The following is a 144179-nucleotide window of genomic DNA, read 5'->3' as shown; positions in this document are numbered from 1 at the left end:
CAGGTGAGAGAGGGGCAGGATCCATCTGTGTGGAAAGGGGAGTAATCTGTGCATTGATGTGCTGGTTCAGGAGACTTTCCAGCAATCCCCACTTTCAGCCTCACCCTCTCCTCTGCTTATGTCGGTGCCTCCTGCCACCAATTCCTGATCCCTTGGGTGTTTGAGGTGCTCCGTAGTGTATGGTCAATGTACCTTTCTCTTTTCCCACTGCCAGCTTAGGGCTCACCCTTCTTAGGTCTGAAGATGGTTACCATCAACCTGTTTGCTTCCAGCTTCCAAAAAACATTTGTGTTGACTTCTCTCTTGTTCTCACTGTATTTGTGGTTACTCTCATTCTAGAGGGAATTTTGTTCAATATGCCATTTTAATTCAGAAATGGAGTTCTTTATATATCGATATTCTTGGGACCCTGGGTACTGAGGATGATATCAGGCTACTTAGGAAATGTAGGGCTATTCTCAATACAAATTATTTCTTCTCTTCCTGTCACACTGACAGAATTGTTCCCACAATTATGTCTAATATGTTTGAATCATTGTTCAATTCCATCTCCTCTGCTCCTTGGAATAAAACTGGGTCCAAAGATGCTCCTTGGACCAGTCTGCTCACTTCCTCCCTCTGGTGAAACCAGGAATTTTGGTGTTTCCCCTCAGATTTGCCCCTTTCTTTGGAGGTAATACTTTTGTGGTCTGTGGTTATTGGTGTCTTTTTTCTACTCTCTCCCTCACCCTTGCTCAATCTCTACTACCGTTGGTGTTCCTTACAGATATTTTGTGACTTCACCTATCCCAATTTTGTAAAACATGAACTTCATGGTTCTGCTCTTGATCCATTACTGCTTTAGTGTGGTTTCCAAGGGAATCTAACACTACTTCCATTTTCAAACTGCAAGTTCCCTATTGGGATTTTAATTGGGATAATGTGGGATTTATAGGTTAACATTGAAGCAAACTGACAACTAACAATATTGAGTGTATCTATCCAAGGAATGCATGTCTTTCAGTAATGTTGTATAAATTTAGCATTAGAGCTCTTTCCTAGGTTCTTCGCATTTTTGGAGCAATTGTAAATAAGATATTTTTTCTACTACTTTTATTAATTGTATGAGGAAGCTGCTGATTTTTGCATGTTGATCCTATATGTAGTGTAAACTTGCTATTAATTAATTCTGTTTTCATGTTTCTTGTAGAAAATTTATGAACTACTAAGAAATTGGGGGGTTGGTGGGGAATAACCCTTACTCCCACTACCCAGAAGGAACCACACTGCTAACATCTTGGCATATTTCTTTCCAGTCTTTAGAAATACTCAAGAACATTCATTAGATTTTGACATTTAATCTATTAAAATGGCATGAATAGCCTGTTGACTACGTATTCTTTTATCATGTGGTTGGGCTTTTGGGTTTCTCCAATTTCTTATTTGTTAATCTTCTTAAGAAATATTTTGAGCTTATAAACCTGAAAAAAAAATAAACCTCCATCTTTCTCAGTTTATTCATCTGTGAAATGGGGATAATGATCATACTTATTTTTCAGCGTAGTTAGGATTAAATGCAAGGATGCAGGCAGCTCCCCGAGGAGAGGACATGATCTCCAGCAAGGTGGCTTGCTTTAGCCATGAGCACCTCCTGGAGAGGGACTCAGCTGAGAGCTGTCACCTGCCACTATGGTCAGAGAATGACTTTTATATTCAGCAGAGGATATTGTTATCCTGGCTAATCCAAACTCCCAAGCCAAGGAACCCATAGTTGCAGGGGCTAAGCCAACTTAGCCCTGCCCTCTGCCACAGGGACACCTTCCCAGGAGCTTCTGCATGGGAAATACTCAAGTAATGTCAGTTGCCATCATTGCTAAACTGTTAGACATTGCTTACAGTCTTAGATTTCCAGGGCTGCTATAACAGATGCCACAACTGGTTGGCTAAAGCAAAAGGAATTTGCTGTCTCACAGTTTTGGAGGCTAAAAGTCCAAAGTCAAGGTCTTGACTGGCCATGCCTCCTCTAAAATCTGTAGCATTCTGGTGGTGGCTTGCCAGCAATCTCTGCCTCCATCACGTGGTGATCTATCACCCCTGTTTCTTCCTGTGGCTTCTAGTTCCATGTCCAAAGTTCCTTTGCTTACAAGAACTCCACTCATACAGGATTAAGACCCAAAGTAACTCAATTTGGCCTCATCTTAATAGGGTCTTTGAAGATCCTATTTACAACTGAGTTCACACACATAGGACCAGGGATTAGGAGGCTTGAACATGTCTTGTGGAGAACATGATTCAATCCCCCAAATTTATGTTATCCCATTCAATCTTTACTATCACCTTATAAGATAGTATTGTTATGCCAATGTAATATAAGCAAAATGCCCAGAGAGGGTAAGTAGCATGCCCAGTTCACACAGCTGATAAAGATCATTGATGATAAATGTGTTGGCTGCTTTAGTCCTTCTTCCTGAAGAAGCAGATACTTGGGTGAGGCTGGCCAGAGCTCTCCAGAAGAAGCAACCCTGGGGGCTGGAGAACAGACCCATTCCTAGCAGAAGCAGAATCATCTGCCCACTTTAGCAATATATAGCTTAAAATTCCCTTCTCAATTATGTCCAGAAAGTCTGGGAAGTTTAAAACAAAACAAAACAAAACCACTCCTTCATTTTTGTTGGAGTTTTTTCTTTGAAGATGCCATGCCTTGTATTCTAAACCAAGTAACTGTAGGGCAAAAGTAATTTCCTCAATATAATAACTCCAGCTTTAAACCTCCTGCTTTCAGACACCAACTCTCCCTCCAGGAGAAAGAATGGATGGGGCGGGAAACCAGACTCTCATCTCCCACTTCGTTCTCCTGGGACTCTTCACCCGCTCGCCGCTGCACCTGCTCCTCTTCTCCCTCATCATGGCCATGTTCCTGGTGGCCCTGTCTGGGAACGGGCTCATGGTCCTCCTCATCCACATGGACTCCCGCCTCCACAGCCCCATGTACTTCTTCCTCCGCTGGCTGTCGCTCATGGACCTCATGCTCGTCTCCACCATCATGCCACGCATGGCGGTGGACTTCCTCCTGGGCGGCAGCTCCATCTCCTTCACAGGCTGTGGGCTGCAGATCCTCTTCTTCCTCACGCTCCTGGGCGACGAGTGCTTCCTGCTGGCCTTCATGGCCTATGACCGCTACGTGGCCATCAGCAAGCCCCTGAGGTACTCGGCGGTCATGAGCCGTTGGGTCTGCTGGCTCATGGTGGCAGGGTCCTGGCTGTTCGGCCTGGTGGACGGGCTCATCCAGGCCGTCTTCACCCTAACCTTCCCCTTCTGCAGCTCCCGGGAGATTGACCACTTCTTCTGCGAGGTCCCTGCTGTTCTAAAGCTGGCCTGTGCTGACACCTCCCTCTATGAGTCCATGATCTACGTCTGCTGTGTCATGATGCTGCTCCTGCCCTTCTCCGTCATCTCCGCCTCCTACCTGCGCATCCTGGTGGCAGTGCTCCACATGCACTCCGTGGAGGGCAGGAAGAAGGCCTTCGCCACCTGCTCCTCCCACATGGTCGTGGTCTCCCTCTTCTACGGGGCCGCCATGATCACCTACATACGGCCCCAGGCCTACCACTCCTCCAAGCAGGACAAGGTGGTCTCTGCCTTCTACACCATGGTCACCCCCATGCTCAACCCTCTCATCTACAGTCTGAGGAACAAGGAAGTGACGGGAGCCCTGAAGAAGCTCCTGGGAAGGTGTCCCTGTGGCAGGGAGCAGGGCTAAGTTGGCTCTAGCCCCTGCGACTATGGGTTCCTTGGCTTGGGAGTTTGGATTAGCCAGGAAACCAATATCCTCTGCTGAATATAGAAGTCATTCTCTGACCACAGTTATTAGTTGAAAACATTGATTCAATCAATCAGATCCATGTTGATTGTGGGTGGTATGTAAGGAAGGCTTGCCTATGGGATTACAAGGAGGAGAGGACAAATTGAAGCCCAAAGCTGGATAGTGGCTGGTGACAGCTCTCAGATGAGTCCCTCTCCAGGAAGTGCTCATGGCTGAACCAAGACACATTGCCCGAGATCTTGTCCTCTCCTCGGGGAGCTGCCAGCATCTCTTGGCTGATCAATGGGGGGCTTGAAGGGCCTGGCTTTGGGATCACTGTGAAGGGCCATCCCAGTAATGTTCTTAGGCTGCTTTTCCCTGTGTCTAAGTTTGCCCCCTTAACTCCCTTCCCCCATCATTGGTTTTTATCCCAAGTGCACTCTCCAGTAGAACTGCTGCAGGCAAATCCCATCTCAATCTACTTCAGGAAAACACAAACTGTGATGCACAGAGACTCAGAAATGATGGTACTTTAGAGTTTGCACACATATGGTCATAGACACACATTCACTGTACAATGGAGGCCCAAAGAAGGGCCCTGTAACATTGTCAGTGGTAGAAAGAAATCAGATATGGCTTCATGGAAACATCTAAGAATGGTTTAATGTGGAGATTGGAAACTCAAATGCCCATGGATCCATATGGGAAATGTCAGTGAGGAAGCCATCTGATGGGGATTGGGCAAATGGGTCACTCACTCTCCAATAAAAGCCACGTAGATGCACTGTGCCACATAGGATTGGTGAGCTCTGATGTTGGGAAGGAGATGGGTGGGCCTCACATGGATGAGCCTCACATTTGGGCTCTGCAAACCCAGAGGGAAGCATTGAGCACAGGCCAGGGAAAAGGAGAGGAGGAGGAGGGTGCACAACAGGATGTTACACAGCAGAAGAAGGGCTGTCTCCATGTGCCCCACCCTCCCTGTGATGTTCGCTAAGATGAACATCATACCTCTGATCTCCACCTCCATCCTGAGCCCAGGAAACAGCATTGGGAAAACCACTTCTTAGAGTTCCATGCCCTTAAAGCTTCACATTCCAAGAATTTTCTGTTCCCTTGGGTTTTATCCTGCCCCACAACTCAATCCTGACCAGAGTGGGAAGTGCTGAGAATTGAAGAAAGCTGAGCTAAAGGGAGTCCTACAGTTGGTTGATGGAGTGTTGTTCTTGAGGCCTCATGCAACCCTACAGTTCTGTTGCTTTGCTGGGGTGCAGCCAATGGATGGGCTCTTTAATGGAGGAAGAAGCTTAAGAGAAGAGTTAAGTGAGCTCTGATAAAAGAAAAACTTTTCATGCAATTTGGGATCTCACAGCTTTATTGAGTGATTCATGAATTGGGCACCATGCCATTCATAAAGTGGAAGGGAGCACTGTTGAGGGAGTGGAAAGGGGAAACTCATATAGGGTGAACGTAGAAGAAAGAGAAAATATTCTGGATTGGCTGGCATTACATTTCCATTTTATATGGAGAGGTGGCTTACAAAGTAGGAGCTGATAAACATTGATTAGTGTGGTATACTTATCCATTCGGATAAGCTGTCTCTAGTGGACTGGAACTAGTTTTATCACCAGGTGTTGATTATCAGCAACTCTGTAGGGTGTGTTTCATTTTCTCAGAAAACCCTCAAGTATTAACTGTTTTCATCTTCCAGAAAAGCCCTTCTTGGAAAGGGGTCTTTTCAAGCAATGCCCGATGCAGGAAGCCATTTTATTTTATTTGATAGATCTATCAAAAAACTTTCCCCTGCTCCTGCCTTCCCTGTATTTCTACAGAAGGAAGCAAATAAACAAGATAACAAGAGAAAACTTTGATTGAATCATTCATTGTTAGGACTTATTTAATAATCCAAAGACCTGAAATGTGATGATAATCCGAATGGCCTGCATTTGACAGAAGCAAATGTTACAGAGGTCGATTTCACATCAAACTTATAGACAATACTTACATCTTCCTTTCGCTCTTTTTGAATGCTTCATGGTGCTTCTGAGAGCCCAGGGCTATGAGATACAGGAAAGTGTAATGTGGAGGTGGGCATGCACCACAGGATTCCTAATTGTGCCTGGGGTTGATTTCTGGGGCCTTGGAGAGGGCAGTGACAGGCTGGCTGAGTCTACACGGAGCACAGTTCCAGGTTACCCTGCACTCTCTACTGCTGCTATCCAAGACCCATGCTCTTCCTTCATGACCCAATCCCATGAACATCTATGAGATTTTTGTTTGAGCAATTGTCCAAATGGGATTGCCTGTGCTTTTATATCCCTCCCTTCCCTTTCCTCACCCAATGTCACGTTTGGGATGAAAACCTCCCAATTAATCAGAAAGTTGTACACCATTTAAGCACATCACCAATGTGGTCACACCCCACACAGAAGAGCAATGAGGCACAAATGCAAACATGAATGGCCCTTTTGCAAGACTGTGACAGTAAAATGTTCATGTTTTTCATGGAAAACCATATTAAATTGTGAATTTGTTTAAGTATTTGTCTTGGCTTCCTAGGGCTGCTCTAAAATAGTACCACAAACTGGATGGCTTAAAACCACAGAAATTTATTGTCTCACAGTTCTGGAGGCTAGAAGTCTGAAGCCTGTAGAGGAGACTCCTTCCTTGGCTCTTCCTACCTTCTGATTGTTTGCCAACACTCCTTGGACTTCAGTCTCTGCCTCTGTTGTCACATGGCATTCTCCCCACTGTGTTTCTGTCTGTTTCCTTTCCTCTTCTTATAAGGACACCAGTCATACTGAATTAGAGCCCAGAATACCCAAGTTTGGCTTCATCTTAACTAATTGCATCTTTGGAGATCCTATTTCCAAATAAGGTTACATTTACAGGACCAGGGGTTAGGATTTGAAAACATTACTTTTGGGGAGACTCAATTCAACCTACAACAGTAGACATCAGCCTTTACACTAAATTTGTTGTCTTATGTGACATGGAATGAGAGGTAGGCAAAGCCAAGTCTTCACTTCTGCCTCTCTCACTGTCTTCCATCTCTCCAGACCACAACCTGCCTTTGTCAGCGACTGAGGGTTAGCAGGATGGCCCTGGAAGACAGAGAATCAATGAGGCTATCCAGAGAGTAGAGGCATCTTGTCTCAATGTTTGACTCTGGGGGAAATGGAAGAGTAGGGGAACCTGGGGTGAGAAGTGGGTGTGGAGTTGAGAGAGGATTTTTTTAAAAGATGAGGACATCTTTGTTGCTCAGATGTGGCCCTCTCTCTCTCTAACTAAGCCACCTTGGAAGGTGATCTCACTGCCCTTCCCCCTACATAGGACCTGACTCCCAGGGATTTAAATCTCCTGGAAACACAGGATGTGACTCCCAGGGATGAATCTGGACCCGGCATTGTGAGATTGAGAACATCTTGACCAAAAGGGGGATGCAAAATGAAATGAAATAAAGCTGAAATAAAGCTTCAGTGGCTGAGAGATTTCAAATGGAGTCAGGAGGTCACTCTGGTGGGCATTCTTATGTACTATATAGATAACACTTTTTAGGTTTTAATGTATTGGAATAGCTAGAAGTAAATATCTGAAACTACCAAACTTGACTCTTGAAGACGACTGTATAACAATGTAGCTTACAAGGGTGACAGTGTGATTGTGAAAACCTTGTGGATTGCACTCCCTTTATCCAGTGTATGGATGGATGACAAGAAAAATGGGGACAAAATCTAAATGAAAAATAGGGTGGGAGGGGGGGTGAATTGGGTGTTTTATTTTTATTTTTATTTTTTATTCTGATTCTGATTCTTTCTAGTGTAAGGAAAATGTTCAAAAATAGATTGGGGTGATGAATGCACAACTATATGATGGTACTGGGAACAGCTGATTGTACACCATGGATAATTGTATGTTATGTGAATATCTCTCAATAAAACTGAAAAAAAAAAAAGAAAAAAAATGAGGACTTCTGATTTTTGAATCAAGATGGTATAGTGTAATCACACATCATAAACCTCTCTCCGTAAAACATATAGTGATAATGGATACCATATAAAAAGAGGAAACCAAGAAGACACCACTGGGTTCAAATACAAGATAAGAAAATTTGTGGGATAAAGACAAAAGAGAAATGTCAAATAGTAAACAGGGCCAAAACCATGGACTTGCCGACGTCTGGAGCTGGGAAAGCCCAGGTTAGAGAAAGGTCCAGATCCTGCAAAGTTAAGGTGACTACAAGATTCCGTGCTAGACAAAGAACAGGAACAAAGCATATGAGCTGAAGCCATGGGATGAAGTGGAGCTCAGCACTCTACTGCCCACCCCACCCCCCCAAAAAAGACCTGAAAAATATGCTGCCAAATGCTGCATGGTGAGCTGCAATCCTGGGAGCACAGATAGAGCCTGGAGACCATCAACTTAGCTCTGATACAGAGCAAGCATCATGTGGCCAGCAACCCCAAATTCTCACTTTAAGACTTGCATCAGGATTTGGTGCCTATAGGCTTTCCTAAGGAGCCACAAAACACTGAGCAGTGTTGGGGGGGGGCACCCCTTTTTGCAAGGGGACATGTAGGGAAGAGAAAAAAATAAATAATAAAAATAATTTAAAATTTAAATTTCCCCTTCAAAAGGATCCTGAAAATAAACAAACAAAAATATATCTAAAATGTAAGTCAAAATTTGATACTCAGAAAGATAGTCAACAAAATGAACATGCAAAACTGTAATTCAATCAACGTAAAATTCATTTTTTAAAGGAGTTGACAAAGAATTTAAAATAGTATCCTTAAACTAAAAGCAGTTCTTCCATCAAAATAGAATATAAAACAGTAAAACAAAAATAGTCAGAAGTGTACTATTAATGGTGGCAGTGAAAAAGAATCAATTAAAAATATTTGAGATAAAAATATTGCATTAAAATTTGAAAGATTCAATAGATGGATAAACTCTAGATTGCACCAGTTGAGGGGAAATTTGTTTGATCAAAAGCTGGTACTGTCTGGGACGATAACAAATAGGGAGGGAGCTGCAGAGCTCACTTCTCTCCCAAAAGCAAGTGGACAAGCAGGAACTTTCAATCAACTGATCTGGAGCTCTGGAGACTAGGAGAACACTGAGCTGTTCCATAAGATGTACAGAACTTTTAACTAGGTTGAATTTAAATGTGTGAAAATGGATAGAGGTGATAGTAGCACATTATTGTAAGTATAATTAACAGTGCTGAATTGTGTGCAAATATGGTTGATAGGGGAAGTTTAGAGTCATGTATGCCACCAGAAGGAAAGCCAGAGGTTAAAACATGGGATTGTATAACTCTTGTGGTGCATGATGACTGTGATTAACAGCACAAATATAAAAAATTTCTTCATGGACTAGAACAAACATATGAAACTATTACAAGGAGTTAATAATAGAGTGGTATATAGGAAAATGCACCTTTTGCAAATAATGGAGTATAGTTAACAGTAATATCTTAATACTCTTTCCTCAACAGTAACAAATATACCACACCATTGCTATGGATCAATGGTACGGGGGAATAAGGGCTATGGGCTTTCTATTATTTTTGAAAAATGAAAATTTTCTAAAATTGATTGTGGTGATGAATACAGAACTATGTGATGATACTGTGAGCCATTGATTGTATACACTGGTGTACGTTGGATGGGATTGTATGGTGTGTGAATATATCTCACTAAAATTGCATTTTTAAAAAATGGATCAGAAACCTAAATATAAGAGCCAGGACCATAAAACTCCTAGAAGAAGACATAGACAAGCATCTTCAAGATATTGTGGTAGGCAGTGGTTTTTTAGACCTTTACCCAAAGCACAAGCAATGAAACAACAGATAGATAAATGGGGCCTTCTCAAAACCAAATACTCTTATGCTTCAAATTACTTCGTCAGGAAGGTGAAAAGCAGCCTGCTCAAAAGGAGAATATATTTGGAAACCACCTATCTGATAAAGTTTTAATATCCAGAATATATAAAGAAGTCCTACAACTCTACAATAAAAAGACAAGCAACCCAATTTAAAAATGGGCAAAAGACTTGAATAGACATTTTTCCAAAGAGGGAATACAAATGGCTAAAATCACATGAAAAGATGCTCAATTTCACTAGCTACTAGGAATTTTTGCATCTATATTCGTGAGGTATATTGGTCTGTTGGTTTTCTTTTTTGTTCTGTTGTTGCCTGTCATCATTTAATCAAGATATTGAACATATCTATCACCACCACTCCCAAAGTTTCCTCATCCCTTTTGTCTCTCATTGTTTGGTATCAGCTTAATAATGCTATAAACACTGTAAATCTTTAATAAGTTCCAGCTACAAATAGGGGTTTCAATCACCAACTAAAATTCAATTCAATTTCCTTCAATTCTGACTCAAACTACCCAGATTTGGGCCAGACTCCACAAGTTAAGAGGAATCCTCTACAAGATCACCCTTCAGGTACAGGTTACAAGTTTGGGGTTCCTAAACCACCCACACTTTTGGCCAACTGGCTACAGATTAGCGTGTTCTTGCCATCCCCTCAATTTTGATTATTCACTAGAATAACTTACACTACTCAATGAAAGTACTCTACTTATGACAATAGCTTTATTATAGTAAAATGATATGATTCAGAATTCAAAAGAAGAGACACACCAGGTGAGGTCTGAAAGAGTCTCAATGCAAACTTCAGCATCCTCTCCATGTGGAGTCAGAATGCATCACCCTCCTGGCTCAGCAACTTATTTAATCGGTAGGGGAAGCTCACCCAAACTTTGAATGTCCTGAGTTTATATGGGGTTTCACTACATAGGCATGACTGGTGAAATCAGTGCCCGCATGATTGCACTTAGTCTGCATCCCTCTCACTTACCAGAAATTGAGGAGTTCTGGCTGACAAGATGTGGCTCAAACACCAACCCTCTAATCACAAGGTTAGTTTTTCTTGTGTGGCCAGTCCCCCACCCTAAATCTACAGGTGTGGCAGGCCCCACCCTGTCATCAAGATAATACCAAGATGTAGAATTTCCTATCATGGGAAATTCCAAAGATTAAGAGGTTGCCTCCCAGGAGCTGGGACAAACACCAGACCTCTTTTTGGAGGCTAAATTCACTACTGTATCAATAGCTTTATAGAAAGAATTAGAACACATTCTACCCTCTTCTGTTTTCTGGAAGAGGTTGTGTAGAACTGGTGTTATTTTTCTGTAACTTTAATGGATTTCTCCTGTGAAACAGCCTGGGCCCAAAATTTCTTCTTTGGGAGGTTTTCAATGACAAATTTATCATTTATTTTATTTCGGGTGAATTATGGTAGCTTATACTTTCAAAAAATTTGTCCATTTCATCTGTGTTGCTAAATTTGTGTGTGGAATTGTTTATAGTACTCCCCTATTATCATTTTGATGTCTGTAGTAGTAAGCCCTGTGTCACTGCTCACATTAGTAATTTTTGTCTTCTCTCTTTTTTCCTTGTCTGCCTTCCTAGAGGTTTGTTAATTTTATCCATTAAGTTTTTCATTGATTTTTCTCTGTTGTTTTCTGTTTTCAATTTCAATGATTTCTGCTCTTTATTATTCATTCTTTCCTCTTGCTTTGAGTTTATTTTTCTCTGCCTCTAGAGATGCCTCTGAGATGGGGGCTTAGATTATTGATAAGATACTTTTACTCTTTTTAATGGAAGCATCTAGTGACCTAAATTTCCCTCTCAGCATTGCTTTAGGCATGACACACACAATTTGTTTTGTTGTATTTTCATTTACATTCATCTGAGTATATGTTTTTAATATCCTTGAGACTTCCCCTTTGACTCATGAATTATTTAGAAGTCTGCTGTTTAGTTTCCAAGTGTTTGGAGATATTCATCTTGCCATTTTTACAACTGATTTCTAGTTTAATTCCACTGTGGTCAGAGAACATACTCTGTGATTTCAATTCTTTTAAACTAGTTGAGGTTTGTTTTATGGCCCAGGATGTGGTCTATCTTGGTATATGTTCCATAGTTACTTGAAAAGAATGTGGAATGCTCTTGTTAGTGGTTAAGGGTCATTAGAGTCTGTTTATTGATGTGCTGTTTAAATTTTTTATATCCTTATTTTTCTATCAATTGTTGAGAATTTGTAGTATCCTACCATAGCTGTGAATCTTCTATTTGTCTTTCTGCTTTTAGTTCTATCAGTTTTTGCTTTGCATATTTTGTTTCTCTCTTGTTTGCTGCATACACATGTAGGATGGCCATGTCTTTTTAGTGGACTGACTGTTTTATTATTATGCAATGTTTCTCCCTCTCCTTGGTATATGTCTTTGCTCTGAAGTTTACTTTATCTGATACTAGTATAGCCACACCTGCTTTATTTTGATTCATGTTTGCATGCTATGTTTTTTCCATCTGTGCCATAAAGGATTGTACAACGAGGGATTTAGCCTTTGCCCTTGGCTCCTAGGAGGTAAAATCTCTAAACTCCTGGAATGTCCTGCCTGACAAGAGTTTCTTTGTTTGTGTGGGGGCCTTGGGCCATACCAGATAGTCTATGATAGCAATGTGCCTTTTGGTGGGGGCTTTGGGCCATACAGTATCAGTTCTACATTTGGATGGGCTGGAGGCTAGGGTCAGCCAAGTGGCTGGTCAACTTTATCTATGTGACTGAGCCCCAGTAAAAACTCTGGAAACCAAAAGTAAGGTGAACTTCCCTGATTGGCAATATTCTGTGTGTACTGTCATATATCATTGCTGAGAGAAAGAAGTACTGTCTACACAACTGTCTACAGTGACACAGGACAAATATGCTTGTAATTCTCCTGGGCCCTGCCTTATGCAACTCTTCTCTCTGCTGATCTTACTCTGTATCCTATCACTGTGGTAAACTGTTACCATTAGCAAAACGGCTCCCTGAGTTCTGTGAGTCCTAGAAAATTACTGAACCTGAGGGTGGTCCTAGGGTCCTCTGTATTTGCACTTGGTGTGAAAGTGAGTACGGTCTTAGAGACTCCCCAACTCTGTACCATCCTTTTACTTCCAACCTACCTATATATTTATATTGGAACTGAGTTTCTTGTAGGCACCATATAATCAGGCCATGTTTCTAATCAACTATGCCAATCTATGTGTTTTAATTGATGCATTTAGACCATTTTTAATTAATGTAATTATTGGTATTTTAGGCTTAAGTTTGACATTTTATATTTTGTTTCCTCTTTGTTCCCTCAGTTTCTCATTTCTGTTTTATTTTTCATGCCTTCCTGTGAGTGACTTGAACATTTTTTTAGAGTTTCATTTTGATTTATCTGGTGTTTTTGAGTTTATCTTTTTTGATTGCTTTCTTAGTGGTTCCTTCTGGTATTACCCTACATATACATTACTTATGAAATTCTACTGGTATTGACAGTTCAAGAAAGTAGAGAAAGTTTAACACCATTTATGTCCCTTTATCCACCTCATTTATAATATAATTGTCTAAACTATTTCCTCTAAATACATTGAAAACCACATTAGACAATGTAATAATTTTTGCTTTACCTGTCAAACAAAACTCAGAAAACTCAAGAGGATAAAAATAAATTCTGATGTGTTTACCTTAAGTTTTATTCTTCCTGTATTTTTTCTCTCCATGATTTCTTTTTTCATAATTTCCTTTCTGTTTAGGAAACCTCATTTAGCCATTCTTTTAGGGCAGGTTTTCTGGGAAAGATTCCCTTAATTTCATTTTATCTAGGAATGTGTTTTTACCTTCCTTACTAAAGGATATTTTCACTGGTTATCTAATTCTGGGTTGACAGTTGTTTTCTTTCAGCACTTGAATGTTCTGTCTTCTGGTCTCTATGGTTTTTTTTATGAGAAATCTGTTGTCATTTGAATTGTTTTTCCCCTTTAAGTAATGTGTATTTTCTCACTTGCTACTTTCAGCAGTTTTTCTTTGTAGTTTTCAGAAGTTTGGATATGATGTCTTAATATGCATTTATTTGGCTTTATCCTGTTTGGGCTCATTCAGCTTCTTGAAGCTCTAGGGAGTCACACTAACATTTGTTATTTTATGTTTGTTTGTTTGTTTTAATAATAGCCACCCTAGTGGGTGTGCAATGGCGTGTCATTGTGGTTTCAATTCACATTTCCTTAATCACTGACTTGCAGTTCCCTAATCGCTAATGATATTGAGCATCTTTTGATATACTTATTGGCCATTTGTATACCTTCTTTGAAGAAATGTCTAGGCAAATCCTTTCCTCATTTTTAAATTGGGTTATTTTTGTTTTTGTTGTTGGGTTGTAGCAGTTTATTATATCTTCTCGATATTAAACCCTAATCAGATACAAGTCTTCCAAATATTTTCTCCTATTCTGTAGGTTGTCTTTCACTTTCTTGATAATATCCTTTGATGCACAAAAGTTTTTTTAATTTCGATGAAGTCAAATTTATCTATTTTTTCATCATTGTACATTCTTTTGATGTCATATCTAAGAATTCATTGCCTAATACAAGGTCCAGAAGATGTTCCCCTCTGTTTTAACAATTTTATGGTTTAGCTCTTATATTAATTTATTGTTCCATTTTGAGTTAAGTTTTGTATACAATGTTAAGTTGAGGTTAAATTTCATTCCTTTGAATATGGGTATCCAGTTTTCCCAGCATCATTTGTTGACAAAACTATTCTTTCCCAATTGAGTGGTGTTCCAGTTTGCTAAAGCTCCACTGAGGAATGGCCAAACACATCTGAACACCGTTATCATCTGGGCAGACACGTGACTGGTATTGCTGGATCTTTGCTCCTGGGTTGTGTTTCAAAACAACTTTCTCCAAAACAACGCTGGGCTTCTGTCCTCACTCCTCTCTCTCAGCTCCTGTGTGTCCTTGCTTCATTCTCCCAGGGCATTTCTCTCTAAGCATCTGGGTGTCCTCTCTTAGCTTCTCTGGGCTTCATCACTTAGCTTAGCACCTCCAAACATCCTTCTGTTTGCATCTCCAAGCAGCTCCAAGTGTCAGCATCTGTGTCAGCTCTTGAGCTCTCTTAAGTACGTCAATGAACTAATCAAGACCCACCCTAAATGGGCAGGGTCCACACCTCCATGGAAATAATTTAATCAAAGGTCTCACCCACATTTGAGTAAGTCACATCTCCATGGAAACATTCAATCAAAAGGTTCTACCCAAAAAGATTGGGTTAAAAGATCATGGCTCTTCTGGGGTCCATAACAGTTCCAAACTGGCACAAGTGGACTTGGCAACCTTGTCAAAAGTAAATTGGTCATAGATGAGTAGATTTACTCCTGGACTCTTAATTCTATTCCATTGGTCTATATGTTTGTACACATGCCAGTACCATACAGTTTTGATTAACTGTAGCTGTGCAGTAAGTTTTGAAATTGGGACATATGAGTCCTCCAACTTCATTCTTCTTTTTAAGATTGTTTTGTCTCTTTGGGGCCCCTTGCCATTCCATATGAATGTGATGACTGGCTTTTTCATCTCTGCAAAAAAAACAAAAAAAAAGCCTGCTGGAAATTTGATTGAGAGTGCATTGAATCTATAAATCATTTTGGTAGAATTGACATCTTAATATTAAGTCTTGCAATCCATGTACATGGGATGTCTTGCTATTTATTTAGGTCTTCTTTAGTTTCTTTCATCAATGTTTTGCTGTTTTCAGTGTACAACTTTTTCACATCCTTGGTTTCTTATTCTTTTACATGACATTGTAAGTGGAATTGTTTTCTTGATTTCCTTTCCAGATTGTTCATTGCTGGTATATCAAAACCAGTACAGTTTTTGTGTATTGATCTTGTACCACACAACTTTGCTGATTCATTCATTAACTCTAGTAGATTTCTTGTGGATTGTTTGAAATATTGAATATATTGAATAATTTAATCTGCAAATAGAGAAAGTTTTACTTTTTACTTTTCAATTTGGGTGCCTTATATTTCTTTTTTTACCTAATTGCTCTGGCTAGAAGTTTCAGTACAACATTAAATAGTAGTGGTGAAAGAAGCATCCTTGCCTTGTTCCTGATCTTAGGATGTGGGGTTCAGTCTTTCACCATTGATTATGATGTTAACTTTGGGTTTTTCATATACGTAAATAAAGTTTTATTGAAACAAAACCACACTCATTCATTTACATATCATCTAAGGCTTCTTTTGTGATAAAATAGAAGAGTTTATTAGTTGAGACACAGATCACTTGCCCACAAAGCCTTGCTGATAGCTTAATTTTGGACTTCTGCTTATCTCAAAACTGTGAGCCAATACAATTCTATTGTTAAGCCAACCCATTGTGGAGCATTTGTCATAGAAGACTGACAAACAAAGAAGTGAAACTTATTTTTTAAAACCTGTAAAACAATATAAAGAATTCAATCTCCTGAAACGTCTCTCCCCACACACAACATACACACACACACAGAGAATGATATAGAGAGACAGGCACTTGTTGTGCTGATAGACCAGTCCACAGTCAGAGTCTGGGGAAGGTAAGGACAATCTGCTGTCCTGAATGTCCCAAGACAACAGCACATCCTCTCTGGGTCTTTCTGATGCTGATATCTGTAGAAAACCCCCATTACTATCACTCTTGCCATCTGATCATCAGTTCTCTTCTATCAAGTCAGTGGTGACATCTCCTATAAATAAGCAAACTTACCATCCTCTGGGACCACCAACCACCCTTTGGCAAAGCTGCAGCCTCAGTTCTTGCCAAGGGCAGCAGAGCTCAAAGCTCCAGCCCATAGGCAGCTGGGGGAGCTCTGTGCCATGTGGAGGAGAGACTCATAGCAGCCCTGTGTGTCTACCCCATTGGTGGTGGGCGGGGTGGGGGGATGAGGGTCCAGCTCTAGGAGAACTGCCTGCCCTGTGTCTGGCTGTTTCTGGAGATGCATTTCAATTGGATCTGCAGGTCTCTGTTCATGCATTCTTCAAATATGTGGCATACACAGAGTAAATAGCTAAGCATGAAACTGTGAACAAGTCAGACTCAGTGTCTGCCTCATTGTTCCTACAGAAAAGAAAGAAATAAACAAACAATTGCAACATTAATTATCTAATCACAATTATGTCATCTACAGTGAAATTGCATACTGCTGGTCTACTCTTTTAACTCTCTCATATAGGAGCACTAGAATGGGAGCTTTCTTTTGATGAAGTAATTTATAGAGACACCTGATAGATGCTTAGGAGGTGGAAGGAGGTATGTGCGATGGGTTCCAAAGGGCTGGAACTGCAGGTTAAAGGCACAGAGCTCACAAGAAGCTTAGCCCATTTGGGGGAATTGAAAGAAAGCTAGTGCGGCTTTTGCTCATTTTGTCTCAAGTTTGTTCCCCTTGAATGACATTGGAGGAGCCTGGAGAGTGTGACAGAAGCCAGATGAAGCCAGGATAAGCCAGGGACTAAGAGTTTCTACTAAGGATAATTACCTACTTGCGGTAGCTTGAATGATGGCTCATAGAGATGTCACATCCTGATCCCCAGAACCTGTGAGCATTAAGTAATATGGCAAAACAGACTTTGCAAATGTGATTAAGTTAAGAATCTAGAGATGAGGAAGTCATCCTGGAGTATCTGGGCAGGCCCAGTGCAGGCAGGGGGAGATTAGATGACAAAGAGCAGAAGGTGATGTGACCAAGGAGCAGGGAGAGAGCTGAAGATGCCACACGGCTGCTGTCTTTGCAGACTAAGGATGGAGCCACAAGCTAAGGAATCCAGGTGGTCACCAGAAGCTGAAAAAAAGCATGAAATGCACTCTCCCTTCCAGGATCTCCAGCCCTTTCAAACTTTCATTTTAGCCCAGTGAAACTGATTTTGGACTTCTGGCCTTTAGAACCCTAAGATAATAAATTTGTGTTGTTTTAAGCCACCACATTTGTGCTAATCTGTTACAGTAGCCACGGGAAACTAAACACCACTGAAGGCAATATGGGACCTGGTCTTCATTTTAAAATTTTTATCAAAAAATATATACAAATAATAGAGGGGAATAAGGAGTATGGGATGTTTGGGGTGTTCTTTCTTATTTTTATTTTTTTATTTTTATTATTTTTGGGGGGAGTAGTGAAAATGTTCTAAAATTGATTGTGGTGATGAATACACAACTATGTGATGACACTATGAGCCACTGATTATATGATTCGGATGAATTATATGCTGTGTGACTATATCTCAATAAAATTACATTAGAAAAAAAATATTATCAAGGCTGCAGCATAACAACATGAATATGAAAAAAGGCAAAAATAGAGGAGGAGAGGAGCCTGGGTGGAAAGCTATTGAAATAGTACAGGTAAAAGAAAACAGTGGCTCAGCTGAGCTGGTGGCAGTGAGGAAGACCTGGGTGGACCTGACAGGCAATAAACAGATTTTGTGGCTGAACAAAGTCTACCCTTCTGTGGAATCATTGGTGGCATTAATCACCCTGGTGACAGCAGAGCTCAGGGTTTTCATCAGCCTGGAGAAGCAAGCTAATGCCTGAGCAGAAGCCCTTCTCAAAAGGAGCTCATATTAAGCCTAAGAAAAATTGACTGGACTGGATTTAATGCATTGTAGCTAGGGTAAGAAACCTCGTGCCTGGCTCTTTCTGGCATGTCTTTTGCATGCTCCGCCTCTAAAATATCTGCCCCTGCCCCATAAGCCACTACGTGGCTGCTTTGTTCACCCAAGCCAACCTTCAAATGGAGGAACTTGTCTGATTTGGGGCCGTCATCTATAACAGTGAACCAACTAGAAAATATCCAGATAGCTCAATTTGAAATTAATAAATACAGTTTTAAATAACTCATGGTCAAAGAAAAAGTCAGAATGGAAATGACAACATATGTTGAACTGAAAGAAAAAAAAATAGCATATTTATATTGATAAGAGGCATTTAGTGGCTGTGGTTTGGATATATGCACCCAGAGAAACACGTTCCTAGGGATGGTCCATTCCTGTGGGTGTTAGCTCTTGAACTCTTGATGAGTTACTTTGGTTAAAGTGTGCACCTGAGTTGGGTGGGTCTAATCATTAGTGAAGGTCTTACAGGGAAGGTCACAGAGTGAGAGAAGACCAGAGGGAAAGACAGAAGCTGAAAGCCAACAGAACCCAGAGGAGAACGGCAGGGCCAGGGGAGGCCGCCATGTGCATTGCAACGTGATAGAAAAGCCAAGGACTGAGGATCACTGGCAGCCACAGCCCCAGAACACCACAGCCTTCCAGGGAAAGCATGGCCTTGATGATGCCTTGAGGTTGAATTTCTAGTCTGAAAACCATGAGCCAATAAATTCCCATTGTTTAAGCCAACCCATTGCATGGTTATTTGCTTTAGCAGTGAGGAAACTAAAACAGTAGTTCTTAGAAGAAACTCCATATGAATTAAAAGGATGTATTTGAAAAGCACAGAAAGCTTCAAGGGTGACTCCTCCAAACACTTATAACACCAATCTTATAAACTTCTAGATAATAGAAAGAGAAAAAATCACTTCCCAACTTATTTTATTAGGCTAGCTTCACCTTGATATAACCTGGCAAGGATATTACAAGAAGGGAAAATTACCAGCAATCTCCCACATGAATAGAAACAAAAATCCTAAACAAAATATTAGCAAACTGAATCCAGTAATACAGAAGAAGGATCACTAACAGTGGAGTTTATTCCAGAAATGTATGATTGTTTTACCATTCAAATGTCAGTGATATATATTCACATTTATAGGCGCTCAATAATTTGTTGAATGAACAATGAACAACCAATGAGCACAAGAGATCGACTGAGTACAATGGTCACAGAATAACTGACCAAACTCCATGTCCTCTCATTCATAGCAAAACTCCCAGGTTGTGGGTAGATATTCACTCTGACACTCAGTGGTGATCCTGTTCTCTCCCAGCCTGTGACGGGCAAGGTGAGGGTGGAGATTCACACTAGGAAGGTGTAAGTGGGGATGTCAGGGGATGTCCCACAGGTTCCTCCTTCTTTCTTTTAGGTGGTGTCTGGGGTATTTTTCAGAGCCAGACCTAAGGGGAATGAAGTTTGTCCTGAAGCCAATTAATTAATTTTGGCTTCATCCTTGGGGTGGAGTTTCTGTTTGTTTCCCAGGCTCATTATGAGCTGGGTTGGGTGCCCTGAGACATCCACTCTGTAACTAGAGGTGTAAACTTGGGACATGATTCATCCTCAGTTTTTTAAGAAACAGGAGAAGGTTTTGGATAGTTCTCTAAATTTTTATTTGGAACCATGGAGTTGTGGGGAGCATATGTGTAAGGAGCCTTCCCTGGCTCACCACTTGCTCAAGGATTGACCTGAGGACTGGATCTTTGCATACTTCTTGGCTCCGACCTGTCCTGGGTGGAGTGGTAGGTGAACCGTGGGGAGCCTTTTGATGGTGGTAGGTGCTGAAGGAGGTGAGGGAGGACCTGATGGATGAGGGATCAAAGGGGGTGGGAAACTGAGAGAAGGGGGTCTGCATTCAGGCTTCAGCCTGGAAAGAGTCAGGCTGGATATACAGAAAGTTCCTTGCTGCCAGCTGACAACGGTTGACAACATGAGGAACCAGGAAGACGGTAATCCTAGTTTTCTAGGGCAAAATTTCTATCATTGTTCTTCTATTCTTCAGTCTCTGGAATGAGTTCCCAAGTTGTTTGGCAGAACTTTTGATCCCTTGCCACACATGTGCCCATCTTGCTTTAGGATCCACGGTTATGCTCTATGCTTTGGGCTGTGCTGACCTCAGAATGCACCTTCTTGTGGTGGCTACATCTCCTGTAACTGCATGTCTTCAGCTCTCTAGCTCCTAAGCTTTCCCATCTGCTTCCATGATCGTCTGACTGCACAAGGCTTCTCACTGTTGCCAAGAAAAGAGCAGACATATACACACAGGTTGCATGTGAAGCCATTTCCCTATCAGAAAAACACACACACACACACACACACACATATGATGGGGCCCCATCTCAGACTCAGTGAAGCAGAAACTCAGGGGTTGGGACCAAGGCATATGAATCTCTAACATCATCCCAGATATCCCAGAGACATAACCATGACAGAATCATGAAAATAGGACCCTAGGCTGCCTCTGTGTGTCTTAGTCTTGCTTTTCCTTTTCTGTTCATCAACATCATCCTCCTGTCACTGTTTTAATATTCTTTGTCTCTCTTTGACAGCCTTTCCAATTTCCATTAGGGGACATTCTTGGATTCTGAGTGTGACATCAAGTTACCAGAAGCCACACTCTCCAACAAAGCACCCCCAGAAGCCCACCATGTGTGCAGTGAGCACTGCCCCGTTCCCTCCTTTGTAAATCGGTGAATGTGCCTTGGATGTGTGCTCTAGGATTGGCCCTGTGCCATTTGGTTAATCTGTGATTGTGGCACAGGCAAGCCTCCCACCCCTTCCTTCACATACCCCACAGCCCACCTAACAAAGTGGGATGGACAGTTGGGACAGGTGCAGAAAGGCATTTCTGAAGTTGCACACAAACGGTATTTTACATCAACGTTTAGCTCTGCCGCAGAGCAGGTATTTTATATCAATGTTTAGCTCTTTCTCCTTCTCTCACTCCTGTCCCTCTAATAGTTCGCATCATTTCTGGGTGTCAAAGAATTTAAGTTTGCCCCAAAAGAGATCTGGCCCTTGCCCTTGGCTTCTGGAAGGTAATCTCGAAACCCTTGGAATGTCAGGACTGATAGGAGTGTCTTTGCCTGGGGGCTTTGGGTTACACTGGACGGTGTTACAATGTGATTAAGGTAGGGGCTGGCACACCAGTAGTCTTAGGGTGGGTGTGGCCACGCTGGTAGTAACAGTGTAATTTAGGGTTGGGCTCTGAGTCACGTGACATCAGCTTGCCTGGAAGGGCTGGAGACTGACCTCAGCCATATGGGCTGTCAACCACTGAGCCTCAGTAAAGACTCTGGACACCGGGACTCAGATTAGCACCTCTGGTTGGCAATATTGAGCTCCATGTGTGTCCTGTCACACACAGATGCTTAGAAAGTTACACTGTCCTGACTCCATGGTGAGAGGACAACTGGAAGCTCCACATTTGACACTTTCTTTGACTCTGCCCTGTATGTTTCTTCCCTTGACTAATTTAAATCTGTACCGTTTAGCTGAAATAAACTGTAACATGAGGATAACAGCTTTCAGTGAGTTCTGTTAGTCCTTCTAGAAAAGTATCAAACTGTGGGTGGTTTGGAGAACCCTCCAAACTTGCAGTTGATGTCAGAAGTGAAGGTGTCTTGTGTTTACTGTTATCTCTAACTTCTCACTTGGCTAAACTTTCACACCCTCCCTCTTAAATCTATGCCCACCCCCTTTCCGAAATCTAGTTATTCACCTGCCACTTAAAACCCGTTCTCTTATCCTTGCATTTTTTGGTCTCCCGGCCTTTGTGAAAATGCTCCCTCCAGTCTTTCAATAGACATAATGATCAAATTTTGCTTGGTAACCACTGAGGGCAACTGAGAGAAAATGGATTTTCACTGCAGGAGGAGAGGGTGGGGCCCTGATCAGAAGGTTAGGCTCAGCCTTTTAGAAGAAATGGAAGACAATTATTTTCCTTGTATGATAGATAACCCAGGGTTGGGGACCTGGATCTCATTGTATACTCAACCTTTCCACAACAGCCCAGGATGACAAGCTGTTTTGTTTGTTGGTTGGTTGCTTTGTTTCTCAGGGTCATCACCATGGAACTCTGGAATCACACCTCTGTAACGGACCTCATCCTTTCAGGCCTGTTCAGCCACTCATCATATGGCTTCTTCCTCTTTTCTCTTGTCCTTCTGGCCTCTGCTGCTGCCCTTGCTGGCAATGTCCTCTTCCTTCTCCTCATCCAGGCCAATGCTCACCTGCACACCCCTATGTACTTTTTCCTCAGTCAACTCTCCATCATGGATTTGACCATGATGTGCACTGTGGTGCCCAAGATGGCAGCCAACTTTCTCTCGGGCCATAAGACCGTCTCTTGGGGAGGCTGTGGAGCTCAAATCTTCCTGGTGGTCATGGTAGGAGGAGCCGAGTGCTTCCTCTTAGCGGTCATGGCCTACGACAGGTATGTGGCAATTTGCCACCCCCTGCGGTACCCAGTGCTCATGAACTGGAAGGTCTGCTGTCTCATGTCCTTAGCGTGCTGGATGGGTGGGGCGGCAGACAGCGTGATCGACGTGGCTGTGGTCTTCAGCTTCTCCTACTGCGGCCCTCGGGTGGTGGACCACTTCTTCTGTGAGTTCCCTGCACTGCTGCGTCTTTCTTGTGCTGACACCTCCCTCTTTGAAGACCTGGTCTACGCTTGCTGTGTGGTCATGCTGCTAATGCCTCTTGGAGTCATCGTGGCTTCCTATGCCCGAGTCCTCATGGCTGTCATTAGGATGCCCTCCACCGAGGGGAAAAAGAAGGCCATGGCCACTTGCTCCTCCCATTTGACTGTGGTGTGCCTCTACTACGGGGGAGCCATTTTTAGCTACATGCAGCCATTCTGGTCTAGGACACCAGCTGGAGACCGGACCACCTCCATCTTCTACACCATCCTCACGCCAATACTCAACCCACTCGTTTACAGTCTGAGGAACAGAGAGGTAACAAGGGCACTGAGGAAAATGCTGGGGAGAAGGGGAGTGTAGGCAGGACGGTCCTCTTGGGGTTTCCTCTGCCTTCCCTTGGTCTGCCCGTTCCTCTGCAATCTCTGAGAATTGTATTCTTCATATCTTATCACTGGGTCTCTCTGGCTGGTTGGGGCAAGGCAGAGCAATCTGAAAACTTTTAGGATGCTGGTAAGGAAGATGCCAGGGTAACAGATGGTACCTGATCAGCTTCAAAGTCAATTCTCTCTCCAATGAGCACTGCTATTTCCATGAAATCAAAACCCCAGTGTAAATGTTTTAAAACTAGTAGATACGTTATTTACAATCTCCCTAGGGTTGGCAGGGATGGCCCTTCTGACTTGTATGTTAAAAGTGCATGAGGAGGAGTAACTGATTCAGAACTCAGATTAGCTCATTTGGGCACTGAAATGTGGGGTAGTGCTTTGATCAGAGTCTGAAGTAAGAGCTGTGAGACCTTCGGCAGGGTTACTTCTGTCTCTGGACTTCACTTTATTCATCTGTATGATAATAGCCACTGGCAAAGTAAATCTAACATTTTATTGCACTTGTAAGCACTCATCAATTATTTTTGAGCCTTGTTACTATCTGTAACACAAATTTCATTCTTATGTATCTTACATGTTTTGTAATTTAAGGAGCTTTGTACCTTCTCCTGTATTTTAAATGCAAGTATCAATGTATAAAATCTCAAAGAAAAAGAACCAGAAAGTTGTTATAGTCTTCCTATCAGCATAAGACCAGTGTGTCACTCCAGGTGATCAAGGAGATTTAGGAGGGCAGACTGAGTGTTCATCATTGAGACCAAAGATGGAACAGTAGGAAGGGGCAAGAGCCCACTGCAGCAACTGGTGGAGGTTTCAATCACAGAAACTCAGGCGGGTTTGGGAAAAATAATCTCTTTTTTTCTCTCTCTTTTTATACTTTGTATTGTAGTAACTTATATACAACTCAACATTTCCCATTTTAACACCTTTCAGGTGTACAAGTAAGTAGTATTGATTACATTCAGAGAGTGTGCTACCATCGCCAACATCCATTACCTTAAGTATTTCATTACCTCAAACAGAAACTCTGCACCCATTTAAGCAATAACGCCTCCTTCCCCTCCCCAACTTGTAATCTACTATTTGTCTCTATGAAATTTGCTTTTTCTAGGTATGAGACATAATCTCTTGATCCATGTCTCTTAGAAAGATTCCCTTGAACATACTGGACTAAAAATCTCTGATAGATCACTCAGTCGCACTGCTCCCAAGGCTCGCATTCATTTCCTGAGAGCCTGGGGTGGGGGGTAGACAGCTCCCTGGGGTGGGGATGGGGTAGGGCACCCAAAACTGAAGGAGACAGAGCACGCTCCAGCCCTCAGAGTTTAGAACCTGGTTCTAAGAGCATTTGGAGTCTGGATACAAAGGAGTGTCCAAGCAGAGGGCACAGCTGAGCTCAGGCAGGGCACAGTGTTCCAGAACACAGAGCCAGGGAGAGAGTAAAGCAGCACTGGCCAGCCAGGTAACAGGGGACCTGCTCTAAGTTGTAATAGCTTCATCCTGGCTGCTACATGAAACTCCTCTGTAAGACTCCACACAGAGGCTCTTGTAGCAACTGAGATGAAACGATGGCACTTGAACCAGAGTGGATATAATGGAGGTAGCATGAAGTGCTCTGGCTCCGGATACATTTTGAAGGTCAAGCCAACACGATTGTTCACCTTAAAAATGGGCTCATCGGTGAGTCAAGGATGGGTGCTTCCTCAAGGAAGCCAGTGGGCAATACCTGGACATGCAAGATGGCGGGCATTCCAAGCAGAGCAAGCCTAGAGGCCGCCGACAGCACGCCCCTTCCCGTCCTGTGCAGTGGGTGAGGGGGAGACTGAGTAGCAAGTACCAGCACCCACCCTAGAGTCGGCCGGAGCAGCTCTGCTGTGGCCTGCTCCACAAGTTGGAGGTTTGGCAAACTCTTTAGTTAGAAGAAAGAGTCCTGCTGCTGGGGAATTAAGAGGTTAGACATCTGGAAACAGATAGAGGTGACGGCAGCATGTTACTGTGAGTAAATCAGTAGTGTTGAATTGTGAGTGAATGTGGTTGAAAGGGGAAGTTTAGAGTCCTGTATGTCACCAGAAGGAAAGCTAGAGGTGAAAACATGGAACTTGACAACACAGTGAATCTTGTGGTTGACGATGACTGTGATTTATAGTACAAATATAAGTAAGTTCTTTCATGAACTAGAACAAATGTACAACACTATTACAAGGAGTTAATAGTAAAGTGGTATATGGGAGAAAATGTAACTATTGCAAAGTAGGGACTATAATTAACAGTAATATCTTAATATTCTTTCATCAACAGTAACAAATGTACTACACCAATACTAGGGGTCAACAATGGGGGACGGGAATAAGAAGTATGCAATGTTTTGGGTTTTCTTTTATATTTTTGACTTTTTTGGGGGTGTGATGAAATGTTCTAAAATTGAATGTGGTGATTACACAACTATGTGATGATACTGAGAGCCACTGATTGTATATTTTGGATGGATTGTATGGTGTGTGAATATATCTCAATAAGATTGCATTTAAAAAAAAGTGAAAAAAAAGAAAGAAAATGGGTTAATAATAGTCGTAGTGATAGTAATCAAGGCTTCACAAGGTTTTAGGAGGGCTGACAAGAGAAACTGCATTTAATCGCTTGCACTGTGCCTGAGCTCTTTGATGACTCTTTCCATCAGAGGTACATATGCTTCAGTAACCAATGCATTTCTTTAAAAAATTATACCATATGCTTCTAGTAGGCCATTTAGGGAAGTGAAATTTCAAATCATTCTCTGTAACGTCTATGCATTTTTGAGCTGACGCATTACAGGCCAACACGCGTGCTGCCCAACATTCATTCCGGAACCTTTCTGGATCTTGTCCCGGCAAGTGCGGCACGGCCCCTGCTCCAGGTCCAACGAGACCACCGAGACCACCGTGCCCTCTCCCAGGCCGCGCAGCCCCCTCCCCGCTGCCGGCGGCGCGCGACCTTCTTCCCGCTCTTTCTCCTGACGGTTCCCGGGTTCGCAGCCGCACGTCTCCGCAGGGGCACCCGCCCGCGCCCTCGCGGGTTCCAGGGGAGACGGCGCGCGCCTCGGGGCTCCGGCCGGGACCAGAGCTCCGGGGGCGCGCGGGGCGGGCGGGCAGGACAGTGGGACGGGCTCGCTGGGAGCGCAGCTGCAGCCTCCAGGAGGCGCGCGGAACGGGTGTCCCGGCCCGGGCGGGACGCGCAGCAGCCGGTCTCCAACCCGCCGCGCCCTGCGAGAGCTTGGGGCGCCCCCCGGGGGCCGGGACCCAGGCGGCCTCCTCCCCTCCTCCCCTCCACCCGAGCATCTCCAGCTGCCGGGGGCGCTAGGGGCTGCGACCTTGATCGCCCTTGGGGGGAACCGAGGCTGCCGCGTCGCCGGGGGCGGTGCTCCCACAGCCCGGCCGCACCCTCTCCAGGCCCCGCCAGGCGTCAGCGCGGAGGCGTGAATTTCAGGAGGGCTCCGGGGTGGCGCAAACGGAGCGCTGGGAGAATTAGGGCATCGCGGGACCTTGCCTTCCCCCAGGTGGTGGATAAAAGATGGTTCTTTATATATATATATGTATGTATATATTTGGCAAGTTTTAATAAGGAGGACTCATGCATCCTTAACGCTCCTCTTTTTATACTTCAAGATCTTGAAGGAGTTTGTTGGCAAAAAGGGAGGGTTCTTGTCATCCCTTGTTGGAGGTTATGGGATTCAGGTCTTAACCCCCGTCCTGTGAAAATGAACTCATTTGTAGTGAATAGGATCTTTGAAGATGTTATTAAAGGTGAGGCCACGCTTCGTTAGGGTGGGCTGTAGTCCAATATGACTGGTGTGAGGACCCAGGGCCCGGGCTCCCCCTCCCTGCTGGGGAAGGAGGCCCCACAGCACGTAGCAGCCTGTGTGCCCGCGACAGACGGTGAAGGCCGTCAGACCTCCTCAGGGAAGAAAGTGTGCACAGGTGGGATCGTGAGCCGGGCATTGAAACCCCCTCCCCGATCACTGTTGACGACAAACCTCCAGACCCCTGTCAAGGGACCCTGCGGAAACCCTGGTCTCATACACTGTGGAATGTCTTTGTCCTAAACCTTTATAAGCTGTCCCTTGCAGAGCACTGACTTTCATCTTCCGGCCGGCCACCACTGGGAAGAACCATCTCCTGTTCGTAAGTCCTAATAAACCCATGTCTCACTCTGTGACTGACGTGTTCTTTAGGCTTGGGGCTGGGCCAACCAAGTCCTCCAAGAGCTGGGTTGGAACTACTGGTGTCCTTGTAAGGGACAGACAGACAACTGATGTCAAAACAGAGACAGAAACAGCCAGGTGGCCTACCTCAGAAATGGCATAACTCAGAGATTGACTTATGCCGTGACTTGCCGGCAAGCCACCACCAGAGCCCTAGAGACTTCAGAGGAAGTCTGCAGACAACCTTAGTTTGGACATCCAGCTTCCAGAACTGTGACACCATAAATGCTTGTTGTTTCAGCCAACTAATCCGTCAGCAGCCCTGACAGACTAAGGCACCCCTTTACCATTATCTCCCAAGCACCCAGTCCGGGGTCTGACTAGAGAAGGGAATCTGATTCTTTGTTGAATAAAGTATGCAGCCAGTATTAAAATAGTTTGTAACTAGAACATATTTCAAAACCTAGAATGGTACTTTGGGGACCCAGGGCCCGGGCCCCTCCCCTCCAGAGTGAAAGTGAGTTATTTCACGTAGTCGCCCACTTGACCGGGACACACATTAAAGGTCATCAGGGCCTCCCTACAGAGGGGAAAGGATGTGCAAGTGGTACCCTAAACAAAGCACTAAAACTCCCCTCCCTGATCACTGTTGATAACGAATCTCCACACCCGTGTCACAAGGCCCTGTGGAAACTCTGTTCTCACACCCTATGGAATGTCTGTGTCCTTATAAACCCTCATAAACCATCCCCTGGTGCGCGCGCGCGCGCGCACACACACACACACACACACACACCCCTGCTCTTTGCAGAGCACTAACTTCCATCGTTCCCAGCCAGCCACCACCATGGAACTCTCTCCTGTCTGTAAATTCCATTAAACTCATGTCTAACTCCGTGCCTGGCATGTTCTTTGGTCTTGGGGCAGAGCTGTGTTGGAACAGGTACCAAGAATATACAAGATATTGGTACATGCTAAGAAAGCATTGTCAAAATCCTCCTGCCAATGAGGAACAAGTTGGGTTTATTCCTGCTTTTAAGAAAGAAGAACGTGTGCCATGAGGAACCATGGGGCATCTCAGTAAGAGATGAGCTAGATGGGACTTACTGTGGGATTGGACTCTTGTTAATGAGTTTGGAGGAATTTAAGGAAGCAGGATTTTGCTCAGGATTGCCTGCTGTTGGGAAACGGGACTACTTCTATGGTTGGGTATCATAATAACTCTTATCCAGAAGGAGGGCAGACTAGAGCAAGTGGTAACTCATAAAGAAACAGCAGTTTTTCACATTTGCCAGGAGACAGGGATGTTTGTCCTTTGCACAGTGACCTTGTTTTTGTCTGTGCTCAAACAAGATTGCAGAGTAGTCTCATTTCTTCTCCATTTGTTTACAGAGTGGCCTTGATTGTGTTCTGTGAAATTGTTTATGTCTAATAAGAGAACACTAAGGCCTCATTGTGAGCTGGCTGACAGCCAGCAGTTAGCAACGCCAAGGTCTAGCTGATAGTTTCGGATGAGTTTCAAGTTGTCAGGATTGCTTTTCTCTTTCTTAGTATTTTTCAGCATAATTAATGTTAAAATAATTTGTTTACTATTTAGAAATACACAAACCTCCCTATTCATCATACTCCAATAAAGAATGAGGAGTTAAAAGTAAGCAAGTAAAATGACGGTCTAGAAAGTATGTGTTCACTGTCAAGTGGTTGTGGAAAAGATATTCCTAAATTAAAGAAAAAATCACAAAGATTGATAGTTGAATATAATGTCTGTTTATCAAGATATCAACGTATCAACTATTGGCCAAAAGAGAGATTGATTAACATCCCCAATATATAAAGAGGTCTACCAAATAAAGACATACACTTTCACAGAAACATGGACAAAATCCCTGAACTGGTGATTCAGGAAAGCAATAGAAATGGCCCATAAAGATGAGAATGTGAGTATGTTCATTGATTATTTTTTAATGGGATATACCTTTTCATTTATTACATTCTTTCAGACTGAAAAACTAATTCTGCCTGGAGATGGAGAGGGGATGGGAGCTATCTGCTGTTCTGAAGGGATGACAAAGGAGCACAGCCCATTGGGGTGGGGGCCGAGAGTTTGCATTCATAACCAGCTTCCAGCAGATGCTGCTGTGCTCTGGAAATTAGGGGTAGAAGCAGCAGACAAGGGTGGTAGCAGCAGTGCCCGTCACCAACAGAAATCGCAGCTCTTTCCATAGGAAATGGTGGTGGTTGCACACACCTTGAAATATTTCCTTTGTAATACTATGCATTTTTTTTTTTGTATCTTTACTACAAAAATTCCTAAAAGAGGTCCATTGGCTCCAGGCTGCCAAACAAGCCCATGACACAAAAAGGGTTAAAAGGCCTTGCTTTGGTGGGGTGGCCTGCCTCCCTGGCTGCATAGTAAAGTCACCTTCAAACCTTAAGTGCTTTTATCTCCCTTCCAACTTAAGGCTTGCAATTTAATTGGTCTGAGGTAGGGCCAAGGTGACTGTGAAAAGCTACCTATGTGATTCTGATATGCAGTCAAAGTCTGGGACCGTTGCTCACAATTACTTCTTCCTACCACCCCACTTCCCCTTTAAATCCTGGGACAGAGAAAATAGATTGAGATTACCCACTAATTTAACTGGGAAAGCAACAGGTGCTGTAGAGCCCTCTTTCCCCAGCACACTATCAACAAATTCTAGAACGGCTCAGACAGACAATCTGCACTTTGTTCAGTGGATCTCTTCAGCTTGACAGTGCTTAAAAGCCAACAGTGTAGACTTCCTCAAGCATCCCCAGGCCATCGTATCGATGACCTTGGTTGTTCTTATCTCACCTTCAACTCCCTGACTACAGAGACTTTTTGCCCCGGCTGACTATCAGGAACAGTGGGCATCTTCTCTGACTCTTTTTTGTCTTGGGGAAGAAAAGTCATCAGTAGAAGGGGATTAGGGTCCCTTATAGTTTATCAAAAACTATCAGCTTCAAACTCATGGAGTCAGAATCCAGAATACAGGTTACCAGGGGCTGGGTTGGGGAGTTAATGCTTAAATTGTACAGAATTTCTCTTGGGATTGGTTGCAAAGTTTTGGTAATGGATGGTAGCACAGTATTGCGAATATAATTAACAGCCCTGAATTATATATTTGAATGTGATTAAAAGGGGAAATTTTAGGTTGTATATATGTAACTAGAATAAAAATTAAAAGAAAAAATACAGGACTGTACAACACAGTGAACCCTATTGTAAACAAAGGACTATAGTTAATAGTGGAATTATAAAAATGTTCTTTAATGAATTATAACAAATATACCACACTAATACAAGGTGTTAATAATAGGGTGGCATATGGGAACTCTGTATTTTATATAATTTATACATAATATTTCTATAAACCTACAACTTATCTTACCCAAAAAAATTAATAAAAAAAGGAAAAAAATTATCAGCTCCCACAATAGCTTCTGACACCCTACAAAGACTGCAGTAACTCAATTTAATCCTGACTCTACCCAGAGTTAGACAGACCCCAGAGATTAAGGAGAGTCCTCTACAAGATTGTCCTTAAGGTGCCAGGTTCATGTTTGGGGACCCAGGCCACCCACACTTCTGACCAACTGACTACAAATTTAGGAGTTCCCAGCACCCTTTGCCTGTTTGATAATTCACCAGAACAATTCACAGAACTCACTGAAAGCATCATACTTATGATTATAGTTTTATTATAGTAAAAAGATGCAAATAGGGAGAAGCCAAACAAAGAGACACATAGGGTGAGGTCTGGGAGGGTCTCAAATGCCTCCGTGTCCTCCCCTGGTGGAGTCAGAACACACCACGCTCCTGGCACAGCAGCCGTGTATTTTCTCAATCACAGAAGCTCAGCAGGGCTTTGAATACCCCGAGTTTATATGGGTCTCATTACACAGGCACAATCGACAGACTCAACGACCACCTGGCTGAGCTCAATCTGCAGCCGCCCCCTCCCCTCCCTTAAGGTGGGTCCCAGATGTGGCCCAAAGCCCAGCCGAGAGATCACATGGTTGGTCTTTCTGGCACAGTCAGTCCTGGCCCTAAAACTGCAGGTGTGGCTGGCCCCACCCTGTACCTACCAGGTGTGGTCCTAGACCCACCAGGTAGAACAAAAGACTCTTCTGTCCCAGGAAATCCCAAAGATTCAGAGGTTGCTTCCCCAGGAACTGGGGACAAAGGACAGTCAGGTTTTTCATTATACTACAGGTCCCATCCCTCCATGGATTTGATACCCAGCCATTCTGTGACCACTTGCCCATTGTGTAGCCCTGGGGGCTCCTCTGGGATTTTTTGTGATCTTTGTTCTGAAACTCTCCATGCAGGTAAAAATAAATAAATAAATAAATAAAAAGCCCTCCACTCTAATTCCCACAGGGCCTTCACCTGCATATCTCCTTCTCCTAGCTCAAGGAGTAGCAGCTGGCCCGGCCTCCCCAAAAGCGGCAGGTCTAAGAGGTGAGGCTGCCTTAGACATGCAGCACTGATTCAGAATTAAGTGAACCTCATATTTGTGTTGCAGCCGGGAAATGGATCCAAATGGAGAGCTGGCACCCAGACTGTCAGGTCCCAAGATAGGGGATGTGAAGGAGGCATTCATCTGTTCCAAAGGATCAGATCAGGAAATCAGGTGTCGTTCACTGAGTGGACCGTTTCTCTTTTTACATCTCAGGGCATCTGTCAAGCACGTCTGTCAAGCCCTTTGCTCACTTTTCTTCCCCATCAATACTTCTCACACACCTTGTCTCCAGCCCTCCAGAGCTGTTTGGGAATATTCTGGGGCTCCAAACCTTCCCAGGCAACAGCAACGATCCGTCAGTCCATCACTCCCCAACCTGCAGCAGTCTGATCCTCCAGGCTTCCAAAATAGGTCAAACCGAGTTGCAATCACTCAGTCCTTTCTAGTCCCTACTATCACCTGAATCAGAGGTCTGGGGTGGGGGGGGGGGGTGTAGATCTGCATTTATAGCCAGCCCCTGGGAGATTGTGATGCACCTGCCCTAAAGTGTGAGGACTCAGTTTGAAAACCAGGCTCAAGAACTGCCTGCTGAGCTGGCTTCCCCAACCCTGTCCTGCCCTCTGGTCAGTCCCCTGGTTCCCCGGACTCCCTGAGAGCAGCATTCCACTTTGCTCCCCAGTGCCTGGCATTTAGGGATCAGTGCTTCTCCTTGTTATTCACACTGAAAGCAAAACGCCTGATAAAGTCTGTCATGGAAGCTTGTGTAGACAGTGCAGGAAAGCCGGCTGGAACACAGTGGAACACAGGCAGCTGTATTAACTGGTTGATTCAGACAGCAGCACAGGGTCACACTGCAGGGGGGTCTCCAGTGACCCTGCCCCACGCCCCATCCAGTTCTACAATCTGGAGGAGATGCTGAGCCTGCAAATAAAACATGTGAGTGACCACTGCTGGGATGGGGAGGGGTCCCTTTCAGGAACAGAAATAGAATTCCTGTGAGAGTGATAGTTCAAATCAGGGGTGAAGGTAATAGGATTCAGTCCAAGTTTCTGCCTGGCTATAAAACCACCTGACCATCTCCAGGGTGCTGGGCTGTTCCCCAAATAAAGTGCCCAAGCCCCAGTGTAAATCTGGGCTTTGTTCACCAGAGTGCATTCCGAATGGTTTCAGAAGCTTCTTTATTCTACAGAGGCTGAACGGGCAGGGGTGGGCAGCAAGTTTAAACTGCCCTAAGGGACAACTTGCTAAATGGATTTGGCTTAGGGTCGGCTGGGAGGCCAGGTGGAAGCTAGTGCTGCAATTCAGGTGTGAACCACGGTATCTCAGATCAGGTGATGAGAAGTGGTCCAATTATGGATTTATCTGGAAGGTAAAGCTGAAGGGATTTGCTGACAGTCTAGATTGGGATGTGACAAAAAGGAGTGAAGGGTGACACCAAGACTTTTTCTTGAGCTTTGGGAAGAATGAAGTGAGTTGCTATTGCCTACATTTGGTGGGGGGAGGACGGGGAGGTTGACCGGGGAGTGGTGGGGGTGGGGGGACATCAGGCGCTCACTTGGGTTCAGGTTCTGTATGCAGTGCCTCTCAGACATCCAAGTCACTATCGCCCTCCTCTCTAAGCCACCATCCCCTCTGGCCTCGATGTGAGCCAGGACTCCCTCGTCTCTCTCCCTACATATTTTTACATCCAGCCAATTCATTTTCTAACTTCTGCAGCCTGAAAGCATACTTAGAAGTAGAAATTCGATCTGAATTGTGGACATGACCAGTCTTCCAGGGCTCAGTCTGGCCATCCCAAATCGCCTTTCCATTGCTCATTTTACCCAGCCTTGCTGTCATTTCCAGTTTCTCATTCACTTTCTTGCCTCCCTGTCTTTCCTCTCCCAGGTGCTTTCAACTACAAGGCAGCTGGTACCATTGAGCTAACTTCTTCTCATCTTTCAGGCCTCGGTTCCTCCTAGAGACCCTCTTTGTCCCCATCCCATTCCCTGCTCTGGTAGGGGTACCGCTGCACACACCTCACTCCCCAGCCTCCCAGTTCCCAGCCCTCGAGCTCCTGGTGTGTGTGATCGTTTTATGCCTTCATTCCCACTAGACACTCATGCTGGGTCCTCTGCAGCCAGCACTGGGCCCGACACCTTCTAGGCTTTGAAAACATTTGAACAATCCAGTCCACACTTCGGGTACTCGGTCCTACAGCGAATGAAGTTGTGAGCTCCCAGGTAGGTAAAAGCTGGATGACCCCTGGGCCGCAGCTTGTGCAGAGTTCACCCTTTTCAATCCAGCCTCACATGCACCCGAGGCTCCAGCCTGTGCTCCTGCACTGCCCAGCTCACCTGCTGCTTCTCTTTCCTCATCCTAGGTCCCTCTGAATGAGTCTCCCCCGAGGTCACCTTCCAGGCGAGGGCTGGGGAATGCCCCAGGAAGCCAGCAGCATGGCAGATGCAACAAGCCCAAGAATGACACGGTTTGGGGCCTTTGTCTACAAAATCTCCGGATTACTGCTGGGAGAGAGGAAGGAGGTCAGAGTTTCTCGGCCTGATACCCACTGTGGCAGCCAGTACACAGGCGTCCGCTGGCTGGAGGAGGAGCCCCCCAAATCTCATCAGTGTGGGGGGCCCCCTGAGCCCTGGCCCTTGTGGACTGAGTTCTGGGCCGTGGCTTTGGAAGCAGGCATCGTCACCAGACACACCTCCACCTGGAGCCAGGGTGGAGCTGCCCAAGAGAGAGGCAGGAAGCAGAGTCATCGAAGTGATGGCAAAGGCCTGGCCCAGGGCTGCCAGTTCTGAAGCAGAGACCCTCACCCTGGACGCAGAGGTTGGAGGCCAAGGCCCAGGTGGCAAGATCCTGGTGAACATCTCTGTGAGTGGGACTGGGGGAGGTTTCCTGAACTTGAAAGTGATGGAGGAGACCATTGATGGGAAGATGTGGTCCGTTTAAAAAATCTAATTTCTGGGCTAAGGAGAAATTGCAAACTGAATTAATAAGAAAGTGACAAAATGGGGGAAATGTTTGCAATGTGTAGAACTGTAGGGCATAACAGAATGTTGAGTGGAACTCTCCAGTTGTCCCAAAATTGGTGACAAGGGCCCAAAGAGGCCCAGAATGCCCTGAACTGCCATCAGCGGTGGTTAGAGAGCTTCCTCAGGGTTTGCAAAGAGTCACCCAGTTGTCTTTGCTACCTCAACCACACCCCGGTGCTTCAAGGCTTGAAAGAAGTGCAGACTGCACAGGGCAGTGGTGGCCAGGCTGGGGCAGGGCGAGTGCAGCTTGCTCTTCATTCTCAGGCAGGCAAGCTGCTGACACCCAGAAATTCTTTCAGGAGGAACACTGCTCACCCAGTAACCTAAATCCACTCACTGATCGCCACCACGCGGGAGTGGAGGTGCCCGGGTCTCGTGGCCATCTCACTCGCCCTTCCACACGCCTGGGTTAAGAGAGGCAGCCCTGACCTCCATCCTGGCAGATTCTAGCCCAACTTTTTTATTGTTAGTCTCTCGCCGTGTTTTGGGAACAGGGCTCTTTCCTCTGGAAAATCCTTTGGATTTGGTGTTGTACTTACTGCCAGGTAGTCAATGACATGCTCAAGAGCCCAAGTGAATGCAGTCGTCCCCAGTCCATCCTACAGGATGAAGAGGTTGCAGGGTCTCACACAGACATTCCCATCCAACAAGAAGGCACCAAATCCACCGAAAGACCCGAGTCCAGAGTCGGTGTAAAGACAACCTCACAGTACCCCAGCGCTGCTGTCCACTTCTGCTTATGCTAAATGACGTTTTTAAAATATAAAGGTGATCTGCTGGGGAGGTATATTTCAAAATCTTGAAACTAAGAGGTGCAAACAAATAATGAACCCCAAGATGGAAGATCACCTATTTGAAATGTTAAAACTGAAAGCACACCAACATTATTGTTTGCAATAATCCTTTTAAACTGTTTTTGAAAATACTTTTTTTTTTTAACCTTTAAGAATCAGAACAGCTACATTTGGATCACTTTCTGTATCGTCAGTTTTTAGGTGGTTAGAAATGGGCACTAAGCCTAAAAGCAGACTTAATTCTGGAAAGTGTAAATTTTAAAACTGTTTCAACATGAAAAAGTACTTTGGGGAACAAATTTTGGTTCACATGAACACACAGTAGTGTTGGGTGTGGCCACAGCCTTCAAGAAAAGCAGTATGTATTTGCCATCCTTTGAAACAAGATCCATTCCATCTCCCGCTACTGTGTGTGTGTGTGAACGAACCCACTTTTATGCTTGCATTTTTTCGTGTTGCATATCTATTTTGAATTTACATGGTTATGCTTTGATTCCTCATAGCTTCTCATTTTATGGAATTGATTTGCATTGACCATAAACTGTAAATAAAACAAACTTGTGTGAAATAAATAAATGTGTGAAATAAAGCAGTGGCTCAAATAAAATAAACTTGTGTGAAATAAAGCAGTGGCTCAAATAAACTTGTGTGAAATAAATAAACATGTGAAATAAATCAGTGGCTAAAGGCGCTCATTTCCTTTGTGGAGAAGGATGGGAAGGAGACTGGAGAGGAGACTCATGACATGACATAACTTGGGAGTGGAGACCCCATCGTGACAGGCGATCCCCTACGGAGAGAGGAGGGTGGGGGCACTTGCTTCTCCCCCAAGCTGCCCCTAAAAGAATTACATGTAACTTTTAAGGGTACCTGCAAGCCTGCTTGGCATCTTGTTTGATAGCCTCATTGACCAGCCCAGAGGAAAACGGACCCAGGAGGTGTGGTCCTTGGAGAGAGAAGTAGCTGTAGGCAGCCCCCCAATCCCCACTTGCTGTGTCACACATGTGAATTTCCCAGGGGTCAAAAGAATATTGGGAGCTGCTTATTTGTACTTGTTCTGCCCATTTATGTTGTAGAAAATTAAATTCTAGCAACATGCTTCAATTCTGTTGTCTTTTTGATACTTATAAAAACATATTAGTTTTTGCTATATTGTGCTTTTCAAAGCTGTAACTCAACTCTGTTTTTGCATATTGCTTGCTAATACTTTATTTTAATAAACCTTGAAATCTTAAAAAAAAAAAAAGTATTAGGGAAGCTACCCATGTGAGGCTGCTTTGCTGCTTCCTTCCCAAACATGCTGTCTGCCAGGTGGGGGGAACCAGCAGCAAGCGTAGGGGTGTCCCGGCACTAACAGGAGGGAATAACTAAGGTTATGTTCGGCCAAGGTTGGGGGAACCGAGGGATGGAGGGGATCCAGGTGTGCGAGCAGTCTTTCCCTCATCTCTTCTACTTGCCCTGGCACTGAAAGAGCTGTAAAAGCTTGTCCCAGAGAAGAAGAGAAGATATCCCAGAGGCAGACACCCCCTTCCCCCCCACAGGCCCCCAGCCTGCTCTGGGGGTAGAATTGCATTTGAGATCATAATCTGGAATCTGAAGTGTCCAGAATATTATGGAGTCTTCCCAAGGTGTTATTCAGGGACAAGAAAAAGGGATTCTACAGAGGCAATCAAAGGCAATGATTTGAAAATGATAAAAGACATGAAAACATTTCATTTTACTACCCCATAGCATTAAGACTGCTCAATCAAATGGTTTCAACTGGACATTTTAGAAAGATTGTCTTGCTATCATTTCCCCTTGACATGAGGTGGAAAGAAAGGAAGCATCAGTTGTTTTTTTTTTTTAATTTCAAAAGCAATACATGCTTCCCATAAAAATGTATGTGCACCATAAAAATATATGGATGCATAGTACCCCATAGTATGAATAAACTATATTTTATTTATAGTTCACCTAGTAATATCCAAGTAGGTAGTTTCCAAAAGCCTCTGCTTTCATACTGCTACATGAATATCTTAATATCTTTAGATATTTGTGTGAATATTTCTGTGAACAGATTCTTGGAAGTAGAATAGTTGGATCAAAGGATGTTCATATTTAGAACCTGTTAGTACTAAAATTGTCCTCAAAATGGCTGTACCAATTTATAAGCCCAACAAAAATGTGTGGGAGTAACCAATCCATGGGGAATCTTTGCCTGCGGAGCTAATGATCATTTGACACCGACTTTGTTTTAGAGGAAAATGAGAGAAAATCTCTCTAAGGAGAGACTGGTGAGGGATAGGCAAGCTTCTGATGGCCAGAAGAAAAGTGGCCGCCCTAGGAGGACGTAAATTTTATAGACCAACGAGAAGACTTGTGAGCATGGAACCCCATGAACTCGAGCTGGAGTCCGAAGTACACGGGGCAGGCAGGAAGAGAAGATCGTGAACTAGAACAGAACCCCCTAGAATGGACAGAAACCTGTGTCTATTTTTGTTGCCTCTGACCTTGGGGATGAGGGGATCCTGCAGAAGTCAGGATCTTTCCTCATAGACCTGAACACACGCACTCCTGGCTCAAGAGTCAGCGAAACTGAAAAAAGATCCAGGGGACGGGAAAGCAATTGCAGGCCTAGCTACTGCTGCGTGGCAGGGAGGTGAGTCAGCAGATCAGGAGCGATGAGGATGAGACAAAACAGCTGCTGCCTCCAGTAAGCCCTACGACTCTTGCGGAGTAACCCACCCTAACAGAAAACATGCAAGACAAGGGAATTGTAGAAAATGTAGTTCATGCTAGCCAGGCTGGCACATTATAAAGCCGTGTGCACTGGGTTGTATATATTATGTCCCCCAGAAAAAGCCATGTTCTCTGATGCAATCTTGTAGGGGCAGACATATTATTGTTGACTAAGTTGGAACCTTTGGATTAGGTTGTTTCCGTGGAGATGTGACCCACCCAACTGTAGGTGATGACTCTGATTGGATAATTTCCAAGGAGGTGTGGCCCCGCCCATTCAGCGTGGGTCTTAATTAGTTTACTAGAGCACTATATAAGCTCAGACAGAAGGAGCTCAGAGCTTCAGCAAAGAGAGAGCAACTGACGGTGCCATATTGGAAGAGCTGCAGCTGAGAGACACATTTGAAGATGGCCGTTGAAAGCTGACATTTTGGAGGACGCCATTTTGAAATGCAACCTGAGAGCAAGCAGACGCCAGCCACGTGCCTTCTGAGCTTACAGGTTTTCTGGATGCCACTGGCCATCCTCCAACAGAGGTGCCCTATTGTCGATACCTTACCTTGGACTCTTTATGGCTTTAGGACTGTAACTTTGTAACCAAATAAACCCCCTTTATAAATGCCAGTCCATTTCTGGTATTTTGCATAATGGGCAGCATTAGCAAACCGAACAGCCGTGGCACCCAGATAATTCTAAATATTGCTTGCTCGTCCACCTTCTGGTGTTTGCGCAAATGTCCCCTTTTGTGTTTAGGACTGAACCCACCTTCCCATTCTCTATTTCCCTCCTCTGCTTTATGTTGTTCCGTAAAACTCATTCTCCTCTGTCATATTGTACAATTTACTCATCTTATCTGTTGTCTGACTTCCCTGCTAGAATGTCTGTTTTTGTCTGATTTAATCACTGATGTATCACCAGAACCTAGAAGAATACTACTTGGCAAAGTAGAAGCTTGTAAATTGTTTGTTGAATGAATGACTGACCAGAAGCACTTGGCATCTGGTGAGTATCTACGCCAACTCGCAGTTTCCTGCTAACCTGCTATGTTGATCACATTGGGGCAGGGGGAAAGGGTGTTGCTCTGTCGTGGGGTGAGGATCTTTGTGTTCATCAGAGAACATTTGCTGAGCACCTTCGTGTGTGCTGTCCCCAGGAAAGCTCCCCGTAGGACTAAAGAATCAAAGGGTACAGCCCCTGCGCCCAGCCTCACAGATCCTCAGCTAGTGGTGAGAATGGCACTGAAAATCAGCTACGTTGCTCACCAATGTGAGGGATGGAAAACCAAGGTTAAGCAGGTTTAAAGGATGGGAGGTTCTGCTGTTCCAGGCGATGGAAAAGTCCTGTGATAGGATCTGCTCCAGACGTGGAACCATCAGGACCCTGGTTCTCTGTGGTTTCTCAGCTCGGCTGGTCTTTGTGAGTTAACTGACCCGTGGAGACTTCACAACCAGACTCTCCATGTGGCCTGAGGAGGCAGCTGACGTGCACCTGGGGAAAGGAAGAAGAAACCTAACAGGGCAGGGATGTGGAGAAAGAGAAGGGGGTTGGTGTCAAGAAGGCGTGAGTCGGGGGGAGCGCAAGACACGAGCAGCAGAGTTTGTGGCCCTGCTTCCACCACCTCACTCCCATCGTCATTCTTCCTCTCCATTTTGGTTACTGAGCAGGGTCATAGTCTAGCAGATATTTGGGTAGCACCAAATCAAGTGCTTTTAAAGAGCTGGGAATAAAGGTAAGAGGATACAAATCAGATGTGTTTTGTATACTGGATTGAAATCCACACATAAATGTTGTGTTCACCCTTTCCCAGTTTTAAGGGATAGCTGCATGGGAAACACGAACATTGGGGAAAACTAACTATACCATCTCGTATGTTTAGAAACTTGCCAGAGGGTCATGGGGGTATGTACTGGTTTGAATCTGTTACGTACCCCATAAAAGACTATGTTCTTTTAATCTACTCTTGTAGGACCTTTTGTGGGTGGGATCTTTTAATTAGATTTTTCCATGGAGATGTGACCCCTCCCATTCAAGGTGGGTCTTAATCCTTTACTGGAGTCCTTTAAGAGATCCCATGGAGAGAGACATTTTAGAGAGGAGCTAAGGTATCTAATCCAGAGTTTGCCCCTGGGAGAAGCTAAGAGAAAAGCTAAGCAGAAGCCCAGAGACATTTTAGAGAAAGCCATGGAAATCAGAGGCTAAACCTCGGTGAGGACAAGCAGACTCTGGCCGTGTACCTTCCCATGTGACAGAGGAGCCCCGGATGCCATCAGAACTTCTTCAGAGAAGGTAGTGTCCTGTTGATGCCTTAATTGGGACGTTTTCATGGCCTTAGAACTGTAAATTTGTGAACTAATAACTCCCTATTGTAAAAGCCAAACCATTTCTGTAATATTGCATTTTGGCAGCTTTAGCAAACGGAAACAGGGTGCTTGCATGAACGAGAGTTGGGGTTTCCCTTCTGACTGCTCCAGTCTCCTGGGTGACCTCCAGCATGGCCTTTACAGCCCACAAAATGTACAGGTGAATTCTTAAGGTCTCTTCCAGCTTTAAGGCTGGGTTTCCCCATTATTTAAAATGAGCTGTTGGAGTCAAAGGATTTTTTTTTAATTTCTCTTTTATATCATCTATATGTTGGGCTTTTCTTATATAAGTTTAATCTATGTAAATGATCCTAAAGGAATCAATAATGGCTGTTTAAGGTCAGGGAACATATTTTTAATATTATTGCAAAAACATTTGTGAGAAGGACCCTTTCAAGAAAATAAAACTTCCTTCTTCTGAATAGCATAAATAGCTTGTTTATAAGGGTATAACTTTATGCTAATAGGCAGCCAAGCTTACTTCATAAGTCAGAAATGCCCTTATTTAATTTGTTGGAGAAACAGATTTCAGCAGATGGCCAAATACCCTGTGGGGGACTGCTGGAGTTGGTGTCTCGTGAGAGCTGATTGTGCGAATCTCTTCCCAACTTTGCATTCAGTGATATGACACTGGCAGCTTGGAATCGGCCAAAATAGGAATATTTATACTGCAGCAATCAGCAAATTCTACAGATTTTTTTTCCAGATATCCAGTTATTAAACATTTACCAGACATCACTGCATTCACTTTGTCATTCTTTGTATTTCTAAGGTGCAAGCATCATTTCTTGTCACCCCTTACTTGCGTGCATATTTTTTTAAAACAAGGACATTCTCCTACATCAAAATCAGGAAATTAACATTTGTCCAATATTACCATCTAATTTACAGATCTGTTTCAAATGTCTCTTTTTCTCCCAATAATGTATTTTAGAGGATCAGGACCCTATCCAGGGTCACCCTTTGTGTATAGTTTTCCTGTCACTCTAGTCTCCTTCCATCTGAGACAGTGCTTTATTCTTGTCTTTCATGACCTTGACATTTTTAAGAATACTAGCCAATTTTTCTGATGTTTCCTCAAGATTTACACATCATTTGGCAGAATTCTCAAAAGCAATTCTGTTTCGTTCTTTTCAGTGCATCATGGTTAGAGCACATGATGTAAAGTTATTTCTATCAGGTGATATTAACTTCTGTCACTTGGTTGAGATTGTATCTGCCAAGCTCCTCCACTATAAAGTTAATTGGTAAGTACAATTGATAAGTACAAACTTATCAATTAATACGTAACAGCTATTTTATGGGAGATACTTTGAGACTTCTGTGGTAGGGTAGAGATTTCTCTTCTCCCCATTTATATATTTCTTCATTTATGTATGTATGTCACCATGGATATACACACTCATGGACTCCTATTTTCCTCAAAGGGTTGTAATCTATGACTATCATTAATTTGCATTGTTCAAATTGTCCCACATCTGGCCAACGGCAGTCCCTTTACAAGCTGGCTTTTTTGGCCATTTAACATCTCCTCGTTCTTCTTTGAGCACTTTCTTATTTCTAGTCCAAGATATTTCAGACTTCTCTTGTATGTTCCCTGACCCAGCTCTGGAGTCAACCATTTCTCCAAGGAACCTTGGTTCCTTTTAGTGGAAAACAATATTAAAAACCAAGTTTGGGGTGCTTGCTGTGCTCATTGGTATTGGGGTGTTATTGCTTTGAGGTCCTCAAAGAAGATAGAACTAGGAACTATATGTTTGCAAACACACACACCTATTGATTTTCTTTGTATCTATCTATCACCATCTATTATATATGTGTATGCACATATATCTCATTTCTCTATCTATAAACAGTAAAAATCGTAAGTTCACACTGATATCTCTAATTCCAGTCTAACACAGGGCTATTCTATCATTCTCTCCTTTTTCTTTTCCTATTTTCTGTATTTCCCTTCTCCGGCAAATCTAATTCTGCTTAATGAATTTTCTGATTTGCTCAATCCTTCCTGTGTATAACCAAGCTCCTGGGACCATGGGTTAAAAGCTCAGCCCCTATCTTACCAGTCCATCCCCCATACTACTCCCTCCTCATGTGGGACCACTGATGGAAATCTCTGTCCTGGTGGAGGGGAAAGAAAAGGAGAGAGGAAAGAGAGACGAAAGAGAAAGACCATTTAGGACACCCAGCCCCAGACTAGCCTCCCTCCCTGCTGTCCCTCAAGGACAGCTGGGCAAGGAATTCTCAGCCTGGATTCTGGGGAAGAGGAAGCAAAAAAAATTCCTTTTGTTCTAAAACAATATCACAGAAGATTGTACAAGTGATTTCATTGTTGCTCCTTTTAAATGAGCTATTTGGAAGGCAGCAACTTTAAAAATAAAAGCAGTCTTTTTTCTTTATTAGAGATCTGATACATTGCACATTATTGAACATTTCTCAAACACAGAGAAGTTTTTTTTTTTTTTTCATTTTTATTGAGATTGTTCAGATACCATACAATTATCCAAAGATCCAAAGTGTACAATCACTTGCCCCTGGGTGCCCTCATACAGCAAACACAGAGAAGTTTAAAGATAACAATCACCAATCATTTTCCCATCTGTAGTCAGTTAACTTTTTAGCATGTCCTTCTTTTCTTTTTGTTTTTCCCCCCAACTCTTTAATTTGAAAAATTTCAAACCCATGGAAAAGTTGGGTGAATACTAAAATGAACATCATAGACTACCTAGATTTACCAAGTGTTAACATTTAGCCACATTCGCTTTATCTCTTGTTTCTATATATATGTATATGCATATATTTTTTTCCACTTAATCATTTGCGAGCTAGTGGCAGATATTGTGGTACTTTCACTCTAAAAACTTCAGCATGTGTTTCCTTAGAATAAGAACATCCTCCCACATAACCACAGTACAAATGTCACACACAGAAAATTTAACATGGACACTATACTTTTTTTCTAAATACAGTCCGTATTTCATTTTGTCCAACTGTCCTCTGTCTCATTGGTGATGTTAAATTTAATCACTTGGTTAATTTGGCAGATTTCTCAATTGTAAAGGTAACCTTTCCTTTTCAAATTTATAAGTAGGGTGTGATGTTATCACTTTGAGACTGAAAAACAACCTGTTCTCTCACAGGCTTTCACCCAACGGTTTTAGCATCCACTGATGATTCTTGCCTGTACCAATTGTTGCCATGAAGTCATAAAATGGTAATTTTTCTATTTCTATCCTTCCTTTTACAGTTACTAATTAAACTTAATCTCTAAAGAAAAACTTCCTGTTTCTCCTTTTAAAAGAAATTTAAGTATCAGTGTGGACTCATGGGTTTTGATTTTATCCAATGTGCTATAATCCATTCTTGTCATTATTCATTTTAATGTTCAAACTGCCCCATAATTGGTCAGTGAAGCCCCTTCAGCCTGGCTCCTATGCCTATATCCCCATCAATTTTAAAAAAATTCTTATTTTACTAATGTACAAACAACCTGAAAGTTCCCCCTTTAGCCACATTCAGATTACATAAGCCAGTGGCGTTAATTACATTCACAGTGCTGTGCTACATCAGTTTTTGGGCACAATTTTACTTTATGGCATAAGACTTCCAGGCTTACCTTGCACTTTCCTTCCAGCCCTGGAATCAACCATTCCTCCAAGTTCACTTCAGTGAGGGGTGGTATCTGAAACTATGATCTGAGCCCCTATATGAACTCATTGCTTGTGAGATGTCATTGCTTTCTAGATCTTTTCAGAGTTAGGAAAAATAAACTTTTCCTATAAAAATATAAATATATACTGATACCTCTAATTCCAGTCCAACAAAGTTTCTCCCCTCCTTCTCCCATTCCATGTTTCTTTCCTGTCTCTGTAGTAAGCACCCTGGCTCTGGGCAAAGTTAATATACTTACTCAATTGCTCAAACCTATAATATGCACAAACTAGCTTTGGAATTGTCTATCTCTTTTCCTTAAAGAAAAGCATACACATATATATATGCAACATACATTGTCCCCCGTCTGCTGTGCTGAGGCTTTAGCCACTGCTCACATTTTAGTGAGGAAGCTCCCATGTGTGTAAGTGGTCACTCCAAGGGAAGTGGGAGAGCAAACAGTGCCCGGGTGTTCCCATTTGCCAAAGCTGCCTTTTCATAAAACACCAGAAATGGATCGGCTTTTATAAACGGGCTTTATCTGGTTACACAGTTATAGTCTTAAGGCCATAAAGCATCCAAGATAAGGCATCAACAATCGGGTACCTTCACTGGATGATGGCCAATGGCATCCGGAAAACCTGTTAGCTGGGAAGGCACGTGGTCAGTGTCTGCTCTGGAGTTCCGATTTCAAAATGGCCTTCTCCCAGGACATTCCTCCCTAGGCTTCAGCTCCTCAAAAATGTCACTCTTAGCTGCTCTTGGAGCGTTTGTCTTCTCTTAGCTGCACTTGAGAAAAAATCTGCTTTCAAAGGCTGTCTCCAAAATGTCTCTGTAAACTGCAGCTCCTCTCTCAGCTCCTGTGTATTCTTCAAAGTGTCCCTCTTGGCTGTAGCAAGCTCACTCCTTCTGTCTGAGCTTATATAGGGCTCCAGTAAACTAATCAAGGCCCACAATGAATGGATGGGGCCACAACTCCATGAAAATTATCCAGAGTTATCACCCACAGTTGGGTAGGGCCCATCTCCATGGAAACACTCAAAGAATTCCAATCTAATCAACACTAATACTTCAGCCTACACAAGACTGCATCAAAGATAATGGGGTTGGGGAGGACACAATATATGCAAACTGGCACACCAGGGTATTGGAAAGCTGCAAAGACCCAGTCCTGCCTCCGCAAAAGCGCCTCACCACAGACCCAGCGCAGGGTCTGAGAGCTCATAGGGCTGCAGCCAGGCGTCTCTGTCGTCCTCTTCGGGGACCCACGTCCCCCTAACGGGCAGCGGGCAGATGGTGAGGGGCTCCCGGTGCTCGCCGCCGTCGTGCGCCCTGGGCCTGAAATACGCACAGAGCGCCCCCGAGAAGGTGTCGGCGAAGGTGAAGATGTGCGAGCCGTCGGACACGTTGAAGAACGACAGCCTCCCGGCCTCGTGGTCCAGGAAGACGCCCACGCGCCGCGGCGGCACGCGCAGTGAGAGCGCCACGCGGTGCGCGTCCAGCGCGAAGTACTCGCAGCCGTTCCACAGCCCCAGCAGCCAGTAGCCGCCCGCCGGGCTCAGGCGCGCCCGCCCCGCGCGCGGCACCGCGGCCAGGCACGCGCCCAGGAACCAGCGGCTGCGGCGGCCCACGTGCACCTCCCAGTAGTGGCGGCCGGCGGAGAAGCGCTCGCGGCCCAGCGCGCACGTCTGCTCGGCGAACCGCGGCGGGGCGCCCGCGGCCGCGCCCTGCGCCCCCTCGCCGGCCCACACGCTCTTGCCGTCCTCGGAGATCTCCAGGCTGGGGTGCGCCGAGGCCGGGTCCAGGGTCACGTCCACTGCGCAGAGGCACGGGGTTAGCGCCCGCCCCATGAGGACTGTACCGACCCCTGCCTGCCTCCTGCCCCTGGGGCGGACAAACCTCCAATTTCTCCTGGTGCAGCCATTGGTGGAATTCATCCTTTCCCGTCACCCCCACCCCTGGACAGAGTACGGTAGTGGGAAGGTTACTCCTGAGCTCTTGAAAGTGATAAGGGGAAACCTATTTCTTTCCTGGGCTGGAAGGTTGCTGAATTCCAACCTGGGTGCCATGGAGAGAACAGTTACCAAAGGAGGTGGTTTTGATCTGCTTCCCCCAGGAGCCAACTCATGGTCAAGGGGGCCAGTTAGGCTCCATCACCCTTTGTGAGCTTGAAATCATCACCTGAACTCTGGGCCTTGCTTTTATAGCAATCTTAAGATTTAAAAACTCAAAGGGATCTCTGAGATCATCTAGTCCAGTTCCCTGCACTCCAATATTCTCCCCAACCCCCATCCCCAAAACATCCCCATTTGAGGGTTGGGGGACCTGAGGATCCCTTTGTCACATGAAGAGATTGGACCTGATGATCTGCGAGGTCAAACAGGCTCAAGCAGCAGCCTCCTGCCAGATGGAAACAAATCTAGTAAAATCCAGAAAGCTGTGGGGGGCAAGGGAGGGAACGTGTGTGTGCAAGCATGTGTGTAGGTGAGCATGTGTGCACACACAGGCAAGTATCGTGTTGCACGTGTGTGTGCATACATGCTAGTGTGTGTGTCTGGGATGTGGGACCACATGCTCGGCTCCGGGACAGATTCTTCCTCTAATCGCACATCCTTCTTTTCCACGTCTCTTCTCTTTAAGTTACAGCCAACCCGAGTCAACAAGTACTTCGATCACAGTTTCTCTGCTCAGTTACCTGCATATTGTCGGGCTTCTCTCCACTCTGAAACCAGAGAGGGAAAAGAGGCTCAGAGATCTTAGTCATTAACTCTGGAACCAGAGGGAGGGGAGACTCAAGACGCATGAGGGCCCCCTACAAGTGGAATAGCCCCATTCCTGCAGACAACTGGCTGGGATCCAGACTAATCATGTCATTTTCCTGGGAATTTGGGATTGGGTAAGGGGCTGGCATCAGCAACGGATTGTGCCAAAGCTGCATGCAGGCTGAAATTGTGCCGGGAAAAGCAGGGGAACAGAGCTTGTGGGAAGCCTGGGTGCCCTGAGGGGTGGAAATAAAGCTTCACTCTTTGACCAGCCAGGCTGGTACTCAGGAGGCTCAGCTGACCCTGGCACCGTCTAAGATGTTGTCTACACACCCTGTCTTCCCTCAACCTGCCTTCCCTTTAAAGTAAGCCCTTCTGAGTGGATTTCTGTTTTGTTTCACCTTGTTTTGTTTTGCAACTGAGAGATCACTGCATCCCAAAATAGCAAAAGCAATAGAAGACATTTTTAGAGCTTCACAAATAAATTTAGACTAGGGTTTTCAACCCTAGTTTTCCATCTGAATAACCAGTACATCTTTAAAATCCATATAAGTCTTGCATAGAATGACTCAATTCTATAAAACTGTTGATTCTCCCCAAATTTATCTATATATTTAAAACAAACTCATGCAAAACTTCTTTTGGGTTTTTTGTTTTGTTTTGTTTTGAACATCATAAATTTATCCTAAAACCTATATGAAACATAAAGATCCAATAACTTTAGAAAGAAAGAAGAAATGGGGAAGGAGAACTTGCATTTCCACTATAAAAACTTGCACTATAAAAGCCATAACAGTAAAAACAATGAGGACAATGGACAGACCCATCCAAACATGGGAACTGATGCATCAAACTCGATAACCCATATCGAGGCAGAAATCGTGGGTGGTGTAGTAGATGACTTTGGGAAACTGACTCTCTTTATGGAGAAAGATACTTGGATTTCCACCTAAAACCACATAAAATTGTGAATTCTGAATGGATTAAAGACCTACACATAACACATATAAAGTTAATACAAGAAAATGTAGGAAAATATCCTTGGGACTTAAGTGTGAAAAAGGTCTCCTTAAACTCTCCAAAAACACAAGCCATAATGTAAATTTTAGATAGATTTGGTTTTATAAAAATTAATTATCTGTTTTCAATAAAGAGCATTATGGACAAAGCTAATAGGCAGATGTTGGAATAGAAAAAAGGAATTCACAATTTTTAATACCATTATATGTATATATACATATATGGAACTCCTGTGAATCTATAAGAAAGGGACAGCAACTCAAATAGGAAAATGGGCAAAGGATATGAACTGGCAGTTTCCGGAAGAGAAAGCCCCCAAATTCAAGGAGCATATAAATAGATGTTCAAACTTCTTCGTGACCTTAAACAGCGATGAGCAATCACTTATCCCCATGGAACTGGCAAACGTAAAAGGCTGGTTCTTAGGGGATATGGGCACTGCTGGAGGGTGGATGGGCGGCCCTGCCTTTTGGGGAGTCTTCATCCCATTTTCTGGACATATCCCCCAAGAGCCTTAATTCCCCTCCTGGGTATGAAGCCCAGAAAAATCTACACAGGGCAATAAGGCAATGTGTCCAAGGTTATTCATTCAGGGTTGTTTGTGCTGGTGTGGAGACAGAGGCAGCCTGGGTGTCTACTCCAGGGGGATGGCTGGCTAAGATGGGGCACCCTGCAGCAAGAATAAGAAACACACCAAATGCACACATGGCAGCCAGGATGGATGTTAAATACATGGTGAGGAGTGAAAAAAGTAGTGAAACAGCACAAGATTGTAAATGTCAACATAAACTAAAATGTAGGTGCACAAAACAGAAATCCACATTTTGCAAGAATATGTACAAAATAAAGATGCACATTAGGTTGTTTGCTTATGGGAGAGAGGGATTGGAAGGAGGTATGGGGAGAAATATTTACAAATATGGTAACGTGTCCACCCTAGACCCATGGAGTCAGTGTCTCTGAGGATGGATAATTCTCATGTACAACTAGGATTGAAAATGGTTTACAGTTTGCTTAGGCCTCAGAGCAATATAAGAGTAAACCTTTACCAAGTGACATCAGTTAGTTAATACATGCAGTGTGGAAGGAAATCAGAATAAAGTGTGGTTAATCAGAGCAAGTATGACTGGGTTTTAAAAGGAAGGGCCGCTGAGATGTAAACATGCAACAGTTGGAGGGAAAACATGTTCTACTCACCAGCCTGGCCTTCAGCCCTTCTCCAGTCTGAAGCAGCCAAGGAAAAACATGGAGTTAGAAGATCAGGAACCCCCCACCGGCTACCCTGCTCACACATCTCATTTTTCACCCACTCCTCTGCCCCTTTCCCCTTCCCCTTCTGCCGCCCATACAGCCATCAGGGTTCTAGCCTGTGCATCATACCTGGTTGGGAGATGAGAAGATAGTTGGATAATCAGATGCAAAAAAAAGTGGGGGTGGGGAAGCGGGGGACAAGGAAAGAAAGTGCAAAGAGGGGTCAATTACTGTGCTGGTTTGAATCTGTTATGTACCCCATAAAAAGTCGTGTTCTTTTAATCCAATCTTGTGACCTATTGTTGGGTGGGGCATTTTGAATAGATTATTTCCATGGAGATGTGACCCTGCCCATTCAAGGTGGGTCTTGATTGGTTTACTGGAGTCCTTAAGAGACAATTAGAAAACGCCCAGAGACTTTTTGGAGACAGCTATTGAAACCACAGCTGACACAGACCCAGACGCTTGGAGAAGCTGAGAGAGAGAGTTTGGAGAGAAGCTAAGATATGTAATCCAGTGTTTACCTGGGAAAAGCTGAGAGAGAAGATAAACAAGATGCTTAGAAACAAGCAAGGATGCACAGGAGTTGAGAGAGAGGAGCTAAGACAGAAGCCCAGTGACATTTTGGAGAAAGCAACAGTAACGAGAAGCTAAACCCAGAAGATGCTCAGCAGACTCCAGTCACGTGCCTTCCCAAGTGACAGAGGAACCCCAGATGCCATCGGCCTTTCCTCAGTGAAGGTGTCCTCTTGTTGATGCCTTAGTTTGGACACTTTTATGGCCTTAGAACTGTAAATTTGTGAACTAATAAATCCCCTTTATAAAAGCCAATCCATTTCTGATATTTTGCATTTCAGCAACATAGCAAGCCAGAATACTTACCAAGCTCTGTCTGAAGCTTCTCTGTAAGCAGAACACATAAAAACATCAACCTTTGGGACAAGTGGGACACTTTCCCAAGACAGGCCACAGGAAAGAAGTTCCTTAGTCTTAAACTACCACTAACCCCAGCCCCATCCTCGCCTCTGTATTGCCCTGAGAAAAGGCCCATCTGCAGGATTCTGATGTTGTGTCCTATTTTTTGCTCAAAGGCAGAAATCTGCACAGGGCCAGGAAGGGAAAACAGATCTGTGTACTGAGGGGCCTCTGCCAGGCTCAGGGCTGGTTTGAAGCACTGGAGCCGTGAGGTTTTCCTGGGGAGGAGGGCCCGGGTAAGGACAAAGTCACTGAGCACAGCCTAAGGGAGTCTCAGGTTCACATATGGGGACATTATTTAAAGGACTGGAAGGACAGCACACTCAATTATTTCCACTGCTCAGAGGCCAAGAACTGTAAATTCTTGGTCAAGAACTGAAATTCTTGGCCAAGAACTGTAAATTCTTGGCCAAGAACTGATATTTTCCCACTAAGCCATTCATGCCTTTGATCTCTCCACCTTAAGCCCTCTTTTAAAAGTAAATTCTTCTGGGAACGGTAACACCCTACACTGATTCAGACTATATTGTTAGTGGTTTATTGAGGGATTTCCCCACCCCGGCAGGTCTAGGTGGGCTGCGAGACAGGCTCTCCCAACCTGTTTTGTCAGGAGTTTTGCTGGGGCAGGGGAGATGGTTCCCCAGTTCTTTCCTCCACCCAACCTGGCCGTCTGCCCCCTTCTTCCTTCCCTTGGGTTCACTCAGGCCTTCTGGTTGGTGCACTCCACCCTGCCCTCCCCCATTGTTTCAAGTTGCTGAGAGCCCCTGGGGGGAAAAGTGGAAAATTAAGTACTCGCACTTTGATGCAAATTCAACCTGCCACCTTCCCAGTGGCATTTATGTTAAATAGACGCCATCCCTACGAGTAAATGCTTAATAGCGGATTTTTAACCTAATCATATAATTTGGTGGGAAGGGGCTTGCAGGGTCTGTGTGGACAGTCTCAGCGGCTGCGTGTGGGTAGCAGCTGGTCCTTCACTGGGTCAGGAGTGGAAAGGTGGGTTTAGAATTAGATCTTTGCCAAGCATCCCGCCCTCTGCAAGGCAGCCTAAAACCACTAACCCACCACCTGTGTGCGCACACGCTGACCACCGGCCCCGCAGCCAGCACTGTGGTGTGGCCTCCAGAACTTACCTAGCTCTGAGGTGAGTTTCCCTGGAAGAGAAACGAAGAAAAGGGGGAAATCTCTCAGGTGGGGGAAGGAATAACAGATGAAACAGAGAGACACTGAGGCGTCATTTTCCCAAGTGCACAGCCTCCAAGGCCCGGCTCCGGCGCCTTCTGGGCTGCACACGCGGGAGGAGAGGGTCCCGCGGCAGAGGAAGGGGAGCAAACCTTCTCTGTCCCATCCCTCTCTGCCCTGCTCCCAGGCCTCCCTGGTCTGAGACACTCGCCTTGACCACCCAGCACCTCCCTCCGACAGTCAGCAACGTGGGCCAAAAGCGTGCCTCCTCCGCGCTTACCTTTCTCCTCCTCTGCCTGCTTCTTTAGCTTTTCTGAAAGGAAGAAAGAAGAGGGGAGACATGAGGACGCGTCCTTCCTGGCCGGGTTCCATGTCCCATTTCAGCCGCATCTCCCGGCGGGTGGCACCTCCAGGAACCCCAACCCGGTGCCAAGAGGGGGGACCCCAAACACCAGTGTCTCCTCCATACCTTGGTGTCTCCGTTGCTTCCGAAAGCAGGACAAGGCCAGTGTGGTGAGGAGAGCCAGGAGGAGCGCCAGTCCCGCCAGAGTCCCGAGGAAAGCACCCTTCCAGGGAGAATTTCCAGGTAAAAACACATCTGGAAAACACCCCACAGGGAGTGGTCTCCATTCAGGAGCCACTTACACTCTAATGTGGCGAGACTACCCTGGCCCCCGGGTGTTGGAAAACGTTCCCACGTTCCCCGTGGCCTTCTATTGGCCCCTAAACCTTCTGGGTCCCCACCATACCCATCTGTAAAATGGGCGTGAGAGCAGCTGCGTGGGCCAGGTGGAATGGCGGGAATGAAACTTGTTTCAGGAAAGGAGAAAGTGGTGCAACCTGCAGACTGCGAAAGGAGAGCAGCTGGGGGGCTCCTGCCACTGTCCCCACTTGAGAACTTCTGTGATCACGGCCCCTGACCCATTTCTTCCCATTCTTGCCCTAAACATGAAGGACGTGAAAATCTAAGGTAGGTTTTTTGTTTGTTTGTTTTCACAACTGAATCCCAAAGAATTATTGCTCTCTGCTCGCACTGTGGAATTCGTAAGTCATTTTGTTTTGTTGCCAGCGCTTGGCTTCTACCTCTGTTCTTGCCACGCCTTTGGAAAAACTGATAATTCATGTGAGGAAAGTGACATCATCCACATGGCCACTGAAGACCTCCCCTGAAATAACTTCCCCGAGATTCAGTGAATGTAAGGACAAATTTCACTCGCTTAGAACTCTGGAGGATGGTAGAGACTGGAGAAGGACTCCACAAACCATGAATTGAAGAAAGAGAAAAAGGTCAGGTGGGAAACCCATCCTGGACCAGTCACCCCTCCTCTCCTTCCTCCCCATCACTTGGTCCTGTGCAAATCTAGGGAGCTCTCCAGAGGCCGCGGCCAGGGTCTTTCCCACAGGGGACGCGGACTGCAGAGGAACTCACAGCGGTGTCCACACACAGGGACGCAAGTCTGCAGAGACCGAGGGCAGGACGCACGTTGCTGAGGGGTGCTGCATACAAAAGGGCATCACGTGAGGGGGTGGGGGAGAAAAACCTGGACAGGACAGCAGTGGCCAAGGGCACTCACTCACTCACTCCCGTTACTGTTGGCGGGATTCCCTAAATGCAACGCGGACTTCTCCAGAGTGACCCACCGTTCTGGCTCCCTGGCGTGAGATAACCTAATTGAGCAGAAACTAGAGGCAGAAAAGCGGCACAGAGAAAAACAAAGTGGGGGGAAGGGGGCATGTTAAACTGAACTGCTGCAAGACTGGAGGGCACCAGAACTGTATGTAAGGAAAATGGGGCTCCGAGTGAGGGAGAGAATTTAAACAAATCATAGGAGCTGGGGAGAAAATTCTACACAAAAACAAAACAGATCAAGATTCCCAGAGAAGGAACAGGGGAAAGGAAGCTTTCTCCTGTAAGTGAAACAATCACAGAAAAAAAGTGCAACATTAAAAATTATACCACATATCCAGAGCAAGAATTAGATAAAGAAGAGATGAGAAAATCTGATGAGTTAAACTGAGGCTATTCTACAGGTCCAGAATAAGTTGGACCAAATGTCAAAAAACAGCTTTAACACAAAGACAATCAACAATAAAACTGTACAAAAGAGGAAGAAACTGACCTTCAGAGTTAACTCATCAAGATAATCAAATGCCTAGAATCAGCAAAAAAAATTACAAGCCATACTAAAAAAACAGGAAGACATGGCTCAGAGCAAATTCAACCTTCAGAGGAAACACAGAATTTGGAACGACTAAGCAAAGAAGTGAAAGCAAATCTAAATCAATTCAAGGAGATTGTGCTGGTTTGACTGTATTATGTCCCCCAGAAAAAGCCATAATCTTTGATGCAATGTTGTGGGGCAGACATAATGGTGGGGATTAAGTTGGAATGTTTGGATTAGGTTGTTTGCATGGCGATGTGCCCCACCCAACTGTAGATGATAACTGATGGGATATTTCCATGGAGGCGTGGCCCCACCCATTCAGGGTGGGCCTTGATCAGTGGAGCCATATAAACATGCTGACTCAGGGAGATGGAACTGAGTGCAGCTGTGAGTGCCGTTTTGAAGAGGAGCAAGCTTGCTAGAGAGGAACGTCCTGGGAGAAAGCCATTCTGAAACCAGAACTTTGGAGCAGACGCCAGCCACGTGCCTTCCCAGCTAACAGAGGTTTTCTGGACACCATTGGCCATCCTCCAGTGAAGGTACCCGATTGCTGATGTGTTACCTTGGACACTTTATGGCCTTAAGACTGTAACTGTGTAACTAAATATACCCCCTTTTATAAAAGCCAATCCATCTCTGGTGTTTTGCATTCTGCAGCATTAGCAAACTAGGACAGAGATGAAGGAAAATATGCATAAAGAGATAAAGGATATTAAGAAGACAATGTTTGAGCATAAAGAAGAATCTGGAAGTATAAAAAGAAACATAACAGAAATTAAGCAGATAAAAGTCCCTCCCTGCAGATATCCATGGGACTCATTTGTATTTATGGATAAATACAAATCTAAAAAGGAAAAGTTGAAATTTTCCTGGTGCAAAAAGGGACAGAGACACCCTTCCCCCCACCTTTTCTTAGAGCATTTCTTTTGGAAAACTTGTCTTTGTAAATTCTTTCTCCATCCCTTTTGAACTTAAAATAATTAGAACCACATATATTAAACCCTTCAATAGATATCTCCTAATAAGACTTTGATACTAGATAATGACTTCACCTTCAACCCATTGCCGAAACATCTTCCCTGACCCATGTTTTTTAAATCCGTATACACATCCTGCCACTCCCTAGCACCCTTCCCTGCTCCATTTTTCTCCACAGCAGCTAACAGTTTGAAAAGTTCTATGTAATTTACTGATTTTGTCTATTTCCCTCACTGGAATGTGAAACTGAGGGCAGGAGCACATTGTGGGTGCTCAACAAATATTGTTTGAGGCATGAGATGAGGAACAAGTGGGCTTTTGCGCCGACTTCTAATGAGCAGAGTTTATGAGCTGTTGTGCATGGCCTTTGTTTCATAAATTTTGGCTTTCTGGGGCATCCCCTACTTAACTGTTCACATCATCACCAGGTTCCCAATAGCCAAGCTGCTGACTCTTTCAGGTGTCAAGCCCAGCCCACCCCACGGACATTGCCATTGTGTCCTTATAGGCAGGCTTTGGGACACATCCACTGACCTGCTATCTGGACCACAAACTCTTTCTTCTGGGCCAGGAGGGGGTTCTGGATGGAGCAGGACACGTTGCTGTGAGCCCCGCCTTGGACAACCACAGATGTTTCCAGACTGAACAGGCCCTGGGTGTCCTGGATGATGGCTTCAAATTCGGGAGGCAGGCACCGTCCCTGATGGTCTCTCCACTGAGCCTTGGGCTCCGGGTACCAACCTCCTGAGCTGCACCGCAGCTGAATGCCCCCCTCCTTGAAGCCTTCAAGGGAGATGCGGGGATCTGAGCCCAGCCCTGGGGGCAGCAGGAGAAGTGGGAAATGTCAGGCTCCTTCCCAGAAGCTGTGCGTGAAGTTCACGCCACCATCCATTATTTGCAGCCCCTGGTGTCACGAACTGTGATTGCTTTTATCATGTGTGTGGGCTCGAAGCCCCTTCCTCCCCTCAGCTGTAAATGACAGTTCAGATCAGCGGTGGCATAAGGGAGATACTACCCCTGCAGGACCGTTAAAAATATGGGGGAGCTAGTAGCAGGAAGAGCCACTAGCATTTTATCCTGCTGTGCAAGAGACAGACCCCCCTAGAATGAAGAGTTTTCCCACCCTGAATTCTAATAGATTAACTTCTCTCTTGAATCCCAACAGAGCTCAGTGCCTTTGCTTTATGTATCATTTCATCTCCCCACTCATTTGGAGCTAGCTTTCTATTTTGAATATGTAAAACATTAATATGATTCAAATGTCAATAAGGCATAAAATGTATGCTCAGGAAAGTCCTACACTCTTCCCCATCCTTTACATCCCATTATACCCCCATTAATAACCAACTTCATTAGTTTCTAGTTTATCTTTCCTGTGTTTCTTTTTGCAGTGTTTCTCCTTTCTTACACAAAAGTTTACATACTATAGAACCTCTTTTACATCTTGCTTTTCCTCTTACTATATCCTAAAAGTTACTCTGCATCCATCCAGGAAGCTCTTCATGTTTTTGACCTGGATAGTACTCCATACTTGGCTCCTGAGCTTGGGCATTTAGGCTGTTTCCAATATTTTGCAATTACAAATAAGGATGCAAAGATTAAACTTATGCATAACGCTTTTTCCATTTTACTGGAGGTATATCTTGTACCTTCAGAGTAAGTTCCCAGAGGTGGGATTGATGTGCCAAAAGGTAGAGGCATAGGCTAGTCCTGTTCCTGTTACCAAATTGCACTCCACTGCAGCTTCACAATTTTGAACTCCACCAACAATGTATGATAGATCTGCTTCCCTCTAGCTCCAATACAGTGTGTGGTTGAAACAGTTGAGATTTTGCCAATCTGGTAGATAAAATATTGTAACTCAGTGTAGCTTTAATCTGCCTTTCTCTCTTGACGAGTGAGAGCAATCACCTTTTCATAAGTTTAAGAGTCATTATTTATTTTTTTGTGAACTGTTCATTTGTCCATTTTCTAATGGACCTTTACCTCAGTTTTTAAGTTTTTTTCTTTTTTAATTAAGGATATTCTCCTTTCCTCTGTGATTCTCTGTGATTCTATGCTACCCTTGAGCAATGCAGCTCTATCTAAATGAGCCTTCTCTCCCTTTCCTCTGCCGGAGCTTGGCCTACTAACCCCACCTGCTACCTCCAGTTGCCAGACAGCGTCGCCAGAGAAGTCGCTGGAGAGGAAGCGGCACCCATACACGCCCTCGTCGGAGGGGACGACACTATGGAGCTGCAGGATCACGCTGCCGTCTGCAATCTCGTCCTTGATGAGTGTGGTCCTGTTCTGGAACTCGGCCATCTGCAAGCCGAACAGCTCCTGCCGTTCCTGGTACAGGTGGACCACGTTGGAGGCCTGGCTCCGGAACCAGCGGATCTCCATGTGCTCGGCGTCCACATAGGGCGACAGGTGGCACGGGAACTCCACCTCTTCCCCCACGAGGGCCAGGATGGGCTCCCCGGGGCCCACCACCTGGACCTCCTCTAGGGCAGAGAAGCCAGAAACACTGCTGAAATCAGCCCTCATCAAATACAGCGTTTTATCACACTCCTTTGCAGGTCAGGAATCTACAATAAACCAGTCCAGTGGGGAAAGTGAGTCATTCTACTGGACAACTGGCCTGTTTTCTTGAACGAGGATTTGTCATGAAAAAATGTGAGTTTGCTAGATCAAAAAACACATGTGACACATTATAGTCAGTTACAGTGTGTGGTCCTTGACTGCTTATTGGTTTGAACCAACCAGCTGCAAATGTTATTCTGGGGCCAATTATGCAAATTTGTATCTGTTCAGGGTATTAAATGAAATGAAATGTTACTGCAATGAATCTTTGACCAAAAACAGCAAATTGCAAAACAGTTTGTACACTGTGATCTAGTTTAATAAAAAATCACACATTTGCCTAAATTGCAGAGATCTGAAAGGAGATACATGAAATTGTTGATGGTGGTAATTCTTGTATGATGGGAATAGATGATTTCTTATTTTTGCTTGTTTGATTTCCTAATTTTTAATAATGCATTTGTACAGCCTCTGTGATAACAAAGGATATTTTAAAAATAATCTGTGGGTGCTCACTGCTTCATGAATTTTCCTTCCTAAAGACCAGAATCTGCCTTTGAAACTTATTTATCGTGATAAATTTGATTTTGTTTCATTTGATTGTCCTCCTCTTCAGTGGCGCCTCCGTTTGGCCTGTCTTCCCCAAGCTGATGTGTTTTCTGCAGACTTCCATGAGCATTGCTGGTTCCTGCTGCTGATTGCACCAGCTTTTCCCTGCCCTTCAGCATGCCTCTGCTTTCCTCTTTCTGGACCTTTGTGTACCTCCTTTCCTCCCTTCAAAGTTCAGATAAAATCCCATCCACATACCTGAAACTATCAAACTACAACCCAGGACCCATGAATCTCGAAGACAATTGTATAAAAATGTAGCTTATGAGGGGTGACAATGGGATTGGGAAAGCCATGTGGACCACACTCCCCTTTGTCTAGTTTATGGATGGATGAGTAGAAAAATAGGGGAAGGAAACAAACAAACAAACAGACAAAGGTACCCAGTGTTCTTTTTTACTTCAATTGCTCTTTTTCACTTTAATTATTATTCTTGTTATTTTTGTGTGTGTGCTAATGAAGGTGGCAGGGATTGATTTAGGGGATGAATGTACAACTATTTAATGGTACTGTGAACAATTGAATGTACGATTTGTTTTGTATGACTGCGTGGTATGTGAATATATCTCAATAAAATGAAGATTAAAAAAAAAACAGTAAAAAAAAAAAATCCCATCCACAAAGTTCTCCTTTCCTGAGCTCTCACCCCATCCTTCTTTGCCCATCGAACATGGAGGTGGCCTTCTTTGTTCTCGCCTTTGAAGCCTACTGGGTGAAGAGCCTGAGAGCTTTCTTCTGCACGTTCTTTCCCCATGCACCTGATGCCTGGGCCTATTCCTGGCACACCCTGCATCGGTTTACCTTCCTCTGTAATCTTCCTGCAGAATCTGCATCCTATAGGCTCAACTCAAATAGCACCTCCTCCCTGTGGCTCTTCATAGCTTTCCAGGAAAGAACAAATTGCTCTCTTAGTTGTACTCCCAAAGTCTTTGGACATGGTTCTCTTGCAGCCCTGGTCACGCAGCTGGATAACTGTTTACGTCACGTTCATTGCCTCTCTTGACCATGAGCTGTTTGAGGACCTGACTATGTCTCAGGTACTTTGTACTCCCAGGTCCCGGCCAGGAGTCAGATTTGCATAATTGCTTCTTTCATGAGAGATGGTGGGAGCTAAAGTCCTTCCTGCCCTTCAAAAGCTATGGCTTATATGCAGTGGTGAAGTTAAAAATATTTTCCAACTGGCTTAGTAGGGGCACAGACCAGTAAGTTTCCCTGTGCCCTCCTGTTATGTTTCCTGCTGTGCCTGTTAACTGTGGGGTCATGGGGAAGCAGTGGGCACTGCAGAGCTACATGCTGCACAGGGGCAATGTCTATTTAACAACCAGGATGGAAATCTCTGTGCATTTTAGCAACTGGCATGGCCTGGTACTAGGTTCTAAGATCTCCACCCTGGAGAACATCCAGCAGGATGGGCAGAAGCTGAGATGCTCATATCCTGGCTGGATGGTGGATGGGTGCAGACAAGATACACTACCTGAGTTCAGCATCCCAGGCTGGAGGAGGAAGAGGTGGGTGAGGAAGAAGAGACTGCAGGGCAGAGATGCTCCCTGCAAGGGGTCCAGGGAGACTGGAACATCCATCATCTCCGGATAGCAGCAGTGGCCACCTGCAGAGGAACAAAGGGATGCTGAAGTGGTCCCGGAGGAGCTGGACTGTGGCCCATAGGCCTGAGGCCTGTTGTGGCCCCATTGACTTCTTGCCTAGTTCTCGAGTTCCTCACCAACCCTCTAGTCTGGCTTCTTTTAAGTTGTGGCAGGATGTGAGGGCTGCTTCTAATTTTACTCCTAATAGCTTTGCTGGCCTCGCTTGGACTCCCGGAGCTGTGAGGGGACAGGGCTGTGGGGTCCCAGAGGAGGAAGCTTCTGAGCTACCTATTGTTTGGAGCCAGGAATAGATGCTCGGTGTTATCACGGGGGCTGCAGCCGCCCTCCTCGAGGTTTAGCGACTCTCCCCAAACAAAGGGAGATCTCTGGGGAATCTTATGCATTTTCCTTCTCCCTTCCCCACCACCACCGACCTGGCCTTGCTCCTACTTCCCTTTGGCCTGGAACATTGGGTCCACAAAAAACCAGGAACAAACAGAGAGCTCCGATTTTTCACAAGTGGGGTGTGTGCCTGGTGGCTGCATTCTAGAACAACTTCCTCCAGTCCTGAGACCTCGGTGGTGCCTCAACTGGATCAGCTGGTGACCGTCCAGGTGTCCACAGCATCGTCCACAGAGTCATCCTATCTAGTCACCCTCCATCAGCAGTTCAGGGACCCACACCCTCGCCTTCTTACCAAGCCCCTCGGACCACTGCAGTAACGACTCACGGTCCGGCAGCAGTGGGTGCAGTGCAGCTGGATGTGGGTTTGGAGACACACACAGCTCTCCACGTTTCTCCTCTATTGCATGATTTCAGGCAGATGTTGTAACTGGGTTGGGTGCTTTTAAAATAAATGTCAGCATCTCCCCCCTCTCCCTTCCACCTTCCCAAGTCCAGTCTTCTTCCCTGAGGCAGTATCACCCTCCTGTCACTCTATCGCAGCGTCCCCGGGGGCGGTCATGGGTCCACAGGGAGTTTTTATTCTCAGTCCCTGCTCGGTCTCCCCATCTCCCCCCTTCTGCTGTGGGACTCAGGCCCGTGACGGGGCACACGTTCCTCGTGTCCTGTGGCTGCAGAGCTGGGGCCGCACCGTCAACAGTACTGTGCAGGGACTTTAATGGCTTCTGGAAATAAGTGATCTGGGACTGAAATTTACAATGGAGGAGAACGTGCCAAAAGGGAATATTGGAACAACTGAAAAAATCGGAATATGGACTGCATGCTTTATATCACATATATAGGTACATTGTTATTATATGCACATATATGCCTATATTATGTATATGTACATGTATACATGAGTATATAATAAATCTATACATATTTATTATATACATATATGTATAGATATAGAATATGTATATGTATAATTACATATGAATATAACATAATAAACACATGCATATTATATACATATATACATATAGTGTATGTATTTGTATAATTATATATCATATATGAAAATGCTAAATTTCTTAAACCACTTCAGATGGTTATATAAGTGAGTGTCCTTGTTCTTAGGAAAGTATACACAAGTGTTATGCAAACTACTCCCAAATGTTTAAAAAAGATACATATAAATATAGGTAGATTAGCAAGATAGATAGAAAAATGATAGATAGATAGATATGATACAACAAATGTGGCCAAACACTGAAAGTCAGTAAATCTGGATATCTGGGTTTGGGATATGTTGGGATTATATGCATTGTCTTTGTATTATTTTTGCAACTTTCTCGTAAGTTTGAAGTTAGTTCAGAATAAAAAGTTGATTAAAAAAAGGACACCCCTCCACCACCAATCTCCCCCCCCCAAAAAAAAAAAAAACGAAAGCTGCTGGATCACGCAGCAGAAGAAGGGTGAGAGTGGATGTAGGATGGGTTAATCTTGGGGCGCTTCTGTGAGTGACTGTGAGCTGGGGGGGACACGGTCCAAAGGGAACAAGATGGGGGGAAGGGGCAGTGCCTGGGCGGCGAGCGGGGCACGTACTGCAGGCCCCTGCCCTCCCGGAGCTCAAACGCAGGTGGGCGGCAGAGCAGCATGTGGGAGCAGCTGCAAGGGGACCTTCCGCGGGGGTGAGGCCAGCAGTCCCCTCCGGGGGGAGCCAGCAGTGTGCGGCCGCTGTCGTTAGCACAATAACCAGCGTGAGCAGGGAGGCCCGGGCGGGTGGAGGGTAGGAACACATCTGCGACTGTACCCAGTGAATTCCAGTAGGGACTTTGTGTTTTCTCACCCTCATCCTTATTCCCTTCTCTTTTCTTCTGTGCCTTCAGGACTCTAGACATAGATTCAAGTCCCACGACGGCAGAGCCACCAAAGATGCAATTAGCGATATACTTTCATAGCTAGTATTTGAATCTAAACAATAGCTACAGACCAGTTAATGCCTTTCAAAATAAGAGGGCTTGGAGTGTGTTTGTGGATCCCTATGGATTGGCCGGATTACGAAGAACTGTTAGTCAAGTCTTCTGCTGGTGGGGACACGGGTTGTCTCACAAGGTGGCAATGGAGCATTAGACAGAACCCCTAGCTGGGGGAGAGGGTCGCCTCACGGAAGGAGATGTGCTCCCATTTCCCCGGGAAGCAGGAGGCCGCCACTCCCGGGGGAGCAGGGGATTGGGAGCAGGGGATATGTCCAAGTGAGGCTGCAGGGGAAGGAGGTTGTAAACACACTCACACACATGTGCACACATGGTCTTAAAACTAACATGAATTGAACGCTTACTATCTACCGAGCACGTCTCTATGTGTGGTGACGATGATGATGTTCAAATCACAGATAAGGAGACTGAGGTGCACTCAGGTTACGTGACTTGCCTGAGACACGGTTACTAAGTGGTGGGGTCGGGATTCCAGCCCAGGCTATCTGGTTGCAGAGCTTGAGCTCCACTGCTTTTGTGGACACAGATTTCTCACTGCCTGTTTTGTGTTTCACATCTACGTAGACCCTTCAATTCCTTCAGTTCCCCAAAACCACGGCCGTTTTTGCAGAACCCTGTGAGCTTCTCTGGCTGCACACCACAGCTCCCAGCACCACAATGTAAATGGCTTTCTGATTCTGTTCCCGGTGAAGAGGTTTTGCAGGAAAGGGTGAGAGACTGGATGCATTGGATGTTTGAGGAAGATGGAGAGCCCAATGAAAGAGGAAGGACAGAGAGAAAATGAGGCTTGGGCTAGAGATACGTTTTGTTAGTGGGCTACATTTCCCTTGTCTCCTGGGAGCCTCTGGAATGTTCTTTCCTGAAAACACAAGGAGGAATAAGGGATTGTGCACACGGATGCAGACCTTCCAGCCAGGGGAAGCCCATTGCCCTCTCTCCTCTTTCGTCTCTTCCTTCTTGTCTTCTCCTTGTCCCTAACCCAGCCTCATTCCAATTCTCTCCTCCCCAATCTCCTTCTCCAGTACTTCAGCTCTTAAGTCTCTCTTTAAAGATTATTATTTTTTTTTCGCTTTTGCTACTTTTGTAAGTGCAAGCTCTGTACTGATGATGAGTTTTGCCCTCATCCCAGTCCCCCTGTCCTAAGCTGTAAGCCCCAAGGGGTAGGACTGAGCACGCTTCCACCTTCTTTCACCCTTCTAGCACCCACTGCAATGCTTTACTCTCCACAAGCTGCCAGTTAGTTTGATTCCAACAGAACCACAAGAGGATTTCCAACCCTAGTCTCTAAGGGAGAGGAGCCGTCCCTAGAGAGGAGCCTGCTCAGGTCACGGAGCCCTTCCCTTTGAGGGGGGAATGGGATGTGTTAGAATTCAGCCTCCTCAGGCAGGACCCCTCTTCAAGGACACTTTGCCTTGGCCTCACTCAAAGCTCCCCATCCTGCAGCGAGGTTCAGCTCATGAATGGCTCCAACTCATCTTATGCTCTCCCCACAGCCTCCCACCACCATTTGCTTCTTTTCATCACTGAAAGGTGGAGGTTTAGAAGTGAGAAGTTGAGGCATTGAGAAATGAGCTACTTACCTAGTAGGGGGCAGTGACATCCGAAATGGCAGGTGAGTCCTAGTCACCTCAGCTCCCCTGCAAAGGGAGACGATTGTTGTGAAGTGTCTTGATTCCTCTATGACAGAATTACTCACCCACCTTCCACCTGAAGATACATACTGTTTTCTCTGTCCCTTGCTACAGAAGCCAAGATGGATAGAACAAAACAAGGAAGTCTCCTCGTCATATCCTGTCCCTGTGAGGAAAATAATGAATTGAATTTCCATGTAAAATTTCCCTCCCAGGGTCGTAGAAACAGGGGAAAGGTCTTTGGCAGCTTTGCAGAGACTGCAAGCTGCAGATGCTAAGAGCAGGGAGAAGATTCTCCAGCGGGCTGCCCGGATCCCGGGAGAGCTGGGACCCCAGGGAGGCAGCAGGAAGACTGTCCCTGGTTAGCCCTCTCTCTCCTCACTGTCGCAGCAAAAGACGCAGACGGTGGACTGGAATCTCCACGAATGAAGGGTTAGGGAGAGCCTGGTGCCCAGTTTCTAATCTGTCAGGTCCTTTTCTGCAGAGCAACGTCAGTAAGGAAGGCAGCCTGAGAGCATTGCTGTAAGTGAAAATTGCAAGAGCTATTTCATACACAGCATTACTTCTTTGGTATTTCTCTAGTGCAGGGAAAATTAAAAAAAGAAAAAGTGGCAGCCAGCACTACCTCGCTCCCACCCATTTTGCCACAGGCCACAGCAACTTTGGAATCAGTGGGAGAGAAGCGAGAAGTGCCGGACCAAGCCCAGTGCAGTGCCCTGGCTGCACCCACTCTGACATTGTCCTAGGGGACATGTCACAGCCGTGGCACACAGTAACTCAAGCACATGCAGGACAACCCCAGGGGCTCCCAGAAACGCCCGGTGAAATACCTGTACAGGTGCTAAGTTCATGCATGAATAGGTGGAGGCAAAAACCAGTGAGATACAGGTTGCCAACTTTATGGTGACTCTCCTGTTCAGACAGGCTGGTGAGGCTGGGGACCCTCATAGGCGTTAAGATGTCGGCAGGCCTCCCCCTACATGGGACCCGACTCCCAGGGTGTAAATCTCCCTGGCAATGCAGGATGTGACTCCCGGGGATGAATCTGGACCCAGAATCATGGGATTGAGAATATCTTCTTGACCAAAAGGGGGGTGTGAAATGAAATGAATAAAGCTTCAGTGGCTGAGAGATTTCAAATAGAGTCCAGAGGTCATTCTGAAGGTTATTCTTATGTATTATATAGCTATCCCTTTTTGTAGTTTTTGGTGTATTAGAATAGCTAGAAGAAAAGACATGAAACCGTTGAACTGCAACCCAGTAGCCTTGATTTTTGAAGATGAGTGTATAACTGCATAGCTTATACGGTGTGACCATGTGATTGTGAAAACCCTGTGGCTCACACTCCCTTTATCCAGTGTAGGGCCAGATGAGTAGAAAATGGGGACAAAAAGTAAATGAATAATGGGGGTGGGGGGGGGATGGAATGTTTTAGGTGTTTTTTTTTTACTTTTACTTTTATGTTGATGTCTATATTTGGAGTAATGAAAATGTTCAAAAATTGATTGTGCTGATGAAGCACAACTATACAATGGTACTGTGAACCACTGATTATACACTGTGGATGTTTGTATGATAAGTGAATATATTGCAATAAAACTGAATGTATAGAATGACTATGGAGAAAATAAAGACAATACAAAACACTGGGGAAAAAAAGATGTCGGCAGGGCAGCAAAAGTGGCTGAATGGTAAGTGCAAAAGGTGAGTGCAGTTGCCCGGGGCTGGGGGTACAGGGGAGGACCCACCAACGGAGTAAACTGAAAATAGACACTGAAGGACCAGCAGGATCAAGGAAGTAAAAGAACCAGGTGGGGCAGACATTCTGAGTGGAGGGCGATGACGAGCATGTGTGGGGACAGGTAAAGGGTGTGGGCCTGCAGGGAGAGTTTGGGATTTTCACCAGTGGAAGGAAAAGCCACGAAAAAAATAGAGGAGAACAAAATGCAGAGGCCCTTGAACACCACAGAGGGAGATGCTATTCTATGGGCAACCAAGAGCGATTTGGAAGTTTCGAGTCCTGGCTCTGCCTGCCCAGAGGTCCTGAGCTGCTCGCTGAAGCACTTTCTCTCTCCTCTGAGCCTTCGCAGCTTGCAGTCCATGCAAAGCTTCCAGATACCTTCCCCCTCTTTCTAAGACCTCTGGAGGGAAATTGTACTTGGAAATCCAATTCATGTAAATTGAAAAAAAATGTGCGGATGTAGGGAAAGTCTGCTTTGAAGCATTAATCCTGAGTTTTTCTCACTGCATTTCCTCTGGGTGATCCATTAGAGGTTTCTGTGCTGCCTTGCGAGAGGAGAGGTTGTCTCAGCAGAAATGCAAAGATAGAGAAACAGGCGGGGTCCAGTTCTACGACTCTAAGAGCTAGCCCTGGTGGGCCACTGCCTGCACATGAGGGTGAATTTTCCATGAGGAACCTGGCCCCCTGAGCCCCATCCACCAGCTATAAATGGGCACCTCCCTTCCCAAGACCCGAATCCAAAAGACAGGGTGAGCCCAGAGTCCTGGTGGGCTGTGGGTGACAGGGAAGGGAAGGATTCCCACCCACCCTTGGAGAACTCGCTTCCTTACACAGTCTCCGCAGCAAATCGTTTAGTCTAGTTCTCCTCGGTGGACAGCGGCCCTCTCCACGAGGCCCTCTGAGGGAATTCTGGAGGTGGGGGGACTGGAGAATCCCTTTCCCCAATATCAAGTCCATTCGCATGCACATCATTTCTTTGGGCAGACTGGGGTATACGAGGATGTGAGGAGACAGAACGAAAAGTCAAACCAAACTCACAAGAGATGAACAAATCCTTCTCTTCTGCCAAGGAAAGATGGCAAAAGAGATGGGAGTAAGAGCGGCTTAAGATGAGGCGGGGCTGGGAGGGGCAAGTCACCTCCTCTCCTGAGTCTGTAAAATAAAATGCTCCCCTCATCTTCAGAATCCATCAGTCATTCATATCCATTCTATCTCCACCTCTCAGTCCTCACCTTAGCCTTTCCACCTCCGTCTCATTTTATCCTTGGCCCCAATCTCTTCACCAGCCACAGACATGTGGTGGTTGTGCCCCTTCCGTGCTTTTATGTGTGGCATCCCACCCACCTCTTCTCTCTGCCAAGCTCTGTCCTCTTTCCAAAAGTTCCTGCTTAAAACTCCTGCTTCCCTCATTACTGCAGAGGAGAGGCTAAACCTGCTTATCATTGTGCCTAAGAGTCTCCCCCTGAGTACCTCTTTGTTGCTCAGATGTGGCCTCTCTCTCTAACTAAGCCACCTTGGCAGGTGAACCCACTGCCTTCCCCCTACGTGGGACCTGACTCCCAGGGGTGTAAATCTCCCTGGCAGTGCAAGATATGACTCCCGGGGATGAATGTGGACCCGGCATCGTGGGACTGAGAGTATCTTCTTGACCAAAAGGGGGATGCAAAATGAGACGAAATAGTTTCAGTGGCTGAGAGATTCCAAATGGAGTCGAGAGGTCACTCTGGTGGACATTCTTATGCACTGTGTAGACAACCTTTTTTAGGTTTTAATGCATTGGAATAGCTAGAAGTAAATACCTTAAACTACCAAACTCCAACCCAGTAGCCTTGACTCTTGAAGAGATCAAGGGATGACAATGTGATTGTGAAAACCTTGTGGATCACACTCCCTTTATCCAGTGTATGGATGGATGAGTAGAAAAATGGGGACAATAAACTAAATGCAAAATAGGGTGGGATGGGGGGATGATTTGGGTGTTCTTTTTTACTTTTATTTTTTATTCTTATTTTCACTTTTTCTGGTACATGGAAAATGTACAAAAAATAAATTGGGGTGATGAATGCACAACCATATGATGGTAATATGATCAATTTATTGTATACTTTGGATGAATGTATGATATGTGAATATATCTCAATAAAATTGAATAAAAATTGAAAGGAAAAACAGATGACTAATCAAATGATATCTTGATTTTTCTGAACAAGAAGATCATTTTATTTTTAAACTAAACATGGGATCTGTTTCTAGCAAACTTCTTTGGGAAAGATAAATGTTGTATTATGTACACGGTTGCCCCATCCTGTGCATGAAGCAGATTTGATCTTTCTCTTCCTAAGTTCCTCTATTTTATGCTTGTGCTTTAACAAATACTACATGATTTCATGTCTTTAATACATGTTTAAAATGTAACCTATGTTCAAGTGGTTAAAAACAAAGTAATATGAAAATACTATCGCCTCAAAGAATTCTTAATGTCACAGTGTTTTATTTTGGTGATGTGTCTTCAGTTTGACTTGGGACACTTTTTAAAAAGATTCTTTATTTTGTGTTTGAAGAGTTTGGAAATAAAATTTCTGCTTACAAGAAAGAAAGGAAGGAAGGAAGGAAGGAAAGAAAAGGAAAGGAAAGAAAGAAAGGAAAGAAAGGAGAAGAAGGAAGAGAGAAGGAGAGAAGGAAGAAAGGAAGAGGAAGAAAGAGAAGAGAAGAGAAGAAGAGAGAGAAGAAAGAAGAAAGAAAGAAAGAAAAAGAAAATACTATTCACAGCCTGAGCTGGTGACCCAACTCTGCCCTTAAATCACTAGGACTGGCCCAGGTAAGGCTCCAAATCCCAGCTAAAATCCATCAGGTCTCTTCCCTTCTCAGGGAGCGAGAGTAAATGGTGTCCCCTTTCCAAGTTTCAAACTCAGAACCAAGTTGTTTTGAGTCACTGCATGAGAAAAACACGAAAGGGGAACGTCATTCACAGCTGAGCTTTTCTGGCAATTACTAAAATGTCTGCCCAGTGCTGGGCTGGGAGAGGGGAAGAGCTGGGGGTGCGGGTGGGGGGCGAGAAGCCGGCAGGGGATTCGGGCGTCCTGCCAAGCCCCTTCCTCTGCGCGAAGTCAGCTGCGCTCACAACGCACCTGGTGCAACAAACCCACTTCGTGGAGCAGACTCCAGGAGAGAAAAACGGGGCAAGGGAGGGGGAGACTGGAAAGTGAGGCGAGCATCTTTACAAGGTGCAGAGACAAGGAGAGCTTGGAGATCACCTCGTCCGAGCCCCTCACTGCACAATCCAAGCCCAGAGCTACTCAGTGCAAGCGATGCTCAGCCCGGGGGAGGCGCATCCTCACGGGTCCGGGGTGCAGTTCCGAGGACCAACGCTAGGAGGCGTCCACAGGACGTGTCATTAACAGTGTCCGCGTCAGACTTAGATCTGAAGCCTGCGAAGGAAGGTCCACATCCTTCTAACTCTCATTTCTCTGTGCAACTTTTCATCTTCTCCGTCTCGGCTTCTGATACGCAGAAATTCACTGTTACCAAAAAATCTTGCAGTGAATGTGCTCTATGCATTTGTGTAATTGTTTCCTGAGAACAGTAGAGCTGGATATCAGGGAATATGCATTTAAGATTTTGAGAAATACCTTCCAAAAATATTGTTCCTTTTAACACTTCTAGCAGCAGGGCACAAGAGTGCCCATATCTGTACATCAATACATATTGAATGTTATACAACCTCCGAACTTTGCTAAATTCCTAGGTTAACTTAATGCTACTATACTGACTTTTTCTCATCACTAGTGACGTTGCACATCTTTTCATGTTTATGAGTCTATTTGTATTTCTGGTTCTGTGAGATGTCTCTTCTGTCTCATGCTTATATTTATATTATTTTGTTTGCCCTTTCTTATCAATTTGTAGATGTTCTTTATATATTCTGGATATTGACCCTCTGTCTGTAATAATTGCTGCGGATATCTTAGCCATTATTTGTGTTTTTACTTTTTTTTAATGGTATCTTTCATTTTAGAAAGGTATAAAATTTTAACGTAGCTAAATATGCCAATAATTTATTTGCTAGCTTCTGGGGTCTGTTTTATATTGGGAATATAATTTGAAATGATCAACATATGAAACAATATTTCTAGTATCTCCTTCTAGTACTTTCATGGGTTTTGCTTCAATTTTTGTTTCATTTATATTTCTCAGGGATGTGTGTGTGCATGTGTAAGGGTGGGAATATAAAGCAAGATGTTTGTTTAGCTCCAATGGGAAGTAGATGTCGTATTACCCATTAGAGAAAAATCCGAATTTTCCCGATTATTGAGGAGGCATCTTTACCACCCACTACGTTTATACACATTCCTGGGTCTGTTGTATTAGTAAACACACTGTTGCAGTAACATTTTTGATGTCTGAAGAGCATCTTGCTTCTAATTATGCTTCCTTTTCGAAAGCTCCTCAGCTATGTTTACACATTTGCTCCTCCATCTGAACTTCAGAATCATCTCCTCTATTAAGAATAAATCTCTAACGATTTGGATTGGAGAAATTTACATCTTTATAATGTTAGTGTCCCATGAAGAATACAATCCTTTTGTTTTGTCCTTACATATCTTTTGTTTTTCTTCTTCAGCACATTAAGTTTTAAGACTTTTTTCCTCAAGTTTTATTTCATAGATAGTGTAGCTATTATGGAATGGGATTTTTTAAATGTTCTAATTCCTCATTGCTAGTATATGGGAAAATATCATCACCTTGTTTTTATCTGTACCTGATCACAAGTCAATTTTGGTCATTTATATTTTCCCAGAAAATTATTCATTTCATCCATATTTTCAGATTTCTTAAACTGTATATGGTAATACCATAAATTTTAAGCCTATCTATAGTTAAAATCAATTTTTAAACCTATCTACAGTTACATTCCTTTTACTGTTTCTAATGTTATTTATGTGTATTTCTTTCCTCCCTCCCTTCCTGACTTCTTTCTTTCTTCTTAAGTCTTGCTAAAAACTGTCTGTTTTATTAATCTTTTGAAGAAAAAGCTGTCTTTTATTTAACAAATTACATATATACCTACTTATTTGATATCTTCATTTACCTATTTGACTTCTTTCCTCTATTTTCTTGGCTTATTTTATTATCCTTCTTTTGACATTTTGATTTATATATCTGTGATTTCGTTTATTTTGTATCTCTCTTGCTTTCTAAAAAGTACATTTATAGTTAATCATTTTTTCTGTATACCTCCTAACGGTGTCTCATATATAGCCATATATAGTTGATTCATTATTATTTATTTCCCACTAGTCTGTAATTTGTTTCATTTTTCTCTTTAATATAAGATTTATGTAGAAGAATTCATTTTATTTTGTTTTTAAATTTCCAAAAGGTTAGATTTGTGGGTTGGAAGGGCTATCATTTGGCTGCTAATTTCTAATTTAATTTATTGTTCTTAGAAAATGTGACCTGTGTAATTTTGAAATTCATTGCGATTTTCCTTGTGATGTAGATTAAAACCCAGTGTTTAAAGTGTTCTATAGACATTTTAAAAGAATAGGTTCTTTTCTGGTTTCAAAGTTGTACATATCCAGTAAACCAGCTTTTTTCATTGTGTGATTCACAGTGTTATTTTTTTCTCCCTAATATGTCTGTTTCAGATAGGATTATGTTTGTTTCACCCAATACCTGGGCTTTTATTAAATTCTCCTGGGATTTAAAGTACTTCCATGCTTGATTCTATTCATCAGTGCATTACGTTATGAGGCTATTTCATTTTCTAGACAGACTATATGTTTTATCAATGTAAAACATCTCTCTGTTTAATTTTTTTCCTTAAATTATTTGTTGGATGTTACTATTGTCATTTTTTAACTTATTTTTTTTTAATTAGAGAAGTTGTGAGTTTACAGAAAAATCATGCAGAAAATACATAGTTCCCATATGCCCCCCTTCACACATAGTTTTCTGCATTATTAACATTTTGCACTTGAGTGGTACCTTGTTACAATTCATGAAACAAAGTTATTATAATTGTACTATTAACTAGAGTCCATTTACATCAGGATTCACCATTTGTGTTGTACAGTCCTTTTTTCAATTTTTTTTTTCTAGGAGCATATATACAGCATAAAATCTCCCTCTTTTAGCTGCATTCTAATACATAATTCAGTGTAGTTAATTACATTTGCAATGCTGTGCTACCATCACCACTATTCATTGATAAAACTTTTTCATTACCCCAGAGAAAAGCTCTGAATCAATCAGACATTAACCCACCATCCCATACCCCTCTCTAGTAACTTGTATTCTAGTTTCTGACTCTGTGACTTTGCTTATTCTAATTATTTCATATCACACAATATTGGCCCTTTTGGGTATGGTTTATTTTTTCACTCAACATGATGTCTTCAGGTTTCATCCATGCAGTGGCATGTGTCAAACATCATTCTATTTTACAGCTGAATAATATTCCATCATATGTATATAGCACGTTTTGTTTGTCCATTATTTGCTGGTGAACACTTGGATGCTTCCATCTACTGGCAAATTTGAATAATGCCACTATGAACATCAGCATGAAAATATCTGTTTGAGTCCCTGCTTTCAATTCTTTTGGGTATAGAATTACCATATGACCTAGAAGTGGGATTGCCAGGTCATATGTTAATTCTATATTTAACTTTCAGAGGCGCCACTGAACTGTGTTCCATAGCATCTATGAATGAGTTCCTATTTCTCCACATCCCCTCCAACACTTGTTTTCCTTTTTTTAAAAAAAAAAAAAATTGTAGCTATTCTAGTAGGTGTGAAAGGGTATGTCATTGTGGTTTTCATTTGAAATTCTATATTAGCTAATGATGCTGAACAACTTTTCATGTGGTATTTGGCCACTTGTGTATCTTCTTTGGAGAAATGTCTGTCCAAGTCTTTTGCCTATTTTTAAAATTGGGTTATTTGTATTTTTGTTATTGAGTTGTAGGATTTCTTTATGTATTCTGGATATTAAACCCTTATTGGATATGTGGTTTCAAAATATTTTCTCCCATTTCTCTTTACTTTCATGATGATGTCCTTTAGTGCACAAAAGTTTTTAATTTTGATGAGGTCCCATTTACCTGTTTTTTTCTTTTGTTGTTCTTCCTTTTGATGTGAAGTCTAAGAAAGGTTACCTAACACAGGTCTTGAAGATGGTTCCCTATGTTTTTATCTAGGAGTTTCATAGCTTTGGTTCTTATATTTAGGTCTTTGATCCATTTCGAGTTAATTTTTGTATGTGGTGTGAAGAAGGGGTCCACCTTCCTTCTTTTGCATATGGATATCAAGTTTTCCCAGAACCATTTGTTGAAGAGACTATTCTTTCCTCATTGAATGGACTTGACACTCTTGTCAAAAATCAATTGGCTGTAGGAGACTTTGTGGGAAGATGGCAGAGTAGGAACCTCCAGGAATCAGTCCCTCCACCAGAACAACTATTAAACAGACAGGAACTGAGTCAACTGTTTAGAAACTTTGGAGTCCAGTAGAACACTGTCCAGCATCCAGGGAAAAGTGGGAGCAAGAAGCTGGTAAATTATGGTGAATACTCCACACAGTAGTTACCGTTACCCTGCCCCTAATCACGTGGCAGGGAGCAGTGGGGTCCAGCCCCTGGCATAGCTTACTGGTACCAGAAAGGCACATAAAGATCCACTTTCCCAAGATCTGGGGTGGGCATAGGCTGACTGCTGGTCATGGGTTTTGATTAGCTTTCTCCAGATCACTGGGGGCCTGGGTCTGAGTGCAGCCCCAGGCAGAGGTGGTATAGGAGACTAGGACAGTTTGCCTCCTCAGGGATGTGGAGGACAGTTGACGGGTTGCATTTGCTGAGCAGATCAGGAAGGCACAGCTTTGGAGAGCCACAGAAGAAGCTCCTGGTGCCCTTCCTGGCCCCTGCATCATCCCCTGGCCAGGGCAATTTGGAAGGAGCTGGAACTCTCTGTGGGTCCCTGACCTTGTTCTGGCTGAGAAAGACTTATTTGGGAAACTCCTGTCCAGATGCCACACCCCTTCCAGAATTTGCCCTCCAGGCAAAGCAGAAGTGTAAAGACAATTGAGGAGAACAGCTTGGAGCAAAATGTACCAGCTTTAAGACCTGCAGTGGAATCTCAGGAAAGGAAGAAGGACTGTTTCCTGGAAAGTGGAGGGGGCATTCAAATTCTGGTAAGCAGGGAAACTCCTATGCTACTAGCAAGCACAAGCCCAGGAAAGATATAGCCTAGGAAAGACAAGGAGGACCCTGCACTTTTCAGTCACCTTGTGCAGACCCTTCTGACAGGAGAAAATCGCTCTCATATAACCAGCTGGTCACAAGCTCAAGAAACAGAGATCTCCAGGAATAAGTCCCAGAGTTAACATCTTAAAATATTAAAATGTACACTGTGCAGCAAAAGATTACAAGACAAACAAAGAAATAGGAAATGATGGCCCATCCAAAGGAACACCAACAGAGAAGAGCAGACTGTGGACAAACTGGCAAAGACTTTAAAAAATAATCTTCACTAGGCTCAAGGAGATGAAGGAAAATGCAGAGAAAGGACTCAAGGATATCAGGAAACTAATGAATGAACAATATGAAAATCTCAAGAAAGAGAAATTTTAGAAAGGAACCAAATGGAGCTACTATAGTTGAACACCACAATAATTGAGATGAAAAATTAACAGGAGGATTTCAACAGCAGATGGGAACTGGCAGAAGAAAGCATCAATGAACTGGAAGACAAGAAAATTTAAACTTCAAATTTATATGGAGAGGTAAGTGGCCCCAAATAGCTAAAGCCGTCTTTTAAAAGAAGAATAAAGTTGGAGGACTCACACTTACTGATTTTAATACTTATTACAAAGCCACAGGAACCAAAACATCATGGTAATCATACAAGGATAGACCAACAGAATCAAATTGAGAGCTCAGGTATCAACCCTCACATTTAGGGCAAACTGATTTTTTTTTTTATTAGAGACGTTGTGGGTTTACAGAACAATCATGGATAAAATTAAGGGTTCCTATACACCACCCCACCACCAACACGTTGCATTGGTGTGGAACATTTGTTACAATTGAGAATAGCACTTTTTTTTTATAATGACACTATTTTTTTAACACTAGTTACGTTTGTGACAATTGAAAGATTACTAAAATTGTTCTATTAACTATCATACATAGTTTACACTATGTGTATTCCCCCCTTATACCACACTATTATTAACACTTTGTATTAGTGTCCCATATTTGTTATAATTCATGAAAGAACATTCTTATACTATTAAATATAATCCATCATTTACAATAGAGTTTACTGTGTTATACAGTCCTAGGTTTTATCTTTTAATTTTTATTCAAGTAACATATGCAAAAGTTTCCCCTTTTAACCAAATTCACCTCTAAAATTCAGTGCTGTTAATTACAATAATGTGCTGCAATCACCACCATCCATTTCCAAACCTTTGCAATCAACCTAAATAGAAATTCTGTACAAATTAAACATCAACTCCCCATTCTTTAACCCTATTGGGTTAAACCCCTGGTAACCTACATTATAGATTCTAACTCTATGAGTTTGCTTATTATAATTAGTCCATTATCAGTGAGATCATACACTATTTGTCCTTTTGGTATGGTACATTTCACTCAGTATAATGTCCTCAAGGTTCATCCATGATGTCACATACATCAGGATTTCATTCCTTCTACAGCTGAATAATATTCCATTTTGTTTATCCATTCATTGGTTGATGGGCATGGGGGTTCCTTCTATCTTTTGGTAATTGTAAATAATGCCAATATGAACACTGACATCCGAATATCTGCTCAAGTCCCTGTTTTCAATTCTTTTGTGAATATACCTAGAAGAAGGATTTGCTGGGTCATATGGTAATTCTATACTTAGCTTCCCAAGGAACTAACTGTCTTCCACAGTGGCTGCATCACTTTACAGTCCCACCAGCAAAGAATGAGTGTTTCTATTTCTCCACATCCTCTCCAACACTTGTACTTTCTTGGTTGTTTAATAGCGGCCATTCTAGTGGGTGGGAAATGATACCTCATGATTTTGATTAGCATTTCCCTAATAGCTAGTGATGTTGAGCATCTTTTCATGTGCTTTTTAGCCATCTGTATAACCCCTTTGGAGAAATGTCTATTCAAGTATTTTGCTCATTTCTCAATTAAGTTGTTTTTCTTTTTATTTTGAGTTGTAGGATTTCTTCATATATTCTGGATATTAAACCCTCATTGGATATGTGGTTTCTGAGTATTTTCTACTATTGAGTACATTGTCATTTCACTTTTGTAACAAAGTCTTTTGATGCACAAAAGTTTTTAATTTTGAATTGTCACATATATTTTTTTCTTACATGTTTGTGCTTTGGGTGTAAAGTCTAAAAAACTATTGCCTAACACAAGACCCTGAAGATTCTTTCCTACATTTTCTTCTAGGAGTTTTATAGTCCTGACTCTTGTATTTAGGTCTTTGATACATTTTGAGTTAATTTTTATCTATGCTGTGAGATAGGGGTCATCTTTCATCGTTTTGCATATGGATATCCATTTTTCCTAGCACCATTTGTTAAAGATTCTATTATTTCCCAATTGAGTGAACTTGGCAGGTTTGTCAAAAATCAGTTGCACATAGGTGTGATCATCTATTCTGAACTCTCAGTTCCATTGGTCGATATGTCTATCCTTGTGTCAATATCATGCTGTTTTGACCACTGTAGCTTTCTCTTATGCTTTAAAATCAGAAAGTGTGAGTCCTACAACTCCACTCTTCTTTTTGAAGATGTTTTGGCTATTTGGTGCACCTTACCCTTCCAAATAAATTTGATAACTGGCTTTTCCATTCCTGCAAAATAGGCTGTTGGAATTTTGAATGGGATTGCATTGAATCTGTAAATCACTTTGGGTAGAATTGACATTTTCAGATCCAGGATCAAGGAATGTCCTTCCATTTATTCAGGTCTTCTTTAATTTCTTTTAGCAATGTTTTGTATTCAGTTATATGCTTTGCAAATGTCTAATATTCTGTGGCCTGACTTTTTTTCTGATTACGGTGACTTTTATTATGACCAAGTTTTAATTGTTTAATATAGTCAATCTCTTCAATCTGTTTTCTATTTAGGTCATTCATTTTTTATGCAATTTTATTGAGATATAGTCACACACCTTACAGTCCATTCAAAGTATACAATCAGTGGCTCACAATATCATCACATAGTTGTGCATTCATCACCACAATCAATTTTAGAACATTCTCATCACTCCAAAATAAAGAAAAAAATAAATAAAAATAAAAAAGAACATCCAAAATATCCCATACCTCTTATCCCCCCAACTATTTATATATTTTTTGTCTTTATTTTATTACTTATCTGCCCATTCTCTGGACAGAGGCAGTGTTAGTCACAAAGTTTTCACAATCACACGGTCACTGATAAAAGCTGTGTCGTTAAATCCAGTGACTCACCTGTGCCCCTCGAACTCCGCGGCGGGGTCCACTGGGAAGGCGAGGATGAAGACGAGGACGAGGAGGATCACTGGGATGACAATGCTGACAAATGAAAAGAGGAAGCAGAAGTAAAACCAGAAGTAAAAGTTTCGTAGAAGAAAAAAATAGTAGAGAAGCTCGAAGAGAAAGAGCAGCAACAGAAGGAAAGGCAACAAGAAATCAAAAAGAGGTTGGAAGAAAATGAAGACCCTAAAGTGCCAACACCAGAACAATTAGCAGATAAACTGTGGCTAAAGAAGTTTCAGGGAGAGTCAGACCTCTAATTAGCAAAAGAAACTTTTGGTGTTAATAATACAGTTTATGGAATAGACACTATGAACCCATTTTCAAGAGATGATTTCACAGAGTTTGGAAAGTTACTAGAAGATTAAATTACACAATATGAAAAATCACTATATTATGCCAGTGTTTTTTTGGAAGCCTTAGTTCAAGATGTGTGTATTTCCGTGGAAATTGATAACTTGAAAAAGATTACCAATTCATTGATTGTGCTTTGCAGTGAAAAACAGAAGAAAGAAAAGAAAAGAAAAGCCAAAAAGAAGAAAGTTGTGGTTCCTGGAGGGGGATTAAAGGCCACTGCTCTAGTTTGCTAATGCTGCCGTTAAGCAACATACCAGAAATGGATTGGCTTTTATAAAAGGGGGTTTATTTGGTTACACAGTTACAATCTTAAGGCCATAAAGTGTCCAAGGTAACACACTGACGATTAGGTACCTTCACTGGAGGATGGCCAATGGCATCCAGAAAACCTCTGTTAGCTGGGAAGGCACGTGGCTGGCATCTGCTCCAAAGTTCTGGTTTCAAAATGGCTTTCTCCCAAGACGTTCCTCTCTAGGCTACAATTCCTCAAAAATGTCACTCTAAGTTGCTCTTGGGGTATTTGTCCTCTCTTAGCTTCTCCAGAGCAAAAGTCTGCTTTCACATATAACCTGATTGGTCTCTGGAACAATGCATATCTCTGAGACACCTGAAACTCAGAGCTAGAGCTCGGCAGATATGAATGTCAGTATTAGTGCATACAGCAACTGTCAAAAAAAAAAAAAAAAAAAAGGCTGAAAAAGAGCCCAGACTTCAATTAGTGATATGAATGAAGCAGGTCTGGTTAAGACCAGGGCAAGCCAGGCCAAAGGGTAAAGGTTGAAACTGATTGTGTTTTAAAACTTCAACTTCCATATGAGACCAAGGGAAGAGATATCTATTTGGTACAGGATCTAAATTTTCTAAACTGTACAACTCTACAGTCGATTTGTTCAAACACCACAATTGCATGGAACTTTGAATAGGAAGTGAGATACTGTAGGTTAGTATAGGCTGGAGTGAAATAGTGACACATCCCAGAGTAATTTGGGCAGATAATAAAAAATATATTTACAGCCTACCCCTCCCCAGCCCCGAGAATCTGGGGGAAGGTGCGGATGTGTTGGACATCCTCACCTGGACTGGTGTTGATGTTGTTACAAACATTGGGACTGGCAGTTTGATGTGCTAAGCCCTCGATCATGGGACTTGCCCTTATGAAGCTCATTACCACAAAGGAGAGTCTAAACTTGCATATAGTTGTGCCTAAGAGTCTCCCCCTGAGTACCTCTTTGTTGCTCAGATGTGGCCCTCTCTCTCTCTAACTGAGCCATCTTGACAGGTGAACTCGCTGCCCTCCCCGCTACGTCGGACCCGACTCCCAGGGTTGTAAATCTCCCTGGCAATGCAGAATATGACTCCTGGGGATGAATGTGGACCCGGCATCGTGGGACTGAGAGTATCTTCTTGACCAAAAGGGGGATGCAAAATAAGACGAAACAGTTTCAGTGGCTGAGAGATTTCAAATGGAGTCGAGAGGTCACTCTGGTGGACATTCTTATGCACTATATAGATAACACCTCTTAGGCTTTAATGTATTGGAATAGCTAGAAGTAAATACCTGAAACTACCAAACTCCAACCCAGCAGTCTGGACTCCTGAAGACAATTATATAATAATGTAGATTACAAGGGGTAACAATGTGATTGTGAAGACCTTGTGGATCACACCCCCTTTATCTAGTGTATGGATGAGTAGAAAAATGGGGATAAAAACTAAAGGACAAATGGGGTGGGATGGGGGGATGATTTGGGTGTTCTTTTCTCACTTTTATTTTTTATTCTTGTTCTGGTTCTTTCTGATGTAAGGAAAATGTTCAGAGATAGATTGTGGTGATGAACGCATAACTATGTTATCATACTGTGGACAGTGGATTGTATACCATGGATGATTGTATGGTGTGTGAATGTATTTCAGTAAAACTGAATTTAATAAAAAAAAAAAAAAGTCTGCTTTCAAAGGCCGTCTCCAAAATGTCTCTGTAAGCTGCAGCTCCTCTCTCAGCTCCTGTGCATTCTTCAAAGTGTCCCTCTTGGCTGTAGCAAGCTCACTCCTTCTATCTGAGCTTATACAGTGCTCCAGTAAACTAATCAAGGCCCACGCTGAATGGGTGGGGCCACACCTCCAGGGAAATTATCCCATGAAAGATCTCACCGACAGTTGAGTGGTCACATCTCCACAGAAACATCCAATCAAAAGTTTCCAACCCAATCAACACTAAAATGTTTCCTGCCCACACAAGATGCATCAAAGATAATGGCGTTTTGGGGGACATAAAACATCCAAACCAGCACAGCCACCATGAAAGACGATCTGGCAGACTATGGTGGTTATAATGGAGGATACATACAAGACTATAAAGCCCTCATGTGACATTTTATCTTCTCCTGGTGTCTTCTTTCTGCTGCCCGCAGTCCCTTTAACACGTAGCACAACTTCCTTTCCTTTCAGTTCTGCCAAATGCTACAGTCAGAAGTGCGGTATCTTTGTGCTGGTTACTTAACCCCTTGACACTTAGGTGCTAATGTGCATATGAGGGAACTTGGATCTTGCTGCTAAGGGGTTAAAAGTGGGAACCTCAGTTGCTACTAAATCATAGTAAAAAAAAAAAAAATCTGAGTAATGCTGTCATTGTTGCTATCTGATTCCATGGCAGCAGTCAATAAATTGGAATCAGGGGTTGCAACATGACAAAAAAATTGTGTAGTATTTACCAGCACCGTTCAGTAATACAGCCTTAACCATCCCTCCCTGAACTACTGCATAACTTGTCAAGAAAAGCAGTTTGCAGCAAAGGCATGCGGTGTGCACCTAGTATTAAAATGGCTTTGTCTTAAAGTTGAGCATGAGGATATTAAAAATACATTGTGAAGAAGACTGCTTATCTCAGAGTGAAGACACTGCAGCTGAAAAGCCACTACCAGTTTGATACTTAAAAAATTAAATAACTAAAACCCTTCAACTTTGAAGCTGAAGAAGGTAAACCCCTCCATTATTGCATTACAAGTTGTGGAATCTCTTGAGTGCACAGACTGTCTAGCTTTTATTTATCAGAATCTTTCTACTTTAGCTTCTCCTTTGCAGGAATAAGTTTCATAGGGGCAAGCCCCAAAATCCAAGGCTTGACATTTTAAACTGGGAGTCCCCAATGCTTGCAAGAAAATCAGGAATTCCACAGGTGGGGAAGTTTAATATTTCCACATTTTCCCCCAGTCCCTAAAGGGGCTTTTGCAAATACTCTTTTATTCTCTGCCCAAAATACTCTGGGATGTATCTGGGTATTGCAATACCTGCACAGAATAGCAAGGTCTCATTTTCTATTCCAGGGTCCATGTAACTCTGTTGTTTAAATAAACTGTAGACTGTTAATTTTTAACTTATTGATTTGCGGGCTTTTTTTCTTCTATATTATACGAGTTGCAAATATTTTCCTTAGTCCACTTTTTTGTATGTCTTAATTTTGATATAACTTCAATCACACGGAAGTTTACAATTTTCATATAGTCATTCAACATCCACTTTAAGCGAGAGGACCGCCTAAATGCCAAGGCTTGCTGGGCAGTGGAGCCGCCCAGCCTGAACAGTGAGATGGGGTCCGCCGGCCTCCTAGAGAGGAACCGGAAGTGTGCGGAAGGACACGGGGAGCGTTACGCATTTGGTCCTCCCTGCCTTGGTTCCGCGGCCGTGGAGCCCCGGGTCCAGGGGTCTCGGTGGCCGGGGAGCGGGGGTGGGGTCTTCGCAGCCCGGACTCGGGGTTCTGCGGCGGGGGCGGGGGCAAGCGGGAGGTGGGGGCTCCACCCCGAGGCTGGGTCTCTTCCTCTATTTCCTGGCGCCTCTCGGGAATGGGTCCCGGAAGTCGCACCGTCCCCTTGAGCCCCCGGGTGGCCTTTTCAGATGAGATTTCCGCGTGGGAGATGAACCTTTCATGAGTTCGTGTTTGCTTATTTTTTCCTGAAAAATTGGAGAATCGTTTAAATGGGCGTTGACGGTAAAATGTAGAGGCGGTTCTTGAATTTCGCCTTGTTTGTTTGGCCCTTGGTTCCTCTGAAGGAGGAAGATACCGACCCACAGTGGCCGACACCTCCTTTTTAGCGCACAGGCCTAGAAGAATGCTAAGGCACCTGCTGTGCCGGCATCTCGGTGGCGTCCCGTCCCCAAGCGCCCACCCCTTCTTCCAACACTTTTTATTTCCGTGGCTGTAACATTCCCACGGACATTTTGTCTTTTCTCAGACATCTGCATCTTTGAGATTGGTGGTGGGGTCGTCTAGTAGAGTCACACCTGGATTTCCCACTCAGTTGCTGTGTGGCCGTGGGCCGGTGATCCCCTCTCTCTGCACCTCCAGCTTGTACCCGAAAGGTGGTTGTACAGATTAAACAAGATGGTCTACATGCCCCAGAAAAAGCCGTGTTTTTTGATGCAACTATCCAACACGTTGATGGATTTCTTCCTAGCCTTTTTGCCCAAGATACAGAATTTTGCAGACATGTTAGTGGGGATTAAGTTGGAACCTTTGGATTAGATTGTTTCCATGGAGATGTGACCCACCCAACTATGGGTGATGACTCTGGATGATTTCTATGGAAGTGTGGCCCTGCCCTTTCAGCGTGGGCCTTGATTAGTTTACTGGCGCACTATATAAGCTCAGACAGAAGGAGTGAGCTTGCTGCAGCCAAGAGGGACACTTTGAAGAATGTGCAGAAGCTGAGAGAGTAGCTGCAGATGAGAGACATTTTGGAGACGGCTGTTGAAAGCAGACTTTTGCTCCAGAGAAGCTGAGAGAGGACAAACACCCCAAAAGCAACCAAGAGTGATATTTTTGAGGAATTGCGGCCTAGACAGGAGCGCCCTGGGAGAAAGCCATTTTGAAACCAGAACTTGGAGCAGACACCAGCCACATGCCTTCCCAGCTAACAGAGGTTTTTCTGGACACCATTGGCCATCCTCCAGTGAAGGTACCCGACTGTTGATGACTTTCCTTGGATACTTTATGGCCTTAAGACTGTAACCATGTAACCAAATAAACCCCCTTTATAAAGGCCAATCCGTTTCTAGTGTTTTGCATTCCAGCAGCATTAGCAAACTAGAACAGATTTACTAAAACAGCCTGTGAAGTGCTAAGCCCATACGCAGCACACAGTAGGTGCTTAGCAGAGCTTCGTTGCAGTTGGTGGGATGTTCATGTGTGACTTTCCCTGTTTCTGGGTTCTGCCAGCCCTGACAAGGGGCCTTGCCACAAACCGGGGTCTAGTTTCTCAGGGCCTTGTCTCTCAGGTTATCCAGACTCACAGCAGACAGATCACAAATGCTGATTTACTCATTCACGGTCGGAAATCTTTTGCATCAGTAACTAAAGTACTCACTTCAGCAGGCACCTCACTTCTGCTTTCCTTGGTAACTGGGAAGCTGAATTCGTGGTCAGACAGACAAGGGGATGGGAGATAAGGAAAAAGATGAGAGTGTTCTTTAAAGTACATGCACAACCTACTCCCACAACCACATAGAGGAGTAAGGTGGGCTTTGTTTATAAAAGGTTTAAAAAAGAAAAAAAAGTTTCAAAACCCCATCACCTAGAAGCAACTCTCCAACACATTGATGAGTTTCTTCCTAGCCTTTTTGCCCAAGGTACAGAATTTTGTTCTGTGGCTGTTTTTAAATAGTTAGATAATTTCCAGTATATTGAGCTTTTTATTCTGCTCTTCTTTCAAAGTATTTTCCACTTCACTGCATCATGCCCTATTTTGCAGTTCCACTGTTTCTAAGAGACTAACAGAATTCCTTGGGATGTTGGTGAGAAAAAAAAATGTAGTCTTATATAGAGCTGTTTAAAAATTTCTGGACATGGATCTCCCCAGAACAACTATTTTGTACACTAGAGTTAAGAACGGAAAGAGTTCATGCCACTGACCAGGGTCACATAGGATGTTTCTGGCTGCAAGTAACAGAGAGACTGACCAAACCACTTAAACAATAAAACTCTTTCATCTTGTCATATGTCAAGAGCATGGAGATGGACAGGTCAGGGCTGGTGGATGAGAGAAGTGATGTCGATGGATACAGGCTGATCCCATCTTCCTGCTCTGCCCTCATTCAGTTGCTTTGGATCCTCCAGTGTATTGCTTCATGGTTACAAGAAGACTGGAGGAACTCCAGGTGTCACAAGAGCCTTGAAACGAGGGAAGAGGCAGTACCAGTCAGCTCTTCTCTGGTCCTGGTGCTTCTGCTACATTTAAAACAGAACCTTTCCTCAAGCTTCCAGCAGATTTCCCCATACATCTCAGTGGCCCTCCTTGGCTGTAAGAGAGGCTGAGCAACTGATCTGGAAAAGGAGAATGAAAGTCTCACTAGCTGTCCTACATCAATCCTGGCTGGTCTGGGCATGCTGTGGCTGCTTATAACATTGGGTTCTGATGGTCAACAAGAAGGGGATGGGGTGGGAATGGCTACTGGAGAGGCAGCCAACAGTGCCAGCCACAGTTCATAAAATGAGTCCTAGCAAGAGTGCTATGCGCTTCTACCATTTTTTAAAAATACAGTTTTATCAAGATATATTCACATACCATAGAATCCATCCAACGTATACAATCAGTGGCTCACAGTATCATCACATGGTTGTGCATTCATCACCACAGTCAATTTAAGAACATTTTCATTAGTCCAAAACAGAAAACAAAAAGCATCCCATACTCCTTACAGTCACCTATTGTTTAACCCTAGCATTAGTTTGATTCATTTCCTACTGTTTATGAAAGAATATTAAAATATTACTGTTAACTATAGTCCATATTTTGCAATAGGTGCATTTTTCCCATATACCGCTCTATTATTAACTCCACATGATAATGACATACATTTGTTCTACTTCATGAAAGAACTCTTTAAAATATTTGTACTATTAGTCACAGTCATCATCCACCACAGGGTTCTCTGTGTTATACAGTCCCATGTTTTAACCTCTAGCTTTCCTTCTAGTGACACACAGAACTCTCAACTTCCCCTTTCAATCACAATCACACCTGTAATTCCGTGCTGTTAATTACACTCACCATAATGTGCTATCACCTCTATCCATTTCCAAACATTTAAATTTAACCTAGTTAAAAATTCTGCATGTGTTAAGCATCGCTCCCCATTCTCTACCCTCATTCTATCTCCTACATTCATATTCTAGACATTATCTCTCTGAATTTACATATTATAGTTAGTCCATATTAGTGAAATCACACAATATTTGTCCTTTTGTGTCTGACTTACTTAGCTCAACATAATGCCCTCAAGATTCAACCATGTTGTTGTGTGCTTCAAAACTTCATTCCTTCTTAATGTGAATAATATTCCATTGTATATTTATACCACGTTTTGTTTACCCATTCAAAGGCTGATGAACACTTGGGTTGTTTCCATCTTTTGGCAATTGTGAATACTGTTGATTTGAACATTGGAGTGCAAATATCTGTGAGTCACTGCTGTCAATTCTTTTGGGTATATACCTAGAAGTGGAATTGCCAGATCATATGGTAGTTCTATTCTTGGCTTCCTGAGGAACCACCAAATTGCCTTCCACAGTGGCTGCACCATTTTGCATTCCCACCTGCAGTGAATGAGTGTTCCCATTTCTCCACATTCTCTCCAACACTTGTAGTTTCCTGTCTGTTTAACAGTGGCCGTTCTAGTAGGTGTGAAGTGATACCTCACTGCAGTTTTGATTTGCATTTCCCTAATAGCTAGTGAAGTTAAGCATCTTCTCGTGTGCTTTTTAGCCATTTGTATTTCTTTTGGAAAAAAGTCTATTCATGTCTTTTGTTTATTTTTTTTAACTGGACTGTTTGTATTTTTATTGTTGAGTTGTAGATTTCTTTATATATTCTTGATATCAAACCCTTATCAGATATGTGGTTTCCAAATATTTTCCCCCATTGAGTAAGCTGCCTTTTCACTTTCTTGACTATGAGCTTCCCATATCAAAAGGACTGTTGTCCTTTGAAGCACAAAATTATTCAATTTTGAGGAAATCCCATTTATCTATTGCTTCTTTCATTGCTTGGGTGTAAAGCCTAAGGAACCAGAAGTACCTACACCATCTTTTCCCCACTGATACCTTTATGAGATACTAAATACTCATGACTATTTAGGTCTATTTTTAGACTTGCTCTTCATGTCCCAGAATTACACTAGCTTAATTATTAATATGCTTTAATAGTGTTCCCCCATTACTCACATATATTCTTTCAGACATTTTCTGGCTAGAAACAAGCATGCTCATACCCCCTTATATACAGGGGGAAATACCTGAAATTACAGAACTGAAATGTCACATGAGCCTTGAATGTGATTTTTAATTTTCTAGTAGCCACACTAGAGTAGTAAAGTGAAACAGATGAAATTTGTGTTAATGATATATTTTATTTAACTCAGTACAGCCAAAATATTACATTCCAGCATGTAATCAACATAAAAATTATTAGTAACATATTTCACCTTTTTTGTTCCTACTAAATTTTAGGAGTCTGATGTGGATTTTAGATTTACAGCATATCTCAATTCAGATTAACTATATTTCAGATGCTTAGGAGCTATATTGTAATTAAGAAATTAGGATTTAACAAATGATTATGATTTCTGAATCATTATATAGAAATTTTTTTTTTACTTTCTAGTACATGAGAATAGCCAGGGGGAAATACCTGAAATTACAGAACTGTATGTAATCCAGCTGCCTTGATATTTGATGATGATTGTGTAACCATATAGCCTTGTGATTGTAAAAACATTGTGACTGACGCCCACTTATACCCCCTTATATGTTTTTCAACTTCAGAGTCTTATGATCACTAAAGACAGCCCCTAATATTTATTAATGAATGGCCTTGAGGCAGCCCAGAACTAACCCACCCCAATTCCATAACTGTCTTGCTAGGCAGAGCTGGATCTAACCAAAATGGGCCCGCCTGACATGTGCAGTAGCTTAAACTTTTAACCTGTAACTGACCTATACCTCATTATAATACTAAAAATGACATCCATCATATTTTCTTACCTACATTCTGTGACTAAGCATGTAATCAATCTGTGCATGCTCAATAATTAGATCACCTCTAACTACATCATCTGGAGCTGTTGTGCTCATTATCCTAAAACCTGCCCATTTTTTGATACTATACAACTATGAGAGTTACTGCAGTTCAGGGAGACAGTTTTTTGGGCTGATAAAGAATCTGATCTTCTGCTTCATGCTTAGCAATAAACTCTCTTTGAAACCCCCGTGTCTCAGGAATTGGTCATTTGAGCACATCGGGCAGAGAATCCACTGCTTTTGATTGGTATCAATACGTGAAAAGTGGCTGCCATATTAGACAGCACAGGTCTAGATGCTCCGCTCTGATATTTAGGGGCCCCCAAGAGACTGGTGTTGAAAAGGGAAGTTGTGTGTGTGTGTGTGTGTGTGTGTGTGTGTGTGTGTGTGCAGACACAAGGCCAAACACAAGGTGCCTGCAAGTACAATAAGGCTCAGAAAGGAAAAACATCCATCCCAAATTTAAATCACCTGAACTGAGATTATTTCCGTGAGCTTCCCAGTGTCCCTCTGGCTCTGGTTGCCACCCCACTGGCCCAGCCTAGGATCAGGTGATCACTTTGCACTGATGTGGGCTCCCTCCGGGTGCCCGGAGCCCCCAGACTGGTCAAGGAATCCTTGCTGAGCACAGCTCTTCTATTCCCTCCACTTACCAATGTGAACAGGATGTCTCAGCACCTGCAGCTACAGAAACGAAGACAAGACGTAGACCTGATGCTGGGCACCGGCCCACTCCAACGATAATTAAAATCATCCGAGTCTTATGCATTACTTGAACTGTTACAAAATCCATCTTAGCAAAGTTGTGCCCCCCAAATTGTTTCACTTTTTTTTGTCCAAGAATAGGTAGTAAAAATTCGTAATAATTTTTTCTTGCATTTACATAATTTCTATATCATTTATACTTATATAATTTTGCTAGGGATCCACAATACAATTAACACTTAAAAAGTGAGAGAACAAATGTAAACTTCTAATTTTGTTATGGAGAAGTATGCTAGGGAGAACAAAAATACTCAAAGCCTAAAAACTCATAAGCAAAATAAGCAAACACATGAACATTTTTACATTAGGGTAAAGTCCAGTGAGATGCTGTGGGGACCCAGGGCCCAGGTCCCCTCCTTCCATAGTGAAAGTGAGTTACTTCAAGAATTCAAGTAGGGACACGTTAGAGATCATCAGGCTTCCCCAAGGGGTTACAGAATGTGCAAGTGGTATCCGAAACAAAGCATTAAAACTCCCCTCCGGGATCACGGTTGACAACAACTCTCCACACCCGTGTCACAAGGCCCTGCAGAAACTCCGTTCTCACACCCTATGGAATATCCGTGTCCTTATAAACCCTCATAAACCATCCCCTGGTGTACATGCACATGCACGTGCACGTTCACACGTACCTCCGTACACTCGTGTACACACACACACACACACACACACACACACACACAGCTCTTTGCAGAGCACCATCTCTCCCTAAGTCCCACTAAACTCATGTCTAACTCTGTGCCTGGCGTGTTCTTTGGCCTTGGGGCTGAGCTGGGTTGAAACTGGGTGTAGAATGAAAATATTTTAGGTTAGAGTAAAAATCCTGGGAGGAACACAGAATAAGTTCAGGGGAAAAACAAGAGAAGATGCAAAATTTCTGACTGTTTCAAGTGGATGCTAGCAGGTTTGAAATTGCTGTGAATTTAGATTCCATTGATTACATTTGAAAGAACAATGAACACATTTGTTTTCAAATGTCAGTTACCAAAAATATGCCAAAAAAATCATATCTACGGGAATTACTCCAATTTAAGATGAAAAAAAATAGCTTCACCTTAATGTAAAAAGCCCAAGGGTAGCTTTTCAAAGTTATTTTAGGCCGGGGGTCTACAGCCCCAGTCTGCGGGGTGAGAAGCGGGGTCGGGGTCCCCACCCTATCCCCGCCCCCGGGGAACCCCTCACTGACCCGGGGGCGCTGGACCCCACTCCGGGGCGGGGAGCGCAGTTCCCCGCTTCCCTTTGCGTTTCGGAAACGCAATAAATAGTAGCTGAAGGCGCGACCCTCCTCCGCGCCGACGTCATTTGTGCGCCACAGGTCACGTGCCTGGACGGAGTCGCCGGGGGTGGGATGAGGAGGGCGTATACCATCGAGTCAGTCCTCCAGCGTCCCAGACAGGACTCGGAAGTGCTCCCGAACCGGGGCGGGCTCTTCCGGCTGGGCCGTCCCCGCTTTTGTCCCGCCGGCGGCCGGGCTCCCGCGGCGCCGCCAGAGCCAGTACGTGAGTGTGCGGCCGCCCGCGCTCCCGCCCCCGGGCCCTCGCCCGCCACGCCCTTCCCTTCTTGGATGCGCGCTGCCTGCCCGCGGGTCTCGGGCGGGGTCTGGGAGGGGACGCCCCGCTGCTCACCGCTCACCCCTGTGGTCGCGTTCCGGGGAAGGGAAGGAAGACCTCGGGCCGGCCGAGGAGGGGAGGCCAGCTGAGGCCGTCCCGGGCGGGCTTGTGTCGGGTCGGCTCTGCCCGGGGCCCGGGTTCCTCGGCTGTTCCCTGCAGTCCGGCCGGAGGGAACCCTGGGAGACAGCGATTGAGAACAGTCCCCCTGTCGCGCCCCCGTCGCGGGTTAAGTTTGGCCCTGGGACCAGAGAGTGAAATGCGAGCCTAGAGGGACCTCAGGGGTAATTTAATCCGATCCTCCTCCTTTTATTTATTTGCGGGTGATGTTGAGAGACTCCCGCTTCCTGACCCTCGCCCCCGCCACGGTCGCAGGGCTGTTCCCGGGGAAGGCGTGAGATGGAGTTAGCTGGTGGGGAGAGGAAGGCAGAGGAGGCCCCAAGACCCGAGGGCAGCCGGCGGGAACCTGGGCGTGGAGCTGTGAAGGATGGAGGGGAGTTCCAGGACTGGGTGTGCTGCCCTAAGACGTTTGGGCTGGGGGGCCATCGGGAGTGCTTTCTTTTTGAAAGGATGGAGCTTTTTTCTTTTCTTTTCTTTTCTTTTTTTTTTTTTCCTCCAATGTGGTTTTTGAATTTGTAATACATGCGCAAGGTTTAGGTATTAAAAATATGAAAAGGTAGTGAAGAGGGCCCCTTCCACTCTGTTCAGCCATCTTCCTAGGCCCTGCCTCTTTATAGCGTATACTTCGAGGGTTTCTAAGCAATTACCGGCAATTATGAATGTGGTTAGTTCCCCCTTTTTTCATACAGTGGTAAAGTATTTTGCCCCTTGCTTCTTTCACTTTATCTGAGATCTCACTGTGTTAGAAGAATCGGATTGTTCCCAATTTTTTGTTCTTAAACAGTGGTGCATTCAATGACTTGATACTAGGGCATATCTGAGCAAGGATTTTAAAAGAATGAACTAAACAATCATAAAATAATTTTTCTTTTACATTAACTCAGCCAGTTATTGGCAGATTGTTAAATATGCCAAATCAGTATCACAGTAACTCATGTAGATTATTTAGGGAATAAATGAAACTGAGTAGCTTTCCTCTCCTAAGACTTGTGTTTATAATGCTCAATCTAACACTGCCCTAACAGACTAAATTTGTTTATGATTTTTCAAGCCAGTCCCCACCCTTTTAGCTTTAGAAAATCTCTCAGCCTCCTTTTCAGAATCTTCTCCAGTACAGGAATTGAGAATGTTCTATTTCATTTTTTACTTTAAGGAATAATCATTTTTATCCTTATTTCACTTTTAAGCAATAGAAACAACTCATGTTAGTCATTTAAATTTATAATATTCATAAATTAAGTGCAATGGTAACTAAAGCACAAATGATAGTCTCCTTTCTTCTTCTGCATATCCCTTCTCTCACTTACTCCTTAGCACCATTTTTCATTGTCTCATTCTCCCCCACCCTAGGTATTCTTTCTTCTGAGGTCACATTTTCTTGTTTTCTCCTTTTTTTCCTGTGGTCATCTCTAGGTCAAATATAACATCCAAGAACTCAAGGTACAGAATTGACACTTGAGATGTTAGATTGACTTGTGGAAAATGGTTGATACTCTGGAAATCCAAGGTAAATACTGGTTTGTTGCACCAAACACTAGTCTCTTGTTAATAGGAAGGAATTTTCAGCCAGATTGTGCTGTAATTCCTCTCAGGAGTGGTTTAGATCCTTGAGAAGAAGCTCCTGACACTCCAGGCCTGGACAACAAGAATTAGGGGCAGATTCCTACTATATGCCGGGTGCTTTACTAGGCATTGGTGGGACAGAACATGCACAAAAAGCACAGAGGTGCCCAGAGGGTCTGAGTCTTGTAAGTTGAAAGGAGTAGACAGCTGACACTTTTAACCTGCAAACAGAATATGTTGCCAACCCCTGATTTAATAGAATAAGTGATCTTCCAAAATGCGTATCCTAGTTTGCTACTCCTTGGCCTAAAACCTCTTCAGGATCAAGCCTGGACACTAGTATAAATGATGGACAGACCCTTCCCTGGTGCAGCTTTTTGCCCATTTGTCCAACTACACCTGTGTTCTAGTTTGCTAATGCTGCAGAATGCAAAACACCAGAGATGGATTGGCTTTTATAAAAAGGGGGTTTATTTAGCTACACAGTTACAGTCTTAAGGGCATAAAGTCTTAAGGGCATAAAGTGTCCAAGGTAACACATCAGTAATCTGGTACCTTCACTGGAGGATGGCCAATGGCGTTCGGAAAACTTCTGTTAGCTGGGAAGGCACGTGGCTGGCATCTGCTCCTAAGTTCTGGTTTCAAAATGACTTTCTCCCGGGATGTTCCTCTCTAGCAAGCTTGCTCCTCTTAAAAACGTCACTCATAGCTGCACTCCGTTCAGTCTCTTTGAGTCAGGATGTTTTATATGGCTCCACTGATCAAGGCCCACCCTGAATGGGTGGGGTCACACCTCCATGGGAGTATCCCACCAAAGTCACCACCCACAGCTGGGTGGGGCACATTCCAAGCAAATCTAACCAGCACCAAAACGTCTGTCCCACAAGACCACAAAGATAATGGCATTTGGGGGACACAGTACATTCAAACCGGCACAACCTGCTTCTCTGTTCTCCAGATGTCCAGAGCTGCTTCCAGGTTCCCAGTTGTGTGGGAGAGAACACTGGTCCCTCTGTACCTGTTCCTCGCTCTGCTGGGAATATCTACTACACTCTCCCTAGTCCTGTGAGACAAAGCCCGTCCCCCTGCCACTTCTCTTCCATCCATGCCCTTTCATTTTTTTAATCAAATGTCATTAGTTGTTTCCTGTCAGGTCTACTAGTTTGTAAACTCTTTGAGAGCAGGGTCTTGTTTTACCTATCTCTGCGTCCCCAGGACAAGCCCAGTGCCTGGGGGAGAAAAGCAGGATGTGAATCACAGTCTGTGTTCTTTGGGTGACACTCAGCCTCAGTGAGCATTTCTAGTGATGTCCTAGAACACATCTTCAGTATTGTTTATAAGGATAATTTAATATTCTTACAGTCTTGATTGTCTTTATATTTTAGAATGTTTTCAGCAATTTGAGGCATCTTTCCCTTCCAAATAAATTTGAAACCTAGCTGTTCCAAGTCTGCAAAGTAGGTTGTTGGAATTTTGATAGGAATTGCATGGAATCTATAGATTTTTGGGTAGGTTGACATCTTAACGATGTTTACTCTTCCTGTCTATGAACATGGAATATGCTTCCATCTCTTTAGGTCCTCTTTTATTTCTTTAATAAAGTTATGCAATTTTCTGTGCAGAGATCCTTGGTGAAGTTTATTCCTAAGTACTTGATTTTTTTTAGTGGCTGATGAGAATCTTTTTCTTGGATGTCTCTTCAGTTAGGTCATTTCTAGTGTACAGAACATTACTGACTTATGTGCATTAATCTTGTATACCACCACTTTGCTAAATTTGTATATTAACTCAAGTAGCTGTGTCATCAATTTCCCAGGGTTTTCCAGATATAAGATCATGTCGTCTGCAAAAATGACAGTTTTACTTCTTTCCAATTCAAATGCCTTTTATTTCTTTATCTTGCCAGATTGCTCTGGCTGTAACTTTTAGCACAATGTTGCATAATAGTGGTGACAGTGGGCATCCTTGTCTCACTCTTGATCTTAGAGGGAAGACTTTCAGTCTCTTGCCATTGTGTGCTATGCTCACTGTGGGTTTTTCATATATGCCCTTTATCATATTGAGGAAGTTTCCTTTAATTCCTACCTTTTGAAGGGTTTTTATCAAAAAACAATGCTGAATTTTGTTGATTGCTTTTTCAGCATCTATTGAGATTATCATTTGATTTTTCCCTTTTGATTTGTTAATGTGTTCTGTACATTGATTGATTTTCTTATGTTGAACCATCCTTGCATGCCTGGAATGAACCCCACCTGGTCATGGTGTATGATTTTTTTAATGTGTCTTTGGATTCGATTTGCAAGTATTTTGTTGAGAATTTTTGCATCTATATCCATTAGGGAGATTGGCCTGTAGTTTTCCTTTCTTGTGGCATTTTTATCTGGTTTTGGTTTTAGAGTGATATGGGCTTCATAAAATGAATTAGGCAGTGTTCCGTTTTCTTCAATTTTTAAGTAGTATTTGTGTCAGTTCTTTTTAGAAAGTTTGGTAGCTGTGAAGCCATCTGGCTCTGGGCCTTTATTTGTATTTGTAGGAAGCTTTTTGATGACTGATTGGATCTCTTTGCTTGTAATTGGTTTGTTGAGGTCTTCTGTTTTGTCTCAGGTCATATGTTTCCAGGAAATCATCCATTTCCTCTAAAATTATCTAGTTTGTTGGTGTACAGTTGTTCATAGTATCCTCTTATGATTTTTTTAAATTTCTTTGGGATTTGCAGTAATGTCCCCCCTCTCACTTATTATTTTGTTTATTTGACTTTTTCAGGCTAGCTAAGTGTTTGTGAATCTTCTCAAAGAACCAGCTTTTGGTTTTATTTACTCTATTGTTTTTGTTTTGTTTTCCATATCATTTATTTCTGCTTTAATCCTTGTTATTTCTTTTCTTCTACTTGCTTTAGGATCAGTTTGCTGATCATTTTCTAGCTTCTTTAGTTGTTCAATTAGTTCTTTGATTTTAGCTCTTCCTTTTTAATGTATGCATGTAGAGCAGGAAATTTCCCCATCAACTGCCTTCACTGCATCCCATAAGTTTTGATATGTTGTGTTCTCATTTTCATTCATCTCTAGATATTTAGTAATTTCTCTTGGAATTTCCTCTTTGACCCACTGATTGTTTAGGAGTGTGTTGTTTAACATCCAGATATTTGAGAATGTTACAGATATTCGATGGTTATTGAATTCTAGTTGTACTCAGTTGTGCTCAGAGAATGTGCTTTGAATAATTTCAATCTTTTTATATTTGTTGAGGCTTGTTTTATGCCCCAGCATATGATCTATCCTGGGGAATTTTACACGAGCACTAGAAAAGAATGTATATCCTGGTAATTTGGGACGTAATGCTCTATATGTGTTAAGTCTAATTCATTTACCACATTTAGGTTTTCAATTTCCTTATTGTTCTTCTGTCTTCTTGATCTGTCTGTAGGAGAGAGTGATGTATTGAAGTCTCCCATAATTATTGTGGAACGATCTATTGCTTCCTTCAGTTTCGCCAGTGTTTGTCTTATGTACTTTGCAGCACCTTGATTGGGTGTGTAAACATTTATGATTGTTATTTCTTCTTGTTGAGTTGTCCCTTTTGTTAGTATATAGTGTCCTTCTTTGTCTCTTTTGACATCCTTGCATTTAAAGTCTATTTTATCTGAAGTTAGTGTTGCCACTCCAACTTTCTTTTGGCTGTAGCTTGCATGGAATATTTTTTTCTGTCCTTTCACTTTCAATTTCTTTGTGTCACTGGGTCTAAAATGAGTCTCTTGTAAACAACATATTGATGGTTCATATTTTTTAATCCATTCTGGCAATCTGTATCTTTTAATTGGGGAGTTTAATCCATTCACATTCAGTGTTACTACTTTGAAGTCGGTTCTTGAATCAGCTATCTTATCCTTTGGTTTTTTATTTGTCAAATATACATTTTCCCCTCTCTGTCTTTATTTCCTTTAAGGTAACCTTACTAAAAGCCTTCATTTCTGTGCTCCAGACCTCTCTTTCCTTTCTTTTGTTTTTTTTCTTAGCCAGTAGAGTTCCTTTTAGTATTTCTTAAGGCAGGTCTCTTGTTAACAAATCCTCTCAGTATTTGTTTCTCTGTGAAAATTTTCAGCTCTGTCTCAATTATGAAGGAGAACTTTGCTTGATAAAGAATTCCTGGCTGGCAGTTTTTCTCTTTCAGAATTTTGAGTATGTCATACCACTGCCTTCTCGCCTCCATGGTGCCTGCTGAGTAGACAGTACTTAGTTTTATGTTGTTTCCCTTGTATGTGGCAAATCTCTTCTATCTAGCTGCTTTCAGAATTTCCTCCTTCTCTTCAGCATTTGACAACCTGATCAGAATATGTCTTGGAGTGGGTTTATTTGGATTTATTTTATTTGGAGTTTGTTGGGCATCTTCGATTTCCATATATATATGTCATTTAGAATGGTTGGGAAATTTTCCCCAACAATTTCTTCAAATACTCTTCTAAGCCCTTTACCCTTTTCTTCCCCTTCTGGAACACCAGTGAGTCATATTTGTGTGCTTCATGTTGTCCATCATTTCCCTGAGATCCGTTTCAAATTTTCAATTTTGTTCACCATTCATTTTTTTGTGCTTTCACTTTCCGTCACCCTATCTTCGTGTTCACTAATTCGTTCCTCTCTCTCTTCTAATCTGGTGTTATGTGTCTCAAGTATCTTTTTAATTTGATCAACAGTATCTTTTATTTCCATAAAATCCACTATTTTTTAAAATTTACTCTTTTAAATTCTTCTTTATGCTCTTCTAAGCTCTTCTTCATGTCCTTTATATCCTGCGCCATGATATTGATGTTTGCAAGTACTTCTTTGATTAATTGCTCAAAGTTCTGTGTTTTCTGGCTTTTTAATTTGGATGTTTGGTTTATGCATATCTTCTGGTTTCTTCATATGCTTTATAATTTTCTATTGTTTTTAGCCTCTTGGCATTTGCTTATCTTGATAGAGTTCTTTTAAGATATGTAGTCTTATTTGAATACTTACGTATAATTTGACAGAGCTACAGCTTGGTGGAGTGTACTTTTCCTGACCTACCAGCAGATGGTGCTCCTGAGTCACCTGTTACCCTCAAGCCAGTTCTCCCCAACTTCATCGATGCACTGAGTGGGTGTCCAAACCGTATGGCGGTCCAAGAAGCGCATCAGTTTTCCATGTGCACTGGGGACCACCAGCCCTGTGGGTGGGGAGCATGCTCTGCACAGTTTGGTAGGAAGTCTGCTCCAGGACAGTGGTCCCGCCAGTTCCCAGGGCTGTGGGTGGAGTACTCTGGTGCTGCAAAGCTGTGCATCTCACCTTCCAGTTCATATGCCCCACAGTCCCTCTCTGCTGGGCGCGCATGATTCCCCGGGATTGGGGGAGGGCTTCTGGCACTTCCGTGGGGGTACTCCTGCCTCTGAGCTGTGCACGCTGCAGGCTTCCATGGAGGTAGAGTGGATGCTGTCACAAGCCTGCCAAATCCCAAATTCCCTCAAGGAAGTTCTCGGCCATGGAGCCGTGAAAAGTTGTCTCCCAGTCAGCTGCAAAGATGGCTGTATGGGGTGTTGAAAGCTACCCACTTCCCCGATTTCTGCCTGCTCCAGTGGCCAGTCCCTGGCACGGGGGCTCTTGGCCACGGGTCTGTGAAGGGTTATCTCACACACCAAGTACTGAGGAGGGTGCCTGGAGCATGGAAGGCTATTCCCCTCCCACCAGCAGCCAACTGCAGCAGGAGGCAATATCTGCCGCCTAGACAAAGAGCAAACTTGCTTGCACTTAACTATAAAAGCAACAAGTCACCCAAGCTCAGTGTTCCCCTTGTATAACACAACCCAGCATCCATCTTAGGTATTTTTTGTCCCTTCCATGGGGCTTTTAGGGCATGGAAATTGGATACAAACAAACATGAAGTGTTGGCAACTTCTTTTGCTGTAATAAAGTCCTTTGTCTCTGACCCAGGAGTCTCACGCCTTCTGCCAGCATCCATGAAGCAGTAACAAGGTTGCTTGTAAGTAGGGTTAAAAACCTATATCCTTCACAGTTCTTTCAGAGAGACGCTGCCTCTGGGTTTATCTTCACTTGGAGTATTTTGATGAATGATTCAGTCTCTTTGCTTGTAATTGTTGTCTTGTGGTCCTCTGTTTCTTCTAGAGTCCATGTAGGTTGTTTGTGTGTTTCCAGGAATTTGTCCATTTCATCTAGGTTGTCTAATTTGTTGGCATACAATTGTTCATAGTATCCTCTTGTGATCCTTTTTATTTCTGTGGGGTCAGTGTCATGTCCCTACTCTCATTTCTGATTTTATTTATTTTCATCTTCTCACTTTTTTCATTGTTAGTCCAGCTAAGGATTTGCCAATTTTATTGTTCTTCTCGAAGAACCAACTTTTGATTTTGTTAATTGTCTCTATTGTTTCTTTTAATTTCAGTTTCATTGATCTCTGTTCTAATCTTTATGTCTTTCTATTGCTTGCTTTGGGGTTTGCTCTTCTTTTTCTAATTCCTCCACGTGTGTAGTTAGATCTTTGATTTAGCTTTCTTTTTTAATATAAGCCTTTATAGTTATAAATTTCCCTCTCAGCACTGCTTCACTGCATCCCATAAGTTTTGATATGTTGTGTTCTTGTGTTTGTTCGTTTCAAGATACTTAGTGATTTCCCTTGCAATTTCTTCTTTGACCCACTGCTTGTTTGAGTTATTTAGCTTCCATATATTTGTGAATTTTTCAAATCTCCACCTGTTATTGGTTTCCAACTTCATTCAGTTATGATCTATTATCATAGAAGGTGCTTTGTATAATTTCAGTCTTTTTAATTTATTGAGACTTGTTTGTGACCCAACATGTGGTCTTTCCTGGACAATTGTCTATGTGCATTTGAGAATAATGTATATTCTGCTGTCTTGGGGTGCAGTGTTCTGTATATGTTAGCTCTAGTTCATTTGTCACTTTATTCAAGTTCTCTGTTGTCTTATTGATGTTCCATCTAAATGTTCTATGGATGAGAGCAGTTTATTGAAGCCCCCTACTACTATTGTAGAGGTGTCTATTTCTCCCTTCAGTTTTGCCAGTGTTTGCCTTATGTATTTTGGAGCACCATGTTTAAGTGCATAAATATTTATGATTGTTATTTTTTCTTGTTGGGTTGCCCCTTTTATTAATACATAGTGTCCTTCTTTTCATGTCCTTCTTTTCTCTTATAACAGTATGTTACTTAAAGTCTATTTTATCTGATATTAGTATAGCTACCCCAGCTCTCTTTTGGTTGCTATTTGCATGGAATATCTTTTTCCATCCTTTTACTTTCAACCTGTTTGTTTCTTTGGATCTTTGGTGAGTCTCTTATAAAAACCTTATAGTGGGATGATACTTTTTTATCCACTTTGCCAACCTGTATCTTTCATTTGGGGAGTTTAATCCATTAACATTCAGTCATTACTGTAAAGGCAGTACTTACTTCAGCCGTTTTGGCCTTTGGTTTTTATACATCAAATATTTTTTTTTTTTTTTTCCCCTCTCTTTTCCTTTATTGCAACATCCTTTTCTGTATAGATCTTTTGTGACATATCTTAACTGATCCCTTTCTCATTTCTGTTTTTGTATATTTTTAAAATACTTTCTTTGTGGCTACCCTGGGGTTTATATTTACACAACCTACATCTACAACCTGCTAATTTAAAAAGATACCAACTTAGCTTCGATAGCATACGCTTTCTCTGCTTGGATATCCCTTTGTTTCCCCTCTTTATGTTGCTTTTGTCCCACTTTATATTTTGCACATCCTTTATGCGTTTTTCTTGGTCAATTGTATTCTGATTCTTATACAAATTAAGGAGTAGAGCTGTATATTGAGGATACGGTACTATTGGGTTTTGCATTTATCCTTTGTTACATTTATTGGTGATCTTCGTTTCTTCACACTACTCTAGGCCACTCTCTCCTGCCTTTCTTTTCAACCTGGAAAACTTCATTTAGTAATTCTTGTAGGGCAGGCCTCTTGTTGACAAATTCTCTCAGTTTCTGTTTTTTGGGAATATTAGCCTCTTCCTCATTTTGGAAGGACAGTTTTGCCAGGTTAAGAATTTTTGGCTGGCAGTTTTTCTCTTTCAGTACCTTAAATATATCATACCATTCATTGCCTTCTCATCTCCATGGTTTCTGATGAGAAATTGGCACTTAGTCCTTTTGAGAATCCCTTCTATTTAATGAATCACTTTTCTCTTGCTGCTTTCAGAATTCTCTTTTTCTCTATGGCATTTGACTTTCTGACTAGTATGTGTCTAAGAGTAGGTCTGTTAGGATTTATTCTGTTTGGAGTATGTTAATCTTCTGGGACATGTGTATTTGTGTGTTTTATAAGAGTTGGGATATTTTCGGCCATTGTTTTCCAAATATTCTTTCTGCCCCTTTTCCCTTCTCTTTTTGGGACATCCATGGGGTATATGTTTTTGCACTTGTGCTGTCACTCAAATCCCTGAGGCATTGCTCAATTTTTTTTCTATTCTTTTCTCTATATTTTCTTCTGACTGCTTGTTTTAGACTGTCCTAGCTTCTAGTTTGATGATTCTATTTGCCTGTTCAGATCTGCTATTGTATGCCTCTAGTGTATGTTTAATATATACTGTTGGCCTTTCATCCCCATAATTTATGTTTCTTTTTATACTTTCACATTATTTTTTATGCTCACACATTTTCTTCTTAATGTCCTTTAATCTCTTTATGCATGTTTTCCTTCATTTCCAGGAATTGATTTTGGAGATTTTTTGAATATCTTTGATTAGTTCCAAATTCTGAGTCCCTCTGAAGTTTTAGTTTTTTCCCTTGACAGAGCCATATCTTCCTATTTCTTATTAAGGCTTGTAATTTTTTGCTGATGGCTAGGCATCAGATTATTTTGTTAACTGAAGGTCAGTTTCTCCCTTGTCTAAAGGTTTATTGTTGATTGGTTTTGTGCTAAGGCTCTTTGTGCTTGGTCCAGCTTATTCTAGACCTTTCTAATAGCCCGTGTTTAACTGTTCATATTTTTTCAGTTCTTCTTCATGTGACTCTTGCCCTGGATATATGGTACAATTTTTAAGATAGCACTTTTTGTACAATTGTTTCACCTATAGGTGAGACCTTTCTTTCCTCTGTTCCTTCTCTAGGAATCATGATCTGTTTGTTCTGTTTGTTTTTGTGCAGACTTTTCTCCCCAGCTCCTATGATGGAGCTCTGTGCTCCATTTGCCTTATATTTTTCAGTTGTGAGACCCGTTCTGTCTTATAGCAGTTTAGTTTAATCCCCTTTTTATTTATGTATTTATTTTTTTTTTTTTATTTTTTACTGGGAGGCTTTTCTGCCTTTGGTTTCTTCCCCAGTAGAATATCCCATCGTGGGGATCCAGGTGGGGTCAGTGAAGAAAGATGGGTCACTTCAGAATTGTACATTTTGCCTTTAAGTATACAGCCAGCTGAAACGGATTGAGTGAGTGCCCAACAGATCTTACCAGCCTTTCTATCATGCCCCCCCCCCCCCACTTCCTGGGGCCCTTTTGTATGCAGCACTCTGTAGTGGCTCATGTTGCATTTTGGGTCCCTGTGGCCTGGATATGTGTAGAGTTCTAACTTGCTGTTGTCAGTCTCCTGTCTTAGTCTGTAGGAGGGGGCTGGGCTGTGCTGCCTCTGGGTGACTCCGAAGCTGGCAGGACCTAGTGAGAAGGAAGGGAATGGGGTCCAGCAGGTGTCCAGGACAGAATTCTCCTGAGATTTTTCTCTGTATATGAGGGGTTATTAGCCCTTTATATTTGAAGTATATTGCAAATTTTCTTCCACTTTTGTCATTTTTTCCTTGATTTTGCTTATTATGCATTTTTGTCATGCAATTAATATATATATATATATATATATACACACACACACACACACACACACATACATAGTCATATTTACAGATCCTTTCTTTTATTACATCAGGGTCATAGTTAGAAAGCTTGCCCTATAGAGGCATTCACCCATATTTTCTTCTAGTACTTAATATAGTTTTACTTTTTTATATTTAGATCTCTGCTCCATTTGGAGTTTGTTCCTGTGTATTGTGTGAATGGGTCTATTTTTACCATTTTCCAAATGGCTTCATAGTCATCTCAACACTCTTAAAAATGACCATCTTTGCCCCAATAATTGGAGACACCATCCTTACATCTTTGGTTTATATATTTGGTTGGTTTTATTTCTGTACTTTCTTTTCTATCCATACACCAATGTGACACTGTTTCAATTATAGAGGATTTAGTATCTGGTATGGCTTGTCCTCCCTCATAGCTTTTCCATTTCTGTTTTATTCCTAGCAATTTTTGTCTGTTTATTTTCAGCGATTTGCTTTTATAGTTGTAGAAACTTGGATATTTTTCTCTCTTGAGGGTTGAGGGCCAGTAGAGATGGAGGGGCCAAAGCTGAAAGGAAAATGGATGGAGCAGGGTCCTTAGTGTGGTGTTAGCACAGGAGTCAGTGCACAGAGAAAAGGTGTGCTGCTGGTTGTGGTTCTGGGATTGCACTGCCTGCCCAGTAGCCACACTTCAAGTGACATGGACTGCTCTGCCCAAAGTAAGAAAGGGAGGCAGGAAGCTGGGATGTGCCACCATTCCTCAGTGACCTCTGATGTTCTAATCCAGCATATCATTCTGTGGCGTTCTCTCAGATGAGCCACCATTTGGTTTAATGTCTGCTGAGTGATGTTTTATTTAATCTTTCTATTTAAGCCTGTAGGGCATCTTGGACCAGCTTTGCTTTTACTCTAGATTCACTGTCGTCCCACCCAGCTTCTTCCTTCCCCAACATGCAAGTTCTTTTCCTACCCTGCCAGCCAGACAGGCAGGTGGGAGAGGCAGGCACGGCCTTCCTTGTCAGTACTTCGCAATTCTTTGATGTGAAAGGCAGCGCAGTCATTTAAACTTGATCCAACCTCTGCATCTTGCAAAGTTAACAGCTAAAAGAAATAAAGTAAGAAGGCAATGCTTGTGGAATGTACAGTGCATACTGGCGGCGCACACCTCATTACGATTCGCCTGCTTGCTTCTCCTGTTCAATCACTTCTTCGGAAGGCAGTGGATTTTTCTCTTGGATTTCTGTCTTCTTCAATTCCGACTTATCGAATTTCTCAATCTCAGCCATGTCGGGTTTGTCAGACATGGTTGTAGAGGAAGCCGAGCGAGGGGCACAAACGAGAGGAGTCTGGTCTGTGCAGTGGCCGCCGCTGAGTGTCCTGTTCTGTAAATTTTAATTTGGAGTTTATCATTCCCATGTAACTGCCTCCCTGATACACCCACCTACCGAGGTAGTGATTTCTGCTTCTTTTAGTCCTCTGCTGATTGTCTTCCTAACTTTTGTCTTACCCGTTAATCTTTCTGTTTTCGTATTCTCCAGAGATTTCTTCTACCCTCTGTTTTTCCATAACTGGGTGACATTGTCCAAAAACCAATCAGTGTTCCCCTTGGTTCTGTGCATCATTAGATCCATTTTAAATTGGATCGTGAATGTTCTGTTTATATGACCAATAAAGGTGTGCATCTTTTCTTTTATTTCATCTACTTCCTCCTCACATATTCACATATAGAATTTCTAATTAGGAGTGACAGGATTCCAGAGTCCAGACCCAGGAGAATCTAATACCCAGGGTAAGAATAGGAGATCCAAATTTTAACTAAGTTTAATCACAAATGTCTAATCATCTAAGATTGGGGGTCAACTGGCTTAGAAGTGTTTATTTTGTTCTCAGGAGTCAGTGGAGTCTGTCAGTGGATGCTGATGCATGTCAGTTATGTACAGAGTGCTTCAAGTGGTGATGTGTGATCAGAGTCCCTGCCTAGTCCCTAAAATCTGCTTTGAGAAACAGCTTGCCTTCTCTTAGTAACCAGAGTCCGTGCTTGGTCAACTAATCTGTCTTCCAGTCCTTAAAAATTAAAATGCTGTTATAAATGATAAAACAAATAACATAATATAGCACTTACCAATTGACAAGCATTGTTCTAAATGCTTTATCTATGTTATCTCATTTAATTATTTGCAACAACATTTTTGCCCAAATTTTACAGTAGAGGAAACCTGCAGCACAAAAAGGTTAAGTAACTTTCTCCAGAGCACACATGTAGATACTTGAATCTAGGCAGTAGTACTTACTTTGCTTGATGGTCTATGTTTTTGCTTCTAATCTATGATAGACCCTGACTTATGTTAGCCTGTTTTAAGTAGAGTAAAAGCCTCTTTCCCTGGTGACCAGAGAGTAGTCTTCCATGTAGAATTTCTCCCTGATGAGAAGTGGGGACTTCTAACTTTTCAGGGTCAATGTTTTTCTTGAAGGGAAAGTTCAGGAGGCCGAACCAACTCCAGGCAGCTGCAGCTTGCTTTTTCCTCATCCCTGATATGATCCTCATGATTTTGTAACTGCCTCCCTGATACACCCACCTACCGAAGTAGTGATTTCTGCTTCTTTTAGTCCTCTGCTGATTGTCTTCCTAACTTTTGTCTTACCTGTTAATCTTTCTGTTTTCGTATTCTCCAGAGATTTCTTCTACCCTCTGTTTTTCCATAACTGGGTGACATTGTCCAAAAACCAATCAGTGTTCCCGTTGGTTCTGTGCATCATTAGATCCATTTTAACCTGCCCTCATGCTAGGCTGTTATTGCAAGAATAGAAAAGCTCTTTGTTCGATTGAAAATCTAGGGCGTTTTAACATTAGCTCCACAGGGGCAGAAATTTTTGGCATGTCCACCGCTGTATCTCCAGTGCATAAAACGTTGCTTGTCACACAGCATGCGCCCAATAAATATTTGCTGAGCGAAAGAGTGAATTTTGATATAACTCTTCCAGTTTTTTTTCTAAACAAAGTGAACAGGTATCATTTTCCTTTTCTTGATTTAGTGTCACATTTGAAGATGAGAGGTACTGAAGATGAGGAATCTACTGAAAAGTATGAAAATTTTGGAAATGCAGAATCTAAGTGGCCAAAAATAGAAGGTCTTCAAAAGGATCATATTCAGGAATCTAAGGTTGGTGAAACTTACAATTGGCATAGCAAGGTACAGAATCAATTGGAAAAGCCCGAGGGAACAAGAATGAAGGAAGAGAAAAGTGGCGTCAGGGAAAAGATTGGCAAAGCCAAGCTTATGGCAAATATAAAGACAGAGCAGGAAGATGAGGCACCTGAGGAAAGCTTACATCTGAGCTCAAAACAGATTACCTACCAGACTGTCCATATAGAACAGCAAAGCAGTGAACAAGGCAAATGTGTGGAGAATATTAATGGAAACTCTCACCCCAGTCTACAGCAGAATACCAGTGCTATTAAGAAATCACATAAATGTGATGAGTGTGGGAAATTCTTCAAATATAATTCCCGCCTTGTTCAACATAAAATTATGCACACTGGGGAAAAACGCTATGAGTGTGATGACTGTGGAGGGACTTTCCGGAGCAGTTCCAGCCTTCGAGTCCACAAGCGGATCCATACTGGAGAGAAGCCGTACAAGTGTGAGGAATGTGGGAAAGCCTACATGTCCTACTCCAGCCTTATAAACCACAAAAGCACCCACTCTGGAGAGAAGAACTGTAAGTGTGATGAGTGTGGAAAATCCTTCAATTATAGCTCTGTTTTGGACCAACATAAGAGGATACACACTGGGGAGAAGCCCTATGAATGTGGTGAGTGTGGGAAGGCCTTTAGAAACAGCTCAGGTCTCAGAGTCCACAAAAGGATCCACACAGGGGAGAAGCCCTATGAATGTGACATCTGTGGGAAAACTTTCAGTAATAGTTCTGGCCTTAGGGTCCACAAAAGGATCCACACAGGGGAGAAGCCCTATGAATGTGATGAGTGTGGGAAGGCCTTCATTACTTGCAGAACTCTTCTAAACCATAAAAGCATCCACTTTGGAGATAAACCCTATAAATGTGATGAGTGTGAGAAATCTTTTAATTATAGTTCTCTCCTTATTCAGCATAAAGTCATTCACACTGGCGAGAAACCTTACGAATGTGATGAATGTGGAAAGGCCTTCAGGAATAGCTCGGGCCTTATAGTGCATAAAAGGATTCACACAGGAGAGAAACCTTATAAGTGTGATGTCTGTGGCAAAGCCTTCAGTTATAGCTCAGGCCTTGCAGTCCATAAAAGCATTCACCCTGGCAAGAAAGCCCATGAATGCAAGGAGTGTGGAAAATCCTTCAGTTATAACTCGCTGCTTCTTCAACATAAAACCATTCACACTGGAGAGAGACCTTATGTATGTGATGTGTGTGCAAAAACCTTTAGAAACAATGCAGGCCTCAAAGTCCACAGAAGAATCCATACTGGTGAGAAACCTTATAAATGTGATGTGTGTGGGAAAGCATATATCTCACGCTCTAGCCTTAAAAACCACAAAGGGATCCATCTTGGGGAGAAGCCCTATAAATGTAGCTATTGTGAGAAATCCTTCAATTACAGCTCTGCCCTTGAACAACATAAAAGAATTCATACTAGGGAGAAACCCTTTGGATGTGATGAGTGTGGAAAAGCCTTCAGAAATAATTCAGGCCTTAAAGTGCATAAACGAATCCACACTGGAGAGAGACCTTACAAATGTGAAGAATGTGGGAAAGCCTATATCTCACTATCAAGCCTTATAAACCATAAAAGTGTACACCCTGGGGAGAAGCCCTATAAGTGTGATGACTGTGAGAAAGCCTTTATCACTTACCGAACCCTTATAAACCACAAAAAAATTCATCTTGGGGAGAAGCCCTACAAATGTGATGTATGTGAGAAATCTTTTAATTACACCTCACTCCTTTCTCAACACAAAAGGGTCCACACTAGAGAAAAACCCTATGAATGTGACAGGTGTGAGAAGGTCTTCAGAAACAACTCAAGCCTTAAAGTACATAAAAGAATCCATACTGGGGAGAAGCCCTATAAATGTGATGTGTGTGGAAAAGCCTACATCTCCCACTCAAGCCTTATTAACCATAAAAGTACCCATCCTGGCAAGACACCCTATACATGTGATGAATGTGGAAAAGCTTTTTTCTCAAGCAGAACTCTTATAAGCCATAAAAGAGTCCATCTTGGGGAGAAACCCTTCAAATGTGTTGAGTGTGGGAAATCTTTCAGTTATAGCTCACTGCTTTCTCAACACAAGAGAATCCATACGGGGGAGAAACCCTATATATGCGAAAGGTGTGGGAAGGCATTCAGAAACAGCTCAGGCCTCACAGTACATAAAAGGATCCACACGGGCGAGAAACCCTATGAATGTGATGAATGTGGGAAGGCATATATCTCGCACTCAAGTCTTATCAACCATAAAAGCATCCATTGTGGGAAGCAACCCTATAATTGTGAGTGTGGGAAATCCTTCAGTTATAGATCAGTCCTTGACCAACACAAAAGGATCCACACTGGAAAGAAGCCATACAGATGTAATGCATGTGGGAAGGCTTTTAATATCAGATCAAATCTTATCAAACATAAGAGAACCCATATTGGAGAGGAATCTTTTAGTGTGACAAATATGGGAAATCATAGTATCATATTACAGAAGAGAACCCTCGAGGGAGGGAGTGCTCTGGATGGGACCAGGATGAGAATATCTCTGTAGAAGGTAGAGCTTGCCAAATCTCAGAGAACTCGTATGGAAGAAGAATCTTATGAATGTAAGAATGTCTGAGGTCCTTATTCATGACTTGTAATTTACATAGTGTAAACAAATCCATTCTAGATGATTGTGAGTAATCTTTTCAATGTGATTTTAAATTATAGTCAACAGGAAAGGCTCCACAGTATCAAAGTAGTTGAACCCATATGGAGTATAAAATAGTTCATATTGGGGATAAAACCAATCAAAGTGTTGGAGTCTGAAAAAACTCTTAAGCACAGACATTTCTGGACATAAAAGAAAACATGGATGAGGAAAAGACTTCAATTAGAGATCACGTACACCAACAGAAAGTTCATATCTGGGTGAATTCTGTGACCTGAAATGTAGGAAATTCAGGTGTAGTTTTGAATCTGTATTGTATATAAGTCAGTGAAAAAAGTCCAGGAAGGGCCTCCAATAGGTCAATTCAGGGAGAGACAGGCTTCAGGGAATATAGATGTATTTAATAATGACGATCATGAAGTGTAAACTTGATTTAATTGAGTGATTTTGGGGGGATTTACACAACAAAATTTGGATTTCGTTGTAGGAAAAGAAAACAATGTAGACTGTTACAAATATAATCAGAGATAGGAGAGAATCACACATAAATAAGACAAGTTGAACAGAGTGTGCTATTGTAATGTTTTAATACACTATTTAATGTTTTAATACACTAGTCTAATCGGCGAAACTTTTAAAAACTTACAGATGAATCCCTTCAATGAATGGTGAATGTGTGTGAAAACTTTGAAGGTAGTATTCACACATTATGCTACAGTGAAAGGTTCTACTATGGAGAGGATTTCAGCACATTCAATAAATACAGAACACATCTTCAACATGAATTTGCACCTTACATAACAGACTTGATTCAGGGATTCTTGTGACTAGGAACACTGGGAAGAAGGGCATTTAATTGCAGGTGTTAAAAGAGCCAGGTAGCTGCAAGTAATTGAGGGATGAAAGGAAATTCATACTTCATAAGTAATCCTGCTAAATATTTGACTGTTTTGGAATGTGTTATTGTAAAGGTTTCATGCACTACATATGTATATTGTCTGTTGTGAAATGTTATGAACACTTGTTCAGGGCTCCCTTTCTCTCTGTTAGGAAGGCCAGGTGGTTGTGGTGAGGTAAGATGGAACTCTACAATAAAGGATTTCCTCAACTGTAAACAGGCTGTGACTCACTTTAGATGGAGCAGTACACAGAGAAGGTCATTCAGCGTGTCAGATTTTTGTGGAGGTAAGGTATGCTAGATATGTTCAGGGCAGAAAGTGTGCATCTCACAGTTCTCATGGTATATATAGTTCAGAATTCATAAGAAGTTAGGTGCCGCCTCCTCCAGGAAAAGCACAGAATGGACTTTGAGGGGATCACGTGTAAACAGTGTAATCCTCATACTAGGGCTGGGTCATAACTCCTCAGAGGGGCAAGCTGTGTGAGTGCTCAGTCACCACACAAATGATTTGTCAGGACCAGATAGAATTTAATGAAATATTGCTAACTAGGTAACTCAAAGGGGAAAAAGAGACTATTAAGAGTTAGGTAACCTGTCCAAGAATGGGTGGGGCCCATTCAGTAGAGGCTAAATTCTAAGTCAGGTCTCCGGCTCGATCCACACTCTTTACAAGAGAACAGTCTTTAGCCATATAGTTTCCTATCCAGGCCTCACCCCTAGGAGTATAATTCTTTTACTTTGTCTCGAAATCCCCAGTAGTAAGTATTTATGGATGGGGAGTGAATGGGAGTGAGGGTGAGAGGAGGAAGGAGAGTAGGAAAGGGAGAGGAAAAGACAGCTTTTCTGTGACTCCACTTTGGAATGTTGTGAACACACTTGCTCTGTTGTGTTCATGTAACACTGGCAAACCTATCCACAGACTTGAATTAATTTATTCAGCAGATACTTATTGAGGGTGTGTGCTAGGCACAATCCACTGTTCTCGGCATGGGGGAAATGGGGGATGGATTACAGCGAGCTCTCCTCTCCTAGGGGTTAACAGTAGATGAAGGATAAGGGAAAGGCCACAAGCAAAGCCACCCTAAATGGAGGTCTGCTTAGCAGGAGTATGAACGAAGCTCTGCAGGCATTCAGAGGAGCAGACCATGGTGACATCTGAGTGGGACATTGAATTTTGGTTTTAAAAGAGGAGTGGGAAATAGGATGGCATGATCAAAGGCAGCTTTGGAAACACTCAGGTGTCCTCCAGAGCAGCTGTCACAGGCAGGACCGGCGCCTGTTGAACAGGAAGCAAGGACCAGGAAGGATGTGGGGTGAGCAGGCGGTAAATATTGATTCCCAGTGATTGACAGAGTTCTGATCGCCGTCCCATTTGCTGAAGATGAGACCAGCTCTGAATGTTTTAGGGTTACCTGAGGTTGCCATGTAACCACCGTGGGCCAGGTTGGTCAGTGTGGTGGTGGCTTAGGGCCACCCTGCACGCACAGCTTGACTGTCCCCACACGCGTACTTGAGTTCTACCTGTTCTAATGCACCACCTACTTTTGGGGAGATAAGTTAAATAACGAAAGGACAGTGGCTTCCTCTGGTTGGGATCCAGGAAACCCTGAGGACGCAGGGCCTCTGATGCATGGGAAACTGCCACGGGGCCACTTGGCCCCGGCCTGGAGTGCTGCCTAGGGCCCGATCCTTGTGGACATTACGGGACCTCGGGCTGTCGGGCTGTCCTAGATGGACACGGGTCTGGATCAAAGGAACTGGTGTGAGTGCACCTTAGGCTGACTCCGGCTGCAGGCTGGTTTAGGGAAACCACAGCCCCACCCCCTGCACATACACACTCTTCCAGAAGAATATTTGACATCCAGAAAGGAAAAATAAGCAAAGTTGCCAACATGTAGGTAAATCACATTGGGGAAATATGTATAATTTTCAGGTCTGTAAAGATACAATTGAAACATTGCACAATCGGAAGTAATTTGGAAGCTGGAAAAGCTGTGGAAAGTGGCCTAAAGTGCTAGGAGGAGGGTCAAAGATTTTATAAAGTAAATATGTATGGCAAAATGTCATGGGCAAGCACTTAAATGTTAGAAATAAAGTGTATAAATAAACTGGAATAAAACAAAAAAAGTCTAGAAGAGAGAAAAAAACAGGAAAGCTATGACAAGATTTTCTGTCTCTGGTAAAGATAGGCTAGGTTATTTGGATAAATTTCCCACTGAAAACAATGAGAAAGACTGCTTTAAAATATTTGTATATACTTTGGATGCATTATATGGTTTGAATATATCTCAAAATTGCATTGAAAGATTAAAAAAAATATATTTAGACAGCAGTGCCTCCAGGAGAGCATTATGACTGAAAAGATGGTAATCCCTGTGCACTTTTAGAATGGGGTTCTGGCATTAGGTGAATACTGACGGTGCACAAATGGGTACCAATTCATCAGCCACAAGGGGTGAAAGAGATCAGGGCCAGGTCCGCTGTGTTAATCACGTCTTCACCCCATTGGAGAGGGAGGGATTTCCACTCTTGGGGTTATGGGGCAGCTGAAGGTGGAACGTGCCCCGCTGCACAGATACAGATGGCCATTTATTAGTCACATGCTCACTGTGCAGGGCTGCACAAGGGGTGCACTGCAGCCGGCGCCTGGGGGACAGAGGCTTTGTTATATCAAGAGGTTGAAGTGACCCTTGGTTCCCACAGAAGATATATGAATAATCCCATGGGCTGCCAAGAAACTGAAGCCTGCTACCCAGGGGCAAGCAGGAACTGTGCCTGGTCCTCACGATAAGGAGGTTCGTTTGGCCAGGGGACTTTATCCACGCACGCAGAGTGGGGAGGGGAAATTGTACTTAGGGCTTTCAAGGTCTTCTGGTTTACCCAGGTGTGGAGGCACACATGACACTGGACCTTAATTTTAGGCCTTGTGCCACACTCATCCAAGGTGGTGAGTCCTATAGGAGACGTCCCTGAGGTTAAACTGGGTTCCCAGAGTGCCATACCTTCAGAATAAGATAAACCAAATCTAAACCCATCCCCCTCCTCCAGCCCCAGGGGACGGTAGAGACAACTGCCTTATTACTGAGCAGAACAGGAGAAGAAAAAGAAAGGAAAGAGAAAACATCCCTGAGACAAGTTGTAATCACAGACCAGCCCTTCCACTCCAGGTAAACAACCTGAGAATGGCAGAAACACAAACTTCTTTGGAAATGGACTCCACAATCTAAACCTCAGGTAACCCTTAGAAATAATTCTTCAGGGGTAATTATCAGCAAGCAAAGATAACCAGGCACAAAAGGGAAGAAGGCAACATGAGTGAAAACCAGCAGAAAAGAACAGGCCCACTTAAGACTAAACAGTAAATGAAGTGCATTTGTGAAAATGACTGCTTAAAATAATTTAAAGAGAGTTTTAAAACTTTAACTTATCTGTAAGGAACAGAAAACTATTAAAAGTGAAATGCCACATTTGAAAAAGAACCGATGAGATTGTCAAACAGTACAAAATACAAGACTCAAAAATAAAAACCCAATGAATTGATTTGGCAGCAGATTGGGACACAGGAAGAGAGCATTGGACTGAAAGATAGAAGTGAACAAATTAATCAGAATGTAGCATGAAGACAGAAAAATGTAAGAAAATACAGAAAGATGGAGAGGCTTCATTGAGAAGTTTTACTACATATTTGATCAGTTTCAGGAGAGAACAGGAAGAATGGGGCAAAAGAAATGGGGCTGAGAATTTTCCAAAACTGGTGAAAAAATACAAGTGTAGAGATCTAACAGCCTAAAGAATACAAAGCAGGAGAAATTTATATAAATCACACCTATGAACAGCAAAGGTAACTGCAGAAAACTACAGGTAGGAAAAAAATCTTAAAAACAACTGCTGTCAAATTACCACCAAAGAAATAACTGAACTTATTTGTCTTCTTTTTTGACTTCTGAACAGCAACAGTGAACAGAATGGAATGTAATTGTTGATATATAGATAAAAAATAACTGTCAACCTAGAATTTTATATTTATATTGTAATGACTGTCAACATAGAATTTCTACCTGAATAATCCCATGGGCTGCTTTCAAGAATGAGAACAAAATTAGCACATTTTAAGACAAATAAAAACAGAGTTTTTCCCCTGCAGGCCCATACTAATGGAAATTCTAAAGAATGTACTTTAATACAGAAGGAAAGTGATCTTAGATGGGGTTCTGAGATGCAAACAGAAGGAAGGGCAAAGAGATTGGGAAATAGGTGGGCAAATTCAAATGAACATTTTATAAGAAACAATAAAAATCTACAGTTGCTAAAATAGAATAGACTTAAAATAACAATAGCATGTAAGTGAAGAGGGAATAGATCAAACTGAGGTTTCTATAGTTTTATATTTTCAGTAGGAGGGTAAAGTTTTTGATTAATGTCATGTGATTAAAATCTAGAGTCATCATAAAATAAATGTATAATTTCAGTACTAGTAGAGAATTTATTTTTTAAACATCAATGAAAAGGTAAGTAAAAGAAGAAACATGGGATTAGAAAGAAAAAACAAAGATGTAGTGCTTAAGCCAAAAATATTTACATTCATTGTAATTTTAAGTGACAAAGATTGTCAGAGGACAAACATTCAAAACTTCATGATATGCTGCTTACAAGAGACTCAGCTTGAATATAAGGACACATGAAATTTGAAAGTAAAAGAATGAACAGCTATACAAAGCAAATAGTAGCCAATTGAAAACTGATGTAGTTCTACTAATATTAGATGACAGAGCTTTTTTTTTTTAATTCAGTTTTATTGACATATATTCACATACCATACAGTCATCCATGGTGTACAATCAGCTATGCACAGTACCATCATATAGCTGTGCACTCATCACCCCAATCTATTTTTGAACATGTTCCTTAAACCAGAAAGAATCAGAATAAGAATAAAAAATAAAAATAAAAAAAAACACTCAAATCACTCCCCCCATCCCACTATTTTTTCATTTAGGATTTGTCCCCATTTTTCTTCTCATCCATTCATACACTGGATAAAGGGAGTGCAATCCACAAGATTTTCACAATCACACTGTCGCCCCTTGTAAGCTACATTGTTTTACAATCATCTTCAAGAGTCAATTCTACTGGGTTGGAGTTTGGTAGTTTCAGGTATTTACGTCTAACTATTCCAATATATTAAAACCTAAAAAGTGTTATCTATATAGTGCATTAGAATGTCCACCAGAGAGACTTCTCGCCTCCAATTGAAATCTCTCAGCCACTGAAGCTTTATTTCGTTTCATTTTGCATCCTCCTTTTGGTCAAGAAGATATTCTCAGTCCCACGGTGCAGGGTCCAGATTCATCCCCAGGGGTCATATCCTGCATTGCCAGGGAGATTTACACCCCTGGGAGTCAGGTCCCACGTCGGGGGAGGGCAGCGAGTTCACCTGCCAAGGTGGCTTAGTTAGAGAGGGCCACATCTGAGCAAAAAAGAGGTACTCGGGGAGACTTTTTTTTAATTCATTTTATTGAGATATATTCACATACATGACAAGACAAAGCATACATTCAGTTGTTCACAGTACCACCACATAGTTGTGCATTCATCACCAAAATCAATCCCTGACACCTTCATTACCACACACACAAAAATAACAAGAATAAAAATTAAAGTGAAAAAGAGCAATTAAAGTGAAAAAGAACACTGGGTGCCTGTTTGTTTGTTTGTTTCCCCCATTTTTCTACCCATCCATCCGTTAACTAGACAAAGGGGAGTGTGGTCCATATGGCTTTCCGAATCACACTGTCACCTCAGGGGGAGACTCTTAGGCACAATTATAAGCAGGTTTAGCCTCTCCTTTGCAGTAACAAGCTTCATAGGGGCCAGCCCCAAGACAGAGGGCTCAGCACATCAAGGTGTCAGTCCCCAGTGTTTGTGAGGACATCAGCAACAATCCAGTTGAGGAAGCCCACCACCTCTGCATCCTCCCCCAGCTCTTCAGGGGGGCCCCGAATATATTTTTTTATTCTCCACCCAAATTACTTTAGGATGTGTTGCTATTTCATTCTCCACCCAAATTACTTTAGGATGTGTTGCTATTTCATTTAAGACAAAAGGTTCAGGGAAGAGGAAACATTGGGAAGATATGATACTTTTAAATTAGTATCTATCTAATAACATAGCCTCAAAATTGGCAAAAATACACAGAGCTAAAAAGAAGAAATACAGAAATCCACAATCAAGATTGGAGATTTTTGATACCTTTCTCTTAGTAATCACTAACACAAGCAGACTAAAAATTATTAAAGATAGGGATTTGAACAATATGATTAAACAATCTAATGGCTATATATGGCACCCTACAACCATTGTCAAGGATACATATTTTTTCCAAACACATGAAACATTTCAAAATTTTACCATATGTTGGACTATAAAGATAGTCTCACTGAATTTTAAAGGATTGAAATCAGAGTATGTTCTCTGAGTAATAAAATGATACCTAGGACAGCCCCATCAACCCATACATTTCTAAATATAAATCATGATTCAAAGAAGAAAATGTTTTGAACAGATACTGCAAAATACTACATACTACATACATACATACTACATATCAAAAACAGTGGAATGTTGCTTAAGCAGTGCTTAGAAATTTACAGCCCAAAAAGTTGCAGAGGTTACCTATTTACCAATAGTTAAGTTGTCTTGAGGCCATTTCAATTAAATATTTTAAATTTTTCATTCAGATGTCATATCTTAGATCCTGAATATGCCATTGAAAAACAAAAAACAACACCTGCATAAGCACAAACCACAGAGCCTAGATGCCAGCTTCTTTTTCAGGAGGCTTTTTTTCTTCTGAAAACAAAGATCTACTCAAGCATGTTATAACAGGGAGAGTCTCTGCGTTGCGTGAACCATCCTCACGCCACCTGTGAAGACAGCTACACAGTTGTCTCCTTTTGTGGCCCTCACCTGCTCAACGATGCTTTGCAAGCTGATGCACGTGTATTAAATCAACTCTTCCTGGTTTAATTGCCCGACACACAGATGGAGATAACTCTCAGTTGACGAGAGCATCATCTGCTTTGGAAAGCAGGTCAGTAGGTAGCCAGGCCATGGACGCTGAGGGACATGGCCATGGTTCTCGGATGGCCACAGGTCTACAGGCAGAAAATGCCGAGTTTTCTTTTGGGTCCATTCCAGCATGAAAACAGCTGTTCAAACTCATTTCCAGAGATTCTCAATAGATAGCTTGGTATGTTACAGAAATCCTAATAATTAAGATCAGCTTTTTTTTATTCCAATTTGAATAGGAAATCAATTAAATATTGTGGCAACCCCTTCTCACTGCCTCTGGAAAGACTAGCTCACCTGACCACAAGCCACCCCTGTTTTTGCCATCTGGATCAATGGTTCTGGAATAGACAACACTGGATTGAGTCTTTCCAAGGCAGCATGGCCCTTATTTCAGTTTACATTTTTACACAAAGAGACAGATTTATTCACGTTGGCTTCTGGGTTTAGCTACTGTTTTGGGTTTGGGGATTGGGGAAACAGATCTGCCTTGGGTCTGTTTCTTTGTGTCTTGGCCTCTGAGAGCCAAATGACCTTGCTTTTTCTTCTTCCCGAGTTTCCCATGCCCATTTGGGCAAGGATATCAATTAAGTGAAGAAACTGTCATTGAGATATTAATGTCTGCTCAGTTGAAAATGGCTGAGGAAAATACTGTGAAATTTATAGTTGAAAACATTTTTTCACGTTCTAACAATAAATGTCGACGCTTCTGATGGTTTACATGTGCCAAGCTTTATTTACGTTAAGTCATTTATACCTCACAATAATCATATTGATTAGAAACTCTATTTTCCAAATTTTACAGCAGAAGAAAATTGCTTAGACCTTTCCCAAAGCCACAGTTACTAAATGTTAGAGTCAGACCAGGGCAGTTTGCCTGCAGAGCACAAGTGGCCGCCACACTTGGCCACCAACCAGGGTTTTCCAAGGTTTTCCACTCAACGTGAACAAATACAGTTTGGAGATGCCAGAAATGCAGCCACATCCAACCTTGTTTATGTTTTAGGTCTTACCTAGTTTGTTTGCTTTTTGATTGTTTTAAGTTTTTATTACATAATCATAAACTTATCTCTTCAATCCAGCTAGACTTGGAAGGGGACATAATGTAGAACCCAAAGAACTGCAGTGAGAGCACAAAGGTGATAGGAAACTGAGAGCAGACAGGAGTGGTGGGATGATCCCCTGAGCCACAGAAGGAATGGTCTGGGGTTAAGACAAAACAGAAATCAAATTTATTAGACTTGGCCACAGTTGGCAATGGTGATCTTCTTTCTGGGCTTGCCATTTCTGGACCCAAAGCACTCCATGGCTTCCACAATATTCATGCCCACTCGCACCTCACCAAAGTCCACGTCCTTGCCATCCAACCACTGTCTTAGCAGTGCAGATGAAAAACTGGGAAGCATTTGTGTTGGGTCCAGCATTGGCCATGGACAAGATGCCAGGACCCGTGTGCTTCAGGATGAAGTTCTCATCATCAAACTTCTCCCTGTAGATGGACGTGCTTCCAGTGCCGTTATGGCCTGTGAAGTCACCACCCTGACACGGGAACACAAGAATAATTCTGTGAAAGCAGGAAACTTTATAATCAAATCCTTTCTCCCCAGTGCTCAGAGCATAAAAATTTTCAGCTTTCTTTGGAACTTTGTCTACAAACAGCTGGAAGGACTCGCGGTCAACAGTGATGTTGAAGAACGTGGTGGGGTTGACCATGGCCACGGGCAGGGGGCTGCAGCAGAGGGTGGCAGTGTCTGTAAGGCCCTTGTCTGGTTTTGATGAGGTTTTCTATGTAAATATCTCTTGTGATAAACCACAAGAAAATCAGTGTCCAGCTGCAGAGAGCAGACATTGGTGAGTTTTTTAAATATCCGAGCGTGAACTGGGAGACTTCTGACCACAACATGGAAAGTGCAGCCTTATAAACAGTCCCTGGCTGGGGCCTGGCAAAACCGGTCAGGCTGACCACCTCCCTACCAGCAACAACTGCAAAGCAGCCGGGCCTGGAGGACCTGAACTGAGAGGCCACCCCTTCCCTGGAGGACCAGCTCCTACAACAGTGGCTCTCAGGCTTGAGCAAGTGTCAGAATCACCTGCACGGCTTGTTAAAACAAACTGCTGTGCCCCAGCCCCCGAGTTTGATTCAATAGGTCTGGAGTGGTTGAGAATTTGCATTTCTAGCAAAAAAAAAAAAGTTCCCAGGTGTTGTAATGCTTTTAGTCACACACTTAAGTTCAACCTAGTTGAACTGAGAGCTGCTGTTCTAGAACCTCTCGACACTGAACTCCACCAGCTCTGGCTCCCGAGCGCTCACGTGGCGGTCGGTGCTCTGGTGCATAAGGTGAATAGTGAAGACATCATCTCAGAGTTTAAATAATGCTTCATACCCATAGTACAAAAAATATTACCGAGTGTAGTCGAATTAATTTCCTAATTCAACTGTAATTAATTACCACAATTGGCTGGCTTAAAACTGCAAATTTATTATATTAAGAATTCTGAAGATCAAAACACCGACAGCGGCAGGACGCTCCTTATCGCCGGGCCCCGCCCCCGCCAAGCCCCGCCCCCGCCAAGCCCCGCCCCCGCCGGGCCCCGCCCCCACGGCGCGGCGCTCGGACCGGCCCACCCCGCTTCGTCCCGCCCCAGGGCTGAGGCCGCCGGAAGTGCGGCCATTGCGCCCCGCCCCTGCCCGGCCGCTCTAGGCAGCGCGGAGGCCGCTCTCGCTGACCCAGCCACCACAACGGCGTGTTTGTGTTTTGACCAGAAGGCCTGCTGCAGTGTCTAAGAACACCGGGACACCGAGAAGAGGGCCGAGTGGTTGCTAGCCCGCCCTGCCCGCGCCTGCGCAGATGCGGGAGCGGGTCCCCTCGCGCACCCCTCCGCGTTAGCCGGGGCGGTGATTGCTCTGAGGCCCCGAGGGGCAGCGGCTCGGAGGCGCTCGAGGGCTGCGAGGGGCCCGGGCAGCCACCAGGGACCCGGGCTGCGGCTCCCTCCTTCCCCGGGCCGGACCGCGGCCTCGGGGAGCCCGTCATTCCTGCGTCGGAAGAGGAAGCTGCACGGGGCCGCCGGCCTCCACCCACCCGCACGGCCCCGGGGCTCGCGGTGGCGACGGCTGAGAGCCGAACAGCCGCTTCCCAGGGGCATCCGGCGACCGCGTTTGCAGCAACACGAGTCTTCACCCTCGGGATTCCCGGGAGGCTCTCGGTGCTTTGAGACGGCTTGGAGCGAGTGTGGAAGAGGAGTGGGGCGGGAGGCGGAGCACGCGCGCCCTGTGAGCTGTGCGCGGAGGAGACCGGGCCCAGCGCCCGCAGCAACACCTGCCTCCTTCCCCGGGCTGTCTCGTCGAGTCTCCGGCCTTGGCCTGGGGCTCCAGTTGCCGCTCCAAGGGGTAGCAGATGTTTTTGCTAAGTCCCTTCATTGACATGAACTTCTTTTTCTACCTTTGGTAAACTGATCTTTCATTAAATGGTCTTCAAACTTTTTCTTTTTAAGCAGGGAAAATTATTTTTCAGATAAAAATTTAGGTAGAACACGAAAATACAAAATAGATGAAAGTGGAGCTTCTCTGATAGATAAAAAGAAGAGCTGGGCTTTGGGGTATTGCCAGCTGGCTCTTACAGGGGATTTGAATCACCAACTAAGAACTAGGTAGGGTAGAGACTACTAATTACTCCCCGGCAACCAGACTCCCCTCTTCCAGTAGTAACAGTACCCTTCCCACTGGAACTTTAGCAGGGCACGTCCTCCAACCCGGAGATTACATTTCCCAGCTCTCCTTCAAGCTTCTGGCCGATGGGATGTGAGAAAAAGTGAAGGGGCACCTTTCAGGTGATGTCCTTAAAAAGAAAACTCCTAGCCCTTTGCTTTCTCTGCCCCCTTCCAACTGGCTGAGAAAGTGAAGGATGGAGTGGGAACTTGAAGCCACAGGTGGACGCGGTGTACTGACAATGGCAGAGCTGACCTGCCGGCCTCAGTGCCCAGAGGAGCTCAAGGAACATGCAGCTATCGCTCTGACCACCCACCTGCCCACGCTGCACTGTCACCTGGAAGGGAAATGGACATCTGTCTTGTTAAAGCCAGAGTGTTTGGGGAGTTTTTTGTACATTGGCTTACCTGATTCCCTAACCAGAACACCAAGGCTCAAAGCAGAGTTTGAAAACCTGTGCTCGACATTATCTACTCCAAGCCTTCACCAGTGCTCCACTGATGGAAGATCATTTCTTTTATTATAGCACATATACCTTGTGGCTTTGGCCCATTTTTAAAGCTTTCCCACCCTCACCCCAATAGAGAAATCTGCGACTTTGCTGGATGAGAGGATCTGAAAAATCTGCTCATCCAATCAGTCATAAATGTGGACAATAATTTGTAAATCAATGTTGGAACAGGAAACAAATTAGTAAAAAAGAAAAAAAAAACTTTTCATTTCCCTTTTCTTGCACTGTTTCCTGCCAACTCCCACCCTTTCTTTTTTCTTACCAGCTTCCTCACTCCTCTTTTATGCAGGGTTTTATTGTTTTTTTTTTCCTGGTGTGCCTAAATAAGTTGAAAGAATAAGTTGCTTCAAACATGTGACATTCCATGTGTCATCACTGATGGGTCATGGAAAAGTAGAAAGGCAAAACCTCGAGGACACAGCTGGCCACCGGCAGTTGAAGCACCAGGAGATGGCAAAGTTGTGTCAGAGCTAAACATTGTGGCAGGAAACTTCCTTCCTGTCGGGATATTGCTAAACCTCAGAGATAACATCAAAAAAGTTGAGAGCCTTAAAAAACAGAATTGTAAAATGTTAACAAACTTTTTCAAATTCAAAACAGTAATTGCCACAATTTATGTTTGACTTAGACACAGGTTTAGGTTCTTGCCTCCATGATGTCTAATCTTCAACAGAATCACTCGAGCTAAACGTTCTTATTCTCATTTCACAAATGAGGACACTAGGTTTCAGAGGACTAAAAGGACTTTCCAAGAACACTCAGAGGACACACTTGGGATTTGAACCCAGCTTTGACTGTTTGTTTTTCTTTCCCGTATCACCCTGCCTCTCACATTAGACAATAAATATAAAGTGCTGTAATGATTTTCACAAGTGTCTCAGTTTGGATGATAAATTACATGGACACCCTACATATGGAATATTATGTCTCTCTTGCTGAACAGTTCATTCCTGGCAGCCCTGCACTCAATTCCTTTCAAATAACTGCTCTGCCAGACTTTGGGTGTTGTCATCTGGATGGTGGAAACTGGGCACCTCCTGTGCCAGCATTGTCATTGATGAGTTTTAAGTATTTTTATTTTCTGATTCCCATTCTAGACTGTAAGCACAAAGAGACCAAGGGTCTAAGCCTTTCATGTTTTTTTGTTTGTTTGTTTTGATTTTTTATTTTGAGGTCATGCAGTTGTAAGAATACAGAGAGTTTATGTATCCTTTACTCACTTCCCCCAGTAATAACTTATTGCAGAACTACTGTACAATATCACAGTAAGGATATTGACATTCATACTATCCAATAATCTTGTACAGATTTCCCCAGTTTTACTTGTACTCAAGTGTGTGTGTCTATATTTAGTTCTCTGAAATTTTATCACAGCTAGGAGATACACACACACACATGAAATATCATGAGTTCACATGTCATACTGCTATTTCTAACTGACTACCGCCACCCAAGTACAGAACAGCCAAGTTTGTTTTTGCTAGTTGTCACTTCCCCCAGGCCTAGCGCAATGCCTGGCAAAAAGAAGAGACTCTAGTAAATACTTGTTGAGTGAATGAAGAATGGTGTCTTAGCTCGGGTTCTAAGATGCCGCAGTAGAGATGCAAAAAGCCAGCAGTGTAAATGAGATGCATGCAACAGTCCAGAGGCAGGACTGGCAGGAAAGCAGTGTCACCCATCTCTGGGCCAGGCGACTGCTGAGTCCCACCCTGTCCCCAGCTGGCAGGCAGACGAGAGGTGGGACACGCCTAATCCTTACAAGGGCAAGGTCTGGAGGCTACACATGTGCTTTCCCTTCATGTCCCGTTGACCAGAACGTGGTTGCAAGGACACACCAAGGTGAAAGGGAGGCTGGAGGAGATTGTATTATTTGCCTGCAGTTCTCCTTCCCTCCCTGCCCTTGTTCATCAACGTAGAGAGTACCCCCCACCACGTCACCAGCAGACGAGACGGTGAGCCAGTTCTAAGTCACGGCCTTCAGAGGCCTCATGTCCCTGCTCGCCCCACCGGCACTGCTGCCACCAGCCCTGAGCACATCCGGCTCCCGACAGCCAGAAGTCCCGAGGATAAGAGACCGGTGGAGCAGCCCTTAGTCTGGCTCATAGCCTGAAGATGTAGAGCTGTCGCTGCTTATCTGCAAGAATAAATGGCTCTTTTTTGGTAAGCAACTGAGATTTGGGGGTTGCTTGTTATACAGCTCTAATGCAGCAGAATCCTGACTAATGCAGTGACCACAAGCTCAGGCTTAACTGAGGAGTTCTGTTCAAGGAGAGAAGAAAGGACATTAGTGGACAACGAGCATTCTGCACATATTAAATGGAGCAGTGGAGCAGAGCCAGCTGGTGGAGGATTGTTTTAGGAGTCCTGGCATTGCCTCGCCCGCTTGTGTTAGCATGAATGCAATATGAGGGTGTGCTTTCCTGGGACTCTGTCGTGGGTGCACTGGAGATCGCTGACCTGGAACTAGTCAGGATGGTGAGATCACACTGGGAGCACGGTGCCTCGGGAAATCTTTGGGATGAAGGGCAGTTTGGGGGAGGGAGGAATGATGATAATGGAAACTCAAAACAAATAAAACTGTTAAATCAACAGAAAAAGCTTTGGAAGAGTTTGCCCAGTGAGCCAAGAGGCAGTGGTAATAATAGAAGTGTGAAATTACTCTGTATTTTACCATTTTAAATAACCAGTGTCTGCTGATTAACAATTTGTTTCCTATACAAGATTTGAAATGCATGGAAAAGATAACTGATGTCTCTACCAAATCAATCAAAATTTACCTCTAAAGTTAAATTTTTCTACAGTGCTGAGGTGTCTTAGGACTCACAGTTTACATGCTGAATGCAGCTTTTTAAAGGAAGGAGCGCTCTGTACTACTTGCTGGTTATTCTGTCAACAAGAATTTGGGTGTGCAGAGACGACATTGAATTTTTTCTACCTGGGAAATTGCTACAGATATGTGAGAGTTAAAAGCTTTTGAAAGCACAGCAATTTGGGTGTGAATATCCATTTTGAGGTGGATGAATTAGTCCCTGATATTGGCTGCTTACTTAAAATTAATTGAAGAAAATAGAATATAGTTTAAAATATTTCTCCAAATACTAATAAGTCCTAAAATTTTCTTGGTATTTATTGCCATAATTTTTATTATGAAAAATTTCAAACACTTAAAAATGTTGAAAGAATAGAACCGGGAGGCGGGGCAAGATGGCAGACTGGTGAGCTGTATGTTTTAGTTACTCCTCCAGGAAAGTAGGTAAAAAGCCAGGAACTGCGTGGACTGGACACCACAGAGCAATCTGTCTTTGGGCATACTTCATACAACACTCATGAAAACGTGGAACTGCTGAGATCAGCGAAATCTGTAAGTTTTTGCGGCCAGGGGACCCGCGCCCCTCCCTGCCAGGCTCAGTCCCGGGGGAGGAGGGGCTGTCAGCTCCGGGAAGGAGAAGGGAGAATTTGCAGTGGCTGCTCTTATCGGAAACTCATTCTACTGATTCAAACTCCAACCATAGATAGACTGAGACCAGACACCAGAGACTCTGAGAGCAGCCAGCCCAGCAGAGAGGAGACAGACATAGAAAAAAAACAACACGAAAAACTCCAAAATAAAAGCAGAGGATTTTTCGAGTTCTGGTGAACACAGAAAGGGGAAGGGCGGAGATCAGGCCTTGAGGCGCATATGCAAATCCCGAAGCAAAGCTGATCTCTCTGCCCTGTGCACCTTTCCTTAATGGCCCTGGTTGCTTTGTCTATTAGCATTTCAATAACCCATTAGATCTCTGAGGAGGGCCGTTTTTTTTTTTGTTTTGTTTTGTTTTTTTTTTTTGTTTTTTTTTTTTTAAATCCTTTTTGCTTTTTCTAAAACAATTACTCTAAGAAGCTCAATACAGAAAGCTTCAAAGAATTGAAATTTGGGCACGTCAAGTCAAGAGCAGAACTAAGAGAGCTCTGAGACAAAAGGCAATATTCCAGTGGCTGAGAAAATTCACTAAACAACACAACTTCCCAAGAAAAGGGGGGTGTCCGCTCACAGCCACCATCCTGGTGGACAGGAAACACTCCTGCCCATCGCCAGCCCCATAGCCCAGAGCTGCCCCAGACAACCCAGTGTGACGGAAGTGCTTCAAATAACAGGCAAACACCACAAAACTGGGCGTGGACATTAGCCTTCCCTGCAACCTCAGCTGAATGTCCCAGAGCTGGGAAGGGGGAGCAGTGTGAATTAACAGAGCCCCATTCAGCCATCATTTGAGCAGACTGGGAGCCTCCCAACACAGCCCAGCAGCCCAGAACTGCCCTGGGGGGACGGCACTCACCTGTGACATAGCACAGTCATCCCTCAACAGAGGACCCGGGGTGCACAGCCTGGAAGAGGGGCCCACTTGCAAGTCTCAGGAGCCATACGCCAATACCAAAGACTTGTGGGTCAGTGGCAGAGACAAACTGTGGCAGGACTGAACTGAAGGATTAGACTATTGCAGCAGCTTTAAAACTCTAGGATCATCAGGGAGATTTGATTGTTAGGGCCACCCCCCCTCCCCGACTGCCCAGAAACACGCCCCACATACAGGGCAGGCAACACCAACTACACACGCAAGCTTGGTACACCAATTGGGCCCCACAAGACTCACTCCCCCACTCACCAAAAAGGCTAAGCAGGGGAGATCTGGCTTGTGGAGAACAGGTGGCTCGTGGACGCCACCTGCTGGTTAGTTAGAGAAAGTGTACTCCACGAAGCTGTAGATCTGATAAATTAGAGATAAGGACTTCAACTGGTCTACAAACCCTAAAAGAACCCTATCAAGTTCAGCAAATGCCACGAGGCCAAAAACAACAGAAAATTATAAAGCATATGAAAAAACCAGACGATATGGATAACCCAAGCCCAAGCACCCAAATCAAAAGACCAGAAGAGACACACCACCTAGAGCAGCTACTCAAAGAACTAAAGATGAACAATGAGACCCTAGTACGGGATATGAAGGAAATCAAGAAGACCCTAGAAGAGCATAAAGAAGACATTGCAAGACTAAATAAAAAAATGGATGATCTTATGGAAATTAAAGAAACTGTTGACCAAATTAAAAAGATTCTGGACACTCATAGTACAAGACTAGAGGAAGTTGAACAACGAATCAGTGACCTGGAAGATGACAGAATGGAAAATGAAAGCATAAAAGAAAGAATGGGGAAAAAAATTGAAAAACTCGAAATGGACCTCAGGGATATGATAGATAATATGAAACGTCCGAATATAAGACTCATTGGTGTCCCAGAAGGGGAAGAAAAGGGTAAAGGTCTAGGAAGAGTATTCAAAGAAATTGTTGGGGAAAACTTCCCAAATCTTCTAAACAACATAAATACACAAATCATAAATGCTCAGCGAACTCCAAATAGAATAAATCCAAAAAAACCCACTCCGAGACATATACTGATCACACTGTCAAACATAGAAGAGAAGGAGCAAGTTCTGAAAGCAGCAAGAGAAAAGCAATTCACCACATACAAAGGAAACAGCATAAGACTAAGTAGTGACTACTCAGCAGCCACCATGGAGGCAAGAAGGCAGTGGCACGATATATTTAAAATTCTGAGTGAGAGGAATTTCCAGCCAAGAATACTTTATCCAGCAAAGCTCTCCTTCAAATTTGAGGGAGAGCTTAAATTTTTCACAGACAAAGAAATGCTGAGAGAATTTGCTAACAAGAGACCTGCCCTACTGGAGATACTAAAGGGAGCCCTACAGACAGAGAAACAAAGACAGGACAGAGAGACCTGGAGAAAGGTTCAGTACTAAAGAGATTCGGTATGGGTACAATAAAGGATATTAATAGAGAGAGGGAAAAATATGGCAAACATAATCCAAAGGATAAGATGGCCAATTCAAGAAATGCCTTCACGGTTTTAACGTTGAATGTAAATGGATTAAACTCCCCAATTAAAAGATATAGATTCGCAGAATGGATCAAAAAAAATGAACCATCAATATGTTGCATACAAGAGACTCATCTTAGACACAGGGACACAAAGAAACTGAAAGTGAAAGGATGGAAAAAAATATTTCATGCAAGCTACAGCCAAAAGAAAGCAGGTGTAGCAATATTAATCTCAGATAAAATAGACTTCAAATGCAGGGATGTTTTGAGAGACAAAGAAGGCCACTACATACTAATAAAAGGGGCAATTCAGCAAGAAGAAATAACAATCGTAAATGTCTATGCACCCAATCAAGGTGCCACAAAATACATGAGAGAAACATTGGCAAAACTAAAGGAAGCAATTGATGTTTCCACAATAATTGTGGGAGACTTCAACACATCACTCTCTCCTATAGATAGATCAACCAGACAGAAGACCAATAAGGAAATTGAAAACCTAAACAATATGATAAATGAATTAGATTTAACAGACATCTACAGGACATTACATCCCAAATCACCAGGATACACATACTTTTCTAGTGCTCATGGAACTTTCTCCAGAATAGATCATATGCTGGGACATAAAACAAGCCTCAATAAATTTAAAAAGATTGAAATTATTCAAAGCACATTCTCTGACCACAATGGAATACAATTAGAAGTCAATAACCATCAGAGACTTAGAAAATTCACAAATACCTGGAGGTTAAACAACACACTCCTAAACAATCAGTGGGTTAAAGAAGAAATAGCAAGAGAAATTGCTAAATATATAGAGACGAATGAAAATGAGAACACAACATACCAAAACCTATGGGATGCAGCAAAAGCAGTGCTAAGGGGGAAATTTATAGCACTAAATGCATATATTAAAAAGGAAGAAAGAGCCAAAATCAAAGAACTAATGGATCAACTGAAGAAGCTAGAAAATGAACAGCAAACCAATCCTAAACCAAGTACAAGAAAAGAAATAACAAGGATTAAAGCAGAAATAAATGACATAGAGAACAAAAAAACAATAGAAAGGATAAATATCACCAAAAGTTGGTTCTTTGAGAAGATCAACAAGATTGACAAGCCCCTAGCTAGACTGACAAAATCAAAAAGAGAGAAGACCCATATAAACAAAATAATGAATGAAAAAGGTAACATAACTGCAGATCCTGAAGAAATTAAAAAAATTATAAGAGGATATTATGAACAACTGTATTGCAACAAACTGGATAATGTAGAAGAAATGGACAATTTCCTGGAAACATATGAACAACCTAGACTGACCAGAGAAGAAATAGAAGACCTCAACCAACCCATCACAAGCAAAGAGATCCAATCAGTCATCAAAAAGCTTCCCACAAATAAATGCCCAGGGCCAGATGGCTTCACAGGGGAATTCTACCAAACTTTCCAGAAAGAACTGACACCAATCTTACTCAAACTCTTTCAAAACATTGAAAAAAATGGAACACTACCTAACTCATTTTATGAAGCTAACATCAATCTAATACCAAAACCAGGCAAAGATGCTACAAAAAAGGAAAACTACCGGCCAATCTCCCTAATGAATATAGATGCAAAAATCCTCAACAAAATACTTGCAAATCGAATCCAAAGACACATTAAAAAAATCATACACCATGACCAAGTGGGGTTCATTCCAGGCATGCAAGGATGGTTCAACATAAGAAAAACAATCAATGTATTACAACACATTAAAATCTCGAAAGGGAAAAATCAATTGATCATCTCAATAGATGCTGAAAAAGCATTTGACAAAATCCAACATCCCTTTTTGATAAAAACACTTCAAAAGGTAGGAATTGAAGGAAACTTCCTCAACATGATAAAGAGCATATATGAAAAACCCACAGCCAGCATAGTACTCAATGGTGAGAGACTGAAAGCCTTCCCTCTAAGATCAGGAACAAGACAAGGATGCCCGCTGTCACCACTGTTATTCAACATTGTGCTGGAAGTGCTAGCCAGGGCAATCCGGCAAGACAAAGAAATAAAAGGCATCCAAATTGGAAAAGAAGAAGTAAAACTGTCATTGTTTGCAGATGATATGATCTTATATCTAGAAAACCCTGAGAAATCGACGATACACCTACTAGAGCTAATAAACAAATTTAGCAAAGTAGCAGGATACAAGATTAATGCACATAAGTCAGTAATGTTTCTATATGCTAGAAATGAACAAACTGAAGAGACACTCAAGAAAAAGATACCATTTTCAATAGCAACTAAAAAAATCAAGTACCTAGGAATCAACTTAACCAAAGATGTAAAAGACCTATACAAAGAAAACTACATAACTCTACTAAAAGAAATAGAAGGGGACCTTAAAAGATGGAAAAATATTCCATGTTCATGGATAGGAAGGCCAAATGTCATTAAGATGTCAATTCTACCCAAACTCATCTACAGATTCAATGCAATCCCAATCAAAATTCCAACAACCTACTTTGCAGACTTGGAAAAGCTAGTTATCAAATTTATTTGGAAAGGGAAGATGCCTCGAATTGCTAAAGACACTCTAAAAAGAAAAACGAAGTGGGAGGACTTACACTCCCTGACTTTGAAGCTTATTATAAAGCCACAGTTGCCAAAACAGCATGGTACTGGCACAAAGATAGACATATAGATCAATGGAATCGAATTGAGAATTCAGAGATAGACCCTCAGATCTATGGCCGACTGATCTTTGATAAGGCCCCCAAAGTCACCGAACTGAGCCATAATGGTCTTTTCAACAAATGGGGCTGGGAGAGTTGGATATCCATATCCAAAAGAATGAAAGAGGACCCCTACCTCACCCCCTACACAAAAATTAACTCAAAATGGACCAAAGATCTCAATATAAAAGAAAGTACCATAAAACTCCTAGAAGATAATGTAGGAAAACATCTTCAAGACCTTGTATTAGGAGGCCACTTCCTAGACTTTACACCCAAAGCACAAGCAACAAAAGAGAAAATAGATAAATGGGAACTCCTCAAGCTTAGAAGTTTCTGCACCTCAAAGGAATTTCTCAAAAAGGTAAAGAGGCAGCCAACTCAATGGGAAAAAATTTTTGGAAACCATGTATCTGACAAAAGACTGATATCTTGCATATACAAAGAAATCCTACAACTCAATGACAATAGTACAGACAGCCCAATTATAAAATGGGCAAAAGATATGAAAAGACAGTTCTCTGAAGAGGAAATACAAATGGCCAAGAAACACATGAAAAAATGTTCAGCTTCACTAGCTATTAGAGAGATGCAAATTAAGACCACAATGAGATACCATCTAACACCGGTTAGAATGGCTGCCATTAAACAAACAGGAAACTACAAATGCTGGAGGGGATGTGGAGAAATTGGAACTCTTATTCATTGTTGGTGGGACTGTATAATGGTTCAGCCACTCTGGAAGTCAGTCTGGCAGTTCCTTAGAAAACTAGATATAGAGCTACCATTCGATCCAGCGATTGCACTTCTCGGTATATACCCGGAAGATCGGAAAGCAGTGACACGAACAGATATCTGCACGCCAATGTTCATAGCAGCATTATTCACAATTGCCAAGAGATGGAAACAACCCAAATGTCCTTCAACAGATGAGTGGATAAATAAAATGTGGTATATACACACGATGGAATACTACGCGGCAGTAAGAAGGAACGATCTGGTGAAACATATGACAACATGGATGAACCTTGAAGACATAATGCTGAGCGAAATAAGCCAGGCACAAAAAGAGAAATATTATATGCTACCACTAATGTGAACTTTGAAAAATGTAAAACAAATGGTTTATAATGTAGAATGTAGGGGAACTAGCAGTAGAGAGCAATTAAGGAAGGGGGAACAGTAATCCAAGAAGAACAGATAAGCTATTTAACGTTCTGGGGATGCCCAGAAATGACTATGGTCTGTTAATTTCTGATGGATGTAGTAGGAACAAGTTCACTGAAATGTTGCTATATTATGTAACTTTCTTGGGGTAAAGTAGGAACATGTTGGAAGTCAAGCAGTTATCTTAGGTTAGTTGTCTTTTTCTTACTCCCTTGTTATGGTCTCTTTGAAATGTTCTTTTATTGTATGTTTGTTTTCTTTTTAACTTTTTTTTTCATACAGTTGATTTAAAAAAGAAGGGAAAGTTAAAAAAAAAAAAAAAAAGAAAAAAGACAAACAAGGAAAAAAAAAAAAAAAAGATGTAGTGCCCCCTTGAGGAGCCTGTGGAGAATGCAGGGGTATTTGCCTACCCCACCTTCATGGTTGCTAACATGACCACAGACATAGGGGACTGGTGGTTTGATGGGTTGAGCCCTCTACCATAAGTTTTACCCTTGGGAAGACGGTTGCTGCAAAGGAATGGCTAGGCCTCCCTGTATTTGTGCCTAAGAGTCTCCTCCTGAATGCCTCTTTGTTGCTCAGATGTGGCCCTCTCTCTCTGGCTAAGCCAACTTGAAAGGTGAAATCACTGCCCTCCCCCCTACGTGGGATCAGACACCCAGGGAAGTGAATCTCCCTGGCAACGTGGAATATGACTCCCGGGGAGGAATGTAGACCCGGCATCGTGGGATGGAGAACATCTTCTTGACCAAAAGGGGGATGTGAAAGGAAATGAAATAAGCTTCAGTGGCAGAGAGATTCCAAAACGAGCCGAGAGATCACTCTGGTGGGCACTCTTACGCACACTTTAGACAACCTTTTTTAGGTTCTAAAGAATTGGGGTAGCTGGTGGTGGATACCTGAAACTATTAAACTACAACCCAGAACCCATGAATCTCGAAGACAGTTGTATAAAAATGTAGCTTATGAGGGGTGACAGTGGGATTGGGAATGCCATAAGGACCAAACTCCACTTTGTCTAGTTTATGGATGGATGTGTAGAAAAGTAGGGGAAGCAAACAAACAGACAAAGGTACCCAGTGTTCTTTTTTACTTCAATTGCTCTTTTTCACTCTAATTATTATTCTTGTTATTTTTGTGTGTGTGCTAATGAAGGTGTCAGGGATTGATTTAGGTGATGAATGTACAACTATGTAATGGTACTGTAAACAATCGAAAGTACAATTTGTTTTGTATGACTGCGTGGTATGTGAATATATCTCAATAAAATGATGATTAAAAATAAATAAATAAATAAATAAATAAATAAATGCACAATTACCAAAAAAAAAAAAAAAAAAAGAAAGAAAGAATAGAACCACAAATCACTTCTATCTAGGTTCAACAGTGGTTAATATTTTACCATATTTGTTTTCTCTCCTTCTCTGTCTCTCTACACACATATGGATATAACCCAGCTTTTAAAACAAGTTGTCAGTACTACATCATGATCCCTAAGTAAGTCAGCATAAATTTCCTAGGAATAAGGACAATCTCCTGCATAACCACAATGTCATGATCATCCTAAGAAAGTTAACAATCATTCTAAAATCACAACGATTATCCAACTCATATTTAAATTTTCCCAATTGTCTCCAAAAGTTTTTTATACAATTTCCCCCCACAATCTAATCAGGTCTGTGGATTCCATCTGGAGGTGAATCTGAAAAGCCTCCCCCACTCTAATTTCTGTTTAATTTTGGTTTTGGTTTGGCTTTGCTTTATGACATTGACCTTTTGTAGGCTACAGCCCAGTTGACTCAGAAAGTCCACACACTCCTGATATGGGCTTTAATGTTTACTTTGAAACCTACATTTCCCTTAAAATCAAATTTAGGTCTAGACGCTTGATTAAATTTGATTAAACTTTTTTTTCCTCAAGAATACCTCATAAGGCACCACACCAGACGGCCCATACGTTGTTTGTTTCCGCTACTGATGATGCTAAGTGTGATGGTTAAGGAGGAGGCTGCCGAATCGCCATGGAAAAGTGTCTTTGCCTGGAAACAGAGACTGAGACAAAGCGCACATGCTAATGCTTTATGGAGGAGCAGGGGTGTGTGTGTGCAATCTTATGGAAGCAAGAGAGGGAAAAAGGAATTGAGGCAGAAAAGGAGGGAAAGCAAATGCAAGGTGAATATGTGGGATATCTTCAGAGGGGCTGTGTAGCTCCACTGCATCTTGGAGGAGTCCTAACGGACAAATTTCTCTTCATAGGCGTTAATGCACCTCTACTTCTGGGTTGCATTAGTAGATGCCTCTGGGCAGCCCTGGGAAAGCCAGGCCCTCGGTGGGTCCTGTTATTTTGGACTTGGGAATGTGAACTGCTTCAGCTCCCCTCTGGTGGGTGTAAGGAACGCCTTCCCAAGTACAGCCTTCAGCCCGGGGCAGGCAGAGGCACCCGTCAGCGCAGGAGGTGAGGTGCCCAGGAGAGGCTGGAGCTTTCCGACCACCACTGGTCAGGAACCAGGAAAGTGGGTCCTCAGGAGCAGGCAGGGACCGTGGGGTAGGCATATACTGGATCCAGTATGAAAAGGAATGTTTTTCCCTTTGTAAACACTAAGTGACCTGTGGGATGACACTTTGTCCCAGTGGGAATAACCTATTGCCCAATCGCCTTTCATGTAGTGGTTTCAGTATCCATCGATTATTCTTCCCTGAATCAGTTATCACACTGGGCAGTGCAAGATATGGGGGCTAGTTTGCTCACTGACATTAGGGTGTTGGGGAAATAGCTAGCGCGTGTACACACACACACACACACACACACACACAGTCATGAATTGAATCACGTTCCCCACCAAGGCATATTCACTCCTAACCTCTGTCCTCTGGATATGAGCTCATTTGTAATTAGGATCTTTGAAGTTGTGACTAGTGAGGCCAAGTGGATCAGGTTGGGCCTTAATCCAACATGACTGGGGTGCTTATAAGCAGAGGAGATTTGGACACAGCAGGAGGAGGCAGATGGGGAGAGAGATGGAGGCAGAGACAGAGTCACGGACTGCCAGCAGCCACCACCAGACCCCTGCAGGCTTCAGAGAAATCATGGCCCTGCCAACACCTTGGTTTTGGACTTCTAGCCTCCAAAATTGTGAGGGAATAAGTTTCTGTTGTTTAAACCAACTAGTCCGTGGTACCTTCTTCTAGCAGCCCTGGAAATCGATGACATATACGAAATATCATCAGTCATCGTGACCAGGGTGGGATCTTATTTAATATTTCTGACTAATTTATTTATAAAATTCCAGTTATCAGTTTTATATAGTTAGATCATTTGTTTCTTTTAAGGTCCCATTTTAGGGCACATTTTCTTTATGATTTATTTTTGAATATCTAAGATACAGGTTCAAAAATCAACGCTGTATAAAAAGGTTTAATCAGAGCCGTCTTGTTTCCATCCATATCCTCTCCACCCAAGTCCAATCTGCTTCTCATAGGCAGCCATTTTCATTAGTTTCTGGTTTCTCCTTTTTGGTATTTCCTTCTGCAAAATAATAATAAGCAAACATATATATACATTTTTACTTCTTCATTCTTACACAAGATGTGGCATACTATATACTCTGTTCTGCATCTTTTTTTTCTCTTAATAATATATAGTCTAGGAATCATTCCATATTGATCCCTAGATAACTACCAAAATTCATGAATTGTTTCCCATATGTCAAGTGTATTAGTCAAGGTAGGCTAGCCTAGGTTGCAGTAACCAATAACCCTTCAAATCCCAGTGGCTTCACAGATGAAGACTGATTTCTTGGTCACATAAAGTCCTTCTGTGGGTTGGGCAACCCCCTTTGCCCAGCAGCCACACCACCCAGGGCTCTGTTCCCCATGTTGTCAGGTGGGGAAGAAAGAACTGGGGGTCGGATGCAGTTTTGTACCCAGGCCTAGTAATGACCCACATCTTAGTAACCAGAACCCAGTCACATGACCCAAGCTAACTAAGAATGAGGTTGAAAATGGGGTCCCATGCTAGGGAAGAGGACAGTGAAATGGAATTTGGTGAATATATAGCATCATCTCTGCCACCCCAGACTTGACGTTCATTCTCTCGTATAAACTCCACAACAGCTCTAGAAGTTAGGGACTTCCATTTTTTCCCACTTCACAGCTAAAGACATCGAGGCTCCAAGAGCTTATATACCCCTTAAAGTTGGTGTTCCTATACGTCAAGCTTAGGTTCAAACCCAGGTGTATCTGCCTCCAGAGACTGTACTCTTTACACCCCATTCTATGGCCAACCAGTATCGTCCATTGAAAACACATGGCAAATCCATTTTTTTTTCCATGAATAAGTGCAAAATTTGGAGAAAAGTTGGAAATCAGAGCAACTGTTACAGGACAATAAATACCAGACTTGCAAATTCATAAGCTGTTTCCTAGAAAAATGTACAAGATAAAAATTAAATCCCTGGAATAACAGGGCTGTTCTTAAAACACAGCAGACACAGTGAATGGGAGTGTTTCCTCCTTCAGTAACACTGGTTGATAAAACAGCTTCATTTGTGATTCTTGAATCGAGAGCCATTGTTAAGGATTTTTTAAAAGTTGCAAGTGAAACGATAAACTTTTTTTTCTTCTTCCTAAGTAAAAGCAATACTTTTTTGTTTATCATTTGAGAGAAATCACGACTCTTTCAAAATTCTTTGGGCCAACTCTGAGGAATTTTCCCAGTCTCCAAGGATTTCAAAGTTTAAAGACCTTCCCCTTAGAGGAGGAAATAAAGCAATAAGTCAAAAAAAATCCCATGGCTGTCTGGACAGTGCCCTTTGTCCCACTTTATCACTGAAATTGATAACCAAATTGGATGCAACAATATTAGGTTTTATGTAACCCTTTAGAAAGTGATGGCAGCAAAATAAAACAAAACTCTGAACTCTGACTTATCTGAAGTACATGCCATGCGTGTGCAGGGATTGCACAGACTCCAAGAGCGGGTTCCAGAAGGGTGACTTTTACAGAACGATGCAAAGCCTACCGTCAACTTTGAGTGTGAGAAGAACTCACCCTGGCTGTTGATTCCACTTGGTTTTCACGATAATGTCCCACAAGTCCTAAAGCCGTATCAGTGGCTTTCAAGCATTTTGGACCCTGACTTCACTCAGATATTCTGGACCATGATTCTGGACCATGACTTCACTCAGATTCTGGACCATGACTTTCAAGCATTCTGGACCATGACTTCAAGCATTCTGGACCATGACTTCACTCAGAAACGAAGACCATGACTTCATTTCACACGTTAGCCAGGGCACACATGCAGAACTCACAGATCATACAAAGTACAGGCAATGCACTGATATTTTCTTCACTTTTTTTCTGTACTACCCAATTCCATTCCATTCCGTTTTATAAAATGCTGGCATGACCTGGGTCCACAAACCACACAAGTTGCAACCTGCTGTTTAACCCCCCCTGAGCTATTGCCAATTGCTTTGGCTTGCAAATCCCACCAGCAAGTGTAGAATATTTATTTCTTCTTCTTGTCCCACAGCACCTCCAGGGAGACACTCAGTGCTTACAGAGGGAACTGTCACTTGGGAAACAGAAACCAAATTCTGGAGGCTGGAGGAGACAAGGCCATTTGTGGAAGTTGCCATCTCTGCTAAGATATGACGAGGTCTCACTACTTTGATCTCATCTTCAAGAATGTTGAGGTTCACTTAGCATATTTTCCCGCAGTTAGGGTTGCCAGATTTAGAAAGAAGGAAAAAAAGAGGATGCCTAGTTAAATTTGCATTTCAGATAAGCAGTGACTAGACCATGCACTAACAATTATTCATTGTTTAACTCAAGTTCAAACGCAATGGAGTGTCCTGCATTCTGTCTGGCAACCCTACCTGTCCCACACTGACTGTTCCAGTTTGCTAATGCTGCCCTGAAGCAAAATACCAGAAATGGATTGGCTTTTATAAAGGGGGTTTATTTGGTTACAAAGTTGATAGTCTTAAGGCCATCAGGTGTCCAAGGTAAGGGGGTCCCTTCACTGGAGGATGGCCAATGGCGTCTGGGAAACCTCTGTTAGCTGGGAAGGCACGTGGCTGGTGTCTGCTTTCAAAGGCCACCTCCAAAATGTCTCTGTAAACTGAAGCTCCTCTCTCAGCTCCTGTGCATTCTTCAAAGTGTCCCTCTTGGCTGTAGCAAGCTCCCTCCTTCTGTCTGAGCTCATATAGTGCTCCAGTAAACTAATCAAGGCCCGTGCTGATTGGACAGGGCCACACCTCCATGGAAATCAGAGTCATCACCTACAGTTGGGTGGGTCACATCTCCATGGACACAACCTAATCCAAAGGTTCCAACTTCGCAGTAACATGTCTGCCCCCACAAGAATCCATTAAAGAATACGGCTTTTTCTGAAGGATATAATATATACAGCCCAGCACACCGGCCTCTCCCTTAGAAGGGCCTCACTCTCACTGATGGGCTGGGCGGCCCAGGACGTGGGCACTGCTGCAGGGAGGAGGGAGAGACCTGGCTCCGTCAGCCTCCTGCTTCCCTCAGTTTTCACTGTTGGCTACACATCCTGCACCCTGTGCGGCATTCCCTGGTCTGGTGGGAACCCTCCAATCCAGGGCAGTGGATTGTCACAGTGGCACAAACCTGCCTCTGCTATCCACCTGACCCCTGCGTCCTCATGGAAACTTGGCATGCCAACTCTTGGGAACGTGGGCTGCCCACTGTCCCCTGCTGCTCAGAGGCTAACGGACGGACTCGCCAGTCCTACCAGCTGCTGAAGAGAATCCGTCCGTCCTTCCTGCAATCACTGCAGTCTCTCCCAGACAACCTCCTTTCCGAGGCACCCAGAGGGAGGACAGAGAACTGCTTTCTGCTCCTTTCCTCTGGAGCTGCATCCCCAGTCTCCCTCCTGCATCCTCCTTCCTCCAATCTTATGCATCCAAAAGGAAATTCTTGCCTTTCTGTCGGAGGATACCCTCTCTCCCACGTGGGCCAGGTCTGCTCATTCCTGCAGAATTAGGGCCTTTGGACTTGGTTTTTCCTCTCACTTTCCACCCTCCAACCCCCAGCGGAAAATTGGGTCATTGTGTGATCCCATAACCTGTTGTCAAGAGCAAGCATAAATGTCACCTCCCGATGATCAAGGCCTCTCCAGGCCGTCCAGTTGGCTTCTGAGCTCCGGGGGCCTTTCTCCACGGCCCGGGCTGTGTGTGGGGCTGTTCACGTGTCTGTTTCCCCAGCAGGCCGTGGGCAGCGTGAGGACAGGAGGTTCTCTCTCTTTTGCTCTTGAACCCGTGGTGCCCAATGTCCGGCCAGAAGCTTCTGCATGTTTGTGGAATCAGCACATAAAGCAGGGTGGCAGCAGCGGCCCGTGGCCCTCAGTGGCCCCTCCTTTTGCTTTCATCAAACGTTTCTAGTAAACACACCATCTTCCCTCTGACTTCCAAGGCCCGTCAAGACCTGCTGCCCAGGCCACCGTTCCTTGTGGGCCCTGCTCTCTTTTTGTTAACACTTATGCTTCCAGACCCTTCTGCCAGGACCATTTCTGATTCTTCCAAGGAGGCATAAAAAAAAAAAAAAATCATCTAGTCATTGCTAATGGGTAGATGGTTATCATTGGGATAAGTGTGCAATTTTGTATTTAAAAAAAAATCGAATAGGTATTTATTAAGCTTTACTATGGGTGCTTAATACCGCTAGGGGCATGAAGATTGAGACATGAGTTCCTGCCTTCAAGAAGCACTGGAAGACAAGATTTAAATACATGAAAAGCCATTTAAGAATGTTCCAGGGAGACAAACAGATAATAAAGGGCATTTCAAATGACTTACAAAGGTCACAGAATAGCACTGTGTTTACTCATCTGTGGAATCTGAGGATTTCATCAGGTTATTCCTCAAGTTTCCTTCTTTGTTCCAAGTAAATTATCAACTAAGTCTTTCAAATTTTACATAATGAAATAATATGAACATTCCTGACAACTCTTACAATGTTTACAAGTACATCATGAGGTAGCCATTATGAAGTTCCCACTCTGCAGCTGGGGAAACTTGGGCACAGACAGGTTAAGAATCTGCCCCAGGGCACACAGCTTTGTGGTAGGCCTGGCATCTGAACCCAAAGCAGCAGGCTTTAGAGTGTGCTCCTAAACTGTGCCATAGTTTTGCTCTCTGTAGACCTAACTTCATGTTTTCCCATACTTTCTCACTTTTCAAGTAGTACTTCTTTACTTTGCTCATGGAAAAACAAAGCATCTTTCTCTTGGAATGCTCGCTTTTCTATTTTCCATTACCCCACGAACTTGGTCTTCTTGGTTCAAACTTAAACAGTTTGCAATCAAGTTTCTAATATTTTCTTGGCTGCATCTCTCCTCTAGGGGTTTGGTTTACTGGAATCCATAAATTTCACTCAGATTTTAGCCGAAAGTCCTGCCGCATCCACTGAATCGTGTTTCTCTTTTCCCCAAACTTATCAAGTTAGATCTACATTTCATCTCTCTTCCACCACTCTCTTAATTTTGATTCCACAGCCTCCTTAGGAGGACTTCCACAGTGTTTCACAGAAATTTCAAGCTCTTCTGTGGATGCTGATTTCTATTACATCTGTGCAGGTGCTCACCCTTCCACTTAAGTCATTTCAAGAAATTGCAGTGGGTGGGTGTGGAACTGAACAGTACAGAAAGGGGTAAGAGCAGGGTCAACCGTACCACAGTGGGTTCCAGCACAAGGCAAGAGGAAGTCAGTGCCGACAGGGAGGGGGGGCACGTGACCCGGGTGCAAGCGCATGGCCGTGAGGACCTCAGTGGGGAGGCAGAGGTGGGTCCTCTGGGGGAGGGGAGTGAGCCTGGAGTACCCCCTTCCCCCAGTCCAACGACCTCTTGCCTGGAATGAACTTCCTGTGATGGTCCAGATACTGACGCAGCCCAGAAAAATGCTTTGGGGCAGAAAATAAAGCGGTGCGTCAGACTTTTCTTGGAATATTCTTCTCACTGGGTTGTGGCCAAGCAGATCTGACCCATTTCATACGTCCCACCCAGCTCTCTGCTGAAACTCCAATTGTTTTTCACCCACTCAAGAAGGTATGCCAGAATGCGGGCAAGTAAGCTTGATGTTACCATCGACATGGTCTGAAACGGGTGTGATGGACTTAGAGGGGTGAGTCACCTGAAAAGGTCAGCCCTTTAACAGTTCCTAGGAATAAACCAGTGTTGTGACACAATGCAGACGTGACTGTCACCCAGCAGTGTGGCAACAGGGAGGTGGCAAGCACAGAACAGTAGTGGCTTATTAACTCCCAAAGCCTGTGGCCTTTCTCTTCATTATTATTTAAATTTGCTTTGATCAACTTCCAGATGATACCTAATGAATGCACGGGGTGTGTATATGCCCCCACAATTCCAAAAGAACCTGGTGATTCTTCTGAGGGGATGTAGGAGCCACATGGAATCCACTCCTTTGTCCCAAGAGAAGGTACAAAAGAGTGAATCACACATCTTGCAAATGATCAGAGAATGGTACTTTGATAGGGTATTATATGTGTTTCCCTTTTTATGATTAATGAAGATTATTACTGATAATTATTTAAAATGTTTTTAACAATTAGAGGTGGTTGTTCTGGTTTAAACCCCATTTCAAAAAAGATCAAGGAACAGTGGTAAGGTTATAATTATGGTTCGGGGAAAATAGCCAGAACTGTTTTCCCCAAAGTACTTTCCAACAGTTTCCCCATGAGGAGACACTTTAGAGGGGCAGAGAGAAGTTAAAGGATTTGGTCAGTGTTTGAGCTTCCTCGTTGCTGAAGCAAATAGCATGCAATGGGTTGGCTTCAGCTATGGTAATTGATTGGCTCATGGTTTTGAGGCCAGCAGACGTCCAAATCAAGGCATCATCGAGGTGCTGCTTTCTTCCTGAAGACGGCAGGCAGAAAGCTTTCCGGGGCCGGCTGCTGGTCACCCTGGGTCCTGGGCTCCTTCGCCACATGGCAATGCACACGGCAGCCTCTTCTGTCCCCTCGCTTCTCTTCTTGCTTCCCGTGGCTTTCTCTCTCTATGTCTGAATTTCATTCCGCTTATAAAAGACTCCAGTAACAGGATTAAGACCCATCCTGATTGAGTGGGCCACACCTGAACTGAAATCCTCTCATCAAAAGGTGCTAGTTACATGGGTTCACACGCACAGGAATGGATTATGTTTAAGAACAGCTTTTCTGGGGTACAGAGCTCCACACCAGCACAGTCAGGGGTACGTGATGAGGTGGTCACTGGAATCAAGACCAGAATCCAAGCAACCCAACCAGACACAGATTAAAGGGAGAAAAAAAACTCCTATTTGAGTTTGGCTCTCCTTGAAGTAAAGAAGGATTTATGACTCAGACCAGAGCTCTGCTTTTCCTTTGTTCCCTGTAAGACCCTACTGGTGACCCCCCATCTCCCAGGAGGTGTTCCTGATTCACTTTACATCCCTTTCAACACTTCTTTACATCAGCGCTCCCGAACTGTCTTCAGTTTTTTATTTATAGGTTTCTTTGTCATTTCTTGAGAATGAGTCTCCTCTTTCTATCTGACCCAAAACATTGAAGATGAAAGACACTCTTCTATTTCTGACTCGGCTCCCTTGACCCCTGTTGGCGACTGAATTGTTTCCCCCGCAAAAGCCATGTTCGGTCCCAAGCCCTGGTCCTGTGGGTGAGGACCCGTCTGTAAACAGGACCCTTGAAGACGTTACCAGTGCACGAGGCTGGGCCTGAGAAGCGAGGCAAATCGGTGCTGAGAGAGGAGTCGCAGGGAGCAGGGAAAGACGCTGGAAGCGGACAGAACCTGCAGAGAAAGGAAAAGAGGCTGCCGCGTCCAGTGCCACATGACAGAAAAGCCAAGGCCTCAAGGACCGCTGGCAGCCAGCCCCGGAGTGCCACCGAGCTCAGGGAGAAAGCGTCACCTTGCAGGTGCTTTGAGTCTGGACTTTTCCTGGCCTCAAAACTGTGAACCAATAAGTTCCTGCTGTTTAAGCCAACCCGTTATTTTAGGGAACTAAAACAACCCCTGCCCTCCGCCACTGCAATGCCTCCTCTGCATCTCTCCCCCAGCTCCCCGTGAACAGAGGCCCAGTGCAGGAAACCGCAGCCTCCCGGCCCCAGGATTTAAGGTTCCGAATAAATGCTCCCAGTGTAACTGGACAACTTCCCTGATGGAGTTGCCTAAAAAAAGAATAAGCCCCTGGTTTAAATGCAAATTCAGACTTCAAAATAAAAAATACAAAAATGGTGATAGAACTTACAATATTGTTAAAGAAAGGTGTTGCAAAACAGACTGGTTTTCTGAAGATCTAATCACACTCTGAGAGCCCTGAAAAAGGGAGAGGCCAGGGGGAAACCGATGCAGCTTCCACAGGGAGGGGATGCTCAGGGCTTTCTCCGTTCCCAAATGGAGAAGGCATGTGAAGTCTTCCTCCCGTGAAACCACAATACACACGAGCACCCTACACGTTCCGGTTGCCATCTGTGAACTTCCAACTGCCACGGATATTTACGTAGCTCTTTCCAGTCTGAAAGCGTTCCCACACCCGTGCTTTCATTTGATCCTTAGGAATACCCTGCCGGGGCGCAGGACAGGTTTCATTCTCCCGGCTTTATGAGGAGGCAACTCAGTCTCCTGTGTCCACAGAAGTCAGAGGAGCCGGGGCCTGCACTTACAGGTTCAATTCAATTCACCAAACTGAACAAACAGAGACATACATGAGTGTTTGAAGGTAAACAGGGTCTCCGCCCTTAAGAAGCTCGTAATCTAGTTGGGGAGAAAATGCCCAAAATAAAAATAATTAAAATAAGAATACAGGATTAAATAAGGCAAGACCAGATACAAGGCAGTATCTGTGAAATGAGACAGGAATGTGCTGTGATTTTTGACTGTACTTAAATAACTTTCTTCCTATGGTTGCACTGAAATTCCCAAGTACCCTCCACCCACTCTTCTTTATCCCAAGTATCTGCTTAATATTCTGGGTTTTGCCCCGATTCCGTAAGGCGTCTATAAAAAGTTGTCAGCTTTACACCTTAGCTATGGTGATGTCAGGACTTGTCACATTCTCTTGTCTTGTACTTACAGTGCAACCCTGGGGAAAAACAAACAAGCAAATAAACCAAAAACAAAACAAAGCAAAACACCTCACAGGAACATGAAAAAGGTGGTGGAGAAAGGATTGCTTTTGGTGTTCCAGAAAAGTCCATCTTCACTCCTGGAACTGGTGAAGAGAGTGGACTTTAGAGAATGGTGTGACGACTGATGAATCACACACGAAGAGAGACTTACAGGAGGAAGGAGGTTCGGGACAGAATACAGACCAGGCCAGAGGAGAAAGTGAGTGAGAAGAAAAGGAGGAAATCCTAACACACCCAGATCACGACAAGCAGAAGAAACATGGTCTGATAATTACCTGCAGACTTACAGGATAACAGACAGATCATTTAAAAACCGGAATTTCCCCAAATCTAGGCTGGCACAGACCTGTACCTGCTGCCCCTAGAAAACAAAGATTCCCCCCAAATGCCTTCTCCTTCATTTGGGGGACTCTGTAGCCTCTCACGTGGGGACTGGTTCTGTCTCCTTACTTATTCCGATCTGGGGTATCACAGTAGCAAAAACAGATGCACAGTGGGGACAACTCAGATCAACTGATGAACGAATAAACAATATGTTGTATATACATACAATGGAGTATTATTCAGCTATAACAAGGAATGGAATATCAATACAAGCTACATAGAAAATGGATGAATTTTGAAAACTTTATGCTAAGTGAATGAAGCTAGACACAAAGGGTCATGGATTCCATTCGTATGAAATGTCCAGAACTCGCCAATAGACACAGACAGAACTAGTGGTTCCCTGGAGCTGGGGAGGGAGGAATACGGATTGACACCTAATGGGTATGGGGTTTCTTTTTGGGGTGAAAAAATGTTCTGGAATTGGTGGTGATTGTTGCAGAACTCTGTGAATACACTGAAAACCACTGAATTATACAGACTTTAAAAACGGTGAATTTTATGGCATGTAAATTATATCTCATTAAAAATATAGGTGCACAATGTTAGAGTTTTAGTTTGAAACTTAAGGAAAACATAAGGGAACTGAATTATATTATTAGCCTGATATTTACCTGGAAACATTAGAAAGAACATAAGTAGAATATCTTTGAAAATGTATGAACAAAAAATGAAACAGATGGAAAAGAAAAAATGAGGGAGATGGAAGACAGTCAAAGGATACCCAACATGTGCTTAATTCCTAAAGAAAAGAACAAATGAGAGGGCAAAAAAAAAAAAAAAAGTCAAAGAAGTAGTAGCCCAAAACTTTTCTGAATCAATAACAATAGTAACTGAAATTTATAGTTTTAAGCACTACCGTGAGGCACAGAGACGTTTAGTAACTTGCCAAAAGAAATACTACAGTAAATGGCAGAACTCAAATAAAACAGATTTAAAGGGTATAATGTGTCTACGAAAAACTAACAACTAAGACATTCTGGTAAAGTTAGTGAATTTCACAGATGAAGGAAAACCTACATGGGCTTCCAGACTGGAAAGGTTCCTCCTAGAGGGAAACCATCAACCCGGCTGCAGACTTCTCCCGGGCATCAACTAGTCAGAAGGTAGGGAACGAGGCCAGCAAATCCTGCTGCAAGTGTGACCCGAGGCTTCTACGATCAGCTCACTTGTCTTTGAAGTAGAAACATTACAACTACCGTCTTTGGCACTTGAGGCTTGTCACCAGTGAGACAACTTCCCCTAGTCCAGCAGATCCCCGGGAAGGAAGAGGCCGTTTCCCTGACGTTTCTGACGGGAATGCGAGGCCTCCATGGGGAGGGGGTCACCCTCTGTAAAAAGCCCTTTGTCCACACTCTTCTGGTATTCAGCCCCTCTTATGGCCACCCCTCACTGAATGATGGTCCTAAGGGCTCTGCCTGTGTACCGCTGGTCCGCCAGGAGAGGTGATCAATACAAAAATCTCTTGCCTATGCCTAATGTTTATTCTACACGCAGAGAATGCACAGCAAGTCCCAACTGGTCCAGCTGACCGCTGACTCCTGCAATGTCAAAGAAGCACAGAAACAGACTTAGCAGGCATTAACAAACTGGGAAAATATCTGCAACACAGGTAACAAAGGGCTGATATTCTATAAAGAGTGTTTGCAAATGAATGAGACAAAGATGAGCCCAAATGGGCAAAAGATGTGTAGGCAATTCACAAGTGATTCATAAAAACAGGTTCAACTTTACTGTTCTAGTTTGCTAATGCTGCTGGAATGCAAAACACCAGGAAAGGATTGGCTTTTATAAAAGGGGGTTTATTTGGTTACACAGTTACGGTCTTAAGGCCATAAAGTGTCCAAGGTGACACATCAGCAATTGGGTACCTTCGCTGGAGGATGAACAATGGTGTCCGGAAAACCTCTGTTTGCTGGGAAGGCACCTGGCTGGCATCTGCTCCAAAGTTCTGGTTTCAAAATGGCTTTCTCCCAGGACGTTCTTCTCTAGGCTGCAGTTCCTCAAAAATGTCACTCTTAGTTGCACTTGGGGTATTTGTCCTCTCCTAGCTTCTCTGGAGCAAGAGTCTGCTTTCAACGCCCGTCTTCAAAATGTCTCTCATTTGCAGCTCCTGTGCTTTCTTCAAAGTGTCCCTCTTCAAAATGTTACTCACAGCTGCACTGAGTTCCTTCTGTTTGTCAGCTCATTTATATGGCTCCACGGATCAGGTCCCACTGTGAATGGGTGGGGCCATGCCTCCATGGAACTATCTCATCAGAGTATCACCTACAGTTGGGTGGGGCGCATTTCCATGCAAATCTAATCAGCACCAAAACGTCTGCCCCACAAGACTGCATCAAAGAATATGTTTTTTTCTGGGGGACGTAATACATTCAAACCGGCACATCTACCATCAATCAACAAAATACAATTTAAAATAACAATGTAAAACCACTGTTCTATCAGATTAGCAGGGATGACAAAGAATGACAAAACGGCGCTGGCAGGGAGTAGAGCAAAGGACTCTCTGGCCCAAAGGGTAAAGGATGATACTGTGCTTTAAAACTTCAGCTTCCATGTGAGAACAAGGGAACAGATGTTTATTTGGTGCAGGATCTATGTTTTCCAAACAATAAAACTTCTACAGTCATTTTGTTCAAACACCATAACTACATGGAACTTTGAATATGAAGTGAGACCTGGTAGGTTTATACAGGTTAGTGTGAAACAGCTACACATTCCAAAGTAATTTGGGCAGAGAATAAAGGTATATATGCAGCGCCCCCCACGACCACCACCAGAGCTGGGGGAAAATGCAGAAGTGGTGGACTTTCCCACCTGCATTGTTGCTGATGTTCTCACAAACATTGAGGACTGGCGGTTTGGTATGCCTGGCCCTTGATCTTAGGGCTTGCTCTTATGAAGCTCGTTACTGCAAAGAAGAGGCTAAACCTGCATATAATTGCACGTAAGAGTCTCCTCCTGAGTACCTCCTTGTTGCTCAAATGTGGCCCCCCCTCTCTCTCTCTCTAACTAAGCCACCTTGATGGGTGACCTTGCTGCCCTCCCCACTATGTGGGACCTGACACCCAGGGGTGTAAATCTCCCTGGCAATGCAGGATATGACTCCTGGGGATGAATCTGGACCCGGCATTGTGGGATTGAGAACATCTTCTTGACCAAGAGTGGATGCGAAATGAAACAAAATAAAGTTTCAGTGGCTGAGGGATTCCAAATGGAGTCGAGAGGTCACTCTGGTGAACATTCTTATGCACTATATAGATAACCCTTTTTAGATTTTAATGCATTGGAATAGCTAGAAGTAAATACCTGAAACTACCAAACGCCAACCCAGTAGACTTGACTCTTGAAGACGATCATATAACAATGTAGCTTACAAGGGGTGACAGTGTGATTGTGAAAACCTTGTGGATTGCACTCCCTTTATCCAGTGTGTGGATGAATAAGTAGGAAAAATGGGGACAAAAACTAAATGAAAAATGGGGGGGGGGATGATCTGGGTGTTCTTTTTTACTTTTATTTTTTATTCTTATGTACAACTAC

At 43.2% G+C, this 144179-nt stretch overlaps 3 protein-coding genes and 3 pseudogenes across 3 annotated transcripts; 3 read left to right on the top strand and 3 right to left on the bottom strand.

Annotated features, from left to right (window-relative positions):
• The first annotated feature begins 2788 nt into the window (after positions 1–2788).
• On the top strand, positions 2789–3739 carry LOC119519744 (olfactory receptor 56-like). The gene has a single exon (XM_037817492.1). It carries the CDS (start codon positions 2789–2791, stop codon positions 3737–3739), a length of 951 nt encoding a protein of 316 aa, XP_037673420.1.
• Positions 3740–22428: 18689 nt separating this feature from the next.
• LOC119520096 (olfactory receptor 2M3-like) lies at positions 22429–23361 on the top strand. Its single transcript, XM_037817853.1, has one exon. The coding sequence runs from the start codon at positions 22429–22431 to the stop codon at positions 23359–23361; it is 933 nt and encodes a 310-aa protein (XP_037673781.1).
• Positions 23362–45617: 22256 nt separating this feature from the next.
• BTNL9 (butyrophilin like 9) lies at positions 45618–76984 on the bottom strand. Its single transcript, XM_037817847.1, has 13 exons — positions 76933–76984; positions 63793–63868; positions 63652–63708; positions 59579–59710; positions 57069–57416; positions 55465–55746; positions 52257–52385; positions 52068–52100; positions 51739–51759; positions 50513–50533; positions 49577–49603; positions 47293–47319; positions 45618–46413 (listed from the first exon to the last, which is right to left on the bottom strand). Exons 4-13 carry the CDS (start codon positions 59685–59687, stop codon positions 45788–45790), a joined length of 1623 nt encoding a protein of 540 aa, XP_037673775.1. The 5' UTR covers positions 59688–59710; positions 63652–63708; positions 63793–63868; positions 76933–76984; the 3' UTR covers positions 45618–45787.
• LOC119519743 lies at positions 65542–79704 on the top strand (annotated as a pseudogene).
• A 21766-nt stretch (positions 79705–101470) lies between these two features.
• On the bottom strand, positions 101471–101867 carry LOC119519742 (annotated as a pseudogene).
• Positions 101868–115357: 13490 nt separating this feature from the next.
• LOC119519689 lies at positions 115358–115835 on the bottom strand (annotated as a pseudogene).
• Positions 115836–144179: the final 28344 nt, after the last annotated feature.

This window comes from Choloepus didactylus, chromosome 24, assembly GCF_015220235.1.
Source record: "Choloepus didactylus isolate mChoDid1 chromosome 24, mChoDid1.pri, whole genome shotgun sequence".
Classification (NCBI taxonomy): domain Eukaryota; kingdom Metazoa; phylum Chordata; class Mammalia; order Pilosa; family Megalonychidae; genus Choloepus; species Choloepus didactylus.
Note: the sequence above shows the minus strand (reverse complement) of the source record. Positions and strands in the feature narration are given on the sequence as shown.

What these genes read in the sequence shown, in the direction of transcription:
- LOC119519744 (XM_037817492.1), top strand. Translation starts at nt 2,789, where the DNA reads ATGGATGGGGCGGGAAACCAGACTCTCATCTCCCACTTCGTTCTCCTG.
- LOC119520096 (XM_037817853.1), top strand. Translation starts at nt 22,429, where the DNA reads ATGGAACTCTGGAATCACACCTCTGTAACGGACCTCATCCTTTCAGGC.
- BTNL9 (XM_037817847.1), bottom strand. Translation starts at nt 59,687, where the DNA reads ATGATGGATGTTCCAGTCTCCCTGGACCCCTTGCAGGGAGCATCTCTG. An exon ending in GCCTGGGATGCTGAACTCAG is followed by an intron (nt 57,417 to 59,578) that starts GTAGTGTATCTT and finishes TCTCTGCCCTAG; the next exon opens with AGGAGGTCCAGGTGGTGGGC. An exon ending in AAGGGCTGAAGGCCAGGCTG is followed by an intron (nt 47,320 to 49,576) that starts GTGAGTAGAACA and finishes CTCTGGTTTCAG; the next exon opens with AGTGGAGAGAAGCCCGACAA.